This window comes from Styela clava, chromosome 3, assembly GCF_964204865.1.
Source record: "Styela clava chromosome 3, kaStyClav1.hap1.2, whole genome shotgun sequence".
Lineage (NCBI taxonomy): Eukaryota > Metazoa > Chordata > Ascidiacea > Stolidobranchia > Styelidae > Styela > Styela clava.
This window is the reverse complement of record NC_135252.1, coordinates 21,131,977-21,276,155: the sequence shown is the minus strand read 5'-3', so window position 1 is coordinate 21,276,155 and position 144,179 is coordinate 21,131,977. Positions and strand designations below refer to the sequence as shown.

The 144,179-nt window shown below is 36.4% G+C and overlaps 9 protein-coding genes across 13 annotated transcripts; all 9 read left to right on the top strand.

Moving 5' to 3' along the window:
* The first annotated feature begins 2,035 nt into the window (after window positions 1–2,035).
* On the top strand, window positions 2,036–9,350 carry LOC144421092 (uncharacterized). Its single transcript, XM_078111313.1, has 2 exons — window positions 2,036–5,830; window positions 6,211–9,350. The coding sequence occupies exons 1-2, from the start codon at window positions 2,134–2,136 to the stop codon at window positions 6,327–6,329; spliced, it is 3,816 nt and encodes a 1,271-aa protein (XP_077967439.1). The 5' UTR covers window positions 2,036–2,133; the 3' UTR covers window positions 6,330–9,350.
* Window positions 9,351–27,882: 18,532 nt separating this feature from the next.
* LOC144421099 (uncharacterized) lies at window positions 27,883–34,162 on the top strand. The gene is made up of 2 exons (XM_078111324.1): window positions 27,883–31,631; window positions 31,853–34,162. Exons 1-2 carry the CDS (start codon window positions 27,929–27,931, stop codon window positions 31,969–31,971), a joined length of 3,822 nt encoding a protein of 1,273 aa, XP_077967450.1. The 5' UTR covers window positions 27,883–27,928; the 3' UTR covers window positions 31,972–34,162.
* Window positions 34,163–46,320: 12,158 nt separating this feature from the next.
* On the top strand, window positions 46,321–51,520 carry LOC120343535 (heat shock cognate 71 kDa protein-like). The gene is made up of 8 exons (XM_078110763.1): window positions 46,321–46,441; window positions 47,730–47,883; window positions 48,905–49,052; window positions 49,220–49,390; window positions 50,061–50,222; window positions 50,313–50,537; window positions 50,945–51,133; window positions 51,455–51,520. The coding sequence occupies exons 1-8, from the start codon at window positions 46,321–46,323 to the stop codon at window positions 51,518–51,520; spliced, it is 1,236 nt and encodes a 411-aa protein (XP_077966889.1).
* An 8,107-nt stretch (window positions 51,521–59,627) lies between these two features.
* Window positions 59,628–71,412, top strand: LOC120343536 (heat shock cognate 71 kDa protein-like). 2 transcript variants are annotated; one of them, XM_078111297.1, is made up of 13 exons: window positions 59,628–59,743; window positions 60,196–60,325; window positions 60,509–60,615; window positions 60,762–61,013; window positions 61,423–61,546; window positions 61,695–61,848; window positions 62,416–62,563; window positions 63,655–63,825; window positions 67,501–67,662; window positions 67,760–67,990; window positions 69,569–69,757; window positions 70,169–70,241; window positions 70,530–71,412. In XM_078111297.1, the coding sequence occupies exons 1-12, from the start codon at window positions 59,678–59,680 to the stop codon at window positions 70,232–70,234; spliced, it is 1,800 nt and encodes a 599-aa protein (XP_077967423.1). In that variant the 5' UTR covers window positions 59,628–59,677; the 3' UTR covers window positions 70,235–70,241; window positions 70,530–71,412. The 2 variants fall into 2 exon arrangements, with proteins under 2 accessions (XP_077967423.1, XP_077967422.1); XM_078111296.1 differs by having other exon boundaries at window positions 70,169–71,412.
* Window positions 71,413–74,419: 3,007 nt separating this feature from the next.
* On the top strand, window positions 74,420–88,868 carry LOC144421116 (heat shock cognate 71 kDa protein-like). Of its 3 annotated transcripts, XM_078111349.1 has the most exons (12): window positions 74,420–74,569; window positions 75,023–75,152; window positions 79,200–79,306; window positions 80,639–80,890; window positions 81,245–81,368; window positions 81,516–81,669; window positions 82,492–82,639; window positions 83,561–83,731; window positions 85,034–85,195; window positions 85,271–85,501; window positions 85,806–85,994; window positions 87,897–88,856. In XM_078111349.1, the coding sequence occupies exons 1-12, from the start codon at window positions 74,504–74,506 to the stop codon at window positions 87,960–87,962; spliced, it is 1,800 nt and encodes a 599-aa protein (XP_077967475.1). In that variant the 5' UTR covers window positions 74,420–74,503; the 3' UTR covers window positions 87,963–88,856. The 3 variants fall into 3 exon arrangements, with proteins under 3 accessions (XP_077967475.1, XP_077967476.1, XP_077967477.1); XM_078111350.1 differs by lacking the exon at window positions 83,561–83,731 and having other exon boundaries at window positions 87,897–88,868; XM_078111351.1 differs by lacking the exon at window positions 75,023–75,152 and having other exon boundaries at window positions 74,437–74,569; window positions 87,897–88,853.
* Window positions 88,869–96,100: 7,232 nt separating this feature from the next.
* LOC144420918 (retroviral-like aspartic protease 1) lies at window positions 96,101–96,484 on the top strand. The gene has a single exon (XM_078110762.1). It carries the CDS (start codon window positions 96,101–96,103, stop codon window positions 96,482–96,484), a length of 384 nt encoding a protein of 127 aa, XP_077966888.1.
* On the top strand, window positions 96,485–97,111 carry LOC144420917 (uncharacterized). The gene has a single exon (XM_078110761.1). It carries the CDS (start codon window positions 96,485–96,487, stop codon window positions 97,109–97,111), a length of 627 nt encoding a protein of 208 aa, XP_077966887.1.
* Window positions 97,112–108,897: 11,786 nt separating this feature from the next.
* On the top strand, window positions 108,898–118,514 carry LOC144411693 (heat shock cognate 71 kDa protein-like). Its single transcript, XM_078111254.1, has 12 exons — window positions 108,898–108,987; window positions 109,325–109,454; window positions 109,783–109,889; window positions 109,977–110,228; window positions 111,923–112,046; window positions 112,566–112,719; window positions 113,075–113,222; window positions 114,651–114,821; window positions 115,727–115,888; window positions 116,444–116,674; window positions 117,015–117,203; window positions 118,067–118,514. The coding sequence occupies exons 1-12, from the start codon at window positions 108,922–108,924 to the stop codon at window positions 118,130–118,132; spliced, it is 1,800 nt and encodes a 599-aa protein (XP_077967380.1). The 5' UTR covers window positions 108,898–108,921; the 3' UTR covers window positions 118,133–118,514.
* Window positions 118,515–125,393: 6,879 nt separating this feature from the next.
* Window positions 125,394–142,803, top strand: LOC120343547 (heat shock cognate 71 kDa protein-like). Of its 2 annotated transcripts, none has more exons than XM_078111207.1 (12): window positions 125,394–125,526; window positions 125,884–126,016; window positions 129,807–129,913; window positions 130,055–130,303; window positions 134,918–135,041; window positions 136,344–136,497; window positions 136,899–137,046; window positions 137,722–137,892; window positions 140,176–140,337; window positions 140,423–140,653; window positions 141,760–141,948; window positions 142,303–142,803. In XM_078111207.1, the coding sequence occupies exons 1-12, from the start codon at window positions 125,461–125,463 to the stop codon at window positions 142,354–142,356; spliced, it is 1,788 nt and encodes a 595-aa protein (XP_077967333.1). In that variant the 5' UTR covers window positions 125,394–125,460; the 3' UTR covers window positions 142,357–142,803. The 2 variants fall into 2 exon arrangements, with proteins under 2 accessions (XP_077967333.1, XP_039268689.2); XM_039412755.2 differs by having other exon boundaries at window positions 142,299–142,803.
* Window positions 142,804–144,179: the final 1,376 nt, after the last annotated feature.

The window sequence follows — 144,179 nt, the reverse complement described above, 5'->3', positions numbered from 1 at the left end:
TAATGGTTGGTCATCATACATTCTCGTTTTTCCCCTGAGTTTGCAATACCTGATAGAGTCAAACTAATTTTTAGGTAAAACTAAACACGCCATAAACCTATGCTTCAATGTATTTTCTGCTTAAACGTTTACATAAAACACGTAAAATTTCAATCAATTGTTTACTTCATCACTATAGAGCGATGCCAAAATTATTTACTGTGTGTTAAAATTAAGCAACAATTACAGACTTCTTGGCTTGCCTAAAGTTTCAAACAAAATGGAATGTAAATTTGAAAGCCGTTCATTTTTTAATAGTTATTATGCATGTGGACGTTTCCCCGGCCCTTGACCGCTGAAAATAAAGTCGCCAAGGCGTTTGCGATTGCATTTTGTTTAAATTTCGATTGTTTTCGTAAGCGTGGCCTGCTATTTAAGCCGTAAAAATCTTGATTTTGGTGTTTTTTCGCCCTAATCGGAAATTTTCCTTCGACATATTCTTGTGTCGCGAAGACAATTATATTTACTTTTTTTGTTTTCGAATAGAACCATGACACCTCTGAGAAAAACGAGTTAGTTTTTATTAATAATCATCATATGCGACGAGATGTTAAAGATAGAACAAAGTAGTGAATCTGCAACCAAATATTTCTTTATTGTAAAAGCGAGATTATAAAATACTAAAAATAAAACGCAAAACATTATGAGTTTTGTTTTGGAGTGGACCGCGACAGATTAAAAACACTTTCCTAGACATTGCAAATCTTATAAATTCCTTGTGCCTGCGGCACACCAGTAGTGTTCTAAAACTACCGACTTGAAATAAATTTCACTCCACAAAGTCGGCTCTTATAACGACTGGCGTATTCTCGAGGACTGACTCAGGATTCGTACCGCGGGGATTTCGAGTCGATGAATATGTATTTTAATTGTACTAAATTAAGTATACTTTCTGGGATATTATACCAGATCATTCTAATGAAGACAACGAATTCGCATGAGTGCAATATATTTCAAAACTAAATATAATCGGGCAGTTGATCATACCTAAATATGTCCGCAGATTGGCGTGGTATTTTAGATCGGTAATGAGTTTATTTTGACATGAGTCGCCGCAACAATAAGATAATGTGCACGAAAAACTAAAACATTCGAATGAAATCATAGGCGGAAAACAACGATAATACGTGCAATACTCAATTAAGGTGGGCACTAACAATTTTTATATTTGTTAGTACGACTTAACCGGAATACCGGTAGGTGCTCGCCACTAATAAAGTCTAGTAATACTGTAATAATTAGTTCAGAAGATCCAATGTGCTGCAAAGACACACAAATAGGTTCGAAGTTCACGATGCAAAAGAAGAGACTTTATTAAAATAGTGTAAAATCCACGCTTAAAGCAGATAAAATAAGAGCGACAAAATACGGTCCTTACTCAGCGACAGCAAAAGCAAAGAGGGCAGACACTGCGAACCCGAAGCAGTTCACATATGCATGCAGTGGTGGTTGGAGTCGGGTAACTGAATACAACTATTGGGCGAATTAGGGCTCAGACTCCACACACCAATGCATATGCAATAACCAGACAAGAAATATAAATAAAAAACAATAAAAAATAGTACAACTCCAGTCCCACCACAGTATATAGGTATGTATTATAATTCTGGGGGTAGATGTACACAAATAAAACAACGACGATACACTCAGAATTTAAATGACGCAGAGGATATGTTTATTGTGCTCGACGAAGCGATACAATCCTGGTACAACAGCTCGCTTCCAGAACACTCGAAGCTTTGTTTCTGTTTCTATGTCTACGATCGGACGACGTCATTTGTATCGAGCGTCAGGTAACGATTCAATGAAAGGAATTACCTGCTCACGGTATTCGGTTACAAACTTATAATGGCAATACTTTTTCGTACCATTATATATTTTTTGACAGAGGATCAGCATATCAGCTGTATGAGGTATGCTTTCAGGTCAAGAAAATATAGTAATTCAGAAAACCCTTTTTTCGTTCGTCATGTCAAATTACCGGAATATCGTAATCGAGCGTATTATTTAATAGAAATACGAGGTTAAATATAAAAGCACTTATATTTATATAGATATTAATATCAGTATTTTAGGGCTAATTTATTCTGTAAAATGGATGGGTTTCGGGTCGAAGCTTCCCTTGAGCATAAATCAAAAATATTGGATTCCTATTCGAAAATGAAAAATGCTGAGTTGCTCTTGGATTTTAATGTTGAGGTTGAAGGTACATTATTCCCAGTTCATTGCAGTTTATTGGCTGCAGGATCGGATTATTTTAAAGCCATGTTTCTTCATGACAAAAAAATTGTTGAGCAAGGTTTCGTGGAAATAAAAGAGGTTGGCGCTGAACCTATGATACGATGCATAGAGTTCTTATACACAGGAGATACAGATATAAACCATGAAAATTGTCAGGATATCCTCCATGTATCAAGCATTCTGCAAATTGACGCTTTAAGAAAGCTTTGTTTCCGTTTTCTGCAAACAAATTTGTCTTCAGCAAACTGTTTGCTCGTTGCTCATTTGGCAGAGACTTACAATGACCTTCATACAAGAAATAGGGCAAAGGCACTAGTGGTTGAAAAATTCGAGGTAATAGTGACTACGGATCTATTTCCTTCCATCAGCCGAAGTGACCTTATCTACTACTTAGTTGAAAGTAGTGTAAGTTCACAAGTATCTTGGTCGGCTGTCACAACTTGGATCAAAACTAACCGGGACGAAGAAGATTTGGTCGAAGTCTTAGATGATGCACTAAAGGTCATGAAATTACCCATTTCATTTCTTCTGTCGACTGTTCTGGATGACGATATTTTTGACAACCGTACGATGATAAATCTAGTCTCAAAATGTGTGTTTACAAACACAGTGAACGTGAAAGAAAGTATCACTGCAAGCAATTGCATAAAACTAAAAAAGTTGGCTACTGAAATTCTTGGCGTCGATGAAAAGCCACTAGAGCTCATTAATCAATTCATTCTCGGCAATATTGAGGAAGTTTCCAAGTGTGCTGGTTACGAAGCTTTCGGCGAGGACACTCCCGAAGAATTGGAAGCAAAAATGATCAACTGCGTTTCTGATAAAGTAAAGTACGAACTACTATCGACGTGGGCTCATTTCAAACTTGAGAGACGTGCACATTTTTCTCGTTTGTTTAAACTTATCAAGCTCAAGGAACTCTCAATCAGATTTATTCAACAGACAATTGAAAGCGAAAAGTTGGTGCAACAATCTCCAAGTTGCATTGCATTGGTGGACTTATGCATATATGACGGCGATGAAGATTTTGATAGTGATGATGCCATTTATTGTATAAATGATTTGGAGAAATTAATCGATGATGACGAGTTCAAGTTCGTATCCGAAGAAGATTTAAAAATATATGTGAAATCAAAATTGCTATGCTCGGAAAGGAGATGGGAAGCAATGAAACGTTGGATGGAAAATAAAGACAACGCAAACGCATTGTTCAAAGATTTACTGATTGTTATTAGAAAGACTTCTTCGTTTGAGTTCCTTATCAATATAGTTGCAACTGATCCGTTTTTCGAGAACAAATATGAGCTAAAAGTAATTACTGTCGGTCAAATTTTCTCTTCAATTTCAGAAGTTGGAGATTTAAGTGACAAAATTAATTTGAACAATTGCTTTATCCTGAAAAATCTGAACGCCCAGTATAATAAAGTCAATAACGAATTTTGGAATTCAGAGATTGAAAAGTTGCTGACGATCCACGCACCACTTGTTCTCAGAAGAAAAGAGATACTGGATTTCAGTAAAGATGGAATCGAAAATCTGATACGAGTGACAGAGTGCAGTGCAGACGTCAAGGCTAAAGCAATACTAAGATGGGTGAAGCACAAATCAGAAAGATTGGATTTGTTACCAGGCCTTTTCAAACATATCAATCTACGACTTCTTTCATCTCCTACCGTTCGATCGTTGCAATCGGACCCCGCCGTTAGCCAACTAGAAAACTCTCGTGGAATCTTGCAAAAGTTGGCGTCCGAAGGTTCGATAACTAGGAATAATTCCATCCTGGAGGACACAAAACAAGATTTATTCGTGGTAGAATCATTATCGGGCATGGGATACATCTGTGATCTCTCGAGTGCATCGACTTTTGTATTATCGCAAACTGAGAAGAATTCTTCAATAATCATAATCAACATAGGTGAAAACGTATACGGAATAAATGAAAGGGAAATTTTAGAATTAACTAAGGAAGGAAATTGGGAATATTTATCGCACATTCCGGAGAGCGTTAGTCTTGTCAACTTTAATAATTTTTTTCTCATTGTCACTGGAGTAGTGGCCTTCCAAGATTGTTTGACTTTTATTTCAAGATCTGAACTATTGATGTATAATCCTGTCATGAATGCGTGGTCAGATACGTTACCGGGATGCGATTTGGAAACAAGATTTTGTGTCGCTGCATCCAATGAAAGCATTTATGCATTGGATGGTCTGAATAGAGTAGGAAAACGATTTAATGGGATCGAAAAGAAATGGTCAGATATTGCTAAAATGCCGCAGCAGGATATGGCGGATTGTGTTGTGTTCCATAATATGGTTTTTATGGTCGGAGAAGTTGATGACTGGCTCAATTGTTATGGAGAACCGAGAGGTACAGTTCAGTGCTATAATCCAAAATCTGATTGCTGGACTAGAATCTCAAACTTGTGTTATCCACGCGTATTCCTGAGCCCTTGTGTGGTCAACAACAAATTATATGTGACGGGAGCAAAGAAGGACGGAAGTCTTTCAATTGAACTATATGACGAAGAGAATAATCAATGGGAAGTGGTTCGAGAACTCGGAACTACGAAAAAATATTTTTCCGTATGTGCCATTCCACAAGCATTTCAGTCCTTCTACGCCCGTCAATGTTTCACTTTTGAGGAAAACCTTGGTTTCCGAAAGCGCATCGATACAGAATTTGATCGGAAAATAAAACTAAAATACTCTGTAAGACAGATGATTTCGCCAGACGGCGGAGAAATGAATCTACTAGGATGCCGACTTATTTTCCCTCCCTCAGCTTTGGATGAAGAAACTGAAGTAACCTTAACTGTAGACAGTGATCCTGAGAATTCGCCTGGTTTTATCGAGCTGGAAACATCGGATAGATTATTGAGTCTCGACTTTCCTATAACACCTGTGATGATTTGCAAACCTTCTATGAAATTCAACAAACCCGTAACTGTAGAAATGGACACATGTTTCAGCGCTCGAGAAAACAAAACCATTCCAGTTGATATTCAAATAAGAAAAGGAGAATCAGGCTGGAAAAAGGTTTCTGAAGCAATTTTAAGCAATACCAATAAGATCCGATTCACTGTTTCACATTTCTGTGGCATGGCAGTGACTGTTTCCTCACAGTTAGTCGACGATGGAACGTTTCATCTCATTAATGACGTGTACATTCAGGAAAGAACCGCTCAAATCGCTTCAGTATTTAGCAAAGATGAGAGAACGCAACGATCCATGAAAGAGATTCTGCAGGAAGAAAACTTCGTCAAATTCATGGGGCCCTCACATGAAATTCACGAAGGTCTGGATACTTGTGTTAATCTTCGATTTGAGTGCACGGAACCAGAGCAAACGAGAATATCCGAAGGATGTCCATCTTCGCAGTTCGATATAAACAGACAAATTTTCAAAACAAGCAAACATGTGGTTTGTTTCAAACCACTCCCTCGTCCCCGGGAATATACTGGAGTCATAGATTCCGATTACTATGTAAAAATAAACGAAGAAGCCGAAACGAGACTAATGCTGGCCGTAGAATGGCCTATTCAAACAAGGGGTGAGTTAACATGATAATAGAAATTTTTTTGTTTGAGAATGACATGGCTTAATTTGAAATCTCTCATCTTATTACCAGTCAAAATAGAATATGGGTTCATCTATATGCAGAAATTTCACAATGCCAAGTACTTAACCACAAATTAGTTTTCAGTTGGGCAAATTGTGCACATGTGATGTCATCAATGTTCATTTTCAACCAATTTTAAAAGCGAATATAAAAAAAATTCGGACCTCTTGAAGTATGCGCACCAAGATGACGCTCAACCTGAACTCAGGTAGAGTACCCGGTTCGGGTTCAGGTTATGTGACATCTTGGTGCGCATACTTCAGGAGTACCAAAATGTCTTTTTTAAAATTAATTGGATATTACTGTTACAGGTACTGGACCAATCAGCATATCGAATGTCGTCCACACTGGACCGAGAGCAAATGTGATGGCAACTGACAATGCGAGGGTGGAGACTCACAGTACTGGCGGGATCAATGTAGTTACATAAAAGAGATTGGATTATCAAAACATAGAAAATTGACAAAAACTGATTTATTACCTTAGGTATGAGGGGAAAAAAGCGCTTAATAGAACCAAAAATATGCATCAGGATTAAAATACAAACTCTACATCGCATATAATATATGTATGCGTCGGTCAAATTAAAATGATAACGATTGTATATTTTATTATTATCATATTAATTGAGTATAGTTCGTTGTCTCATATTTAAACTTTTCTGTTTACCATTTTTGCGTCTTTCTTTATTTTACGTCGCGGTATCATTTCGGTACGAACGAGAGCCAAGATGAAAATGTACAATCAGCAACACTCAGACATTCATATTTAAATTCTATGACATTTTATAATATTCGTGTACTGCTGTTTATTTTGAAACATATATATGTGTTGTCCATCACAGGGTGAAACATTCCAACTCGTAACACCGAAAGCGTCTTGGTGGTCCCAGGTTTTTATTTATGATTCTTGTTCAAGATTGATTTTTATCATAACGCCTTATTCCTTGTGTATATTTTAATCCATTTTAAGTTTTAGTTTTTTCAAAGAAATTTTAATTATTAGTATAAAGTTTTTATTCCTTATGCTTTCTATTTTTAATTATGGAATATAAATTTTCCCAAAGCGAGGTAAAAAAATTAAGTGTTTATTACTTTTTTTATTATTTCGTGATTTTTAAATAATAATTTTGTGTCGATTTGAAATTAATGTATTTCCCTCTTCAATTTCCCTATAGACCAGGGGTGGGCAACCTTTTTCGGTTCGCGTGGCGAAATTGGCGAAATTTAACGACAAAATTCTCCCTCGTGCTGACCAAAATTGAAAACCACGATTTTCTACTTTTAAAGCAAAAATACACAATAATAAACCTTTTAAACATGTACAGAAAGATTCACTTTTCGGGAAAATATCAGTCCGTAAACAGATTTGATTACTTTTCTTATTCAGTGATACCTCTGCTGCTGCATTACCGCTGATAGAGATTTTACATTGGGTTTATATTTTGTAACTTTTGAAGAAATACAAGAACTACTGGTTTCATCTTTTAGGCTACTCTTGGTACAAGACCCAATAAAGTTCATAACTGAGAACAGAGATTCACAAGCATAATATCGTCACGCTAATAACCGAATTGCGTACGTCATTTTTGGCGATTTTGAGTTTTTGATAAAAAAGGGATTTAGGTAATGCTGCGCACCTGTCTATTAACTCAGATTTCATTTTAAGAATTCCGAAACCCATAAAAATGAAGATTTAGTATGACATGCACATTTGTGCAATTGTTTCGTCATAATGAATTATCATTGTTACCGCAATACTATTGTGACGTTACAAAGACAAAATAACATTGGCGAAGTATTTTCGAGTTTTTGCATCTTGGATTCTAGCTTAGCGCGTATTAATTTGAATTTATACTACAGTATAGGAAAACCTGCACTTGTGATATTCACTGTCGGAGTCCAATTCACCTTGGTTGGCTTTTATATTGGGTGCATTGCTGTTTTATTCTTTATATTTAATCTTAGTCTTCTTTCGGTGGGTGTGCAGAACGTGTTATATTGATGAAATATATATTTTTAAACATAAAGAATATGAAACTGATTAGCTATTTTGGGGTTTAGACATTGTAGATACTGAGAATTACATTCGTTTCTGGAATGTTTAGTTTTTAGGACTAGTGCATATAGTAAAGTTGCAAAATTGCGTATGCCCCATGTCATAGACGCATTTCTACCTAAGTCACAGTGCGCCATTATGACGTCACTTAACTGCGTCATACAAATTAACATAAATCCGGCTACGATCAAAAAATTGAACCATGGCAAATTATTGACTCTCAGTGGCATAACAATATCCTTAGGAAGTTTTTTACGTTTTTCTCAAAACTGCTAAAAATGACTTACGCAATTCGGTTATTAGCGTGACGATATGTAGATAGAAACAGGGAGAGTGATGCGGTTGCAAAGTTTTAAACACACAAATAATTTTCGACAATGGCATCCCAATCACAAAATAGTTCGTTTTCTGCACTTCTCTTTTGTATTCCCTTCCTTAATCGCTTATATTTATTTCGAAGTCAATTTATAACAATGAGTTTGCAAGTAACTGTGACCAACATGAGTTGTAAAACTTCATAAATCAAGAAAAAATGAAGAAAAAGGGTGGCACAGACGAACTATATTATAGAAAGATATAGCCAAATGAATACTGCGCTCTTCTCGAGAAAATTTCTCGAGAGCTCACTCATTTGTTACGTCATATCATAATATATTTCTTTGTAGACATATGTCATAAAAGGACAAAAAGAGTTTGAATAAATAACGGATTCTTAACAAACAAAATACCTTGAATAAACGAACACCAAGTTTCATCAGATAGTTCATAGTCTTGAAATTTTTTATCTGAAGAAGAATGATCTTGTTTCTGAGGCCCCGCTTGCGTGCCGAATAAACGGGCTCGCGTGCCTATTTTGGCACGCGTGCCAGAGGTTGCCCACCCCTGCTATAGACCCTTTTTTCAAATGCTTATGTTTTTCCAATGTCCCCGAAAATATCTCCGTGTCTGAGACTTACCATTAACGTGGATTAATAGTGGGTAATAATAAATAATCACCAACAGCATTGAAAATTTTTAATGTTGACATTATGGTTGGGCTTTTCTCGTGCATGTTTTGTAGCATCGCGCCTATCAAGATTTTACACAAGCTATCATTAATGTGGATTAAGTTTCCTAAGGCGTTGTAATTCTGGAAAATTTTTTGTCCCATTTATATTGACAATTTCGCTTTGGCAAAGTATTCAATAAATTAGATTGGCACGCATCTGAATCATTCCTAAATTTAATAATGCAGAGTATAAAGTTTTTTTTTTAACTTTCTATTTTTTTTTTTTCCGAGTAAAATTGTGACTCTTTTCTAGCAGTTAGGGTCTACTACGATTTGATCTAAATCTTTTCGGCTCAGAATTGCCTCTAATTCATTAGATTCTGGTTGAGTTTTGGAGCCATGGAAATTGAGCACGAGATTTATCATTCTTCTAATCCAGCTGTATATGCATTCATTTAAATAAATTTTCATTTTAAATTAAAGCTGTTTAAGTTAAAGCTTAAAGTGTTTAAGCAATGTTTTATTGATAAAATCATTTGTTGTCTCTGCTTTCAATTTGCTAATAGTTGTTTCTTGATGGAAATCAATAAAAACGAAGTGTAAAATGATTACAAATTGCCTATGTTTGGTTTATCTGTATGTGGAGTGAACACTGAGTCAAACGATAAAGTAATGTATAACGAACAATCTGGGGACTCAGCAATAATAAATTTAATCTATGAAATGGCAAAATGATGGCATGTCTTTAGTGTATAAAATAAATTCAAATTTCCTGTTGCTGTAAATATGTATGTGTGTACTCAAATCTTGTTTGGTAAATATTCCTTATCGCACACCAATGCGTTTGCGATATGTATTCATTGTTTCTGTTTATCCCACGTTCATGGTGTGCGCTTTTGTATGAGATCTCACTTGCTTAACGTGATCTCAGTCTCACACGTAACTCATTTCAAACAGCATATACACCAAAAAACAAGCTCCTGTGGTTAATATAGCGAATTAAAGAGTCTTTCCGTTAGCGGAGTTTCGTTTAAACCACCGGTTCCCAAAGTGGGCAAAAATGCCCCCTTGTGGGCGTTTGCCATGACTTGGAGGGCGCTGATGGCTGATGGCAATTGGGGGACGCTGGCTGTCAAAATGAACAATTGGGGGGCGCTGACATCAATACGGGAACTCACAAGAAGTATGAAATTTTATGCCATTTACTCCTATGTTTTGGTTCAAACTAGTTTGCTTGTGATTTCGGTGATGGAAATTTCTCGCCTAACGTAAAATAGGTATTATGACTTTTTAAAACCGTATTGTTTCGCAATAATACCTAGCGCATACGGCATACGCTTCCTTCACCATGCACTGCACGTTTCATTGTACTGTTTTGGTTTTGTTGAGAGCAACATGTGAGAGCAGGGCATCTGATTGGACTGGCGTACGCCAGGTAGGACCATCTCTGTGTTGCGACTTAATTGGTTCATTTTTATTCCTTGAGTCATTGAATATCAAGGCTACATAAGTAATACATAAATTGGCAAAAAGCCAAGATCTAGCCCGTTGTCCGGTAATGCCGTTAATGTCGGTTTATAATTTGTGTTGTGTAAGTTCAAAATATCGAAAACAGTGACTCAACCAGCATATTTATCCGATTTATATTAAAAACAGCATTATACAGCGTGGTACCCAAGAAACGAGACCATTAATTTCTCGATTACTTATACGAAAATGGAGTGAATTATACAATTTTGTCTACACTTGAACTTCTGTTTACGTATGTTTGTACCCAAAAGTGTCGGAAAATCTAGGACGTTTTGCACAAAAATTACGCTGTTCCTGGAATATGTTATAAATGCCCTCCTCTGCAAATGCATTCTTTTTGCAACATTGTTAATCACTCTTCTTTGGGTATCTCTCTATTTTATTTCTGCAAATGCAGCACTGAGTTTACCATTCGTTTGAGGATTGTTCTGACACAAATTGTCTTTTGAACGCCCTGCATATCGAAATCTGAGAGGTTTCAGTCCGATAATTAAGGTGCCCACTTGATGTCACTGCTGACTTCTTTGTCAGGAAAGCAAGCGTCTGATTTGATGTATGGGGGGGGGGGGGGGGGTCACCTCGTCATGCTTGAACCACTGCTGGTCACCTCTATGAATACCTCAAGTAATGTCCAGATTTTTTCCGGCACAAACACATAATGTTCTGTATTCACCGATTGGACTCTTTCATTTCCATGTCCCGATTGCAGAAGGTGCGCTTCATCAGAAAACTAAGTGAGTGGTTGAAAATTTTGCAAAACGGCTGAGTATAGCTTAGTATAATCATACGCAAACAGAAGTTCACGCGCAAATAATTTTTTGGAGATAGTAAAGAAATTTTTGGTTTCCGTTTTCTGATATCCCTGAATTTCCAGGATCTAAAATGCACCACTACCATTGGGTTTATACTTTCAAACTCATGTTCAGTGTTCTTTGTTTGGGAACAGAATCAAATTGAAATATCCTCACGAGTGAGATCGGGTTAAAAGTTTTTTTATTGCTCTTGCCAGCTCATTATCGGTAGAGCGAGTATCTAGTGCAGTGACCGCACTTTTACATATCAAGAGAGATTCCCTCGACAGTGTCAGACGAGGAGACTCGAGACTGTTTTTGATTGAAATAAAGCCAGTTATTATCAAGCTGGTGTTTTTTCACTAGGTTCAACCTTCACATTATACTAATAATAAATGGACAATAAAGTTGCTTTGACATTTTTGTTAGGGGGGCGTTTGCTAGTCAAAAAGTCGTCCAAGGGGGCGCTGGCAGAAAAAAGTTTTGTAAACCCTGCTTTAAACTCTTGTTTAAAACAAGCGAATTCATCAAAGGACACCTGCCAAGCACACCTGTTCGGGAACAAAACTTTCGTGAAATCAACCACCAGTGTCAGTAACGAAGCAAACTCCCGCGTGATTTATACATGCAGGTTGGAATCGATATTAGTTACTACCGGCCATGGCTAGGGAGGGGAATCATTTGTACAAAGCCCGGACAAAATAACATCCCCGTCACCGATATCGCTTCAGTATATCACGCTTCCTCGTCCAAAAGAATATGCTTGAAATTAGTCCACCCTCTAATTTATATTATCTCAGAGATTACGGAAAGACATGTAATTTTCAAATCTCGTCTTGCATTGGTTTGCGTGCGAGTTAGTTTAAATCGGGTAGAAAACATCATAAATTGGACAATTTTTCAGGAATGCCATGTACTTTCAGCATATATAAATAACACTCTCTCTAGTGCTACAGACCTAGTGTGAAATATTCGCATCTCAACGTCATTCGCGACGTTTCCATATACTACAATTACACTAATAGGAACGATGACATCAAAGAGTTTTCTTTTGCGAAGGTACACGAAATACAACGAGGATGATTCTTAAAAAAAACATTAATGTAAAAAATAAATCCCAAATAATTTTGAGTGAATCGCGAAATACCAATCCATTAAATAAATAATTTTTATTCGACCACATGAACGCTGAAATGCTGGAAATTAAAGTGGAAAGAGAAGTAAGCATTCTCAGATATATAATCGTTCATGTGCACAAATCTCACATGTAGCATCGGGTAGTTGTGCATGAAATGTAAAACCCTTATTTGTTTATTTCAATAAAATCAAATTCATTTTTTCGTGCACCATTACTTGTATTTTTAATAGTAATTGCGCCCCGAGTTTGTAAAGTTTAGAAACCTTTTGTATATGTATATACCACTTTTTTTGATTGGCTAAAGAAAGATAACACTTAACCGCTTTTTGGCAGCATTTGTTTTATATCTGCTCTGGACAGAGAAATCAATATGTGCCCTATCGGTCATTCGTTCACAATTGACAATTCCTATTCAGTTTTTTCGCGATTTCGGCAATCGTTATAATATAGGGTTTGCGTCGATCGAAAAATAAATATCGTTCTGTTATTTAAGCAAAATGTTGAACAATGAAATTTAAAAAATAGATGAAACGGGGGATAAAACGGGGGTAACACATCAAGTTCATTAGACTTCCCTTTTGGTAAGTTGGTTACTCGAATACGCTATATACTTATACACCTGTTTGAGTACTCCGGACAATTTCGAATTCGAAATAAATGAAAACCCGACACATCACAATAAAGAGACAAAAGTAAAATAAACATTCATTGAAAAAGTTATTATTTAAAAAAGACTTCATGATCGTACAATTCCACCAAAACCCCGATGTTCGCCAATGAGATGATTAATAAATACTTCCTGTGTATTCGATCAATCAACTTTAGCGAATCGTTTGTTCTGCAAACAGCCGGGGTGCAAAATATTTCCGTCCGGTGATATGCTCACAAATTTTCTCGGCATTAATATCATAACATCGCATTCATCGTGTGTGGAAAACATTCGAAAACCGAATCGAATATTGGTTACTTTGCGTTGTGGTGTTATTTGCTTTCTTTTTGCGCCTAACGTATCGTTTCAATTCCATATTTTGCCAAAAAAGGTACCAAGAAAACTCCTTAATTATAAAAGGGTCAAAATAAATAGGCTATCCAAAATAAATATCCCAGATTTGAAACTCCGTATTATTGGCAGCATGTTATCGGTCGTTTTATGTATGACCCGCACATAAAATTGTGTATTGAAAATTAAAAGTTGAATTGACGTTTCCGAGAAACCATACATGGTATAACACGTACAAGCTATATCCAGAAAAAAAATGACAGGTCTTAATTTTTTTAATGTGCTTTCAATTAGCTCTTTAGTGATCCATTCCATCCTTGGCCAAGTAATGTTTCGAAAATGTGACCTTCTACTCAGCCATGCATGGCGGGTGGAGTGTTGAAATCGTGAACAAGAGTTGAACGTGAAATCAATCGTGAATTTCAATGTAACAACGCACACTGTCTCGTTCACGAATTGCGCCTATTATCATCGGAAATGATTACATTCGTTATATTTTGAGTATTCTTTGCACTAATAATTATGGTGTGACATTATCGTCAAGAAAGTGGTAAATTTGCAAATTCCGTAAATAAAATTGTAAATTACTGGGTGACATTCTAGCTATAATTGCCGCCGGGATATTGTTTTGTTAAAAAACGTCGAAACTTGAGGGAATTAGCTAAAATTAGCGCCTGACCCTCTATTAGGCACAAAAGCACTCAAGCCCCCAATCTTTTTAGCATTAAGTCGCATATGTGAAATATCCTTTAAAAAGTGCTGTTTATTAACTTCATCTCGTTTTATGACCACGCAGAAATGCCTTTATTGCCGAATTATCTAATCACAATTTCAAATCAACATTCAGGATTGACACAATCGCAGATTGGCGAGGTTTATCTGTGAAACAATACAGACACCATAGAAAAGCATAAGAAAGTTGATTATCGTCTTAAAAAATATCTGTATCCCGATACCAATAATAAATCTTACCATTCGCTTAAAATTGGGAAGGTAACTTTACAAACTTTGACAGATAATATCAAAGCCAACGCAAATGTTAATTTGACTTTGAAATTAGTCCTTAATGTCTTTAACAGCTGTTGCCGATGTGAACGCACGGGTAAATCCGAAATATAAAACTTCGATGTCCGCCGACCCGCAAGAAATCATACTTGCAAAAAAGAGAATGGGCGGGAATATAGTTTGCCAAATCCAGGATATTTCCACCAAACCATCGCGGTGACAAAAACAATTAGCGATTATAACGAAATTAACCAGCAGAAAGGCTTTGTTGCCGATTTTTAAATGTTTCCACCGACGTTCTAGACTTGTGTTGTTTATTTGGTACTCGTTAAAAACATTCGATTCGAAAAAATATCCGATTTTGCCCACCCCTACTCGCATATCAATGTGAAATAGTTGCGTTTGATTTTTGACTCTCGTCTGAGTTTGATTTATTGTGAGTGACTTGATAATATTGAATATCACAAAATTCCGGGAACTGCCACGTGCTTTTAACATTCGTGGTTACAATAAAATGGCAGTTAATACGACCTATGTATTTTGTGAATTTGGTGATTTTGCAAATCTGTGAGATGCTGCTAAAAGTTTTGTCTAATTAGAAAATCGTGCACTTTGGTCTCAATTCATCGATGTCATTGATAGTCACATGACCACTCTCGTTCAAAGAAACGCAGTGCCTGGTATTCTAACATCCGGTTTCAAAGAGGCCGCAGAGCGTTTTTGCGGGGAGAAGCGGAATCGGTGTGCTTGTATAATAATAATAATATAAACAAGAATTTTGCCGCTAATGCCAAAGCTTCATCTCCCATGTCTGCACCACATAGGTTAAAATTCCAGCAAATATCGTTATGTAATGCAAAATTGGGTTACAAAAGTACTAGTACGCAACTTATTTGTGAACTTCATACTAGCACGAAAATATTTGTCAACTTTGAATTTTTGCCCTTCAAAATCGAAAAAAGGGCTATTTCGCAGTCCCTGAAAAAAGTGCGAAAGTGTTTCTCACTTTACGCAAAAAACTGCGCTAATAGTGAACACTATTAATGTCATTCTCATATAATTAGGTTCCTAACCCGAACTAAAATTACCGAAATCACACGGTCAAATGACAAGTATCACTAAATACGGAAAGTTGGCAAATGTACTGATCAACATTGGGTAAATAGAATAAAAGAAAATTTCTGGTGGGCAGTAACCCTTGTTTTGAAGTGAGACTCTACTTTTGAAATTTGTTTAGGCTTTCACTAAGTTCTGAATACACATGCTCAACATATAAAAATTGTAAACACGATTCGAACCAGCAAACCCACACAGGATATATAGCGTTGTTATCAGGGATGGCCAATTCGAATAAAGTATTCGAATATCTCGTCATTCGAATATCGGAATTAGCGTTTATAAGAATATCGGATTTTTGTGTGACGTCACACATTTTCGACACCGCTCTCAAGACGTTTCCGTTGAATGAAAATATTCTCGATAGAAACTTGCGCGCGATTGCTTTATCAGCGGACGTATTATTTAGACCGTAAACGCCTTTACGCTTGTGTTATTTTCTCTAAAACGCAAGTATTCCACAAATTTGTTCCACGATAACGATGACAATTATCTATTTTTGTACTCGCACGGAAATGTGAATCCGGTGAATACGTTCATCGGCGGCGAGTTTCCAAAGAAAACGCAGATTTTCTGGTTGAAAAGCGGCAATTTAAAATACTGAAAATAAAACCGTGAACAAAATATGTTTTATTGAAGCCCGCGACAGTTTGAAAAACGCTTTTCTAGGTGGTGAAAATCGCGAAATTTCCAAATTATGTTTGGTCCACGTTTAGAAACATATCGTCACTAATTGAGGGCGGGATTTGCCTGATTACCCATTACTTTAATTAAATTGCCGTCGAAAATTTTTGTGTTAACATCATACAAAGTTTGAAACGCGACGCGACCGGATTGTGAGAATGTACGAGTATCTAAAGAATATTCAATCAAATTTTATTGTGCTGAAATAAATTTTAGTCTGAGATTTTACGGCAGATTTATGGATTTTTCGAACGGTTTTATCTTAAAAATATTCGGAGTGGCGGCATTTCGATTGAGCGGAGTCAGTGTTACACATCTCAAGTTTGCCGAATTCGCAAAATACGGATCAAAACAATATATAATCGGGCAGTTTACCACACATTTTTATTTTTATGTCGGTGGATTGTCATGGTATATTAGAGTGGTGAGGATTTTATTTTGACGACGCAACCGCAGGTTAAATTGAAAACAATTAAATTAATAAAGCAAGACATTTTAAATAAGCCCGTATCGGTCACGAATTCATCACTTTGCACAACAGAAAAATATATACGGTATTCGTTGTTATATTATACGTTGTAAAAGTCGTTTTTTTAACAGGGGGAGTAATCGCGCGATATGTAATTTTAATTGCCTGCTAAACTTTATATGTATATTCATTGTATGAAATGAAGTTGTACTCTACAGGATTTGATATCAGTTATTGAGATTTTTCTAACGGCGATGAGTTGTTGAGATTGCAAAAATACGTATTAAAATTAAATACATCAGGCAGTTTAACTCTTACTTTTAGGCCACAGATCGCTGTCGACCGAATAGTAATGTTTTTTATTTTGACGTAGGAAGAAGCAACCGCGAGTTACATTGGACTCATAAAATTAATATATAAAGATATTTTAGAATCTCGTAGTTGTCATGGATTGAATACTTTACGTAACAGGATGATCATTATACGCTGAAAAGACGGAACGAGCGGGGAATCGCGGTGGCTGTTGCATCCTAACTTATTGCTAATTTCAGACATAACGATATGCTACACATAATAACAATATGGTTCACATAAATTAATATACAAATATACTGGAAGGTAGTAGAATACTCATAGGCTTAAATATCAGAATTTGTAAAGGCATAATGGATATTCGATTGTTGTTGCTTGCTGCAGTTGCCTGTATTGCTAATGCATTTTATTACTCTCAGAAAATACACGCAATCATCTGAATACAAATAGTATTTTCGTCAATAAACTTGACTATTATCATAATATCATGGTACTAATGATAGAAAGCGTCAGACAACTCTTTGGCTACCTTTCCATATGGTCATTTGTACTAAGTGTACAATTTTAATAAACTGACTGTGTCACAAGATGCTATTATTTTTATTGACAGCTATAAACTATCAGTTACTTTGTATACATATACTGTTGGTTTGTGGCTTTATTCTGGTATTATTATTGAAGCTTATTCCCTATTTTACTGGGTTTTAATAAACTTAAAAAAATGTGTTACTTTCGATTTTAGAATGTATTCGGAATTCCAGATTCGAAAACATTATTTTAGAATGTATTCGGAATAGTTTAATATTCGGAAATGGCCATCCCTGGTTGTTACACTAAAAGAGAACTCCACCCTTGTAGTTGGAAGACCATTCGTACAACGCGCAGTGATCTTGAGGCAATTTTGAATTGAATTATATCTATAGATGGTCAAATGCCGAGATCAAACTATTTTATTTTCAATTACATTCAAGTCTATGGTGGCCCATCGTTGTCACGCGTAAAAATAAAAAAAAATGAAAAAACAAAATGAAAAGCGAAAATAAAAAAATAGTTGTGAAAAAACATAAAAATAATTTGAAAAAAAAAAAATGGATGAAAAAAAATAAAAAAGGTTTACAACGATGGTCCGCCTCGTGACCCATCGTTGTCACGCGTTTTTATTTTTAGAAAATTTGATGCTGCTTGGGACCAACGTTGTCACGCTTAATCCTACACGCACAAATGTGTTTCCTGGGTTTCTAACTCACTACTAATTTTCATGAGCAATATCCAATAAATTCAACATGAAAATGTTCTATAAATTCCCCATACTACAAGTTCAACCACAAGCAATATATTTATAATAATGATAAGAGAATATAGAATTGGATACGAAAATTTGTTTTTACGTGTAGAAGGTAATTTAATTGGAAAATGTTGCTTAACTGCTCAGTTCTGGACACTCGTTCCAGTCTGGACACTCGTGCGATGCCGGTACGGTACCGTCTGACCGTACCGGTACCCATGCAATCACTCATGAAAGAATGGGAGATACGGATAGTCTCGTAGAATATAGACTACTGAAACACTCTCTGCGCCTGCCCCAAACCGTAACGTACCGTTCCAGACAAATGATAAATCGCCCGTGCTCAACCATTTATTTCAATCAATACCTCGACTCACTATATTCTACTAGGATCCGAGGTATGGATTGAAATAAATGGGTGAGCACGGGCGATTTATCATTTGTCTGGATCGGTACGTTACGGCTGTACGGTATGAGGCAGGCGCAGAAAGTGTTTCAGTAGTCTATATTCTACGAGACTATCCGTATCTCCCATTCTTTCATGAGTGATTGCATGGATACCGGTACGGTCAGACGCAAAGCGACTATAACCGACTACCGGTATTTGGTAAGACGGTACGGTACCGGCATCGCGAGTGTCCAGACAACTGAGCATTTAAGCAGCATTCTCCAATTAAATTACCTTCTACACGTAAAAACAAATTTTCCGAATTTTCGTATTCAATTCTATATTCTCTTCTTATTATTATAAATATATTACTTCTTGTTAAACTTGTAGCATGAAGAATTTATAGAACATTTTCATATTGAATATTGCTCAAGAAAATTAGTGGTGAGTTGGAAACCCAGGGAACACATTTGTGCGCGTAGGATTATGCCTGACAACGTTGGTCCCAAGCAGAAGCAAAATAAAAACGCGTGACAACGATGGGCCACGAGGCGGACCATCGTTGTCAACCTTTTTATTTTCTTTCATTTAATTTTTTTTTTTTTTTTCTTAATTTTTTTTTCTGTTTTTTTATCGTTTTTATTTTTGAATTTTTTTTTTGAATTTTAATTTTTTTTTCCAATTATTATTATGTTTTTTCACAACTATTTTTTTATTTTCGGTTTTTTATTCTATTTTTATTTTTATTTTACGCGTGACAACGATGGGCCACCATACAAGTCTCCCCCCCCCCCCCTTCATATTTTGAATTTATTTGCTTCCAATCGCGTGAGTGATATACTGGGGATAATATAAAAACATGATCACTGAAATTGCTAATGCTTCGCCTCTTCATTCAAAAGGAGTGACGACGCCTTTGAGAGAGTATTTTCTTTCTCATAGGTTATCGTTCCAGTTGAGTAAATTGGAAATTTTTCAACGATCGACGCCTTTTTGTTGCTGCTATGGAAACGAAACACACTTTGAGAGGTCGGACACACAGACAAAACACATTTAATTTCTGTCGTTTCGACGTTTTTGATAAATATAAACTCAATGTTTCTAGGCTGTTATTATTCACAAGTCAGAACTAGGAAGTCGAATCTCAACGAATCTATTAAAATTATCATGAAATGTTTGTTTTGGAAACAGGATTTTATTGATCTGTTTACTATTTTTGCTACTTTGCTGTTCACAAGTGGGCGTTCTGATACAAAAAGAAACATTTTAGATGTAAGAAAGGCATGAGGCATGAATCGTCTATCTTACCTACAGGAAATCTATTTGAATATGTGGGCATATGAATTTGAACGTACCGTAGTTGCAATAAAATAACTTTTCGAAGAATTTTTATGGTAGCTGGATTCGTTCGGGCGAGTGTTTTCTAGTCACAAACTATTTGGATAATATCAGGAACCGCGATCAAGAACGATTGACTAGAGAAAATGCTTTTAATAAATGTTTTCTGACCTCGTTAAAACTCTTTCTACTTCATTATTGCAAAATTTTTATGCTTATTTTGCAAACGTTTTTGCGAGTTGGCGCATACAAACCTTATTTACATAAACTACATTTTTAAAATCTCCATTTCAATTCAAAAAATTTAACAACTTGCCATTAAAATGTACCGGAGCTAACTTTAGTTTACGCTAGTTTTCTTCAGTGTCCTAATCAAAAAATTCTTCCTGAGATAAATCAACTGCTATTTAATTCACACACAATTTTTAAACGTTACAAAAACTGACAAAGAGCGGTCAAAATGGCAAAACGAGTCTAGGATAGCTTTGCTTGCAAATCTGTTCAAGCGAAAAATTGTCTGAGCGGCTACTGACATCGTTATTAATTAAGTTATATACAAAAATAAGCTATGAATCGATGCTCGGGGAAACATCCATTAAGTAAGTCAAAGTGCTTTAACTTAATGGTCTCTATACAGGTGACGTTTAATTAGAATTGCAAACTACAGGTAAATCGATACGAGCTAACTGTCATCCTACCAGGATTTTATGACTGGGCCTCGAATATTTATTTATATGTATCATAATCATCTCTATTTTCCCACTATCAGAAGTCATTAATTCCATGAAACGACATAGCTTAATGTTAGGCTGAAGTCTAAACGGAAGCTATACTACCGGTACATAAACTTACAGTCAGTGCTGAAACCAATTGCAATTATTGCAGACGTTTACTTTGCTTCCAGTAATGTGAAGTTTCACTTAATTTTTTTCCGAATAGGCAGAAGTCAAAATCAAATTTTGGTTCAGCTTTTGGTTAGTTGCAGATTTTCCAAATATCATCTTGTTGCGCTTATGGCGGCAAACTGTATATCCAGTCCCATGGATACCAAACCAAACGGATAATACACAGCGATTCGCTACATAATTAAACAATCTTACCTTGATTGCGGTATAAATGAAAGAGCCTACCTTGACTGAGCATCTCTGTTGAACGTACCGTCCAGCGTTGCCAGATCCCAGCGATGAAAATGAGTCAGGCCAACCCACCAAAAGCCAACAAGTACAAAAGTCACATAACTAGTCAGATATAAAACTCTCGGCACAATAGTGGATTTGCACAGTTTGAAATATGCTGATTTGTAGCCATCAGTTGATTTAGTGAGCGACACAAATTTTTTTGTTTCCATTAAAAGTTGTATTATCGGTTGCTATCATGATGATTTTCAATTCATCATGGTGAAGGGTACAAATGTAAAAAGTTTTTTTCAATGGCAGAATCAGAATGCACATCCGACAATATGCAGTTAAGCTGACATCTTTATATATATATATATATATATATATATATAAATTAAAGAAATATTCAGCGGTACAGGGTGACATGCAAAACTACGAAATCAATGTTTGCTGCTCAGCTTGAATACCAGACACTAACATAGACATAAAAAAGCCAAAACACCAAACAGAAATTCTGACGCCAAACGTGTTTCAAAAAAGCCAAAATTGTCAAATTTGGCGTTAAAAAAACATTATGGCAACCCTGTTCGGCATGTTCATTTCTTAAAATTGGCAGCGGCGGAACCTGCTTTAGTTACGCAATAATATGCCATATCGGCATTACCTAGGCTAAAATACTAGAGTAACTACACTGTATGTCAAGGGTCCGCAACCTGCGGCCCGCCGCAACGTATTTTCCGCGCATACAATACTGTATTATTTCTGTTTCAATAGCACACAACATGCGCTGCATAAAACTTGTTCAAGGCAATATTTTGAGGTATGTTATCAAATTCTCAGACGTGGCGATCGACGTATTGGCCAACCCTGCTATAAAAAGACATAATGATACGACCACATCTATAACTGTGTTTTATTTATGTAGGCGCCATATTCATTCATACCACTGGAGTTGCTATTGAGCTAGGCTAATTCCCTTTTAGCTGGTTTGTCAGACTGTCGGCAGTGTGGAATTTCCTTGTGTATTAGGTCATTATTATAGTGTTTTATTACCGTAAACCTACCCTAAACCTGTCATTCTGGTTGTAAAAGGCTATTAGTATTACAGGTTAACTGTTTCCCCAGTTAGAAATAGTTCTGTTCACCATTTAAATTATATTTGACATGTCTGTAACAACCGTGTTTCCCCAAAAACAAGACCTAGCCTGAATTTTAAAAATGATTTTAATATAAGCCCTTCCTTCACTTTAAATGATACCTAGTCAATTACGCATTTTATTTTATCTAATTGATAGCAAGAAATATCTCCTACACGTTTGAAGTAATTGATAATCTATGTAGGCATTTTGAATAAATAGTTGTTATGTTTTGTAGATTTGAAAATTTCGTATCTCTCTCTTTTGTAATTCTGTTTTTGATAAATGGAAAAATAAGACATCCCCCGAAAATAAGCCCTAGTGTTATTTTTCTGAAGAAAATTGAAATAAGACCCAGTCTTGTTTTCGGGGAAACACGGTACTCTACTTTCGCAGTTGATTTTCTGGGTGTTTTCAGTAGTTCTATGCGTATTGACATGTATATTAGATGTTTTCGACAAGATATGATTTATTTTGTATCTTCAGTATCATCCTAGTTACCCTTATTCATTTCTAGGTGTGATTTGTCTAGTTTGCATATATCCTATTATGAGACAATATTTAGAAATGTGACGTCATAGACCAGGGGTGGGCAACATGCGGGCCGGGTACGGCCCGCGACGAGATTTTAACCGGCCCGCTGACTGTACATCAGTACATTATGATATTACATTATTACACTTTTAGTGCATTATGATTATGATTCATTATGTGTTTTTTGGTCTCTATTTTTTGGTAAAGTGTAATCTATACTTTAAACGCGATTTATAACTTTCTTTCTTGCATTAGCGAATAGATATGGGATTAAGATATTTAATACTATTCATGTTATAATCCGGCCCACCGAGGACTTCATTTTCCCACATCCGGCCCGCAGACTAGATAAGTTGCCCACCCCTGTCATAGACCTATTCCGTATGTTATGTTCAGTATTTTTACCTCGTTTTTCATTGTTTATGTTTATTATAGTTAAGTTAACTTAGTTACTCTGCTGCAGTTGGAACCGCAAAAAAAAGGTTATTTGCGATCTTTTTCTATTGCAGTGTCCGCGAAGATGGCAGAAAGAACCTGAGTGGTGTAACCAATACTGGTACGCCACTATGCAGTGGCGGCGCGTGGTCATTTTGACAACCGGGGCAAGCTACTGCGGGACCAAGTCACCCCCATCTACGGGGACAGGATGAGCGCTGTAAGTTCTCCCATCATTTTATGAGTATAAAAACCATTCCATCGGTAACAACCAATCGGCAGAAGCGACAATTTTTAACGATAAGAAAGTGTCTTTAAAACCGGTCCAAGTCAAGGGATTAATAAATATAGACATAGTTTATTTTGAAACCTCTTTCAAAAGGAAAGGCAATATTTACCCAGATAAATACAATGACATATTAACAGAAACTTCGGGAAAGCAGACAAAACCTAAAATAAGGTTTAAAACGTTACTATGAAGAAAGGAAAGTTAATGCAAAGAAAAGGACATGCGTCTCTCACTCATAGATATATATGCTTCTAGACTTCTACTACTTGAACATATATGCAACACGCCGCGGTTTCTTGGAAGCAAAATGCTCAATAACGCGCTGATTAAAGTCATGCATCCCAGAAATAACGTCTGTGTGAATGGATAAAACAGCCAAGGAATTTAATCTATCTTGCTTCATTGTGTTTCTGAGATACGTTTTAATACTCTTCAGCGTGCTGAATGTTCGCTCTGCGTCGGCGGAAGAAATAGGCGTCGTCAAAATGATGTCCAGAACTTTTGCAGACGCCGCAAAGGTAGTTACTAGAGTGTTATCTATGAGGAACCCATAGAGCGCGCAAGTTGATGTGATGTTCAAAAAAGTTTGATTGGTGTATATACATCGCAATTCATTTTCCAATTTACCCACGTTTATCATGGGGTAAAATTTGGAGACAGTAGCCAACAAATGGATGGGAAATTGACGTGCAAATTTTGAACAATTTTTGGGGTTTATCAAAGAGAACGCGGCAAGGTGTTCAATGCGCAGACGATCGCCTATTTGATTCACCAGAATGTCACAGCATTCCTTTGCAGACAAAATCAAACGCTGCGTTGTTTGCCCGCGGCGTAAAGAAGCACTCCATGTGTCGTCGTATTTTATTGTTTCCCGGATACGAAATACAGCATCGCAGAAGTCTAAAATACACGACTGCACAGACGCTCCATCCTTTAGCCTTGACTGCAATGCGCCGTATAATACATCCACGTGATAGAATATTGTGGAAAAAAAAGCGAGAAAAAATGAAAACTCACCATCTTCTAGCAGACGCTTTAGACCTGCCGCCTCCTTCACAGAGCGTTTGTCCCAAACCGGAGAGCTCTGAATGCCATTGAAACACTCAATGAGCTCAGACCTAAATTCGGACACGCCCTGCACAACGCGTGATTGGAAGTTCCAACGTGTTGGTGCACAAGCTGGGAGACGGCGGCTACATATCTGGCGAAGGAGGTCAGAGCGCTTCGGCGAAACGGAAAAAAATGAAGAAAACCCCGAAACATTTGCAAAAAATATACGGACGAGAGGGGTATCAAGACACATATTTTTTTAATAACGAGGTTAAATTGGTGTGCATAACAATGTAAAAAATGCGCATGAGGAAAATCTTCTTTTATATAAACTTGAACACCATGTTTCGACCCACTCATGACTACCGCGCCGTCATAAGTTTGAGCTATCAATTTTGACTTCGCGTTGTAAGGCTGTAACACTTCTTTCAGTACAGCCGATATCCCGCAAGCCGTGCGATCAACGATTGGTACAAAGCTGTGAAATCTCTCGGTAGGTTTAACATCTTTCACAAACCGAAAAATCACAGCCAGTTGGGAAACGCACGTGATGTCAGTTGTCTCGTCAGACTGAATCGAAAGAAACTGGCAACTCAATTTCCAGAGCCGAATGTTGTAAATAAATTTTATACATTGAGTCGAGCAAATCATTTTGGATATCCTTAGATGTTCCTTTCAAAACAGTTGCGGCATCAAGATGATCTCTCAATACTGTATCTAGGGATGCGGTGTATTCCACCATATCCAAAAATACCCCTCTATTAGAAGAGCCAGCCCGTTCATCGTGCCCACGGAGGGACAGCTCGTGACAACCAATGAACTTCAAAACATCTATCAATCGACCGAGAACATGGCGGTTTTTCTCGACGTTTTGGTTGTGCCGACGAATAGAAACCGCGCGTCCTTCATCCAACTGTGCTGCAATATTAACATTTCCGAATGTTCGGTATTTTACTGCATTGTCCTGATGCTCCATAGAAGATTGATGATCCCTGGCACGCTCGGAAAGATGTTTAAGATCTCTAAAACCAAATTTACACCAACGTGAGTCACGGGCGGTAGCAAAAAGTAGGCAATAAAAACGAAAAAGTGCATTTTTGTCCTCGCTGTAACACAACCATTCGTGTTTTTTATACCAAGTTTCTGCGCAGAATGTACGCCGACGCTTTCCTCCGTCATGGGATTGTTCCAGTGAACAATTTTTTGGTTGATAAGGCCCAAGACGTTGTACCTCTAATTTTTGTTCCAGCGGCAGCTGCGAAAACGGAGTGCGAAGTAGTGCATCAACCTTATTCATTGTGAGGTCTAAGGCTAAGAAATGCGAAGTCAGAAAGAAGTGAGGAGCTCAAAAGGAATGTGGAAAATCGAAAGCAAATGGACTAAAGGTCTCTAACTGATTCAAATAGCGAAACAAGCGACAAAAACGAAGGCGAGGAAACTATCAACTCTTCAAGCAACCAACGAACGAGAAGGAATGCGTGAATATGTCAACACGTTGTTGTAAGAAACGTCGACATTGTGTCGTCAAAATTTCGGGGCTAGCCCCGATCGGCTCCGATGATTTAGTAAAAGAAACAGAAAACAAACGAGACAAACGCGGCGAGTGGAAGATAAAAAAGAGAATACGATATACAATGAGCAACCGGGGCAAAATCGGCGTCGCCCCGTCGACGTTCGGCGAAGGCTTTGCGAGCTCACACAGCAAGTGCTAATATCAATTGCATGTGGTATATACATTTACCATGCTTTCGGTGATATGGCGCTTCGCCCAACATTTTTTTTTGTAAAAAATAGGGCATTCGCAAAGTATGTTTAACAGGTTTGACCATAATTTTATTCCTATTTTCCTTATTTTTTTTTTCGATTACGAGTTCGGGGACTGTTGGTGTTAGCCAAGTGAATATACCCCCTGCCCATAGGTTTCAGTACCTTTACACAACTCCATGGAAAATGGGCGAACAAAATTAGTTACCTCCGCATTGGTACACATACTTATAGAGCTTGAAATCGAGCTTCTGTTCAACACCTGATCGGTTACAAATTATCCATAACCGCCACAATGCGTCAATGGCAATGCACTGAATATCCGGTCCCATTGATACATAACCAAACTGATAAGAGGCAATGGTTCACTACGTGCTTAAACCAACTCATTTATTTTCATTTTGCCATGGTACAAATATAAATTTCTTACCTTGTTTAGAATGCGTTTAGGAACAAAATTTAGCATTTATGCTGGACGTACCGACTGACAACGCCACATTCGTTGCATCATTCTATTTTGTTAATATATTCGGAACAATTGCCAATGGAATAACTGTGACGGAATGATCAAAATTGCTTTTGCTGTTTATGCAAAACTGTCGTATTGATATTTATTCTGTTTTGACTAGGCCTGTTACCAATCCAAAAATAAAAACAGTACCGTATTGGAAATCAGCGATGTACGAAGGAGTCTGAAATGGGCTAAGAACGTTTTATAATTTTGATATGAGCTTTGTAAAATGTTTCTGTCGTATTGTATTGCATACAACGGCTGGAAAGACAAATTGTTAGGGAATAGGCACTTGGTACAAGGACAAAATGTTCTTAAATAAAAGCACAAATAATTTTTATATTGGTTAAGTATATAGGTATGTATTATAATTCTAAGATCCCAAATTAAAAAAACACAACGCTACGCTAAGAATTGAAAGGACGAATAGGATAAGTTTATTGTGCGAGACGACCCTGGTACAAATGTTTGCTTTCAGAACAAATTCGAAGCTTTGTATACGATCTACGACGTCATTGGAATCGAGTGTCAGGTAACGATTCAAAGAAAGGAATTGCCTGCTCGTGGTATTCAGTTACAAACTTACAATAGCAATTTTTTTTTACCAGTATATTTTTTTTTTATGGCGGATCAGCCGATGCTTTCAGGTTCTAAAAATATCACCCGCTGGCAAGTTAGGACACATAATTCAGGCCAGACCAGGTTACAATTCGTAGTTTAGGCCACTTTTTCTGGTATTCCCGATTTATGTGAACCAAGATGGCGGATACCGGAATGTAGTATGTGTACCAGGTTAGAGTTAGGCCATAAATTTTAATTCAATCTTCCTTATTTTAGTTCTATTACGTGTTCGGCGACTAGCCAAGTGACTCCGTTGTACCAGAAATCATGGCCTAACCTGGTACACATACTACGTTCCGTTGTCCGTCATCTTGTTTCACATACTTCGGGAGTGCCCTTTTCCTTCGTTCAAAATACTGAAATTTCTTAGTTTACCGTATTATTTGATAGCATTACGGGGTAAATATGAGGGATTTATATTTATTTGGGTATTCATATCAATTATTGTAGGACAAATTTATACTGTAAAATGGATGAGTTTCGGGCCGAAGCTACCCTTGAGCATAAATCAAAAATATTGGATTCTTATTCGAAAATGAAAGATGCTGAGTTGCTCTTGGATTTTAATATTGAAGTTAAAAGTTCAATATTCCCAGTTCATCGAAGTTTTTTGGCTGCAGGATCGGATTATTTTCAAGCCATGTTTCTTCATGATAAGAAAGTTGTTGAGCAAGGTGTCGTGGAAATAAAAGAGGTTGACGCTGAACCTATGAGCCGATGCATAGAGTTCTTATACACGGGAGATACAGATATAAACAATGAAAATTGTCAGGATATTCTCCATGTATCAAGCATTCTGCAAATTGACGCTTTAAGAAAGCTTTGTTTCCGTTTCCTGCAAACCAATTTGTCTCCGGAAAACTGTTTGGTCGTTGCTCATTTTGCAGAGATTCACAATGACCCTCATGTAAGAAATAAGGCAAAGAAACTAGCGGTTGATAAATTCGAAGTAATAGTGACTACGGATCTATTTCCTTCCATCAGCCGAAGTGACCTTATCTACTACTTAGTTGAAAGTAGTGTAAGTTCACAAGTATCTTGGTCGGCTGTCACAACTTGGATCAAAACCAACCGGGACGAAGAAGATTTGGTCAAAGTCTTAGATGATGCACTAAAGGTCATGAAATTACCCATTCCATTTCTTCTGTCGACAGTTCTGGATGACGATATTTTTGACAACCGTACGATGATAAATATAGTCTCAAAGCACGTATTTATAAACACAGAAAACTTGAAAGAAAGTATCACAGCGAGCAATTGCATCAAATTAAAAAAGTTGGCTACTCAATTTCTTGGCATTGACGAAAAGGCACTAGAGCTTATTAATCAATTCATTCTCGACAATATTGAGGAAGTTTCTAAGTGCGCTAGTTACGAAGCTTTCAGCGAGGACACTCCTGAAGAATTGGAAGCAAAGATGAATAACTGCATTTCTGATAAGGTAAAGTACGAACTACTTTCGACGTGGGCTCATTTCAAACTTGAGAGACGTGCACATTTTTCTCGTTTGTTTAAATTGATCAAGCTCAAGGAGCTCTCAATCAGATTTATTCAACAGAAAATTGAAAAAGAAAAGTTGGTGCAACAATCTCCAAGTTGCATTGCATTGCTGGACACATGTATATATGACGCCAATGAAACATTCGATAGTGATTACCGTATTTATTGTACAAACGGTATAGATAAATTGATTGATGATGATGATGATGAGCTCAAGTTCGTATCCGAAAAAGATTTAAAAATATATGTGAAATCGAGATTGCTGTGCTCGGAAAGGAGATGGGAAGCAATGAAACGTTGGATGGAAAATAAAGACAACGCAAACGCATTGTTCAAAGATTTACTGACTGTTATTAGAAAGACTTCTTCGTTTGAGTTCCTTGTCAATATAGTTGCAAATGATCCGTTTTTCGAGAACGAATGTGAGCTAAAAGTAATTGCTGTCAGTCAAATTTTCTCTTCAATTTCAGAAGTTGGAGATTTATGTGACAAAATTGATTTGAACAATTGCTTCATCCTGAAAAGTCTGAACGCCCAGTATAATAAAGTCAATAACGAGATTTGGAATTCAGAGATTGAGAAGTTGCTGACGATCCACGCACCACTTGTTCTCAGAAGAAAAGAGATATTGGATTTCAGTAAAGATGAAATCGAAAATCTGATACGAGTGGCAGAGTGCAGTGCAGACGACAAGGCTAAAGCAATACTTAAATGGGTGAAGCACAAATCAGAAAGATTGGATTTGCTACCAGGCCTTTCCAAACATATCAATCTACAACTTCTTTCATCTCCTACCGTTCGATCGTTGCAGTCGGACCCCGCCGTTAGTCAACTAGAAAACTCTCGTGAAATCTTGCAAAAGTTGGCGTCCGAAGGTTCGATAACGAGGACTAATTCCATGCTGGAGGACACAAAACAAGATTTATTCGTGGTAGAATCATTATCAGGCATAGGATACATCTGTGATCTCTCGAGTGCATCGACTTTTGTATTATCACAAACGGAGAAGAATTCCCCAATAATCATAATCAACATAGGTGAAAACGTATACGGAATAAATGTAAGGGGAATAATAAAATTAACTAAGCAAGGAAATTGGGACTATTTATTGCACATTCCGGAGAGCGTTAGACTCGTCAACTTTAATAATTGTTTTCACAGTGTCACTAGAGCAGTGGCCTTCCATGATTGTTTGACTTTTATTTCAAGATCTGAGCTATTGATGTATAATCCTGTCACGGATTCGTGGTCAGATACCTTACAAGGATGCGATTTAGAAACAAGATTTTGTGTCGCTGCATCAAATGAAAGCATTTATGCATTGGATGGTATGAATAGAGTAGGAAAACGATTTAATGGGGTCGAAAAGAATTGGTCAGATATTGCTAAAATGCCGCAGCAGGATATGGCGGATTGTGCTGTGTTCCATAATATGGTTTTTATGGTCGGAGGAGCTGATGACTGGCTCGATTATTTTGGAGAACCGAGAGGTATAGTTCAGTGCTATAATCCAAAATCTGATTGCTGGACTAGAATCTCAAACTTGTGTCATCCACGCGTATTCCTGAGCCCTTGTGTGGTCAACAACAAATTATATGTGACGGGAGCAAAGAAGGACGGAAGTCTTTCAATAGAACTATATGACGAAGAGAATAATCAATGGAAAGTGATTCGAGAACTCGGAACTACGAAAAAATATTTTTCTGCATGCGCCATTCCAAGAGGATATCAATCCTTCTACTCCCGTCAATGTTTCGCTTCTGAGGAAAACCTTGGTTTCCGAAGGCGCATCGATACAGAATTTGATCGGAAAATAAAACAAAAATACTCTGTAAGACATATAATTTCGCCAGACGGCGGAGAAATGAATCTGCTGGGATGCCGACTTATTTTCCCTCCTTCAGCTTTGGATGAAGAAACTGAAGTAACCTTAACTGTAGACAGTGATCCTGAGAATTCGCCTGGTTTTATCGAGCTGGAAACATCGGATAGATTATTGAGTCTCGACTTTCCTATAACACCTGTGATGATTTGCAAACCTTCCATGAAATTCAACAAACCCGTAACTGTAGAAATGAACACATGTTTCAGCGCTCGGGAAGACAAAACCATTCCAGTTGATATTCAAATAAGAAAAAGAGAATCAGACTGGAGAAAAATATCCACGGCAATGTTAGGTAATACCAACAAGATTCGATTCACTGTTTCACATTTCTGTGGCATGGCAGTGACTGTTTCCCCAGAGCTAGTCGACGATGGTACGTTTCATCTCATTAATGACGTATATATTCAGAAAAGAACCGCTCAGATCGCTTCAGTATTTAGCAAAGATGAGAGAACGCAACGATTCATGAAAGAAATTCTGCAGGAAGAAAACTTCGTCAAATTCATGGGGCCCTCACATGAAATTCACGAAGGTCTGGGTACTCAAGTCAATCTTCGATTTGAGTGCACGGAACCAGAGCAAACGAGAATATCCGAAGGATGTCCATCTTCGCAGTTCGATATAAACAGACAAATTTTCAAAACAAGCAAACATGTGGTTTGTTTCAAACCACTCCCTCGTCCCCGGGAATATACTGGAGTCATAGATTCCGATTACTATGTGAAAATAAACGAAGAAGCCGAAACGAGACTAATGGCGGCCGTAGAATGGCCGATTCAAACAAGGGGTGAGTTAACATGATACTAGAAATTTTTTTTACCAGTCAATATAGGATGTGGTGTCATCCATATGCAAAAATTTCACAATGCCAAGTACTTAACCACAAATTAGTTTTCAGTTGGGCGAATTGTGCCCATGTGATGTCATCCATGTTCATTTTCAACCAATTTTAAAAACAAATATAAAAAAATTTCATTTTCGAAAGTAACAGAATATTACTATTTACAGGTACTGGACCAATCAACATATCGAATGTCCTCCACACTGGACCGAGAGCAAATGTGATGGCAACTGACAATGCAAGGGTAGAGACCCACAGTCACGGTGGGACCAATGTTGTTACATAAAAGAGATTGGAGGAACATAGAGTTACGACTCTTACTACAATAAAAACTGGTTTATTACCTTTGATATGAAAAACAAAAAGCACTTTTTATGGGATAGTTGATCATTCTTTTTATTTGACAGCTTCAACGTCGCTCGAGCGCTTTGACTGCATTTTATAGGAATATAATTCCATTGAAACCGAAAGTATTTATCAGGAGTAAAATGCTGATACTACAATGCATGTATATATATATGCGTCGGTCAAATAAAATGGTGTGAATATTTATTTTACTATTATAATATTATGTGCGTATACTTAATTGTCTTGATTATATATGAGAGCATAGATTAAAATGTACGATTAGCAACACTCAGAAACTCATATTTATTCCATTTCGAGGGTTCTTACCCAAAAGTAAATTATACTTCCCTCGGGGTTCACACTCTCTACTTAAATCTCCCTCAATACTGGTTTCGACCAAAGATGGCGACTGATGAACTGTTACATAACATAGTCATTGTTGAGACAAGCGGAAAATAGAAAAAAATTGACGATGAAAAAATTAGAAAAAAGTTAAATTTTGAAATTTGCCAAAAATTAGACGAGAGAATTAAAGTCTAAAAACCCTATTGTATTCTAAATAATTTTTCTGTAAATAATATTCGAATTTCAAGACAGATTGGTTCATTTAGTCAGCCAGGAAAAAGAAATTAAATTTCCATCCTTCATTGAGTTTTCAAAAACAACGCAACTCGGCGACCCTGAATTGGTCTCCTATTACTCTTCCCTTTCTAGATTGGCTATTCATAAGGCTTGACTGATATGCAAGCATATACTATTCGTTTATAAACATATTCAAAATTTTTAGTTTATTAACTTGGTGCGAAAATATTAAGTAAAGCCAGTCACATGGTCTCACTCAAAATAATATTACTCCAAACTCCATTGTCAAGTTAAGGGAGCTGCGCTTATATTTATGGGCATGAAGCTCAACAGCGCTGTTTTTTGTTTTGGCTAATGCAACAAAATGTATTTGTTTTTTTGAAAAAATTATGTGTCCGAGTTCGTTACATTACTCTTTACTTATATTTATTATATGTCCTGAACTAGAGCGCAGAACTCTTTCTCATTGGTCACTAGTCCCAAGTTTCAATAGCTCTATGCTATGGCAACGAAAGAGCTAGGAAAAAAACTCTCAACAAGCAACCAATTGTGACTGAGAAGGATTGGCTTTATGGCAACAAATTTTGACCTGGATTCTAGATTTGACTTGATAGTTCATAAATAAATCTCCCAACGCCGTTGTTTTTATATTAAAAAGCTTTATCACAACCTCCGTCTTAAATAAGGAAACGACCACAGAAAAGGTTCGGCGCCACTAATGGCCATCCAAATATTGATAGGGTTATTCTAAATGGCTTATGTAGTCTATTCGATGATTTCGGTATAAGTTCCTGGTCAGCTTTAAACATATGTGTTGTCAAGCAAGAAGAGGGCAAATGAATATTTTTATCATTTGCTTAACCCTGTTGGCACGTAATTGCTGGTCTGTAGGTCTGTTTGGACGTCGGGAGTGTTGTTGTTTTTTTTTTCAACTCTTTAAATTAATCATTTTTTTCATTGATGAATAATGACGAATATAAACACATGTTATCTGCCTTCCAAATTATTCTTTATTTATCTGCCTTCTTTAAATTATTCCATGCCTTCTCTATGAAAGAGACCCCAGATCGAGCATTTTATAATCCGTATTTTTTTTCTTTTCTGCATATTTTCATGAAATATTTTATATATAGTTATAATATTTCATTCATCAATAATATATGTAATATTCCATCCGCGGAAGCGGTGGGTGTTCCCAGATTTATATTTATAATTCATATTCAAGTTTGATTTTTAAAATAACGCCGTATTGCATGTGCATATTTTAATCCATTTTTTTAAAGTTCAAATTTTCCAAAGCAATTTTGTTTATCAGAATGAAGTTTTTATTCCTCAATCATTGAATATAAATTTGTTCAAAGCGAAATCCTTGTCTCTCAACTAAAAGTCAAATAAGTATCTATAAAATGTCTGCAACTTGTAAGCGAACGATGTGTATCTTCGAGGTCTATTTGATATTCTGATAAATTTGTCATCGCGAAACATAAGCTGACAAAACATATATCGTTATTTCATATTAGTTGCGCAGTCACCCGTCAAGTAAACTCAGCCCGAGTAGGTTTGCACGTAATTGACAAAAATCAATTCCGTAATTACGGCAAAATCAATTACGTAATGACCCCGTAATTGCGATATTTTTCCACGCATTTAAACCTATCGTAACAACCAATTGAATCCACTTTTTTTTCCGAATGGGACATTGAAGTTGGGTTTTCCTATTCTTGGCAGTACTACACGCCGGCGGCAGATGTTAAAGACAACTATCAAGGAGTGAATTCAAATTAATTTTATTCTGATTTTTATCTTTTGTGTTAGCTTTGGTTTTTCTATATCATCTTCGCAAATTAACCGTCCCATTTTTATGCGATCAATTTTATTTTATCATTATCGGCACTGGTATACGGATATTTATGGAAACGATAGTTTTTTAAAACCACCTGAGTACTGAATAAAAATTACGGGTTTTTAATTTAGTAACCAACGACGTGCGTATTTTTTCATTTAATTATACTTGCGATTTCCTCGCGACGAAGACTTGTTTTTGCAGCGTTTTCCGCATTATCCGACATCCCTGCCTTGTTAGCATTTTTATAATAATAATTATTGATGTCGACTAATCGACGATATTCCTATTACCATGCTTCATTTTACATTCAATCATTTCGCGGACTGAATGTTTGTAACATTATTTGCGATAAATTTAGATCAAATATTATTTATTTGCGTATAATTTAAATACCGAACTTATATGGCATGCCTTCTCCGAAAATACAAAGTTATATCGCAAAACAATGCATTTTGTGACATTTATTTTACACTCACAACATTTATTTGCTAACTCAAGTCGGCGATCCTATCGGCCAAGATTGACAAAAGTTTGGTCGAGTGCCGGTGGTATTCAAGTCGACGATAAATCAAAATAAGTTGCCGCATTTGGTAAGACAGTTAATCCGAATCCGAATATATCCGAATATATGGCCGAAATATTGAGAGGAATTGTGAAAAACAACATGAGCAAGGCCAAGTCCGGACTGATATATAACGATAAAACCGTTAACAGAACATCAAGATTTTGTAATAGAAAATGGATCTCGCACAGAATAAACACACAGGCTCATATTTGATTATATATGATAGCAGTTAAATTTTCAACGGTCCGCGAGGAATCGGTCGTTTTGGTTCATTACGCAATCTCTCTTTTGTCGTCATATTGCTATTTGATAAGCGCGACATTAATTATCACGGCGAGGTATTGGCGCGAGTGATCAATCGCTCTTTTCGCTTATTTGGTTCCAATTCGTCGCGAAAGCTCTTCGTTAAATTTCACAAGATAGTCGTGTTGAAAGGTTATGAATATTTTCCTGTTTATACCCCAAGTCTGAAATGAAACAGCCAAAAACAATATGATATTTCATGTTCATATATCAAGTGTTAATATTAACAATAAAGAATGGTTAAGCATTGCTAATCCACACTTGGTGGGGAATTCCCACTATTCAAACGCGTGACTATAAAATAGAATAAAATAGAAACGGAACATATATACCATAAGTAACGGAAAACTGGAACAAGTAAATAATAAATAAAAGTAAAATGGATACAAATGTTTGATAGACAATGTTTGATAGATTGATCTCCTGCGTTCATTAGTCATTTCACCCGAAGAAGTTGAAACCGGGCGTGTTAGCGTCCATCTGTCTTAACACAATTCTTCCCCCTATCTACGGTTATTATGTACATTGGCCATGCCCATGCTAGATAAGATGCGAGAGAAGTTGAAACCAGGTGTGTTGGCGTCAATCGGTCTCAACGCAATTCTATCCCTTATCTACGGTTAAGTTGCGGAGAAGTTAAAACCAGGTGTGTTGGCGTCAAACGGCCCTACTCAGTTCTTCCCCCATTAACTACGTTAATAATTTACATTGGTCACGCCAGATAAGTTGATAATAGTTTAGTAAATGGCAACGCGTCATGCCTTCCTTCACCTACGTAACAAGAGAGAGAAAAACGGCTGCGAATACCGGAACTCTAACTTCTTCTACTTGTTGAGCTTTCATTTTCGCAATCGACTGCTTTGAAGAAAGCTCGTTTCAATGCAATAATTACTACTTTACGGAATTCGTAACTTCCCTTCCGTAACTCCAAATAATTACGTAATTCCGTAAATTACGTGCAAGCCTAAGCCCGAGTGTGTAGAGTTAACTGATTGTTGATTTTTAAATTCTCATAAAATTGTGCGCAGTTTTGAAACAGTGAAGAATTGGAATATTTTCAAGTTGTTAATGTCTTTTAAAAATACGTTGTTTTTTCCTATTTACATCTTTTATCGTGAAATGTACATTTGCAATATATATCGTGTGTAATGATTACTAGCTATTTGATTTGAAGAAAGTTATTTTATAGGTATATGCTGGCATCTGCCCTTTAATCACTAGACCAATGACTGTGAATATGTGAATTCCTTTTCATGTATTAAAATAGGCCTAGGCCAATTATGGTCCGTGGGCCGGCCCACCGAAGTGTTTCATCCGGTCCACTTGTGTCTGCTGAAATCATAGGCCGCTGCACGACTATAGTTTTTATGGATATAATTCTCTGCTAAATATATCGATGAAAATACCGTCATAATGACCCCGATTGTTACTCTGTGCTTCTTATTATTATATAAACGTTAGCCTAGCTGTTGCAAATAATGTTTTTGTTCATAACTTTTCATATTGAATTTTGTGCCTGTGGCCAAATAACCAAGTCTATTATATGTAACTGGCCCACTCAGAAAAAGGATTGCCCACACGTGTATTAGACCAATATATTTAAAATTTCTAGTAGCAAAAATTGAAGTGTTCATTATTATTTAGTATGTGATTCTTAAATAAGTTGAACAACTTTGTGTTGATTTGCTTTTTATGTATTTCCCCCCTCGAAATTCCCGATAGACCACGGTTCGCTTTTTTTTTCTACAATGCTTATGTTTGTTTGTTCAATATCCCCGAAGAAATCTCCGGGTCTGGGACTTACAACTAAGTAATCACCAAAAACATTAAAAATTTTGAATGTTAAAATTACTTTTGAATTTTTCGTGTGTTTTTGAGCTTCACGCCTATCATGGCTTTGCACAGGCCACCATTAACGTGTATTAGGTTTCGTGGGGCGTTGTGATTTTGTTTACTTTTATATAGAAATTTAGCTGAACTATCTTTGTATACAATTTCGCTTAGCAGAGCTTTATAGATTAGATTACCACCCATCTAAATCATTTCTAAATTTGATATTGCAGAGCTTAAAGTTTCATTTTTTAAAACTTCCTGTTCTTTTTACGCGTGTAAAATTGCGAAACAGGCTATTTTCTGGCAGTTTACTACAATTTGATTTAAATCTTCTCGGTTCAGAATTGTCTCTAATTCATTAAATTCTGGTTAAGTTTTGGACCATGGGAATTGAGCACGATTTTTTATTTTTCGAAACCGGATGGCCATATTTGCATTCATTTTATTGAAATCTTTTAACATCAAAGCAGTAACTCTCGCACTGTTTTTTTTTTTTTAAATTATGTGCTGTTGTTTTCGATCTCAATTTGCTGATAATTGTTTTTTCTGATAGAGTTCAATAAAAACGATGTGTAAAATGATTTCAAATTGCCTATGTTTGGTTTGTTTGTATGTAGAGCAGTTGTCGGCAACCTTTTTCAAGTGACGGACCGGTAATGCCTGACCAACATTTTGGCGGACCATCTTTATACAAACGAACTAACTAAGCTAATGCAATAAATTATACGCATTAGGAAATTTATGTTGACAATATACTAAAAACGATGGCCATGCTATTTAATGCGATATCTGTATGTGTTTGCTGACCATTTAACTGTTCCCACGATGGAGATGTGGTAGACATTAACACATGTAACGTGTTTCTTGCATCTCGCCTACTTCGATATTTCGTTTTTGTAGTTGTCAATATTGAAAACCAGGCATCACAATAATAAGATTTTGGGAAAGGTGACAATGCATGTAAACGTTCCGACCTTAGTCTGGGCATTGATTGATGTTTGTTTTTCCAAAACTAATTTTTTTACCCGAAGTGCTAACTTTATGATTATCCTGATTCTAAAGTATAGAATTAGCACTGACTAGGTACGACCGGTTAGCTACGAGCCAGTAGCGGAGTAGTCACGTTTTTAGCGAGAATCATTTTGTTGGAAAGATCTTATTCGACCGATGAGAGACATTCTTATACGGGTAATAGAGAAAACAATTGATCGGGCATTATTGCGACATACTGACATGGCAATTGTTTGTGAAGTCAAACATATTGCTCAAAAGTGTTGTGTTTGCTGTTGGGTGCTGTTTTCAGTCTCATAGGGTTGGTAGCAGTGATTTCCCTACACCCGTAAATATATACTATTGGTTTAACACTTCATGTGGTACCTCTTGAGTTTTAGATACCGTCTATCCTTACATCATTATCGCAGTTTAAGCACGTTTATTTCGTAACAATTGAATTATACCGGTATATCTTATGTATACGTATGGGTATTAGGATTACACACCGCAGTATTTTAGATATCAGCCGTATATTAAGAAAATTTAAAGATGTCATAAAACGAAAACTAGTCACTGGAAACAGACATTTTCAGATGAATGGCAGCGTTTTTATTTCTTTATTGAAAAGAACCAAACTTCAGCGATTTGTCTTTCTTGCCAACAAAATATTTCAGTTCTGAAGGAATACAACATTATGCGCCATTGTGATCAGTTGACGCGCGTATTCCAAAATTTAATTCATTGCCTAATTCATACAAAAGTCAAACAAACATGTTCGAAAAAATGTTAAATGTGTAACAAAACAAGCCATAAGTAGCCATTCATACGATGCCAGGTGCTAGATGAACAAATAACTTCATTAGTCACTATCAGTTGTAAATTACTTGCTTGAAAGCCGTGCTTGTTATTTATTTCTCGGGAATTCTATCAGCCAAATATTATAATTATTAATTCCATTACATAATAAACTGCGATGCTATGTCTAGCTTAGAGCCTATTTTGGTGTCTATTTCTCAAAATTTGTGTCGTGTCGTCGCGCACTTTTCCTCACTCTCTTTTTCCGGCCCTACAATTTTATTCTGCTGTGTATTTTGGCTCGCCGTCAATCAACTTGGGGGACCCCTCATGTACATCGTTTCTTAAATACATACAAATTTTTTAGAAATACAAATAGCTTCATCGCTAATAGCAAATTATTTACCACCCCCTAAATTTTGAAACACCCGACCTAAAAAAACCCCTAAAATAAAAAGCTGGGGAACATACTGGTTGGTAGTTAGATTGTAGAGGTTTTATTACAGCCTTGTCTGTTTTTGTGTGACCTCTCTGCGGACCGGCAGTAATTTTTCCGCGGACCGGCGATGGACCGCGGCCCGATGGTTGCCGACCACTGATGTAGAGGAAACATTAAGTCGATGATAAAGTAATCATGTATGACGAAATATCTGCGGGTTCATCAATATTATATACAGAAGTTGCGAAATAAACTTCGAAAAAAAAGCATGTGGTAAAAATGAAAGTAAACGATGAAAAGCGGGCACATTTTTGGAATATGAAATATATATAATGATTTTTTGCTGCAAGTGGGTACTCAAATCTTGGTAAATGGTAACTATTTCGTTATTGTCCAACCACTGCGTTTTCGATATAAATTCAACGTTTCTGCTTATCTTACGCTTCAATATGCGGTGCCACTTGCTTAACGTGATCTTAATCTCATAGAATTGAGTTCCTATCCCTAATTAAAATCACTGACATCACACGACTAAAGTGTCACTCAATATGAAAAGTTGGCGGAAGAATTGAACAACAGAAGGTAAACAGAAATGAAGAAAATTGCTGGTGGTGCAGTAGCCGCTGTTTTGAAGTGAGACTATACTTTTGAAATTTATTAGGGCAATATTAAGGTTCTGAGCCCTGAATACACATGCTCCACTTATAAACATTGTCAACACGATTCAAACCAGAAGACCCACACAGGATATATATATATAGCGTTGATATACTAAAAGATACTTCACCCTTAGCACGGTTACCCAACTGTATAACGCGCAGTGATAAAACTTCTCCTTATCACAGTTTTAGATTGAATCATATGTATAGAGGGCCAAATGCCGAGATAAAACAAATTTATTTTCACCTAAATGTAAGTCTCCTTTTAGTGAAATGTTCTCATCACTTCGTTACCATCGGCACTTCGTCACGACCAACTCACTTGAAAAATTTCCACCCCCGAACTAAGCAACAAGCCCTTATTTAATGTGTAAAATTTATCATTGAATTTTTTAAACCTCATTACCACGCACTATTACCAAGTAGTTTAATATTTACTAAGCTGACTCGTAGTTAAATTTACTTTTTGCTTAAAAGTTTTTAGAAAATTTGAGGGAACATTTGTTGGTACTCCCGTAGTATGTGTACCAGGTTAGGCCATAATTTTATTCCGATTTTCCTTATCTTAGTCCTATTCCGAGTTCGTGTTAGCCAAGCGAATATCCCCCTCTCCATAGGTTTCAGTCCATATACACAGCTTGATGTAACATAGGCGAGCAAAATTAGTTACCTTCATATTGTTACACATACTTCTGGATTGGCCATTTATTTATACACAAAATCAAAATACTGATAACATAATTAAGAAAAATGAAGCTATTCTATTAATATTTGGGCAATAGTTAGAAGGCATTATCTGATTCTAGTGCAACGACGTAACATAAGTTGACTCAAAATACCATTATATAAACTTTATTTTATGAAGATTATTTGAAAAATCTTAATTACAAACGTTCGTAACAAGGCTTATGCAAGATTGTTGGGTGTTGGCAACATGATGAATTAAAAATTGAATGTATTTTACTATCGTTCGGAAATTAAAGCATTTAATTTCTGCATTTTCAGTGTTTTTTTTCATTATAAACTTAATGTTTATCTAGGCTGTTAATATTCAGAAGTCAGAACTAGGAAGTGGAATTTTCTATGCACACTATTCCCAATTAATCTATTAATTTAACATGAAATGCTTCAGAAACAGGAATATTTTGGTCTGCTTCACTTTTTACTATTTTCATGACTTCATGCTGACATGTGAATATGTGTGCGTAAGAATGTGAACGTATTTGCAACAAAGTCACTGTAACTTTTTGAATTTCTATGCTAGCCGGATTGATTTGGCCGAGCGTATTCTATTCACACACTATTTAGATGAAACCAGCAACCTCGATCCAAATCCAAAGTGAATAAAAGCAATAGTAATGAATGTGTGCCGTTGACCTCGCTAAACTCTTTCTACTTTAACATTGCGACATTTTTTATACTCATTTGCAAACGTTTTGTCCAGTTGGCGAAAACTGGCTTACATTTTTTTTAAATCTCGATTTCAATTCAATACATTCAACCATTTGTCAAATGAATCGAGCTAACTTTTGTCTAGTTTACGCCAGTTTTCGACACAGTGTCCTATTTAAATTCTTCCAGAGATAAATTAATTAACTGCTGCTATTCAATTCACTCATAAATTTTCTAAACGTACCATAAATTGACAAATGCCGGTTAAATCCAGTCGAGGATTACAACTATGCTTGAGAACCTGTAAAAGCGTAAAGATACCTGAGCGGCTATTAAATTTACAACTGCTACCCAACCGTTAAGATAGATATATGTAGAAATGAGTTATGATTCGCTGCTCGGGGAAGTCAAAAATGTTTCACCTTAATGGTACCTACCAAAGTGACGTCTCATTAGCATTGCAATATAAACTAAATCGATCCGGACTATCTGTCATCCTACCAAGATCTTATGACTATGCCTCGAATTTTTATATGTATCATAATCATCTCTATTTTCATCTCTACACATGTCATAAGTTCCATGAAACCATATCGCTAAGATAACGTCTAAAGGTTAGGCTATACTACCGGTACATAAGCTTACAGCAAGTGCTGAAACCAATCACAATTCTTATGAACCATGCTCTCAGTAATAGGGAGTTTCGCCTAACTTTATTCTTCATGATTAGAATCATGGACTGAAGTCAAAATCGAGATTTGTTCAGCTCTTGGTTGGTTACAGATTCTCCAAATATCACCCTATCGCGATTATGGCGGTGAATCATATATCCAGTCCCATCTATCCCAAGCTATGGGCAAGCGTATAAACCGACAATACACAATACTTCGCTACATATCTAAACAATCTTATCTTCATTATGGTAGAAATTTTATTTATGAATAATCATATTTTACATTGACCTAATGACAATCAAATGAACCGTCGATTGACACTCATCGTTTTCATATTTGTCGAAAATGTATCATTGTGAGAATTGAAACTAAGACTTTTTGATACTCAAGACCTTACAACAAATAAAGCTACTAATCGCGTATCGTTCAGCATGCACATGTCCCGTGTATTTAAACAAAATTGTTTCATAATGAAAAGGACTGAAGAATGAAAGGATAATGAATTGGTCAGTTTCAGCTGTATTAAATAATATATTAACTTGAAAATTTCGGAGAATTGTTTTGAATTTAGGTACAAGTTTGTTATTGGCAGAAAGTGCAAAGCTAAATCAGGCCCAAGTGAGGTGTTATGGTATTCGTGACAAATGGTTGAAACTCACGAAACTGGAGAAATGGTTGTAATAGATATGTTAAAAAAACAAAAATAATTTGCTATATTGGACACGTAGGGATCGTTTTGTCATTTTGTATTCTTATTCTTGTTGTTATGAAAACAGTTTTCATTAACTACACGGCCAATTGCTATAAAATTTTCAATGGTTAAAGATTATATTTGCCAGTAGACTATTACTTTTATTTATTTTAAAAATTCGTATGGGCTCTCTTGTGTGTGATGACGTCATCAAAGTAAAAATTGCGTACCCTATTGCAGTTCCACGTTCTATGCCAGGGGAAGTCGCGAAGACTGCGGTACCGGTCTATTGGATTCGAGTACCGGTCGTAATTATTGGTCGAGCGCTTTCGCGATTGAAACGAGCTCTCTTCAAAGCAATCAATTCCGTCGATTGTAAAAAGTGAAAGTTTAAAAAGTAGAAGAAGTTAGAGCTTCGGTATTTGCAGCCGTTTTTCTCACTTTTCTCTCTATTGCCAATACGTCACCGTGATAATTAATGTCGCGCTTATCAAACAGCAATATGACGACGGAAGAGAAATTGCGTAATGAACCAACGCAACTTCGTCTTTTCCGCGATCCGGTAAAAATCCTTTGCGGACCGTTGACGGTCCGCGGACCGGCGGTTGGGAACCACTGTTTTAGAATACTTAAATCGAATCCAGAATCCTATTCTATTTTTATAGTTACCTGTATTTAAATAGTGGGAATGCATGATTGAAATTTTAAAAAAAGCTAAATTGTAGCGTAAATGTTTAATGTATAACTATCTTTGTGCAGTATTTAATTGAAAATGTCCTGATCATTGGATTATATTTAATCAAAGCAACGAGATTTAAGAATTTCGACGATCGTTTTTTTGTTTTTAACAGTTCAATATTCTCAATTTAACTACTATCAAATATCAAGTATGAGCCAGTGTGTTTATTCTGTGCGAGAACCATTTTCAATTACAAAACCTTGATGTTCTGTTACCAGTTTTATCGTTTTATATCAGTCCGGACTTGTCCTTGCTCAATATATTTTCCACGATGCCTCGCAATATTTCGGCCAAATATGACTAACTGTCTTTACCAAATGCGGCAACTTATTTTGATTCTTGAAAACCACCGACACTCGACCAAATTTCTGTCAATATTGGCCGATAGGATCGTCGACTTGAGTTAGAAAAATAAGTTAATTTTTTCGTGAGTGCAAAATAAATGTCACAATATGCATTTTTTGCGATATAACTTTGTATTTTCGGAAAAGCCATATCATATAAGTACGGTATTTAAATTATGCGCAAATAATTAATATTTGATCTGAATTTGTTGCAAATAATGTTACAACATTTAGGCCGCGAAATGATTTAATGTAAAATGAAGCATGGTAATAGGAATAACGTCAATAATTCGGCATCAATAATTATTATAAAATGCTGACTAGGTACTAAAGTCGAATAATGTTAAAAACGGTGCAATAACAAGTCTTCGTCGCGAGGCAAGCGCGAGTATAATCAAACGAGAGAATACGCTCGTCGTGGCATTGATAAATTGGAAACCCGACCTTTTTTTTAATACGATTTTGAAAAAGTCAACTATCGTTTCATAAATATCCGTATACCAGTGTCGGTAATGATGAAATTGATCGCATAAAATTGGGACGGTTAATTTGCGAAGGTGATAAAGGAAATCAAAGCTAGCACAAAAGATAAAAATCAGAATAAAATTAATTTGAATTCACTCTTGTCTTAACATCTGTCGCCGGCGTGTAGTTCTGCCAGGAATATGGAAACCCAAACTCGATGTCCCAATCGAAAATGAAGTGGATTCAATTGGTTGTTATGATAGGTTTAAATGTGTGAAAAATATCGCAATTACGGGGTCATTACGTAATCGATTTGGCCGTAATTACGGAATTGATTTTTGTCAATTACGTGCAAGCCTAGTGGCCATATATTTTAGCATCGCTCTCGTTCTCTTCAAAACATACGATCGCTTTTGTCACACATGAAGTATCTGGTTCCTATATATTTGTAAAGTACCTTTAGCGAAAAATACAGTCGTTAGCCACTGAGAATTTGAAAGCAATTGGCTCGGCAGGTAATGAGAAAAGCGATTTTTTCAAAACAAGATGAAGAAAAGAATGTTTAAAAAGATAAAAAAAAATGTCCAACAAGAAAAACAAGAGCAACATAATACCAAAACGATCTACATGTACATTTCGTGACCCAAAAAAACACAGCAACTGTCGTATTAACAATATAGCAAAACAGTTTTGTGTCCAATAAATCTAGATACATATATTTCAACCCTTCCGTTGGTTTTGTGAATTCACCGATTTGTCACGAATAATTTGATAAATAACTCTAACTTGAGCCTGATCCAGCTCGGTACTTCCCACCAGCCGCAAATTTAAGACTTCAAGTTTAAAGTATACTTTAAAATGCAGTGGCCAGGAACCCATGGCTCGCGAGCCATATATGGGCCTTTTGGTGGCGGCATATGGCTCCCAGAAAAAATTAAAATTGTAAGGCTAAGCTTACTATTGCTACGAAATTTGAAACTCTTCTACAGCCAAATTTGACAGAGAATGCCAATACGTTTGAGAACGCGCGCCCAGCATATCATATATTTCAACTTGTGTTGCATGTGAGCAGCCGTTCAAGGCCCTCAGCGACAACATGCAGCATCAGAAATCACATTAAAGATATATTGACATTGTATGTGTTGACTTTTGGGGTCTCCTGGGCTGAAGTACGCGCCCGCAAGTACTTCAGGTTGGCCTGGCTCGAGTATTTATGCATATGTCATTCCAAACCCCCACCTGACTACGTCAACCGAATATTACGTCACTGCGAAATCAAGGTGACGTGATAAGGCCCTCCAATGTATACGATTAGTCGTCTGAATCCAAAACGCGCAGACGATCATCCAAATTTGAAAGATTTTTCTCTCGTTTTCTCGTCGTAACGATACAGAAAGGAGAGAGATCGGTTGACGTTAGTGATCTTATCATAGTCGACACAGATGCTCTTTCGCACGAGCGTAGCTATATCTGGCAAGCTCGATAAAACTTATTGTGACGTAGTAGTGACGTAATTTTTAGACGACGTAGTCAGGCCAGGGTTAGGATTATTATATGCAAAAATCATCATGCTACGCACTAGAAGTATTTGTAGGCGCGTAATGCAGGAGACGCTGCTTTTGAGTAAAAATTTCACGCCTGATTAAGCGAAGAAATTCTATATGGCTCGCACGGAAATGCAATTGAAAATGTGTACCTTTTTTGCAGGGTAACCATAGGTGCGGTGGCGAGCGTATTTCTAACACTTAGCCCGACGCGCCAAATCTTCGAGCCAAAAGCCATGACTTAAATGTAAGGGCATTATGGGTAGAAACCTTCTATTTTGAAATGATACAGACAGAATGAACTCAGAAAATCCGCTCAGATATCTCGATTGGCATGCAAAAGAGTTTCATATTATTTTTCTCTAATATTCCTACTTCTACTTATAATTTATACTTCTACTTATTTAAAGCAATATATTATCAATGCATATCACACAGAACGAAACTGAAAGGAATGTTCTCATATTTGATCTCGGAGGAGGCACCTTCGATGTAACCATCGTCAAAATTAAAAGCCCCAAGTTTGACGTGAAGGCTACGGGAGGTGACACTCCCTTGGGGGTGAGATAAAAACATATTTTGTGCGTAAAACCTCTCATATATTATTACTGAAGACATTTTAAACTCTTCAACCATATATATAATCGATTATAGCGGTTCATTGGATCTTCGCTCTAAGAGACTTTAATTATCAGTCGTACTGTCTGCGTATCTGTTTGATCTCCGCTCTATCTAGGAGACCCTTGTTATCAGTCTTTCTGTGTATTTGTCTCTCTGTCTGTATCGCCTTAAAAGCTGAATCAATCTGGATCAAACTTTTTCACGTGGTTTATTTTGTCACCCTAGTAATGTACGTATAGAAATCCGAATAGAGGTTTCGCTTCCCTGGCAACAACGAAAAACGCGCCGATCGTTATGAAATTTCCAATTTTTTTCACAATTTATTGCAGTTTTCTCGTCAACCAAGTCGAAAATTGAAATTCCAAGAAAGCTACCTTTCGCGTAGAAAAATACTCTTTCCAATAAGACGTCTTGATACTCCATAAACCGGAGAAGCCTTAGGGATTAGGGATTTCAGTGAACTATATTTTTTTAAATTTTCAGCCACAGTATATCAGGTTACGCGAATACGTCTACGAAACGCGCAGCGCTAGAAACGAACTTGCATTTTCGGTGACTCCCTCTCTTACCTATTCGCGCCGCCGTTAAAGATCCACAAGTTTTTTATGGATGGTAACCGGTTGCGGTCCTCAATTATCAGCGGAGATCCTGGGCGCCTATAGCTGCAGCGTCCAAACTGCTGGGTCGATCTGGTTTTCCCCGGAAGTTGTGCTACCACCCTAGAATTGTGCGTTGTACTAAAAGTTTGGATTGGTATCTCGTTTCCATGGTATCAGCGAGAAACGCGCCGATTGCTGAGAAATTTCATTTTTTTTTACTATTTGCCGCCATTATCTCGTAAACTACTCCGAAAATCAAAATTCCTAAATTGCTACCACCCGCAGAAGTAAATACTCTTTCGAACAAGCCATCAATCCATGAACTGGGAAAGCGTTAGGGATTTTGGTGACCATTGTTCATTATTAGCCGCCCGTGAAAAAGATAACGACAAACGCGCAGCGTTCAAAATGAAACGGCAGTTTGGTAACGCGGTTATTGAAATAAGCTGTCGTTATAGGTGCAATTTTGCGGTGGTAACGGTATTTTAAAGGGCGGGCCGCCTCATGTATCAGAGGAGATCCTATGCGCCTACCGACTTGTTATGATTATTATGACCCATTTCGTGTTTTTTATATTTTGCACCTTTTCAACTCATATCTCCTTATATACAGGTGAAGACTTTAATAACAATCTAGTGGAATATTTTATTTCCAAGTTCAAAGAAAAACACGACGAAGATATTTCAGAAAACAAAAGAGCATTGAATCGTCTTCGAGTGGCGTGTGAAGGTGCAAAACGAAAATTGTCTTCGACAAAACAGGCCAAGTATGTTATTATTCTACGTCATTGCGCAATATTTTTTTAGTATTTATTTATTAAATAATTCTACGTTTTCGAACCGATCAACACAACAAGCAGCCATTGATGTGTAAGGAAATAGTATTTTCAGAGAGATTGGAACTGACATGGGCAAACTACAAATCCGGCCCGTTGGCTAATTTAATCTGGCCCGCCTGATGCTGCCACCACAACCAAACTGAAACCAAATATTGATGTTTTAACTGAAGAATAGCTCAAGGAATTTGTTGCGATTGCGATTGAATTAAGTTTCGGCACGAGGCTTATTGTTTTCGACTTTTGCTTTTATAACACACTGAATATTATTCAAAAATGTAACTACTTACATGGCCCGCCAGTTTAGACGGCAAAAGGTTTGGTCCCAAAACCTTAAATTAAAATTAAACGAGTATAATAAATAACCGGTAAATAAAAATTGATTTGAAATTTGTCGTGAAAACATGAACACTGAAAGCTTGGAGTAATGATAGAAGTAGGTATTTGCTATTTCCCTTGAAAGTTGAATTTAATTTTTGCTCAATACCGGGTTTAATTTATGACCTAATTGACTAGGTCAGGGGTGCAACCTGCAGCCCGCAAGGAAAAATTGTGCGGCCCGCGGAGAAGTGCCCATATTAAATTATGTGCGGCCCGCAAAACGATTTACTTTGGTACGTGCAAATAATTCCAATCTCTTTACGTTGCTTTTATCTGAGTATATTATCTATGCTTATCACTTTACAGTACCTCGATTGCTCATACAGCGCACGCCACAAGATCAATAACCAAAATGTTTGTGCGTGCAACTACTAGGTAGACTATATTAAATGATGATGCGGCCCGCGGTTTCATCCAGTTATTTCTCTCCGACCCTCCTGTAATAAAGGTTGCACACCCTAGGACTAGATGATGAATTATTTAATAAGAAAATCAGCCAAGCTATTTATTTGTACACTATATTGAATTTTAAATGCGCGAACGTACTTTTGTCCTGCTTTTGCTTTTGAAGGGTTCAAATCGATGCTTTGCAAGGCGGATACGATTTTCGCAGCAATATTTCGAGAGAAGAATTTGAAAATCTAAACAGCAATTTATTCAAGAGAGTGCTTGATACCGTGAAGAATACTCTTTCCGAATCCGGACTAAAAAAGGAAAATGTGAGACATGCGCGAAGCATCGACATATTTAAAACAATTGTTTCTTATTTAGTTCTGCTCATACCACTCCATTATTAGACATGAAGTGGATATATAGTTCGCTTCAAAAAACTGTATTATTTTTGACATCTCTTCTTCAATTCTTTAGACAAATCTCGACTTTTTAGATTGATGACGATGTTCTTGTCGGAGGCTTAACGCGAATTCCGAAAATTCGAGAAATGTTGGAAAAGTATTTTGACAAGATTAAGCTTAAAAGAACTATCAATCCTGACGAAGCAGGTGCTTATGGTCCAGCTACATATGCGTTTTCACTGGGTTCCGACAAAGATCCTGCAGTGAGTAGTCGTTTTATGTTAACATTGTACGAATGAATCAAACTTTACATTTCCTACACTTACTAGGTAGTTGCCCTTCCTGTTTGCACAAAAATCTACAAAGTAAGCCGTTGGGATATTGAACTTAAAAGATTAGCTTATTGTGGACAACGTCGGTCATATTTCTAACGTTATTAAGCTTGCTACGCGTTTTCACTTGGTTCCGACGAAAACCCTTCGGCAAGTAGGTGTCAGTCAATAACTTTGTACAATTTAACTAAACTTTATATCCCTGTTTCCAATTTTTCTGACGTGCATGGTACTTGTCTGTTTAGTTTTAATTCTTGGTATCTTGACCAGCAGTCTGTAAGACATTGGACTCGTCAAATGATTTTTTTAGACCAGGAGTGCACAACGCGGTGCGCGTGCCCAATGTGACACGCTATGAGTTCGAACGAGGCACGCGAGCTGTTTGGTGAAATGTATTCTTGTATTTATGTTAAAAATCTTGAAGACTCGCGTTAATATCGAAATAAAGCTGAACCATGGCCTCTCTATCAGTTATTATCTGTTGTGTGTTTTATTGAAATTCATTACCATGATTGAGGAGTTAGCATAAATTTTTATTGCAAATTTTACGATATATATAATAAGGTTTATCTTTTAACAATCCGAAATCCCTTTATCTCAGCTAAAGGAATTTGCTCTTGAAGATGTCACCCCACTTTCCATCGGCATCGAAAATAAAAACGGAAGAATGGCTTTTGCTATTCCGCGAAACACGAAGATTCCAACCAAAGCATGTGACGCCCGAGTTACCGTGGAAGATACCCAAACAATAATGACATTGGAGGCGAGTCTACGTGATATTCTATGTTACAAATTTCACATGGTGTCATAGTTGAATATATATGATTAAAAATTATGAAATGTAATATTGCAGATTTATGAAGGTGAGCGCACTTTGGCCAAAGATAATCATTTCCTTGGGAAATTCACTATCTCGGGAATTCCTCCCGCACCGAAGGGAAAAGTCATAACATTACTCGAAATTGACTCGTGTGGGATTCTGTATGTCAAAGCGATTGAGGAAATCACTGGAAATTCAAGTGAAATAACGATCGCAAGAGACAAAGGGAGACCGAGTGAGACTGAGATACAACAAATAGTAAACTATGGTATTTTTTTAACTTCTGCTAAACATAGAAAGAAATATGAAAAAGTCAGCAACGTAATCGTGTAGCGATGAGCATCAAATAAAAATTACAAAACAACATTTATTTCTGAACATTGCGCCAGGACAAACCCCATAATTCTACTATTTTTATTGATAATTAATAATAAATAACAAGATTAAAACGTATATTCAAATATTAAAAGTGGCGGTACAAATTGCAGTAGGATTACTACCATACATTAATAGGATAACAAACTGGATTCAAATGGGTCTAATCCGCAATAGAATACGCATAGCTAATTCTCTGAAACAGCGATCATCAGATTTTTGCAATATATAACATATTCTCCTTTGAGTTCAGTGTTGCTTGAGCTCAAGTAAGTACATTTTCTATTTAGGTGAAAGAAGCGGAGAAAGATAAAAAAAAAGACCAAGAGCTAAAACAGCGAAGCGAAGCAATGAATGATCTTGATCATTTTGCGTATAGCCTAATAGAAAAAAATGATCAAAAATTGCTTACAAGACCACAAAGAGAATCTATGATGAACAAACTGACTGAAATTTTCCAATGGTTGGACATGGACAGGGTACGTCTTTATCAGCTTCTGTATATACTTTGAGTTAGATGGTGCATTGCAACTATTGGTCATAGACTGTTAACTTAAGCACTGAAAATGCAAAAATGGTGCTTTTACAAAAACATCGGACAAGGCAAAAAGAAAGTGGTACAATATTCCTTGTTGTATACTGTAAGTCAGAAAAATACCCGCAAACTTGTATAAAGTATGAAAATATATTTCTATTTTCTTCTCAAAATCATAAAGGCCAACAAATAGTAAAGTCATGCAACATTGTTCGTACATTTTTGAAGTTTATAAATGACAAATTTATCATGCCGCTTTTTACAGAAAGAACCTCTGGAAATGTCTCAAGTGCAAGCAAAAAAAAAAGAATTGGAGATATTAGTTGAATAAGTTGATAATAGAGATGCTATTAATATTGTTGTTCATTTTCTAACTAATTCCCATGCTTTTGCATCTGTACATACTGAAGAGTGTTAACATGCCTTGTTGGCATCCTGAAGCAAGTTAATTACCAATTGAACACGAAGTAGACATATATTTTTTAAATTATTATGGAGACAAAAATCGCTTTCTCTTTAGGTTCTTGACCAATAGCTTTTTCAGTTTCCATGCCCAATTTCTAGAAATTTATAAGGTGAATTATAACCAAGTTAGCTATCAAATCTTCCGTCTAGTTTTATTGAATTGTTAATGAATTTCAATTCAATTTTATTCTTTTAAACATTGTGAATAAAAATCCGTTGAATGAAACATACCGTATTGCAATTTCTTTGAGAAAATTGATATACCCAGTAACGGCGCGTCAATAGGGCCAACCGGGGCAATCCACTCGCCGCGTTTGTTTTCTGTTTCTTTTACTTAATCATCGGGGCCGATCGGGGCTAGCCCCGAAATTATGACGACACAATGCCGACGTTTCTTACAACAACGTGTTGACATATTCACGCATTCCTTCTCGTTCGTTGGTTGCTTGAAGAGTTGATAGTTTCCTCGCCTTCGTTTTTGTCGCTTGTTTCGCTATTTGAATCAGTTAGAGACCTTTAGTCCATTTGCTTTCGATTTTCCACATTCTTTTTGAGCTCCTCACTTCTTTCCGGCTTCGCATTTCTTAGCCTTAGACCTCATGACATAATGAATAATGTTGATGCACTACTTCGCACTCCGTTTTCGCAGCTGCCGCTGGAACAAAAATTAGAGGTACAACGTCTTGGGCTTTATCAACCAAAAAATTATGACGGAGGAAAGCGTCGGCGTACACTCTGCGCAGAAACTTGGTATAAAAAACACGAATGGTTGTGTTACAGCGCGGACAAAAATGCACTTTTTTGTTTTTATTGCCTACTTTTTGCTACCGCACGTGACTCACGTTGGTGTAAATTTGGTTTTAGAGATCTTAAACATTTTTCCGAGCGTGCCAGGGATTATCAATCTTCTATGGAGCATCTGGACAATGCAGTAAAATACCGAACATTCGGAAATGTTAATATTGCAGCACAGTTGGATGAAGGACGCGCGGTTTCTATTCGTCTGCACAACCAAAATGTCGAGAAAAACCGCCATGTTCCCGGTCGATTGATAGATGTTTTGAAGTTCATTGGTTGTCACGAGCTGTCCCTCCGTGGGCACGATGAACGGGGGCTGGCTCTTCTAATAGAGGGGTATTTTGGGATATGGTGGAATACACCGCATCCCTAGATACAGTATTGAGAGATCATCTTGATGCCGCAACTGTTTCAAAAGGGACATCTAAGCATATCCAAAATGATTTGCTCGACTCAATGTATAAAATTTATTTACAACATTTGGCTCTGGAAATTGAGAATTGCCAGTTCCTTTCGATTCAGTCTGACGAGACAACTGACATCACGTGCGTTTCCCAACTGGCTGTGATTTTTCGGTTTGTGAAAGATGGTAAACCTACCGAGAGATTTCACAGCTTTGTACCAATCGTTGATCGCACGGCTTGCGGGATATCGGCTGTACTGAAAGAAGTGTTACAGCCTTACAACGCGAAGTCAAAATTGATAGCTCAAACTTATGACGGCGCGGCAGTCATGAGTGGGTCGAAACATGGTGTTCAAGTTTATATAAAAGAAGATTTTCCTCATGCGCATTTTTTACATTGTTATGCACACCAATTTAACCTCGTTATTAAAAATATGTGTCTTGATACCCCTCTCGTCCGTATATTTTTTGCAAATGTTTTGGGGTTTTCTTCATTTTTTTCCGTTTCGTTGAAGCGCTCTGACCTCCTTCGCCAGATATGTAGCCGCCGTTTCCCAGCTTGTGCACCAACACGTTGGAACTTCCAATCACGCGTGGTGCAGGGCGTGTCCAAAATTAGGTCTGAGCTCATTGAGTGTTTCAATGGCATTCAGAGCTCTCCGGTTTGGGACGAACGCTCTGTGAGGGAGGCGGCAGGTCTAAAGCGTCTGCTAGAAGATGGTGAGTTTTCCTTTTTTCTCGCCTTTTTCTATACAATATTCTATCACGTGGATGTATTATACGGCGCCTTGCAGTCAAGGCTAATGGATGGAGCGTCTGTGCAGTCGTGTATTTCAGACTTCTGCGATGCTGTATCTCGTATCCAGGAAACAATAAAATACGACGACACATGGAGTGCTTCTTTACGCCGCGGGCAAACAACGCAGCGTTTGATTTTGTCTGCAAAAGAATGCTGTGATATTCTGGTGAATCAAATAGGCGATCGTCTGCGCACTGAACACCTTGCCGCGTTCTCTTTGATGAACCCCAAAATTTTTTCAAAATTTGCACGTCAATTTTCCATCCATTTGTTGGCTACTGTCTCCAAATTTTACCCCATGATAAACGTGGGTAAATTGGAAAATGAATTGCGATGTATATACACCAATCAAACTTTTTTGAACATCACATCAACTTGCGCGCTCTATGGGTTCCTCATAGATAACACTCTAGTAACTACCTTTGCGGCGTCTGCAAAATTTCTGGACATCATTTTGACGACGCCTATTTCTTCCGCCGACGCAGAGCGAACATTCAGCACGCTGAAGCGTATTAAAACGTATCTCAGAAACACAATGAAGCAAGATAGATTAAATTCCTTGGCTGTTTTATCCATTCACAGAGACGTTATTTCTGGGATGCATGACTTTAATCAGCGCGTTATTGAGCATCTTGCTTCCAAGAAACCGCGGCGTGTTGCATATATGTTCAAGCAGTAGAAGTCTAGCAGCATATATATCTATGAGTGAGCGACGCATGTCCTTATCTTTGCATTAACTTTCCTTTCTTCATAGTAACGTTTTAAACCTTATTTTAGGTTTTGTCTACTTTCCCGAAGTTTCTGTTAATATGTCATTGTATTTATCTGGGTAAATATTGCCTTTCCTTTTGAAAGAGGTTTCAAAATAAACTATGTCTATATTTATTAATCCCTTGACTTGGACCGGTTTTAAAGACACTTTCTTATCGTTAAAAATTGTCGCTTTTGCCGATTGGTTGTTACCGATGGAATGGTTTTTATACTCATAAAATGATGGGAGAACTTACAGCGCTCATCCTGTCCCCGTAGATGAGGGTGACTTGGTCCCGCAGTAGCTTGCCCCGGTTGTCAAAATGACCACGCGCCGCCACTGGATATACCTATATTTATTTAGGAATATACAGCTTATATGCATGTACAGACTGTCTAGAATTATATAAATTTAGAAGACATAACCAACAGTGTTCTTAATGAAGTAGAAAGGTTTATATAAAAGAAAAAATAATAGAGGGAGTTACTCTTCTTACGGTTCATTATCCAGAAGAGGGGACTACCCGCGAGGGGAAACGTAAGGGACAGTTTCGATTAAAGTAAAAGGGGATGCTCGCTATGGGATTGATAGAAGCACGTGGGTCGTTGCGCCAGACGAATGACGGAAATCTGCCCCCGACACCTTTAGACATTGAGTAGTTTCAATAACACGGTGTCATACACCGTTCACACCTATGGAAGTCGAGTTTTATCACTTTTAGCATACGTGGCTACAATTTTTTTAAATTGTCATATTCATCAGTTATTTCAAGATGTTTATTGTATATAAATAGGGTTTAGTTTTTATTTGAATGGTCAGAAAATTATTTCAAGATAAAGGATTGCTTTTTGTAGAATGGTGTTATTTATACTGCCTGTGATAGCGCAACGTCTCAGATTTATCGAATGATCATTTAAATATTAGTCTAAAATGTTCACTACTGACAGACACATCTGCTGACTTGTTTGACACAAATCTTTACTATTATATATTACTGCAATGCTGTACAAAAACGAACAGTTTCATCGCGAATGCGATTCAACTGAAAAATGATACGCTTAATGACATACTCTACATTTCGTTGAGAGGCCCATCCAGTGGATTGTGATTTGTGACGCCATATTCGGTATTATACGCATGCTTGACACTCCATTAGGTCGTTATAATGAATTTTATTGGGTATGCGTAAACAACAAATTTGCAATTACATTCAATATACCGATGCTAATCAAACCACGTTTATAGAAATATTTTAAACTTACAACCGCGATCGATTTTTATTGACTATTTTTTAAGGTCGTCACTCACAAAGTGGTTCATCATTCAAATTATTATTAGAATTCCCGGCAAGGGAATAAGGCAGAAAGTAAGCCAGAAACCTTACGACCCTCCACACATTTACAAGTACTCCATCAGGCCCAGTGGTTGGGATATCGTGCTTTAGCGTTAAGGATACGCTTATCACAGCACCTGTGTTAACCCTGCACGGTTTAAAGCCCGCGGGAAAATGATGTGCGATAAGAATGCTGGACTCCTCGCCGCTGCAGAGTGGTTCACGTTAGCGCTGGGCGGTTACGACTTACTCCATCATCTGGTCCTTGCTTCTGAAAAAAATTTGCCGGCTATCTAATCCAATGCCCATCATAGACTATCACAGGATGAGGGACCGTGGATAGCCACATTAATATGCTACCTTAGCGACTTTTCCTCTGCTTCGACATAAATATTAAAATCCGATCGTATCCTACCGGTACCTTACCGTGCCTAGTGGAATAGCGGGCTACGATCCCTATTTTCCTGGCGCAATGCCACATATATGTAAACCTACACTACCTTTTTAGTCAAAGACTTCATAGGTACCAGTTTCCTTTTCTGATTCTTCGAAATTGAGTGAGCTCTCTTCTTCCGCTAAGCTGTCAACAGGCTTTTAAGTTCCATGCCCGCCAATACAACTTTGTTAGTCTCAACGCAGCATATAAGAGGAGCATTGCGTGTTCAGTGTCTTTTGCAGTTGAAATAAAAATGCACTTTTTATGAATAAAATTTATATAGTCGAAAAAATTTGTTTCATACTCTGTACTCACTGCAAATTATAAATACAATTATGTCGCAAAAAGTAATAATATCAACATTTTAACTGGTTATCCATTCTCAATAAAGGCGTCATTATGAAGACTTATAAACAAGATAAAAATTACTAAATCACATGAAAAAGCAATTAGGTTCATCAAACTTCGTATATTACAATATACTTCAATATTTGCTATCGATTAGATTTATGCTAACTACTTATTATTCTTTGCGTGGGCGTGAAAGCAAAAATACTCAAACAAGAGTTATTCACGCGCGTAGCTGAACATCAAGTCGTGTGCGAAAATTTGCTCTTAAAATATTTACGCGTGTAACGAAATATGGACTCTATGTCTTTACGTTTAATTGCAGCTCGATGACATTTCCAAGGTATATGCAGCCACTAGAGACGCTAGAACTGCACTTTGTGATCTGGAAATTCGAATGTCATATTTTGACGTTATTTTGCGTCGGTTTCACGCAAGTATTTTCCGTAATAACTCAAATGGTAAAACAAGTCTTCAAGATTTTCATATATATTCTAACATGTGTAATAATAGAAAAAAAAACGTGGTCATTTTTTTTAATTAATGTTTCATTTGATTTATGCACCGAAAAAGCAATGTCATGATTCATGAACAGTTGAGAATGAGAAAAATTAAATCTACGTTTTTTACTTTCAATTACAGCTCGAACTAACACGATATCCCTGCGATATTTGAAATATAAATGGATCAAATACTGAAATATTATCCGCCGCCTATTGTTGCGATCACGACAATGTTTCGCGGCACGAGGTAGGATACAGGAGCATAGACAAACACGAATCGTTATCTACTACGTATAAGTCTTCTTTCATATTAACATTCAATTGCAGTCTGAAAATATCACAATGGTTGTCTCTGCATTTTATGGGATTCTCTACAACCACGACAACAACAACAATTTAGCAAAACAATTTATAGATCCGCTACTTATAACAGATATGGTCTAGATCAGAAGTAGGCACGGTTTTCGGACCAGGTACCAAAACTTATCGCCAACTAGACTGGCGGGCCATGTGAGTGTGACGTAAAAAAGGGACATTTTATGAACAATATTTACAGTGTTACAAATGCAAAAGAGGAAAACAATAAACCTCGTGCCAAAACTAAATTTAATCACAATCTCAACAAATTCCTCGAGCTATTTTTCAGATAAAACATCGAAATCTAGTTTTACTTGGGTTGTGGCGGCATTAGACGGGTCAGATTGAATTACTCAACGGGCCGAATTTGGCCCGCGAGCCGTACTTCGCCCATGTCAGGTCTAAATTCTTTACCTAGAGCAGTGTTTCCAATTCTCACCAAAAACTTAAAATTGATTTTAGAGTAAATTGTATTGTTTATTTTGTATTTAGCGTTGGCGTTGCTATGTAGTAATTGCGTAATATGTGAAGCATCACAGCGTAAAATTTGGCAGCATCTATTTTGCTTGAGTAAAACCACGCCACAATTTTAAAACCCGCTGAAAACAAATAGGCGCAAGTTTCTCACTCAAAGTAATTTCTGGTAAAATAAAAGCTATTTAATTAAGAATGATTATTTTGTATTAGTAATTAAATTAATTAATTTACTAATTATTTAATAGTTAGTCTCCCCTAATATTATTGCGACGGAAAGCTTACACGCATTTCTGACGGTTTTCCATCTTAAACACTTGTTCATGTACGGCACGATGAAATGGGGGGGGGGGTCTTTTATCGACTTCATACCTTCTAGCTGGATTGCTGTTGGTTAGTGGGCAATACGATTTCTATTACGTATAGCTAAAGTATTCTTGGTTGGTTCATACACGTTCAACAAATGTGTTTCGAAATTGTAAGAAGTGTAGCTTGCAGGAATGCATTTACATCACATGATATTAAAATAATTCGTTTGGATCCATGAAAACTGTTCGTTATTGCACGACTGACAAATCATTCGCTTGCACTATGACCCAGGACAAGCTTAAAAATGAATACTTAAAGTTGAGGTAATATCACCATATGGTATTTCAATTACAGTATGTTGTACTGATGAATAGAACCGTGTATGTACGTATGTATGCAGAACAGTATGTAATGACGCCTTTTTTATGTCAGGCACATACATGGTTTGTATGTAAATTCATTTGATAGGTGAATAATATAAAAGAGGAAGTTCAGTTAATTTAGGTATTTGAATCGATATGAATCACTTTTGATATTTTAATCACGGTATGTAGTGATGACTAGAACTGTATGACGTCTTTTTATGTCAGGCACATACATGGTTTGTATGTAAAATCATTTGATAGGTGAATATTCTAAAGGAGGAAGTTCTGTTAATTTAGGTATTTGAATCGATATGAATAACTTTTGATATTTTAATCACGGTATGTAGTGATGACTAGAACTGTATGACGTCTTTTTATGTCAGGCACATACATGGTTTGTATGTAAATTCATTTTATAGGTGAATATTCTAAAGGAGGAACTTCTGTTAATTTAGGTATTTGAATCGATATGAATAACTTTTGATATTTTAATCACGGTATGTAATGATGACTAGAACTGTATGTAGTCTGTATGATGTAGATATTGATATATGGACTCCATCGCCATATGAATATTCGTCTCATTAGATGGATATTGGGCAGCCACGCAGATAGAAGGTCAGGAATAGGGGTGGATACAGGGTTCCGGTCGCCATTGATGAAATTTGCTCAATAGAAGGTCATGCGCACTCACTCAGAAATAAAAGGAGACCCATCTCTGAGCTAGGTTTAAGCCGACCATTGAAGTGCCTGAATATATAAAAAGCGTGAGAGGGTCAGCGCTCACAGCCAACCTCGTTTGATTGGAATATTAGGGTAAATACACAAGAATCGTAATGCCATCCGAGTACAATGTTCTATTTAGAGGGCTTGTTTGTTGAGTGGTTTCGCATGTCTCTGGTCTAGCTTTTACTGAAGAATGTCTAGAATATTTTTTTCTAGATATTTCGTATCGTTAGCTAGTACGGGCGAATGGCTCTGTATTTGTATATATATATAATATAATTATTTTAGCTGCAAAGTTAAATGCAAATTTCAGAATGGTTAAGAATTGATTTCATAATAAAAATTTCTGTTTCATTTTCACCCGTAGGCTGTATTGGTTGTATATATAGCAATACAAATATGTTTTAATCAATTATCAAATATGCCAGCGATAGGAATCGACTTGGGTACAACTAACTCTTGCGTGGCTGTTTTCCGAAATGGACGGGTATGTATGATATGCACAGGACTAATTCCTACTAATGAATTTTCTCTGCTAATTATGGCGTAATATCAATAACTAAATGATATACCAGATGCAGGGTCTCCTTGCTCCTACAGGAGGAATCTTCCCAGGATTAAAACGTTGCCATTCTCATTTTCTCTTCATAACTTGGAATTGTCAATGCCATCGATAATTTTGTAGCACTTTTCGTTTACTCGTACATTCGTTGCAAACTACTTTTTCAAAACAGGAGAGCAGGTTTACTAATTTCGATGTTCCATGCTCGCGAGTGCATTAAATTTAATGTTTTCGATGCGTCATGGTAGAAAGGCAAGGAAACACTGGTTTAGAATAAGTTAGGGCTTTGTTACATTTTTTTTTGCTTTATCCTACCAACAAACTAACAATTGATACAAACTAATAATAAAAGTAATAATTTTTGTTTCATCACTCAGGTTGAAATTATCGCAAATGACCGAGGACATCGTATTACCCCATCCTTTGTATCGTTCGTGGATAATGAACGACTAGTCGGTGAAGCGGCGAAATTAGACGCGACAGAAAATCACGAGAATACTCTATATCGTAAGTATTTCTATATTTGGTTTCTGGGCACAATATTTTGTAGCATTTCGAAACCCTCTTAAAAAAATTGAGCTTATGTCATAACATTTAATGTCGAGAATATAAACTTCAGGTATTCTTGCAACTTTGTTATGTTTATGTCGCAATTGTATTGACTAAAATAAGGTTCATAATAATTTTTAGAAATCAAGCGTTTGATTGGACGAACTTATGATGATCCTACGGTTCAGGCTGATATGAAATTGTGGGGATTCACCGTTATTAATGATGATAACAAGCCCAAGATACCGGTAAGTAGTTTTTAAAAACCTCTAAAAGATAAATATCAATTTTTGTTCAAATTTTAGATTTATATATTTCGTTTGACAATTTAAAAATAAATAATATCCAATAGCAGTGACTTTTTATTGAAAGTACTGAATTTTTTTTTTTTCAGGTAGTTCATAGCTGCGGAGGAAATATTTTCTGTCCAGAACAAATAAGTGCGATGGTTCTGGAAGAGATGAAAAACGCAGCTGAGGCATTCTTGGGTGAAACCGTAACGGATGCAGTCATTACAGTCCCTGCATATTTCAATGACTCCCAACGAAGAGCAACTCATGATGCTGGAGAAATAGCAGGTCTCAATGTTATCGGCATGATCAATGAGCCGACTGCTGCCGCTGTGGCATATGGACTAGATAGAGAGGTAATATTAGTAACAGCTTGCTCCATTTCGCGGTATATGCATATCCAATCGACATAATTGACTGTATGCATATATATATATATATATATGAGTTGACTGCACACCCGAATCTAGTTGGCTGTATATGTATATTGGTTAAGGCTATATATGAAAATATATCAACTGTATGGTTGGCTGCACATGCATATCGGGTTACTGTACATGGAGAATGTTGCCAATTTATGCACCATATGAGGTCACTTCGCTAAGTGTTCGCGATTTCCATATTCGAAAAAAATTCTACTATTTTTTATTGGTTACTTTTGAATACTTTGAGCACTACTAATGTATCTACTTTGTATAATTTCTACTACAGACTGAGCTAGGTTTTCATTGAATAAACACAATATACCTTTAATGTGTATTACAGATCAAAAATCAGCGCGATGTTCTCATAGTCGATCTCGGAGGAGGCACTTTCGACGTAACCATCGTGAAGATTGAAGGTCGCAAGTTTTACGTGAGGGCAACGGGAGGCGACACTCACCTGGGGGGTAAGATAAAACATATATTTTGTTTGCTCCATAAATATTATACTTTCTCAGCGCCTTAACCATAAATGTGATAAAGATTTAGTGTTTTATTATGATTATTATCTGTTTTAGATTTTGCATTATAATTCCATGATATATTTCCTTTTAGGGGAGGACTTCGATAACATACTTGTGGAATATTTTGTTTCTGAGTTCAAACAACAACACGGTGAGGATATATCAGATAACAAAAGAGCCTTGAATCGCCTTCGAGTGGCGTGTGAGGCAGCGAAAACAAATTTGTCTTCGTCAACCCAGGCTAAGTATATAAAACTTTTTAGGTTAATTCTTCTTTTTATTGGACACGAAATGGACCTATGGATCGTTTTTGTTATTGTTGTTAATCATCATGTGAGGTTTTTTCCTGATAGTCGCCGCAGGAACAAAAAGTTTGGAAACCGCTGCTCTATGAGATTCATTTTTGTGTGGTATGATGTCATCAGAATTGAAAATTGAGCACTTTGTAGCGGTTCTGCTTTTGCGAAGTTCAAATCTGCTGCATAGCTGCGATACTGCACTGGTAGGCTACTGTGTCAAATTGCATACCCGCACCATTTCGTGCCCATATTTTAGCATCGCTCTCTTTTTTCTGCCAGTTTTTTAAATGTTTTCACGCCTTCACTCGAAAGAAGGGTCTGTGTAGAAACACCATTTCACTGATAAGTGAAAGTATACAAAATGGCCTCGATATCTTTGTACCTATATATTAAGGTTTAATATCGGGCCTTTATTACAACCTATTTGACTTGCCAAGGTTCAACATTTTGTCAAATATTTACTTGGTATATTGGATCTGAGAGCTTGAGGATACTTATTCCGTGTTTTCGCAGGGTTCGACTCGAAGCTCTGCAAGGCGGACACGATTTTTGCAGCAGTATTTCACGGTCAAAATTCGAAAATCTGAACCATAATGTTTTCGAGAGAGTCCTTGATACCGTGAAAAATACTCTTTCTGATTCCGGTCTTAAAAAGGAAAACGTGAGATAAGCATGAGGCATTAGATTAGAATATTTCAAATATTTGATTTCCTTTTAAATTATGTTGTCGATATTCTGCTAAGTTATTGGATGTGTGGTCCGCTTAAAAAAATTTTATGACATGTTTAGTTTTAAAAAAAATTCTCTCCAACTACCAGACCCGACCAATCGCTTTTAGTAATACTATCTCCTATTATTAAAGTTTGATTTCATACTCCATCTGCGCTCCAAGATATCTTTAGACAGAAAGATTGTTAAGTTTGAAAAAACAACTTTGTATCTATATGTCTAAGCGTTGATTTCCTGGTAATATGCCTATTGATTATACAGTACATATTAATGTAATACTATCTCCTATTATTTAAGTTTGATTTCATACTCCATCTGCGCTCCAAGAGATCTATAAACAGAAAGATTGTTAAGTTTGAAAAAACAACTTTGTATCTATATATCTGAGCGTTGCTTTCCTGGTAATATGTCCATTGATTATACATATTATTATTAATAAGAAGACCATATTAATGCACTTCTCATCTAAATATACTTTTGACTAATAATTTTGTCGAATTAAAATAGTTTTATCGATACATTAGGAAGTATGTTTGGCATAAAATTATTAATCTACATTATTATTAATCAATTACATTAATTATTTATCTATTTTATTATCAAAATTGCCAGTATCAGTAGACAAAATTGAACGGGATAGTTTGGAAAATGTTAGGCAATGTCGAATTCTTATGTGCCTTATTGTCTACAATATTTGAATCATTTGAATTATTGTGTCCACAATACAAATAAGATTCGTTTAACCATTCCGAAAACAAGATGAAAATTTGGTACTCCCGTAGTTTGTGAATCAAGATAGCGGGCACCATAACGTAGTATTTGTACCAGGTTAGGTTTAGGCCATAATTTCAGGAACAAATACTACGGGAGTCACTTGGCTAGTCGTCGAACTCGTAATAGACCTAATATAAGGGAAATTGGAATAAAATTATGGCCTAACCCCAATCTGGTACACATACTACGTTCCGGTGTCCACCATCTTGGTGCACATACTACGGGAGCACCACCAATTTTACTATTTAGATTGATGACGTTGTTCTTGTCGGAGGCTCCACGCGAATTCCAAAAATTCGAGAAATGCTGGGAAAGTATTTTGACAGCATTAAGATTAAACGAACTATCAATCCCGACGAAGCAGTTGCTTATGGTGCAGCCGCATATGCGTTTGCACTTGGTTCTGACGAAGATTCTGCTGTAAGTTGGCGTCTTTCGTTCAAGTTTCTACCGATAAACCAAACTTTACACCATTAGTTATACAGGGTGTCCATGAAGTCTCTTCATAATTTAAAACAATTATTACAAAGTGAAATGATGAGATGTTAAAATGAGGATGGTCTAATGTTAATCAGTATTGCATAAAGCTGTTATTGACACATTTCATACACTCCTAAACGTTTAAATAATATAGAGATATTATATAACAAGAGAGCTATGCTCAAATATATGGACACGTAGCGCCACCCAGTGGCAATCATTTTGATGACGTCATAGCGAGAAAAAAAAGTAATAGCCTTCTGGAGAAAAATTTTATCTTTAACTACTGAAAATATCAAAGCAATTGGTCCAGTATTCGAAAAGAAAAGCGATTTTTTAAAAATGGAGACGGAGACAAATAACAATAACAACAAAATTTTGAAACGATCGTTATGGCCACTAAACGTGTCCAATAATATCATTACCCTATTTAATACACTTTTACATGGCTGGCTCATCCCTTCCAATCTATCGGTCGGGATAAATTTCATTGAGGAACTCACGAACATTCAGTTTCCAGTGTGGTGGTGCACCATCTTGCTGGAATATGATGGTTGGCTGAAAGTCAATTAGTTGTGGTGCCACATATTTCGTCAGAAGGTGCCTCCTTGAAGAAAAATGGCATAATTATTCAATTAAACATGAATCCACACCAAACAGCCACTTTTGTACTATCTCGTTGAAGTTCTCTACTCGCATAGGGGTTGTCCGATCCCCAAATTGCTACATTGCGTTTGTTTAACTATCCTGAGACATGAAGAATTGCATCATCACTCAAACAGACTCGCTTGAAGAACACTTGATCGTCAGAACTTCGTTGCAGCGTGTTCACTGCAAATTCTTTGTGTCTTGGCGTGTCGTTTAGTCGAAATGCCTGTAACATTTGCACTTTGTAAGCATACAATCTTTAATTCTTGTGTATGACTTTGTGCACTGTTAAACGTGGTTGTTTTAAATGTCTAGCAGCGGTAGGGATGAAATTCATAGGAGAACGTTGGATGGCTTGCCTTACACGCCCGACGTTTTATTGTACCATAAACGAATTGAAGGACGTGATGGTGGGACTCTTCCATACTTTCGTCCGTAGTTTCGCTGGGTCTGAACATATGATTTCGTCTCAATAAACCAGGATACACATTGCGTCCTTTCTTGAGGAGTAGTCATTCATGGGGGTTCGGATCATATAATTCAATCATTATTCATAAGAAATTTTAATTAAGAAATTTTATCTGAAACTAGGGATGCCGCTTTTGGATTTACGAATCGGATCGATTCGAATCGCATCTTTTCCGAATCAATTCGAATCAGATTTACGCGATTCAGAAAAAGAGAGCGATTCACCGAAAAACATTGAACGTTTGTTAATTGTTGTCTCGGCGGCATTAAATCTGCAGAATGCGTTTATGCGCACTCCAAATAATACCAAATTACGGGACGGAAATAAAAATGGATTTTTCATGATTGACTTTTTCACTGATCTGCCGTCATCAGATTCAAGTTCAGCACAACACACTCTTTTACGTATCACTCGAGATGTGTGGCGTACTCTCCCCCCGGCTGCAAGTTCAGAATCGGCTACCGACGTCTAGATAATATTTAATTTTGATTAAAATTTAATTTAAACTTCGTTCTGAGTGAAATATTTCGCGTACATTTGAAGAGAACTATTACTGAATGAGTTCATTGGCCGGGTATGTTAATTGATTGACGATAATGTTTCTCATCCTAAAATATATATTTTTTTTTCATTTGCGTTCAACAGACTTCCACTCGCGTGGCGGTAAATGAAATGAGAAGAACATAATATACGTTTCTTTTCCAGCTGTTACATTAAGAGAAATGTAGTCTTTTCTTTTAATTTTGTTAGCGCGATTCAAGCGGGAATAAAAAATTTCGAAATATTTCTAGCAAAATTCATAACACAAGACAGATTTCATACCCGACCAAGCATACTGTGCGAATGTTGTCTTACTTTAGCTCGAGCGACCATGTTTGATCGAGATACAACAAATTATCGCTCGTCAGCGCCGTGTCCGTTATGCACATTTGAACTTTCTGAATTACGAAATTAAACGTAATCCGCGATAATAATAAATCCCAGGTTTGCCAATAACGCTGTTAGCCACAAAGTATTCGTGTCTCTGATATTTATCGAAATTATTTTCGCAGTCGTAGTCGGTTGAAAGATTATTTTTCTCGAAATTAATTTAATTTATTCCTGGTCAATTTTATCGTCTTCAATCATATTCTTGCAAGCATTTCCCATTTATAGTAATTCAGATGCAATTAGAATGTTTTTGTCGTATTGCTCTATTGCTACTAGCACAAATATTTGCCAAGTATCTCCCTGTTCAGCATGCTCTGTCGCGATATTGAGCCTATAAAGAACAGAGATGTCGAAATACTGTGTTGGTGAAGCTCTCCTTTATGTATTTTCCCAACTCACAATATTGTACTAATATATTAAACATAAAAAATCGGTAATAAGGCCGGCCTTAATTCAATATGTAAAGAAGTGAAATACCACCGTCACACTCACATATACTGGTGTAGGACTAGGGAAAGCAGTGCTGTTACTTTGTTTATGACAAAACAGTACAACACAACTTTTTCCCAGCTTATTTTCTCATATGAATTCCATCAAATTGCCTCCGTCCTGATCCAAGTACTGCATGTGTAGAGCTCAATGATACACAATAATAACTAGCAATAGTATTGTGAGGCTCACAGATAAATTGCAACAGCAAGTTTTTCTTCGATGCAGATTATTGGTGATATATACGACCCAAAAAAGCTTAATGGAATCAGATTCGATTCGAAAAAACATGTATTCAGAAATGGCAACCCTATCTGAAACAATAAATTTTAGTGTCAATGAAAACTCCTATTAACATAAAATAACCCTAATTGCGATTTGTCATCATTTCACATTGCAATAATTTTTTTAAATTGTAAAGAAGCTTTATGGACATCCTATTTATGTTTGTCCAGTATACTCGTTTATATAGCAGCAACGGCGTTAAGTAAATAACTTTGTTTCGGAAACACACACACTTTGCATGTTACTGCTGATTTAAATTCGTTTATAGTAAGATTCTTTGAAACAGGGTTGAAACGGCGAACACAAACGGCAAACACAAACGTGACGCTTCGAAAAAAAATAGCTTATGTAGGTTGTTTTGTAGAGTTATTTTGTTTAACATTTCACATAAGAAAAAATTTAGAAGAGGAAATTTACTCAAATTCAATAAGAACTAACATTGTACCTAGGAGGCAGCTTTCATCCATGAGAGTATTTTATTTAGAAATACCAACTACGAGAGTAGATCATTTAACAAACCTCTGTAGCACCATAATAATCGACATTTTTTAAATTATTATGAAAAAAAAATTGACTACTTTACAAAAATACGCTTCGGATGTCCAAGAGTGAAAATAGTCCGTTACCACCAAATATTGTTAAGTCAGTCTAAAATCTTTCGACGCAATAATTACTACAAAGGCGATAAATTGGAAGATACAAGCACGCATCATCAAGATAATGCCTCATCCAATTTCTTACACATAGAGTTTATATGGCGGTTTTTAACAGTCAAAAAATATTTCAATTATCAGCTGAAGGAATTCGCTCTTGAAGATGTTATTCCACTTTCTATTGGCATCGGAAGGCGTGGGGGAACAATGAGTTTTGCTATTCCGCGAAACACGAAAATTCCTACCAAAGTATGTGAAAATCGACTTACCGTAGTAGATAACCAAAAAAGAGTGACATTTAAGGTTCGTTAACCTAACATTTTTTAAACGATAATGGTATATTAGGTATATTATAACTTATAAATATATAATTAATAATTCGGGAATTTATACTGCACAGATTTATGAAGGTGAGCGCACTTTGGCCAGAGATAATCATTTCCTTGGAAAATTCACTTTATCGGGAATTCCTCCTGCACCAAGGAGGAAAGGAAAAATTAAAGTGCATCTTGAAATCAACGCATGTGGAATTCTCCATGCCTCTGCCTTTGAAGAAATCACCGGGAATTCAAGTGGAATAACGATCGCGAGAGACAAAGGTGGATTAAGTGAGAGCGAGATAAAACGAATGGTAATCTAATAAATTTCTTGAACGCTTACAAAATTGCTGGATACATAAATCAATACGTGAAAATTAGCAGGCAACCAGGGAAGAACACCTCAGAGAACTGTAATAAATGATCGGTCGCACGGATAATACGGGTCTTCAAACGCATCGCCGATCACGCGCTGCGGTTTTGCTCACCATATCCCGTTCCACGTTACGCACCAAGCCTTATTATTATCAATGGTATTCTCACTTTCGCATACCCTAATTAATTTTTGTTACAATTCAATATGTTGCTCTCATTGCTAAATTATTCCATAGTGGTGTTGTCGGCACTTGCGAGAGAAATGAGGCAAACAAACCGTATATATCATTACAACAATTAATTATTATCGATATAAACCCTAATTAGGTTTAAAGTTGTTATAAACAATTTCCATCGCTGGATGTATCTTTTCACGTTATAATTTCGTGCAAGACTCGAGCATATTTGGATGGCAAAGATCATAATGTCGAAAGGATCATTCGACTTTTCAGACCGCAGAAACTATTCGAAAAAGATAACCGTATTTGTGTTGAAGAATTGAAATAATCGTCAATTTCACCACGCTTTCGTGAAGTAGTGCAATTTACTAAATTTGATAAGGGTTTTATTAAATTTCATTGTATCATGTGTTTGGACTACCACGGGCTTCGCCAGATTACTAGCATAAAATGAAATATTTTTATCGAATCAAATATCGGGTATTTTAATATATTTACAACAGAACGCTAGACATTCTAATGTTGGTTAGGTATTCCAGCCAGTCTTTTTTTTATTTACAACAGCCGATTCTTAGGCAACGGCAAACGTCGAGGTTTGGCTTTATATTCTTGGGAGTACTGTGCGTTCATATCGGCGACATAATAGAAGTGAATTCGGGATTTTATTCCGATTTTTATCTTTTTTACCGGCTTTAAGCTTTCTTGTCATCGTTTGTAAATTAACAGTACAAATTTTAAGCTAACAATGATATCATTTCTGACGCCGGAATACGTATATTTATGTAGACGATAAGTTGACCTTCTTATGATTTTACTTTTCTGTTGCGCCTGTTTTATTTTCTTATTAAATAGTGAATTAAAACCCGGTAAATTCATAGCGTGAATCCAGTATGTTATTTTGAGTTCAAATAATAATTTAATAAATCGGCAATAACGGATATTCATAGTCAAATAATAATTCCTTTGTAAAATTTTGCACAATAATTCGTTGCCTTTTTAGAGATTTCTAATTTGACAAAACGGTTTTGGTGCGTTTATGCAAAACTAAGAATTGAAACAATACCCAAATACTACTCCTCATATTTTTCGTTTCTGTCTGTTAGAAAGAGCCGTAGGCAAATTTCCGCGGAATTCAATGGATCGGTTTAGTGACGCTCGAGTTCTGTGTCCAACCAAAGCGGTATAGGTAATTGACATGCTAATACTTAGGAGAAGGATATTAAAAGATTGGCTGGCGATTCAAGCCGGACTGAAACCGCACATTATAGAAATATACAGAAACATAAGTTTCATGTTAGCGCAAGCAAGTAACTCTGAATCTCTTATCTCTCTATGAAGGTACAGGAAGCAGAAAAGTTTAGAAAAAAAGACCAAGAGCTAAAAAGACGAAGCACAGCAAGAAATGCACTTGAAGATTATGCGTACAGCGTAAAAAAAGAAGTGGATCATAAAAATCTAACAACACCAAAAAGAATATGTATAATGAGCAGCGTGACAGAAATTCTTGAATGGTTGGATATAAATAAGGTAGTTATTAAGTTCTGAATATGTTAATGAGACACTAAACGTCAAATAGGGCTATTCATTAAAGCTGTTAACACATAAATAAATAAAAGCTAAACGAATGGTTTCGTCACGTGACTTAAGTGTGTAGGCAAGATTGAAGTCAAGTGCGGTTCTTTTTGTATTTATAAAAATTCCAACACCTGAGAAATTCGTGTCTAATCATATAAGGTACAAAAATACATTTCCCGATTTTGTACGATTTCAAGACTTCAGTGTTACCTTTTATAAATATAAAAATTCAAAATATTGATGGTAGCAAATTTACTTCATTTATGTTATATTCTCTGTGTATTTCTTCGTACATTTAGCTTTTGTAATTTCAAGTATTTTCGAAGTTTAAATAGTTTCACGTGCCCCTGTTTTTTCATTCAGAAAGAACCCCCGGAAATGGCTGAATTGGAAGCACGGAAAATAGAATTGGAGCAATTAGTTGAATAAGTTAATGGTAGAAAAGTTGCTAAATGATTACAAAAATTTTGCATATATTTTAATACAGGGGTAGACAACCTACGGCCCGCGGGCCAGATCCGGCCCGCGACGCTTCACTGAGTTATAGCAACAAAGTGGCAGTTTTGACGATGAATTAATTTTATAATCCACACTCGAGGAGTTAATTATATTCTTTACATAACAAAATTTATGAGACATGTGTAGATTAAATTATAATATAATCTAACAATTTAGTGAACTGCTTGCTACTTGTTTATCGAGCCTACATTTTAATTATAATTAGACAAATGACTACACGCAGAAAAGTTGATGCTGAGTGCTGAGGGTTCAATGATGCAGAAAATATTCGAAATATTATTTATTGAGATACAATGCAATGAGGAAAAAAATCCGTATTCTATTCAAGAGATGTCTCACTGCTTGATTTTTTATAAAAGGTATCTTCTTGAAGGAAATTTCTATCCAAATTTGACAGACCACGCGAAAAAATTCACATCTATGTTTGGAATTACATTTGCGGGCAAAGATTTAATTTCGAAAATGAACATTACAAAGAACGATCTCAAATCTCGGATTAGTGATGTTTAAATTCTAAAATTTCAACTTCTGATCTGTGTGAATAAATAGTGATTCTTCGGGCACCCGTCCGTTTTTTAAAATATGTGCGGCCCGCAAAGACTTGCAACCCATAATTTTGGCCCGCGAGCGAAAGAAGGTTGCCGACCCCTCTTCTAATAGATGCATATACTTTAATAATTCTGTATTTAATTGTAAATAATATATTAGATTTGTTAAAGATTCGTGATAAGATTTTGTCTGCAGAAGAGTATCTTTTGGTAATATTGTTAATTTAAAACGCAGAATATTCAACGTCTGTCATGAATTTTGATCAAACGAGTAACTGATCCATTTTTTTTAATATGTACACATTTAAATAATTATTGTTGTTTAGGTTCCCAAACTTTTTTTCTGTGGCCGCAATTTTTGTGAAATTAAAAATTATATTTACTGTATTCGCGACCCCACAATAAAGAAAGTACAGCAATTTCAATGCTGTGTTTTCAATGAATCTTACTCTGTGCTTCTTATCATTATATAAAAGTTAGAGTAGCTGTTGCGAATAAACTATTTTTTAATTCAGAGTTTTTCATATTGAGTTTTGAGTCTCCGGCCCAGTAACCACTGGCCCAGTCGGAAAAGAAATTGTCCAGTTGTTTTATTCGCTTGAACATAGCAAATAAAATAATCCGTTGAATGCAACATATTGCAATGCTTTGAGAAACCTCTCGGAAATTAGTATTTATTTAAAGATAGACGGATAAAATTTATTTATGTAGATATAACTGAGGTTAGCTTCACGAAGCAGAAAAAAATTCATAAAATAATCGAAAACAGAGAAAACTTTCTTTCTAACAAATCTAGCATCTTCAATATATTTTCGTCAGGTAGCAATTGAAGGTTAGCTCCGTATCGGATGTTAATGTTTCTGTGTGTGATAACGCAGCGTCTCGGGTTTATTAAACTATAATTCTAAAATCTTATTCTAATTATTATCCTAAAAAGCTTACTACATCTAATTGATTGACCTATGTCTTCACTATTATACGCCACGGTATTGTAATATTAACGCGAAAGTTTCTGTCGAATTATATTTTTATATGACGCTTATTTTCGTCATTCGCTACGAACAAAGGAGTGCAAGGAGTCGCTGATATACAACGATACGTGAGGAGCTGCTATTATTTCGGGTCGGAATCTTTTTGTTGGCATTGCCTACCGAATCTATTACCACTCTTGGCGACGTGGATGCATGGAGTTTGAACCCTATGTATATATTCTGTGATGCCAATGCAACGCCGTGCTGAGTCGAGTACTCAGCATATTGTTGAAGAGGCAACGCAAGAACGTGTGGTGACATATTTGGTATTTTACGCAAGTTTAAAAATCCATTGTGCCGATATAATGAATTTTCTCGTATAGGCGTGAAATACAAAATTGCAGTTACATACAAATTACCGATGGTAATCAAACAGCGGTTATTGAAATAATTAGGAACTGGTTAAGATATATTGAGAACTGACTTCATAACAAAATTGAAATTGTAAAGGGACTTTATGGACGCCCTGTATTTCAATTAATGACGCATGGAAATTTACCCATGAAGCAAATGTAAAAAAACAAGACTTTTCGTGGTACTTTAAAACGTGATATCACAACGCCTGTTCTGTGGTCGTTTAATGTTCGCTTATGACTGGTACATATTATTCATCCACGACTTGATACGCAACTTGAAAAAACAGCAAACAAAATTAGCACGGTATTATAGGCTGAGAATACACACTCTCTCTCTATATATATATATAAATATATAGACATATAGCTGTGGTACACACCCCAACATTCAAAATATATGGTTGGTCAGTTTTTTTTCGAAAAAAAAACACACGTTGATGTTTCAATTGATTTATGTATTGTACTATATTCATTAACATGAATACTAGTAACTGGAAAAAATGAATTCACGTGACCCGATAATGAAAGAACTAGAATAACAACAGCCAAGGTAAACCCAAACCATTAGCCACTACGTATAAATCTTCTTCTCTATATTAGCTTTCAATTCCAGCCCAAAACAAACAAAATATTTGCATCTGCGCGTAATGAAATTCTATATCCCAACCATGAAAACAACAATTGATAATTCAGCAAAACCATCCACAGATGCAATTTGTGCTCAAAAATATAATATATAGCTAGCTTAAAGTAGGGTATCTGACTTGAGTGACAAGTTTTGAAATTTACGGTTGCATATACGCTCATGTCCATCCTCTTCTTAAAATCTGGTACCGACCGAATATATATATATGTTTTTGTATTCGCACACAAATGAAGAAGAGTTTGAAAACTAGAAGTAAAACCATACGTAATTACTGCGATATAATATTAGAACGCGTCACACGCATTTCTGAACCATGACGATGACGACAGTTCAGTAACATGCCATTCAAGCGTGGTCATGAATGCCAGAATTATATGGTGTTGACTTCATTCCTTCTAGCTAGCTTGCTGTTGAATGAAGAAAAATGCAAATTTCATCAAGTGTGTTCATTGTAATTTTGATACAAACACATTTGGATGAGGTTTTTCGAAATTTAAAGAAGTATGACTGGATTTATGTCACTCACAGGTTATTAAAATTTTAGTTTATAACTTGTGTTTGCGCAATATAAGTTGAATTCGTGATAATTCATTATTGCAATACTGACAAAACAGCCTCTTGTGTGTTGGTCCGGAACAAGACTAAAATGGATACTCTGAATTGAAACAGATCAACAAACGACATTTCAAAAATAGTGTTTGAATGCTAAAATTGCATTTTTATTTCAGGTACATGCATGGTTTTTATGTAAACTTATAACAACTACGTAGGAATGGGGAAGTTTTGTAAATTTAGGTATGTCATGGATGACAACTTCTGTCTGCGTTCAAAACATGCCCAAAATGGATACTTCGAATTGAAGCAAACCAACAAACGGCATTGTTATAATATTAGTGTGTAATAGTGGCTGAAAATGAATTTTTATTTTAGGTACATGCATGGTTTGTATGTAAACTTATAACACCTACGTGGGAATGGGGAAGTTTTGTAAATTTAGGTATGTCATGGATGACAACTTCTGTCTGCGTGGCGCATTCACAAGAAAATTATTTAGAGAAGACGAAGCGCTATTTGAGATACCAACACAATTTAACGGGATACTTTTAATTTGGGGGCGTATTAAAACTGGTAGAGTGGAGCACATTTTTCTAAATGAACAGCATATGTTTTACTTACATTAATGAAAAATTAATTCGGGCAAACCTATTTAATAACAATAGAAGAGAACTGTATATGCAATTGGGAGGGATATATAGCCCCAATCGCCATTTAACAAACTTCGTGTGTAGAAGAGGTATATTGGCCTGCTATTTAGACAGAGAAACAGGAATGGATATATGGTTCTAATTGTTATTGATATGGCTTCCTCCATGAAAGAATAGTGGGCTGCGAAATAGACAGTGGACCCATACGTTTTATGAAAATTCACCATTTTTGTTAAGGGCTGCAACAAATGGTTCATTTTTTGTATATTGGCTCTATTTTTGTATTTGTTTACATCTATAGACTGAATTTTTCCCAGGCGAAAATATAAAAATTAATTATCTATATATATATATATCTTTCATAAATTACATACACCCAGGCCTAACGAAGTTATGCCAACGATAGGAATAGACTTGGGAACGACCAACTCTTGCGTAGCAGTTTTCCGAAATGGAAGGGTATGTATGCTCAAAAAAAAGTCTGATGAATTATCTACGTTAGTTATGGTGCGCCTGGATGGAACTGTGATAAATTCAACACATCGGGGCCCCGGAAGTCATTTGATAGACGTCCTCAATAATGAACTATTGGGCCGCTATAAATACAGCAGGTTAGAAAAAGTGGTGAATAAATGGACATAATTCCCTTTTATGGAATGGAGAGCGATATATAGGCCCAGTCGACAAACGGCCCTTTTCCGAGAGATCCATGTAGAAAAACTGTGCCGTTGGGGCTTCGTTTTATTTTCAATGCATCAATACGGATTCTATCCCATTATCGCCCAACCACTAATGATCTGCTCGATATTTTTTCAATTAGTTCAAGATAGGTTGAGCTCACATCTTTTCTGTGCATCTTACTAACAATCACTACTCAGAACCAGAATATTATATTTTTCTTTTTTCACGCAGGTTGAAGTTATCGCCAACGATCGTGGAAATCGAGTTACTCCGTCCTATGTATCGTTCACTATGAATGAAAGACTGGTAGGCGAAGTGGCGAAAGAGGACGAATCAGAAAATTACAAGAATACTCTATATCGTGAGTATTTCTATAACCGACTTCTTAGTTTTTTTGCAACAAATATTAACTCTGAAACAGTGGTTCTCAAACGATGGGACGGCGTAGACAATTTTCTAAGGGACGTGAAGCTATTTAAAAATAAAAATAGTTGTTAGATTTGCCCGCCTATTTTGGATATCCACATTTCTTTATTTTGAATATTTTGGTTCCATCTGTCGAATGTTGTTCTACATTCGTAACTGAGTTCTTTAAAACAAAGGATCATTTATTAGCAGTTATACACAAAGACATAACATGCAAGGCGCTTACTCGGTGATAACCATATACCTTCAATGAATAAATAGAACGTCGTCTCGTACGAACACTATGTGAAAAGGTCGACTGTGATGTCATAGAATAAGTGGTGAAATATAGAAATAAACAATATATACCACAGGGTGGTCCAAGCTGCGGCCCGCAGAACAATTTTAGCGTGCACTACTAAACCATTGGCAGGTATTTCTATTCATTCGCAAAAAATTTTTAATGTATTTTTCAAACTATTCCAACTGGGAGTAGTTCTTTTCCTAATTCCGATGTCGGGATTGATGTTTGTTAAAATCACGGAATGTCATTGTTTTATTATAAACGTCAAGACGGAGCGTTGCCTATATGGGAATGACGTCCTGTGATCGGTAAAAGGAGAATGCATTGCCTTGTGTAGACAGGACCAAGCCAATTAGATGAGCTCGCTTCAAGTAAGTCCTCATTTGAAAAGACGTTTTGTGCCTAGTTTTTTTTTATCAATTTTAAAAAAACATCGTGTTAAATAAGGATCAAATTTTTTTCTGTATTTTTAGTATTTATATTGATATACCCATTGCATCGCTGCGAAATTATGCCAAAACGTTGCATTCTGGCAGCTGCACACGCAGCCGGAATTGTAAATTCAAAAATGTAAGTAAAATTATTATTACTTAACGATTTTAATTGTTACTTATTGATTTTAATCGGTAAGTATGTTGATAGGTATTTGTCTGTCTGTCTGTTAGAAGCACGCGATATCTCACGAAAGCGAGATTGAATCTGCTCCAGATTTTGCATGTGCATTCACCATAAGTCGTACCAGAAGCCTTTTTGATTTTAGATGAATTATGTAGTATAATTAGCGAGGTATTAATTAATTAGTGTTGGGACACGAGGTGTCACTATGGAGTAAGAGCGCTGTTTTGGGGATCCCCTAACTTTCAATCGATAAGTCTTCGGTCTCTGACCGATATTCTCGTTTTGACTTTTATTAATATTGCGTACATTTATCGCCACGGTGGTATCTGCACCAAAGTCGTAAGATTTGAACCGGAATGTTTATCCTAGATACCAGAGAGACGTTTTGAGTAAGAAAAATCATGAAACTTAGCTCACGAGCCTAACTACAAAATTAATTGGATCAAGGGCAGCCTTCGGCAAAACGAGTGCGTTACGATAATGAAGAATAAACTAACATCGGCGGCAATCTACTGTTACGATGAGACGCGCTAGCCTAGACTATGCTAATTGTAAGAGTCCCCTGATGCAAAGACGCTACAACTAATCTTTTATGGCGCCAAAATAAGGATTTCAAGCTTATGTATTGTCATTTTTCTCAGAAAATAAAGGCATTATTACTGTTAATACTGTTCGGTTAATTTATGCTTAGCATACTTTGTTCTTAAGTTTGAAGTGAATTTTTCAAAGTTATACAAACTGATTTATTATATCACATTTCAATTTTCGCAAGGTAGTTTCGACGCAGGGTCGTCCACGTAATGACTCATTGGATACGTCTTACTGCGCCAACCACGTTTGCGGTCGCACTGAACTACGGTTTGAGAAGGAGTGTATGGACCTTTATCGATATTTATGGCGTTTCGAAAGATTTATTGCAAATAAAAAGCGCTTGACAAGTTTTTACATCCATTTTTCTTCAACCTATTTGATAGAAAATATTTAATAGTCAAATAGTACAGCCATTTTGAACAATACAGGCAAAAAAAACTTGATTCAAAATAATTCTTTTTAAACAAATCCCTATTTGTGCCTATATTTTAGTCAAAACACTCTATTTTCAAGCGTTGGCCACGTGACAGCAGTGACGATCCAGTTTTTTTAACTGGGGCCGAGGTCCCAACTTTGACGGACTTGTTTGAATTTTGAGCACTAGGCCTGCTCACGCTATACAAGCAATAAGTTTTTTCAAATATAACAATTCATACAGTGAGTGTAGAAGAAGGTGACCGAAATGAACTGTAAGGAAACGTATTTCCTTACCCACAACTTCGTTAAACCACAGTGTCTGGTGTGTTTTTGAAGTTATATCCGCCACGAAAGAATATAATAAGCAACATTACAAAACCAAACACGATTAAAGATACCGAAAATACCACGATATTTCTCGGGAAGCAATTTTAAAATACCTAAAGGCTTTATATAGTTTCCTTAAAAAATGATTAGAACGATTTATTTCATTTTTAAATATATTTAAAGTGAGTAAACTTGCGATATTTTGATCACTTTTGGGTTTTCTCCGACTGCGAACCGCTAGTTTTCCTCAAAAGTTTTGCGGCTCTTCAACCTCGCAACCTTGGACCACCCTGATATACCATATTGACACCATCCGCGTATTTTTAATGTGTTCTTTAAATAAAACATACTTTCGTCTAATATATCTGCTATTTGTAGCTTATTGTTAACTAGTTAATTTTGAGGTGGGACGCGAGACTTAAAAAGTTTGAGAACCATTGCTCTAAAATATTAAGCTTTATCGTGTGAGTTGTAAAACTACAGGATAAACTTTCATGAAATATGCAGAAAAATGGCAAGATTTAAAGTCGAGGCAAAAAACTTCAGTTGTTTTTGCCGTTTAGATTTATTTATGCTGCAACTGAAAAGACCAGTGGTTCTCAACTTTTTAAGCCGCGCTCCCTTTTTAAAATTTGTCAAGTCTGGCACCCCACCTTAAAAATAACTAGCTAACAATAAGCTACAAATAACAGATAGTAAGGCAAAAATATGTTTTAATAAAAAAAAAGGAAAATGCTTAGATGATTCAAGATCGTCAACATATTGACGATTGTGTGGAGGGTTCTACAATCTGTGAATAAACAACATGAAGTTGAACTCTTAAACATGCTCCACGCTGAGAATAATAATGTAACAAGAACAACAACTTTACAATCTATAAACCAGTGGTTCCTAACCTCATTTTTTATATCGCGGCACACTATTGAGCTTTATAAATATTCGCGGCACACCTATCACAAAACATGAAATTTTTTTCCTCATAAAGCCATTTTTCTATAAAATAATAAAAAACAAAGTGGGGTTTATTCATGTAAATACAACATAACCTGTATAGACTGTATGTTAATGGTTAATGTTAGTGGAACTGTTATGCCTGTTACTTCTTTCTTCATTCTATGATTCACCTGAAAAAACAGGGTTCCGTGTGGATTGTCTTCCCCAAGTGCTGCAGACACATCTACTACCGCCTCATGCTAAAATATGATATCGAATGCTACTTACGTTGAACAAGCCTGGGGACTTAGTATCAGCGATATAGTTAATTCGATCCAGAGAATGTAAATAAAAAGTTGCAGAGAAAGTTCACGGCGTCATCGGAGGTGAAAAAGCGTTTCAGTCCTTGATTTACAGTATGACTTAATACTTGAACAGCTTAGTTTACTCTCATCTTCTTTCCAAGTTTTAAATTAAAATGAGCGTCTGTAAGTCGATTTGCTAACTTTCAACTGTCTATTGGAATCACTTGAAATAAATTTTAAAATGAAAACTCCTCGCGCCACACCAAAATCACTCCGTTGAATACTAATTTTCCCCGGCACGGAAGTTGGGAAGCACTATACTAAACAATAAAGAAATGTAAATATACAAAATAAGGCGGTCAAAAGCAAATAATTTTATTTTCAATTAGCGTCACGCCCCCCAAAAAAATTTCCAACGCCCCCGTTGTGGAACACGTCCCACCGTGTGAGATCCCTAGTATGGGTCTCGAATGGTACCCCAGAATGCAAATATTGATCATGTTTTTAGAAATTAAGCGTCTGATTGGACGAACCTATGACGACCCTTCGGTTCAAGCTGATATGAAATTGTGGGGATTCAGCGTTATTGAAGATAATAACAAGCCTAAGATATCGGTAAGTAACCATTAGAAGCAATACAAAAGGCATTATTATTATTCACCGAGTTGCAGTATTCACTTTACCGTTATTAACGATGATAACAAGCCCAAGATATCGGTAAGTAACCATTGGAAGCAATACAAAAGGTATTATTATTATTCACCGAGTTGCAGTATTCACTTTACCGTTATTAACGATGATAACAAGCCTAAGATATCGGTAAGTAACCATTAGAAGCAATACAAAAGGTATTATTATTATTCACCGAGTTGCAGTATTCACTTTACCGTTATTAACGATGATAACAAGCCCAAGATATCGGTAAGTGACCATTGGAAGCAATACAAAAGGTGTTATTATTATTCACCGAGTTGCAGTATTCACTTTACCGTTATTAACGATGATAACAAGCCCAAGATTAGGGATGTAAGTTTTATTTTCGAATCGAATTCCGAATCGGAATGTTCCGATTCGAATATTTCCGAATCTGATTCTATTTAGTATATCATCACATTATCAATAATGAACTTAAAAAAATGAGTCAAGTAAATAGAAAAACTCATTGAACGGTTGCATTAACTAACTAATTAATATATCAGAGAACATTTATTTTTGATACATAGAGGACACTCAGTTTGTTTACTTATTATAAAATTCATGTTCGCGAACAATACAGGATGTACAGTGATCGTTTCTTCTAGAATTGACCTTCAAAATCCATCCAAATGATAAACGCCAGTGAAACATGCCTTAGTACCTTTTGCGCCGTGATTTTAAAGAAAGAAAATGGTAACAAGTGGAGAATCGCAGACCTATGTTTTAAATGAAAAATATTGTTGTTATTATAATGACATCACATAGGTAATTTAATGACACGTTTATATAATGTCATATTTGTGAAACTTTTTAACATTTTGAATAACTTGAAAGAAACCATTGGTTCCTCTAAATCTGGGACCCATATGAAATACGCGGAGTGTTGAGACGTTGGAACGCTGTAAACGTAGGAAAAACAAACGCTTTTGATCGATGATAAGACTCGTCGCTGCATTGTGCACAATCGCCTCGTGTTATCCGAATTGTCATTTTTTTTTAATAAAATCAAGCTGTTTTCAAATTGTTTCGAATCGAATCGAATTGATGTTGATTCGAATCGATTCGAAATTCTGAAACTTACATCTCTACACAAGATGCCGGTAAGTAATTTTTCAAAGCAATACAAAATTTATTGTAAATTTTTGTTCAATTTTTTTGTTTATATTTATATGTTTCGTTTAACTATTTCAGAAATAAATATTTAACATCGAATAGCAGAGATTTTTTATTCAAAATATTTATTTATTTCAGGTTGTCCATGGCCACAAAAGAACTTTTTTTCATCCAGAACAAGTAAGTGCGATGGTTCTTGAAGAGATGAAAAACACGGCTGAGGCATTCTTGGGTGAAACCGTAACTGATGCAGTCATTACAGTCCCTGCATATTTCAACGATGCCCAACGGAAAGCAACTAATGATGCTGGGGTAATAGCAGGTCTCAATGTTATTGGCATGATCAATGAGCCGACTGCTGCCGCTGTGGCGTATGGACTGGATAGGGAGGTAATATTAGTAACAGCTTGCTCAATTGCGCGGTATATAAATATCCAATCGACATAATTGGCTATATATATTTAATTGGTTGCATATACAAATCCAGTTGGCTGTACATGTGTATTTGTTATAGATATATATGGAAATATATATGTGGTTGGCTGCACATGCATATATTGGCAGTTTATGCATGTAACTTTACCAAGTGTTTGCGATTCCCATAATCAATTATCATTTTCTACTATTTTTTTACCGATTACTTGTGAGTGCTTTCAGCACTGTTTATCATGTGTTTACTTTGACTAATTTCAAGTGACTGAGCTATAGTTTTTCATTCATTGACACAATATACCTTTAATACAGATCAAAAATCAACGCGATGTTCTCATAGTCGATCTCGGAGGAGGCACTTTCGACGTAACCATCGTGAAGATTGAAGGTCGTAAGTTTTATGTGAGGGCAACGGGAGGCGACACTCATTTGGGGGGTGAGATAAAACATACTTTATGCTTGCTTCATTAATATACTACCTTCTCAGCGCATTACCTATAGATGTGATGGAGAAGTCGTTTTATTATGATTATTATCTGTTTTAAACTTTGCATTATAATTCTGTCGTGTTTTTTTCATGCAGGCGAGGACTTTGATAATAAGCTTGTGGAATATTTTGTTTCTGAGTTCAAACAACAACACGGTGAGGATATATCAGAAAACAAAAGAGCCTTGAATCGCCTACGAGTGGCGTGCGAGGGAGCAAAAACAAAGTTGTCTTCGTCGTTGCAGGCCAAGTATATGAAATTTTTTTTTTATTGGGCACAAAATTGACCTATGAATCGTTAGGTTATTACTTATCGATCTTAAGATCGGTAAGTATGTTGATAGGTATTTGTCTGTTTGTTTTTTTTTTGTCTGTTAGATACACGCGATATCTCACGAAAGCGAGGATGAATCTGCTCCAAATTTTGCTTATGCATTCATCATATCTCGGATCAGAAGCCTATCGATTTTGGATAAATTATGTCGTATAATTAACGAGTTATCAATTAATTAGTGATGGGACACAAGGTGTCACTATGGAGTAAGAGCGCTGTTTTGGGGATCCCCTAAATTTCGATCGATAAGTCTTCGGTCTCTGACCGATATGCTCGTTTGTTGTTGTTGATCATCATGTGAAGTTAATTTGGCGCCGCAGGAACAAAAAGGTTAGGAACCGCTGTTAGGTGGAAGTCGTTTTTTTGTGGGATGTCATCAAAATTAAAAATTGCGCTCTTAAGGCGGTTCAAATCTGCTGCTCGACGGCGATGCTCTACCTGTAGGCTACGGTGACGGATTTCATACCCGTACCACTTCGTGCCCATATATTTGAGCATCGCCCTCTCTTTTCTGCCAGTTTTTCAAACGTTTCCACGCCTTCACTCCGAAGTAGAGTTTAGGTGAAAGCACTCACTGATAAGTGAGTGTATACAAAAAGAACGCGATATCTTTGTAATTATACAAGGTTCAATATCAGGCTTTTTTTAAAACAGGCTATTTGAACTGCTAAGTTCCGAAATTTTGTCAAACTATTTACTTGGTATATTGGATCTGAAGACTTGAAAATACTTTTACAGGGTTCGACTTGAAGGTCTGCTAGGGGGACAGAATTTTCGCAGTAGTATTTCACGGGCAAATTTCAACAATCTGAATCGCAAACTTTTCGAGAGAGTCCTCGATATCGTGAGGAATACTCTTTCTGATTCCGGACTCAAAAAGGAAAATGTGAGATACGCATTAGGCATTAGAATATTTAAAGTATTTGATTTTTTGTAAAATTCGGTTGTCGATAGTCCGCTTAGTTATTGTATGTGTGGTCCGCTTAAAATATTTTTTTACGAAATATTTGGTAAAAAAAAATTCTCTCAGATTACTCGACTTGACCAATCGATTATAGTACTATCTCCTATTATTTAAGTTTGATTTCATACTCCGTCTGCGCTCCAATAGTCTTTAGCCAGAAAAATCGTTATGTTTGAAAAACCAACTTTATATCTAATTTTTTGAGCGTTGCTTTCCTAGTAATATGCCTATTGATTATCCATGTTAGTGCACTTATCATCTAAATATACTTTTGCCTAATAATTTTGCCGAATTAAAATAATTTTGCCGAATTAAAATAATTTTATTGATAGTTAAATTAGGCGTATGTTCTGCATGGATTAATTGATTTACAATCCATTTTATTATCAAAATTGCGAGTAGAAGTAGACAAAATACTAGATACTTGAACTAGATAATTTGGCAATGCCTAATTCTATTATGCCTTATTATTCACAATAATTTGATACACTTGAATTGCCATGCACATAATACAAAAAAGTTCGTTCATAAATTATATCAATTTTTTTCAAAAAAATTTAAAACCATTCCGGAAACAAAATAAAAATGTGATAATCCCATAGTATGTAAACCGAGATGGTGGACACCGGAACGTAGTATGTGTATCAGATTACGGTTAGGCCATAATTACCGGTACAAATACTACGGGAGTCACTTGCCTAGTCTCCGAACTCGTAATAGAACTAAAATTAAAAAAATTAGCATAAAATCATGACCTGACCCTAACCTCATACACATACTATGTTCGGGTGTCCGCCATCTTGGTCAACATACTACAGAAGCGCCAAACATTTTACTATTTAGATTGATGACGTTGTTCTTGTCGGAGGCTCCACGCGAATTCCAAAAATTCGAGAAATGCTAGAAAAGTATTTTGACAACATGGAGCTTAAAAGAACTATAAATCCTGACGAAGCAGTTGCTCATGGTGCAGCCGCATATGCGTTTGCACTTGGTTCCGACGAGGATCCTGCTGTAAGTTGACATTTTCAGAAAATCACACCATTGGTTACATGTTTTTTCAGTACATTCGTTAGTACTTCCGTAGTATGTGAACCAAGAGGGTGGACACCGGAACGTAGTATGTGTACCAGGTTAAGCTTAGACCTTATTTCAGGTACAAATCCATGGGAGTCACTTGGCTAGTCCCCAAACTCGTAATAGAACTAAATTAAGAAAAATTGGAATAACATTATAGCCTTCCCCTAACCTGGTACACATACTACGTTCCGGTGTCCGCCATCTTGGTTCACATACTACGGGAGTACCCATTCGTTTATATAGTATGTTACTGCTGATTTAAATGCGTGTATAATAAGTTTATAACTGCAAATAGAGCTGCAACGGCGCACGCTACCAAAACCAAGAATCAAAATATTTTAAGGAAATAACTAGACCAGGGTGGTCCAAACCCAGGCCCGCGGGCCACATGTGGCCCGCCACTTCATTATCTGTGGCTCGCGTCATATTCGAAGAGTAATCAATAAATCGCATTTCGTGCTGTTTTGTAATCAAATTAATCAGAAAAATCTTTTGACATATTGTTACATCACTAATGTCACTGAATTGACTGGTGTTATGACTAGCTGAGGCAAATAGCGAAGTTGGATGAAGTGCTTGGCAGTCTAAATTATTATCTGGCTTTCTATCTTTTAGGTAATATATGCTAACAATATAGACATCATAGAAAACTAAAAATCGAATGCGGATTCTATTAGCCTGGGATGGATATGTCTGATTTTACCTATATTAGTTTACCTATTCTTGGCACTATTGTGGCCCGCGAACAATGAAAAAAATAATTTGTGGCCCGCGGAGCCGACAACCTTGGACCATCCTGAACTAGACTATGTAGGTTGTGTGAGAGAGATCAATGCAACTTAAAACAGAGTCTAATTTAGTTTGAGAGTTCACATAATAAAAAAAATTAATCGCAATTTCAAATAGAAATAACAACTAAGAGACTAGATTATTTAAATAACCTCTGCACCAGGTAAAAACAAAAATTGACTATTTCACAAAAAATAGGATGGTTGTGGATGTCCAAGAGTGAAGATACTCGGTTCCCACCGAACGTTGTTAAATCATTTTGAAATCTTCCAACGCAACAACTACTATAAAGGCGATAAATCGAAAAACACCATCAACATAATGCCTCATTCAACAAGTTTTTAGTTCATTACAGTGATGCTTGAACATTGAACTGTTTAATCTATAAACTGGGGATTTATAATGCGGTTAAATTGTTAACAGTAAAAAATATATTAATTATCTCAGATGAAGGAATTCGCCCTTGAAGATGTTATTCCACTTTCTATTGGCATAGAACAGCATGACGGAACATTGCATGTTGATATTCCGCGAAACACGAAGATTCCAACCAAAGTATGGGTAACCGTAGTCACCGTGGTGGATAACCAAACAATAATGACATTCAAGGTTCGCCTATATGATATGTCACATGGTGTTCTAGTTAGAATATATAATTAATAATTTTGAAATGTATTGCTGCAGATTTATGAAGGTGAGCGCACTTTGGCCAAAGATAATCATTTTCTTGATGAATTTACAATATCGGGACTTCCACCTGCACCAAGGAAAATAGGCAACGTCAAAGTGCTACTCGAAATCAACGCATGCGGAATTCTCCACGTCAAAGCGCACGAGTTAGTCACTGGAAATTCAAAGGAAATAACAATTGCAAGACACAAAGGACGATTAAGTGAGAGCGAGATAAAACGAATGGTAATGTATTAAATTTCTTGAACGCTTACAAAAGTGTCAAATATATGAACAAATACGGGCAAATTGGTCTGCAACCTAATCGCGCATTAAGTTACCTTCAATTTCCAAATAGGTTTACAAGAGACAAACTGCAATTATCCTAATATTTTACATGTTCGATATCATTTTCAATAGTGTGATTGAAACATATATGCAAATATATATAAAATAAAATGTGTTTTGAAAGTGAAACCGCACATTACAGAAATATACAGAAGCATGAGTTTCACGTTAGTAAATCTGAATCTCTCATGTCTCTATGAAGGTACAAGAAGCCGCAAAATTTAGAAAAAAAGACCAAGAGCTAAAACAGCGAAGCGTAGCAAGGAATGCACTTGAAGATTACGCATACAGTGTGAAAGTAGAGGTAGATCAAAAAAATCTAACAGGACAACAAAGAGAATCTATAATGAGCAAAGTGACTGAAATTCTTAAATGGATGGATATAAACAAGGTAATTGTTTGTGAAGTTCAGATCAATAAATTTCAACGATTCTTAACTAAAACGGTTGTTCGAAGAAGTTAAAATACTAATTGTACGCAAACCGGATGGTTGTTGAACTTTGTTCTCGTTGAAATTATTGGCGATTTTTTAACTCATTAAAGCTGAAAATTATATGCTTACTCAATATGAGGCGTGAAAAACTTAAAACAGATTTTCTGTTTTTGCCTGATTTACAAACTGAATTCTTGATGACGACAAGTCCAAAAGTAATCTACTAAGCCAGTGGTTCCCAACCTTTTTATTTCGCGACCCCAATTTTCATGAAATCAAAGCCTACAAACACTCGCGACCCCCCAAGTAGAAACGTTCAGCAACTTTAAAATTTAGTTTATCAGTTCAATTATCTCAATGGGAAAAATGTAACAACTGCATGTGGACGTTGACGTAAACATTTTCCCAAAAAACATACGAACGAGTCCGGCAATGCCCCGGGTAATTGGGGAAACCTCAGAATATTTGATAACACATGGCATCGCATGAAAACCACGGTGTAAAAATCTGTTAGATTAGAATTAAAACAGTTTTTTGGCGAAATATACACGAACTTGATAAAAGGTTGTAGATTGTAAGGAAGCGTACACTAATTCGAAAATAGTAAGATTACTTCTGAATATACATAAATTTAAAATGCTATTTAGTACCTATATTCCAACAGTGTCTTTTTTATTTTTAATTCAATATCAACATATTACAGATTGCTCCATTATTAATTCGAAAGTAAAACAGGGCATGAAAGTAAAATAGGAAAAAAACGTGTACGGGATCACATCATTTAATTGCTTTTTATAATGCTAGCTCGAAACGTTTTAAAATTATTCATGAAACGTCTAAATATATAATATTGCAATGAGGCGATGTGGACGAACAAAGCACTTTCGCAACTGATCGAAACCTAAAGTGTGATTTCTCGGACACCGCCTGGCAATCAATGCCATACTTGTCAAACACCTAATTAAGGGCCAATCGCCAAATCAAGCAAAGCTGCTTTGTATATTCGATAACCAAGTGGCTACACTGGTACAAAATAACACACCAACATAATTTATCGCAGCCTGGCACAAAATCCGGTACGCGTACCTGCGGGCGGGACACTGGCTTAGCCTGCAGTTGCTCGTGAATGAAAAGATGATACCTAACGTCACTCACTCATTCGGATGTAACATGATCAAAAAAGCTATAAAAAGGAAATATTATAGGCGCTCGTAACACTCTCACTAAATTACATTTACTGATACCTACCACATGAATGTTTTACCGAGCGATTTTGGCGCCGGTGGTCGAGATATTGCTGAAAATAAGGTCATTTTATCCGAAGTTAGGCACTTTTCCGGTACCTGCTGACTATCACCAATTTCACTTTCCAACTTTCAAATTCAAGTCATTTGTGTGCGCATGTTCGACAGAAATTAGGCGACCCCGGAAAATCTTCACGCGACCCCACTCGGGGTCGCGACCCACAGTTTGGGAACCACTGATCTAAGCCACTTCATTTTATATCATAGTACATTGGTTCTCAAGCGGTGGGGCCCGTCTACAAATATTTGTTAGGTCTAATCTTGCCCGTCTTATTTTGGATATTGACATTACTTTATTTGAATTGAACACTTCAAATACTTTCGCCTTACTATATAATTGTAGCTTATTATTTTGGATGTGGGGCGTGAGACTTGACAATTTCTAAAAAAGGGGGCGAGGCTTAAAAAGTCTAGGAACCGCTGATATAGTGTTATCTTTTCATTATTTTATAGGTTTTATGAATACATGGAGCATAAAGCTCGTTAAGTCAATTAATATTCATTCGAGCACTTTCAAAATTTAAAAAAAATTACATGCTATTTTTTTTTTATTTAGACGGAACCTCCAGAAATGTCTGAAATAGAAGCGAAGAAAGGGGAATTGGAGAGATTAGTAAAATAAATTAATGAAGACAGATGTTGAAATTGTTGATAATTTGCAGAAAATATTTCACGATTTTGCATATGAATATACTCTAAATATCGTTAAATAATCTTCATAACAAGCCTGGTGGACATTCGGAAGCAAGTTAATTGAATACGCACAAGATCAAATATATATTGTATATATATATTTTATTTAATTGTTGTTGAGACAAAATGTGATTGAATTACGGCAATCTTTACTTTTCAAATTTCAGAGTTAAAATACCTGCAAGGCTATAATTTTCTGTTGATTAACCCAATTTCATGATCGTAATTGCGCCAGCAATTTGATTTTTAGTTGAATGACTTTGGCAAGGTTGAGCTAACAAACGTTGTACAGCAGCTCTATTGTTTGCTTGTTTTGTTACCGAACATCAAGTAGAGTAGCTGTAGTGTGCTTCTTATCATTATATAAAAGTTAGCGTAGATTTGCAAATAAACTATTTTTTAATTCATAGTATTTCATACTGAGTTTTGAGTCTCCGGCCAATTTGGAGGCCAATTGCCTATTGTACATATCATCGTGGTGTCGTACCTCTTTGTCCTGTGTATTGTACAAGAGTTTTATTTGTATATTTCGTGTCTGTTGTCCTACTATAACGCAGCAGTCCTAAACTGCAGTTATACTTGTTGGGGTGCATGTCGCACATCTGTGTCTTAGGCCAGCAAAGTCTTGAACATGTATCCCGTCTCTTTCATACCGTTTAACTATTATGCAGATACTGTTACATTTTTGAGGCAAATAAACATACATACAAATTGGCTAACAGTAAGAGTAATTTCGAGGTTTTTCAACAATCGGGTATTTTTGCTGCTGCCATGGAAACGAAACACTAATCCGGATTGTCACTGATACGCACAAAACCAGGGTGATAGGATAACCCACTTGAGAAATTTCGTTCAGAACTTCAGTCGTTTAGACCAGGGTCGTTCAACCCAAGGCCCGCGGGCCACATGTGGCCCGCCGAAGGTTTCCGAGTGGCCCGCGCAGTATTATTCGAAGCCCGATGTCTTTCACAAATCTGAGCCACTCTTGAAACTATTCTAATAAAAAAAATTATTCCTCGTCGTTCAAACGCGCGAGAAGCACCACACAGCTATCGAAAGCTTTGCGGGCGTTATTGCTGAAGAGATATTTGAATTTATTAACCTGTAGTCGGTGTAGTGAAAACTAGAACATAACTACCTATCAAGTGGCCCGCGCAATCATTCGTAAACATGTGGCCCTTAGACGCTACAGCAAGACATACATACAGATAGACTTTAAGGCTTCTTGAGAATAAGAGTCTCTCAGAGCAGAGATCCATAATAATCGAAAACAGAAAAAACTGATTTTCTAACAAAAATCTAACAGCTTCAATATATTTGCGTTAGGTAAGGCAATTTAAGGCTAGCTCTGTATCGGATGTAAATGTTTCTCTGTGTGATTACGCAGCGTCTCAGGTTTATTAAATTATTATTCTAATTGTTAGTATAAAAAACTTACTACATCTAATGACATGTTTTACCTATATCGCCATTATTATACATCACGATAATGTAATATAAACACGGTAGTTACTGTCGATTTTTTTTCTTTTTCATATGACGCCTATTTGCTACGACGCCCTTTGCTACGAACAACGCCCTGTGCAAGAAGCCGCTGCTATACAACGATACTTGAGGAGCTACTATTATTTGGATGGGCCGGAATCCTTCCGGATGGGAAGTGCCTACCTAATTTATTACACACTGGGTGAGGTGGTCCATATAGGATTTGCGATGCCAACAGAGTAAAGTATATCGCTATGTCAACTCTATGTTGGGCGAGGTCCAGCCATATAGCGCCGTAATCGGTATTTTACTCACGTTACATACAATATACCGATACTAATCAAACAACGTTCATTGAAATGATTAAAACCTGTAACTTCCAACGATACGCGGCGATAATTTTCCACGGCAGGTCTCGCTAGGAATTTCTACAGTTCACTAGATAAGATACTAAACTTCAATTCGATATTCACGCACCCAAAAATTAATAATTAAAAGCGTCGAATACCTTGCAAGTGTTATCATATGCAAGTTATAGAAAGTTTGACTATTGACGAGTTGCGCGACTTTCGAGATGGCAGACTGCTGGCGCAGTTTCTTCTTCTGAACTTGAATAAATGATACGTGAATGCCGGCAAGTCTAATCCCAAAAATCGATACTGGTACAAAACTACTTACAGGGTAGCCTAGCATACAAACTATCATTAAAATATCAAGGTACATGAAATGATAGACATGGTGGTAGATGTGATGCCAACACAGTAGAGTGCAACGCTACGTTAACTTATGTTGGCAAGTCTAATCCCAAAAAATGATACTGGTACAAAACTACTTATAAGGTAGCGTATCATACAAACTATTATTAGAATTCCAAGGTAGATGACATTTTGATAATGCAGTAAGAAAGCAACGACTAACGCCCACACACACTTGCCGTACTTCACTAACCTCAGCGTTTGGCTAAGCGTTCGGAATGCGCTTGCCATAGCAGCTTGCTGGATTGCCCTGCACCATTCGCAGCCCGTGGTAGCTTATCATGTGAAAGAAGATTGTTGAACTCCGGGCCACTGGGTTGGGTGGTTCATTTAACTACCGATTGGTAACAAATACCTGACTGAATAACCTTGACTTGTAACACGGCGAGAGGTCATGTTTCGCCCCCCATCCCCGAGATAAATAGTTTATGAAAATACTATCCTATCGTGATGGCAGACTAGTAGGCTACGGCCTGCGATCCCTATTTACACGGCGCAAAAATCCATATATGACAAGCTACATGGTACCTTTTTAGTCGAAGTCTTCACCTGTGCCAGTTTTTTCTTCCGACATTTTGAAATTGAGCTTGCTTCTTTCGCCCAGCTGTTAACCGACTACCAAGTTCATATTCACAACAAAGACAACTCGCCCGCCAAAACAATTTTGTTAGTCTCAACGCAGCCACCTAGACTACCTACTAAAACCCGGACAAATTGGACTGACGAACTGTGACAGAAAGCCCGAAATGTGAATTTGCACACTTACCATATTTTACGAACCATAAGGCGTACTTTGAAACCTTTTTATTTATAAATCGACCGTCCGTTTCATGAGCCCAATGTTCAGGTAGTGCTTTATAGCCTGTAGTCAAAACCAAAGTGAGGACATGCATTGTTAACGTTATTTAGCTTGTGTGACGTCACACCCGCCATTTTGTGTCCAGGGTTCTATCGCTGTATGATCCTAACTAAATGATTTAAACCTGCGATCGTTAAACAGTTGAATAATAAAAACGATGCTTATTTTTATTATAAAAGTTTCTGATGTAAGTAACTTATTTAACAGACTGACAGAACTACAATACAAATTACACTACAGAAACTTGCAACTATATTTGAACATGATGAAATTTTCAATACGGTGTACAACGCCAAATATAGTTTCTACTTCGCGCAAAAATACTATTGCTTTTTTGGATGGGTGGCATAAATATTGGGTAAAACTATCAATTTTTATCATGTGTGTAAGACCGAAAAAGTGTTAAGTAACGATTGTGGTAACGATTTATTAAACATAGATATTAATTCCTAAAAAACCCCACATGAAGGCTAATTTTTCACTGTTGGATATCATTAAAATTACAATTAAGTTTTATCAACGAGAACGTGGAAGACAGGATGGCGTCGCTAGATCACCTAGTAAATATTTTACATTTTCCGACGCAAAAGAATCGAAATATCCTGCCAATAAGTTGATAAGTGCTGTAACACCAGTCGCGGCAACTGGTCTTCAAAGTTTGTACGTTATAATGTGCAACTTGTACACTTCGATGAAATTTATTAGGCCGCACAATGGGCTAGCCATGAGGCCGTTTACATTCTATAATTTTTGGAGAAACTGTTGCAACAACTCGTTAAATCAAGAAAAATTGTCCCGAGAAAATTCGGACATTTTATCAGCTTCTGGAATGCTTACTGCAAAACGCAAGCTTTTAAACGTTTGGCATGGTGTGAACAGGTATCACAATACCAGTTCAAACATTACCTGCTTTTTTGTTTTGGATCGAGGGTCTCCAACTCAAAATACGTCACGGGCCACTTTATGAAATTTATCGGCGACGCGGGCCACAAACCAACAAATTAGGTACAAAATTGATACAAAAAAAATAACAAAGGGAATCTGAATATATTTGTTGAAATTATACTGGAATCTTCCACAAAACGAGACATGAAACATATTCATTTACTTGTTCTGGATATTTGGCACTGTTTTGTAGCGATGAAAGAAGACTCGATGTTGGCCTTATTTTGCGTTGGTTTGCTAGTATTAAGACAGCACGCAAACGCTAATCTGTTAGTCGTGAGCGAAAGGCTGATTTTTTAACTTTAATTGTTGAAACAAAAATAATGCTGCTGTTACTTCACAGGCCTCCAACATTTAATAAAGCATACTTCAACGAAAGAACGCGACTATTTCGCAATCATCTCACTTAGGGCAAAGCTTGCTTTGACTGAAGCTTCACAAGTTTTGTTTATGTCTGAAAAATGTGTTGGAGATCCCTGCTTTAGGTTAATGAAGTTTCACACTTGCGTGGGAAAGCGATATTTGTTTTTCATAAAGAACGCAGAGTTGCTACGTTGCAACGTAATTGCGAAACGTCGCGAGCTCGCAGCGTAACGAAGTAATTGGGAACGTCGTTGTTTAACACAAGTTCGCGCAGCGGACATGTGAAGAATTGGAGAACATTGAATAAAATTTTACTGATGCAGGATAAATTCAATCTAATGATACCATTCGAAACAAGGTCCAAGTTAAAACAAGGACGAATCGAGGTTTTTGTTATTTAATTCAAAGACTTTTCAAAAATATTTCACGTTTTTCAATTTTGCCGATTTCTGTACGTTGATCGCAACATTTTATTTCCATCTCATAATTATAATAATAAGTCTCCTAGATTGTCTCAATATAATATAAGGTTCATTAGATATGAAGTTTTTAAAGTTGCATATCTCACACGAGAAAAAAAGATAGATAACTATCGCAACTTTCACGAAACCGCATGATACCAGTATTGTTCCACTAGGCAAATAGCAAAAGAAAAATGCTAATCTTACCTGGATAAAATATAAAACAGTAACAAACTCCAAACAAATTGACGAACGAAACCTGATTAGCAGACTGACGAAGCTAAAACAAACAGAGGCTGCCACGTTCCCGCGATTCGTCGGACCCAAAATGGCGTCCGATATGCATCATTGAATTCGTTGTCTCCACTTGTATTATAGTCACTTTGGTTTTGACTAGGCATGATACCGATCCAAAGTAACACAGTACAGTATCGTCAAAACACGTTGTAGTTTAAAATCTTGGCTTTATTCTGTGTTAAGCTATGCCAGCAAACCATATCGGTAATCAGCCGATGGTTAGTATGGCACAAAGGACTCAGCCATCTCGCAGAACAACACATTCGTTACAGTTACTTCAGTACAAACGGGGGATTCGCCGGTTATTCGCGGCTTATATGGCACATTTAATGCACGGTAATTTCTAGCAATACCTTCTAACAATGGATATTAGTTGGCTGATTTGCAAAATTCAAATGGTATTTACCATTAATCAGTAATTTTAAAACTATCCTCCCCAATCTGTCGAATTAGTATTAGAACCTTGGGTGTCGCTGATCGATACCCAGTTTTGGTTCCCCGTGGCTTCCCTTCCCTAGTAATGTAAATATAATTTTTTCCTTGTATTCTTTTGCATGTATTTTGTCCTTCACTGGTTGGAAAAAAAACTTGACTTGACTTAAACGGGCTGCGAGCGTTTCCTAATTTTGTCAGGAGCTTGGTAAAATGTTTCTTTCGTATTGTATTGCATACAACGGCTGAAAAGATAAATTGTTAGAAAGTAAGCACTTGCTACAAAGACAAAATGTCATTTAAAAGGAGCACTAACAATTTTATATAGGTTAGGTTCGACGAAGCGAGACGATTGTTTGCTTCCAGAACAAATTCTCCGATCGACGACGTCATTTGTATCGAGTGTCAGGTAATGATTGTGTGGCGGGACTGGAGTTGTACTATTCTTTATTGTTTGTTGTTTTATTTGTATTTCTTGTCTGGTTATTGTATATGCATTGGTGTGTGGAGTCTGAGCCCTAATTTGCCCGACAATTGGTTTCAGTTACTCGACTCCAACCACCACTGCATATGTGAACTGGCTGCAGCTCGCAGCCTTCGCTCTTCTTGCTTCTGCTGTCGCTGGGTAAGAACCATATTTTGTCGCTCTTAGTTTATCTGCTTTAAGCGTGGATTTTACACTATTTTAATAAAGTCTCTTCGTTTGCATCGTGAACTTCGAACCTATTTGTGTGTCTTTGCAGCACATTGGATCTTCTGAACTAATTATTACCGGTATTCCGGTTAAGTCGTACCGTTGCAAATTGACGAGCTAGCGCCAGAATTGAAAAATCAGACGATTTTTTGATCAAAAGTTCATGATGTCACACCGAAGAAAGAATTGCGACCAGGAACGAGATGTAATATGGGTTAAAATTGCCCAGATGGAAACAGAAAACAAAGAAATCAATAACACGAATAAAGAAATACAAATGGTGAATTAAGAAATACAAATGGCGAATAAAGAAATTGAAGATAAGAATAAATCACTAGAAGCTGAGAATAAAGAACTGGCTAGACAACTGCAAGATGCTTATTCTCAACTGAAAGTAGTCAAGACCAGTGTTATACAACTTGAAGAAAGAGATTTTGGCATGAAGGAAGTACTCGAACGGGTGATATGCCGTCTGGAGAGCATTGACGAGGTCATGGCCGAGAGTGTGGTGCCATCATTTATTCCTAATCCTATTTTAAAAACCCCTGAGGCGCCTAAGAGTGTTGATAGGAATGGTGAACCAGACTGCCCTGATAATGAATGTTTGATGAATGGTACCGGTACTATTAAAAAATTGAATTTTGCGGATGAATGTGTGGTTGACCAGTCTACACCTATGCATGCAAGTGTGAATGGTAACGTTACTGATTGCAAGGCAGTTCCTTTTGGTATGAATAATAGTATGAGAATGGATATACAGCCTGATACTTTTATTGGTGATGGTATGTCTTTGGATGATTATTTGTGTCATTTTTCATCCATTACTACCTGTACTGGATGGACTGATAAAATTGCTAGTGTTCATTTTGCTGCATGTATGCGTGGGAAGGCTTTGTCCTTGTTGAATGAATTATCCCTTCCAGATAGACACAGTTTGAGTGTTGCAGTGAATCACTTGAAAAAGCGTTATTACCCAGAGGGTAAGGAGTCATACTTTGCTACTCTGTTTATTAACAGGAAGAAGTTGGCCACTGAGACGCCAACGGAATATGTTACTTCTCTTCGTGCATTGTCGAGGAAGGCTTATCCTTCTTTGGATGTTATTGCTCGTGAGAATCTGATTAAGCAGCGTTTCATTTCAGGTTTTCCTGATTTCGAGATGTGTAAGACTTTGACCATCAGGCAGACTCAGAGTTTGGATGAATTAATCACTGTGGCTGATGTTTGTCATTCTATTGATGCTACGCACAGTGCACCTGGTTGTAATCGTGCTAGTAAGCCCATGGTAGCTGTTGTGAATAATTCTGAGCGTGATGATGGTGTGTGTGAATCTGACTTTAGTAAGCTGCGGAATGATATTAGGGAGATGCTTGACTGTTTCCGTGTCATGTTTGACAGAGTTCATCAACCCCGATTTTCCCGTCAGAAGGGTGGGCGTAAGAATGAAGGTATTACTTGTTATGGCTGTTGTGCCAAGGGTCACATACGTAGGAATTGCCCTGAGAACCAGTGCCAGAGATGTCATGGCAGGGGTCATATAGCTTCTCAGTGTGATAGATATTATGTTCCACAGAATTCGCAGCCTTCCCAGCAAACGGCCAGTGGCCCGGTAGGAAATTTTTCACCAGGGAATAGCTCAAATTCTGCCTGGTTTGGAAATGGCCAAACTTCTCGTGACGGTGGGAGTATTCCCCAGTTTCACCCTGCTCCCAAGAATAATGATATGCCTTTAAACAGAAATCAGCAGCACGGGGGTCCTCAGTTGCTACTGGAAAGATGACGAATGTATGCATGGACCATGATTTTGATAATTTGATTTGTTCTTTGAGATTACCCACTAGCTGGTATGCTATGGTTGATGTGAATGGCATTACTGTACGTTTTCTTATTGATTCTGGTAGTGCTGCTACGCTTATAGATTATGCAGTTTTTTGTTCTATTGGTGGGAAAGAGTGTGATTTGTCTCCTTGTGATGTTTGTTTTCAAACTGCTAATTGTACTTCTCTGAAAGCTCGTGGTATGATTGACTTGAAAATTTGTATTGATTCTGTGTGTGCTGTTCAGAGAGTGATTATTGCTGATCTTGGTGCCCCCTATGGTTTGCTTGGTATGGATTATTTCCAAGAGCATGACTGTGTTTTGCATATGTCTGTAGGTTAAATGGAGGTTGATGGTAAAACTGTTTCCCTGACTAAGCCTGTTTCGTCTGTTCCTAGTTGTAGAATTGTTGTAGATAAATGTGTGACTGTTCCCAGAGAGAGTGAGATGGTGATTTATGGTCGTTTGAATTGCCCATGGAAACCCAATAGTGACGTCATAGCTGTGGCAGAGGCTGCGTGTGTGTTTGAGAGCGAGTATGACAATCGTGGTTTATTTTTATTTCCCGGAGTGGTGGACGACTCATGCTCTCTAGTGCCTCTCATGGTGGCCAATGCTAGCAAGGGAGCGGTAGAAATACCTGCGGATTTGCTGATCGGTTTACTATTCCCAAGAGAAAACCTGACTATCTCTTCTCTGGAACAAGTGGTGCATGGTGATGTCATGGACACCAGGGAACTACCTGAACATTTAAAGAAGCTCGTCGACGATCCAGAAGATTTAACGGTTGAACAACGTCAAAGTGTTCGTGATTTGCTCGTCGAATTTCAGGATATTTTTGCTGGTCCTGATGGCAAACTGGGACGAACTTCTGTAGTCAAACATAAGATTAAAACGTCAACATCTGAACCAATCAAAGTTTCACCGCGGCGTATTGGATGGGCGAAAAGAGAAATCGCAGAGAAATAAGTACAGAACATGCTTGATCAAGGTGTAATAGAACCGAGTGAAAGTCCCTATAATTCGCCTATTGTTCTCGTTCCCAAGAAAGACGGAAGTTGTCGTTTTTGTATCGATTTCCGGAAAATTAATCTGGTAACCATCAGAGATGCCTACAGTTTGCCAAGAATTGATGATATTTTGGATGCATTGGGTAAAGCAAAGTGGTTTTCATCGTTGGACTTGGCGACTGGGTACTGGCAAGTAGAACTCGACCCAGAAGATCGGGAAAAAACAGCATTCAGCTTGCCAGGAAATAATCATTTTCAATTCCGTGTTCTTGCCTTCGGTTTGGCCAATGCGCCATCTTGCTTCCAGCGTTTAATAGACAAAGTTTTGGCTGGAATTCTATGGAAAATTTGTCTTGCATGTTTAGATGATATTTTGTCTTATGGCGGAAACTTTGATCTGGCCATGAGCAGTTTACGTGAAGTTTGTATACGAATTCGTGATGCTGGACTGAAATTCAAGCCAGAGAAGTGTAAACTTTTTCGTCGTAAAGTGGAATATTTGGGACATGTAATATCTGAAAATGGTGTAAGCTGTAGTAATGGAAAAATTGCTGCTGTTCGTGATTGGCTTCAAGCCTGCTAATGTCAAAGAATTGCAGTCATTTCTTAGATTTTGTAATTATTACAGACAATTTGTTGAAGATTTTTCTACCATTGCACATCCTCTTGTTCATCTGACGTAGAATTTGCTTGGACAAAGCAGTGTGATGTCGCTTTTCTTCGCTTGAAAGAACTGTTAGTTCGTGCTCCTGTTTTATCATTTCCACAGGAAGATGGAGACGAATTCATTTTAGATACTGATTGTTCTGGTTTTGGAGCTGGCGCAGTTTTAAGTCAAATTCGGAATGGCGAGAAAAAAGTCATTGCATATGCCAGCGTTATCCTTAACAAGGAACAGAAGAGATATTGTGCAACGTATCGAGAACTTTTTGCGTTGCAGTTTGGGGTCAAACATTTTCGTCACTTCCTGTGGGGTCGACATTTTAAACTGAGAACTGACCATGCTTCACTACGTTGGCTTCTGAATTTTAAAGATCCTGAAGGCATTGTAGCTCGTTGGATATCAGTTCTGGTCACTTACGATTTTACAGTGGAACACCGTGCTGGTTCCAAGCATGGCAATGCTGATGGTTTGAGTCGTATTCGTCGCCGATGTAAGCGGGATTCCTGCACTAGTTGTGGGAATGGTGATCAGCCGTGTGAATTGGAAACTGTCAAAGTTGCTGCTTTACAGCCGAAAATTAAATTACTTCATTTACAGCTATTTTTTGCGAACACATATGAAATCTGACAAGTAACACGCAAAACCGCGCAAACGGGGCAATGTTTACAACCATGCTTGAAAATATGTCCGAGAGAACGAAGTGTCTGAGTGGTAGATTAGCGTGTAGTGTGTATTTGCCTCCCATAACAGTATAAGTATAACCATGACTATAGCAAAAAATGGAATACATAATTCGATACTCCAAAAATATAACTGCTGTGTTCTAATAAGAATACACACGAAACAACGGAAAAACTAATCATAAAAACGGGACAAATGTAACCACTATAGTGAATTGTAATTTCTGCACACAATATTAATTCGGGCCGCTAAATCAAAGAATCAATCATTACACTACGCACTTGTGAATTTCCGACAACCACATGAGAATCTGCACATAGTTTTCACTAGCAAACAAACATGTCAAAAATGAGGGCTGTATGTGCGTTATGGTGTTATTTATTTTCAGTAACTAGGACTCAGGGTAGGCGAATTAGAGGGGCCGCAAAAACTTTTTCTCGCGGGCCGCAGTCGGAGAAAACCCAAAAGTGATCAAAACATCGCGAGTTTACTCACTTTAAATATATTTAAGAATGAGAGTTTATCGTTTCAATCAGTTTTTCAAGAAAACTATATAAAGCCTTTAGTTATTTTAAAATTGCTTCCCGAGAAATATCGTGGTATTTTTTCTAGTGTTTTGTTTTTTAATGTCGCTTAGAATTAAATTCTTGCGTGACAGATATTACTTGAAAACACACCAGACACTGTGGTTTAACGTTGTTGTGGGTAAGGAAATACGTTTGCTCTCAGTTTACTTCGGTCACCAATTTCTACACCTATTGTATGATGAATTTATTACTTGTAGCGTGAGCAGGCCTAGTGCTACCGTCAATAAACAACCAAGTACGTCTAAGTTGGCACGTCGGACCCAGCTAAATAAAAAACTGGATCGCGCGGCGCTAAATCAGCTCTGCGGTTCGTCACTGCTGTCACATGGCCCACGCTTGAAAATACAGGAGTGTTTTGAATAAAATAAAGGCAAAAAACGTCTCTTCATATAAGAAGTTACTTAACGCGAGCTCATCTCATCGGCTATGTCCTGTCTGCACAAGACAATTAATTCTCCTTTTACCGATCACAAGACGTCATTCCCATATGGTTTATAGATAAAACAATGAAATTCCGTGCTTTTAACAAACATCAATCCCGACATCGGGTTTAGAAAAAGGACTATTCCCAGTTGGAATAGTTTATAAATAAATCAAAATTGTTCTGCTAATGTATTCAAATATCTGCTAATGGCTTAGTAGTGTATTCTAAAATTGTTCCGCAGTTTGGACCATCCTGAGCTAGGTCATTGTCTCAATGTTCAAATGAGCACTAATATCGCGGAGATATCAAGTTTTGGTGAGCCGTTTCGTTAAAGTTGGAACATAAATACAAGTATTTGATAAAGTAACATTACTAAGATTTCTGGACAAATATATTTACTAATTTGAATATGTAGAAATTTCATAAAGTCAATATTATAAGCAGTTTTTATATATATCTTTATATATTTTTTTCACATATGGTTATATTTTGAATGAATAATAAAATTTAATATCTTATACGAACATAATTGAATACGCACACGATCAAATAAATACAAATATATATCATATATTTCGTTTTTCCAAATTATTGTTGTTAAAATGTTATTGAATGACGGCAATCTTTACTTTTGAAATTTCACAGTTAAAGCGACTCTGTTGCCTGCAGGGCTATAATTTTTTTCAGAGCTTGAGAAGTATGTGCACCAAGATGGCGCACAACCAGAACATACATAGTATGTGTGTAACGGTTGGGGTTCAGGTTGTGCGACATCTTAGTGCACATACTTCTGGAGCGTTTTTTTTTTTCAATATTTTACGAGATGAAAATCTGTTGATTAACCCAATTTCATAGCCGCAATAAATTGTGCCAGCAATTTGATTTTTAGCTGAATGACTTTGACCGGGTTGAGCTAACAAACGTTTCATAGCAGCTCTATTGTTTGCTTATTTTGTTACTGAACTTCACGTAACGTGGCTGTAGTGTGCTTTTTATCATTATCTAAAAAACGTTAGCGTAGCTGTTGCAAATAAACTATTTTTTAGTTCAGAGTTTTTCATATTGAGTTTTGAGTCTCCGGCCCTGTAACCACTGGTCCTGTCGGAAAAGAAATTGCCCAGTTGTTTTATTCGCTTGAATATTGTAAATCTAGCATCTCAAATATATTTGCGTCAGTTAAGGCACTTGAAGGTTGGTGTTGTATCGAATGTTAATTTTTTGTAGGTTTTTCTGCGCAGCGTTTCAGGTTTATTAAATTTTTAATCTAATCGTTAGTCTAAAAAGTTCACTACATCTAACGACATGTTTGACATATATCTTCACTAACCTACGTCATGGTAATGTAATATAAACTCAAAGTTTCTAGCGAGTTCTATTGCTCATATGATGCTTATTTACGCCCTTCGCTACGAACGAAGCCCTGTGCCATCTAACGATACGTTTAGAGCAGCTATTATTTGGAAGGGCCTGAATCCTTCCGGATGGGCAGTGCCTACCTAATTTATCACACACTGGGTGAGGTGGGCCATATAGGATTTGCGATGCCAACACAGTAAAGTATGACCCTATGTTAATAACTCTGCGTTGAGTCGCGTATACAATATTTTGTTGAAAAGTACATACATGTGGCAACATATTCGGTATTTTACGCAAGTTACATACAAAATAGCGATACTAATCAAACAACGTTCATTGAAATAATTAAAAACTTTTAACCTAGAACAATTTGCGCGATAATTTTCTAAGACAGGTCTTGAAGTAAATATCTACAGTGAATTTACTGGATGAGTAACTAAACTTCAACTTGATCTTCACGCACCCAAAAAATAATAATTGTTTAAGAACGTCAAATATCTTGCAAGTGTTATCATATACACCTTTTACAAGGATTGACTATTAACGAATTGACTTTCGAGATTGCAGACTACTGGCGCAGTTTTCTGAACGTGAATGCCGGCAATTCTAATCTCAAAAATCGATACTGGTACAAAACTACTTACAGCGTAGCCAATCATACGGACTATCATTAGAATGCCAAAGTTGATGACATGGAAAGAAAGCAGTAAGAAAGCAACGATTAACTGCCACACACACTCGCCGTACTTCACTAACCTTAGCGTTTGGCTAAGCGTTAGGAAAGCGCTTGCCATAGCAGCCCCGATTGCTGGATTGCCCTACGGCAGGCCTGCCCAACTTTTTTCGTCTCGCGGGCCACTTTCAAGTGTCGAAATTCGTTGCGGGCCGCAAACGTTTGCACCAAACATTAATACCAGCTAGGTCTCGATTTCGGTGTAGGTAATTTACATAATACATAAACGCAAGTTTATTAACATCAAATCAATCAAGTTAATAATTGCTTTCTGGTTACTGAGCAGGGCTGGCAAATTATTCGAATATCAAGTTGAATATTAGAATAGCAGTTTACTATTCAAATATTTGGTAACACGGGGCGTGGGCATGAAACTTTTTTGGTGACCACACGAAAACACACACATCACGTCGAAATTAAGTGTTATGTTTGCATTATAGTGTTTTTATTCATTCATTTGTGAAACTGCCTCAATGTTTAAATGAGCATAAAGTGTGCCAATGTCGCAGGAATATCAAGTTTTAGTGGGTCGTTTTGTAAAATTTGAAACGCCAATACAAATATTTAATGAAGTAACATTACAAAGATTTCTGGACGAATTGCCTATATATATACTTATTCGTGGCCAATATGCAGCAATGGCATTAAGTCAATTCATTAGAATTATTGACGGATACGCAGTGACGACATTTCCGAAATCTTATTTAACCCAAACATTTGATAAAAAAAATACAAACATAAAAGGACAACAAGTCCCAGAACCAGTACCAAAGATATCGTTGACTTTTTGTGTTACGTTGGAGATAAAGACGATCAAAGCAGACACGTAAGAAATCAATCAGAATGAAAATTAATTTGCAAATTTAGGCTCAAGATTCATTCCCATAATTGCGCTCAGCGTTCGTCCTCAATGATTGCACAATATCTTTTGAGTTCGTCGAACAGAACGCCCAGTTCTGCAAGAAAAGAAAAAAAATGACGTCGATGTCTACAAGGGTGCAAGACCTGACACATACAAAATAATAAAAACCGGCATTTGAATGTAGATAGATGGCAGGAATAATCACTCCAAAATCACGAAACCTACTTAACCCTATAAATTGATTAATAACATAGTAAAAACATAAAAAGTCTGCTTACAAACTTTATAGGCCGGGCCGCAAAAAACAGTCTGGCGGGCCGTATACGGCCCGCGGGTTGGGCAGCTTTGCCCTACGGCCTACTACACAGTTCGCAGCTCATGGGCGATGATCATGTCATGTGCAAGAAGATGTTGAACTCCGGGCCACTTTAGTGGTTCATCTAACCACCGTTAACAAATAACCGACTGAATAACCTTGACTTGTAACACGGCAAGAGGCCATGGTTTGCCATGTGATTCGTCCCCCATCCCGAGATGACAGACTACGGCCTGCGATCTCTATTTACCCGGCGCAAAATCTCATATATGACAATCTACATCGTATCTTTTTAGTCGAAGTCTTCACCTGTGCCAGTTTTTCTTCTGATTCTTTGCAACTTGCTTCTTCCGCTCAGATGTCAACCGACTACCAAGTTCACATTCACAAGAAAGACAACTCGCCCAGCAAAAAAGTTTGATCATCTACTGAAACCCGGACAAAGTGGACTGACGAACTTTGATAAAAAGTTTAATATGTGGATTTGTATACTTACCATATTTCACAAACCATAAGGCGTACTTTAAATCTTTTCTTTTTCAAGCACCAACCGTCCCCTTTATAGGTCCATTGTATGATTAGTACTGTATAGCCGACCAAAGTCGGATGTTTCCCTTGACCCTTGAAAACGTCTTCTTGAACTTTACTACAGTATTGCAAAATTTTGGATGCTTATTTTGCGAGTGTTTTGCAGAAGTAGCACCCCCAAACTGGCTACATATTCAAAACCATCATTTTTTTTATTAAAATATACAACCACATGCCGCTCACCGCTAGTCTATCGCAGCTTTTTCGGAACTAGTTCTTGATCACTGCAACTAGAGCCCATCGGAAGACAAAATGAAAATTAAATTACTTCATTTATTCTAAGTTTCGGAAACACAACTGAAATCTGACAAGTAACAAGCGAAACCGCGCAGACGGGACAATGCTTGCAACCATGCTTGAATATCTGTCTGAGCAGAGACAATGCACGTCAAGCTGCCTTTGTTTATTTATTATAATTTAACGTGAATCTGTTGGTCACTATCTGACATCTAGTGGTAGTTTACTACTTACCGTCGTCTGCACAACTTTTTTGCAGCGGAACGCGGGTAGAGTGGCGTTTTCAGTTAGAAAACCTTGAGGAATCTTCGTAATAATGGAGAACAAGTATGCGGGAAGTGGTAGAGAAAGCCGTTAATGGTAGGAAATACCGGAATATCATCACACGATAAGCATCTGTTTAAAATATCATCAAGGAAAGCCCTAAATGGTGAGGCACTGTACCGGTACCAACGAACCTATGCCAGAAACAGCTTTGGACCAAATTAGCAAGACAACTGCGATCAATTCGTTCTCCGTAAGAAGTTTTGCGTCTAAATTAATTTAGCTACCGGTGTTTTCATATCGTATAGTTTGCCCATCCGGTATTCATATCCATCTGCACAAGGACAATGAATCACTTCATACGGTGCCTATGTTAGAATGCTAACACAGCTGGTTTACAAATAAGTAATATAGTTGGTTCGCAGATATTCATCATTCAGTTTTAGTGAACCAGAATAACTGTTCAACACGCTGCTGTACAGTTAGTCTGCATGTTTAGTTTTTCTATAAAAAATCGGGAAACTGAACATCGGATATATTCAGAACAGGTGCAAAGTTTTAAAAGTTGTATTTGTATCCATTTTGCTGTTAGAAATTGGTGAGATTGAACGATATTTGGTTAACATAAATAGCAAAATATAATGACATGGTCAAACATTTCAAGATATGTGTACAATAATTGACTGTCGATGCATGTGTACTGTACTGATAAAAGTTTTATAATATATTCCACTGAAAAAATACAGTTTTCAGTAATAAACCAAGAAAAAGTTGTTTTTCACCAGTGCAAATTTTGATAAAAATGGAAAAATTGATTCAAGCAGATATGGAATTTTCTCCATTTTTTGTTTACGGAGACCGCTGTCGATATTTCATCTTCAATTGGTCAAAAAATAATGCGCTCCATGTTGGGGCAGTATGCTGTCTTTGTAATTGAGGTATTGCTTGGTGCCTTTTTTTGTGCATGCCTCAACATTTATACTTCTATATACTACTAGGCCAGCGGTTCCCAACCAAGGGCCTGTGGCTCATTGAGTAGTTTGAAGGAGCCACCAGTATTTCACAGTGTGTCTTCTCTTTGTTAAGCAAGTAGTGTTTGAACATGATGAGATTTGGAATCTACCAATGAAAATAACAATATAAATACCAATGATGAACAAGGCCATGGGAAAGGAATTACATTTTATTACTGGCATCGCACAAATTGATAGACCTTAAATTTTTTTTTTTCGAAAAGATTCCAATACACAGCTCAGACACAGCAAAAATACAAAGATTTGAAATTTTCTTTCAAAATATCACAATTCACCTAATTTTATACTAGAAAACATTTGGTGCTTTTATCCAACTTCTATTGTAGATACAGTATCTGGAAGTGAGCTCAATTTAGTCTTGAAACAATTTCGAAATTTTTTGTTTAGCAGGTGATTCTCATTGGTGATTAAGCTCCCATCAATGTGATGAGATGGTCTACGCTACGGTATAGAGAATAGCCATTTTCATGTCAATGTTGTGCCGTCAATAGTGTTCTGTTTGGCGTGGAATAAACATCTGCATCGAGATAATATTTCCATATGTGAAGAACACTCTTATAGCAGAGGAATTTGCAGAATGTGAGCCGTCTATGTTTTCCTGTTTCTGTAACAGATTGTCTTCATCTTTCGCGACATTAAAAAATAATAGACCACTTTCTTGTCAATTGTGATCCATGGCAATCAAATGTAAATTAAATTCTTTATAATTCTGCAACTTGTCCATTTGGTTTTGCAGCATCAGATTCGACCAGAATCTCTTCCAAGTTCCAACCCTAAAATAATGTCTAAAAGATTTACTCTAAAAAGTAAGGACAAAAAATCTTTGGAAGTTGGAAAATACTGTACAATTTCTGTACAATATTTCTAATTGAACAGTCGTCAATTATATCATAAAACAGTCTATTATATAGTATATTCCTGAGACTTATTTATTTTTACTATTATATCATCTGCCAGCAATTCAATGAATATATTACTCAATACTCATTAAATTTTCTGCCTTTATTTTGCTAATACAAGCTCAAATGTTTTTAGTAAAATAAAAACAATGCTGACACAGAAACATGTGGTTTATATAGAATACAACTACAATTATTGCAACTTGTCTTACATTGTGCTTTTCCTGAGGTCAGATAGTGGGACATTGTTCATGTAACGGCAGGCCATGTGTGGTATCAAACATTTGTCCATGAATTTACCCGGGCATCATCCCAACAACTGAGATCTATTTGAAAACAATTATAAAGTATGTTTTAAGTGATTATCAATGGTATGGACATTTCAAGTTTCGGAATACCGCATAAACATGCATGAAATAAAAAATAAACAATTTGAGTGATTCATGTCCAAATTTAGGTTTAGTTTGCAAAGGTTACTGAACAATCGGCCAACAAAAGTAGCGGTATTCATCAAATAACTATATTCTACACTACAGGATCTGCAATATGATTTTTTTTCAGGCTTTCCGATGGATTTACCAACATTGATACTCACATCAACTATGCACATATGTCTAAATGCGGAAGTGTTTGCTTCGACCTTCGATATGTTTTTAATAATCCTATAATACGGTATTATGGCAGAAGTTCGCATGTGACAGTTTCGATATTTTGACAACAAGATTTGCAAAAGAGCATGGACTAATGGATAAAGTCCAAAGCGACTGATTTTAGTATTTTATATAGACTGGGAGATCGTGATAAGATCGAAGTCACCCACTATCAAAATAAACAGAATTCCTAAATCTCAGGCACATTAAGATCATGTTTATTTAAATATGATTATCAGTGCGTAAAAAGTATATATGTATGCTCGAATGCACATTAATATAAGTTGCTAATTACTATTCTGACAAACTGTCAGATGAACTGGAATATTCAATTTTCATGAAGTTCTGTTGTAATAGGATATTTCAAATAGTCTTAACATCCCTTTTATGAATATTTTTTATTAGATTCAAACAAATCTCTAATGCAATGCCTGATGATATAATACGATATTATAAAAATGATTGAATCATAAAAATAAATTGCTGTGAAAACGGGCTATAATGTAATTTTTGTGAGTTGAAAATGCTGGAAGCCCTTGACTGGTTAATGTATACTGGCAATAGACTCAACCATCCTGCCACGCCAATGTTGGTCAATATGAATACCAAGAGGTAACCTTAACAGAAATCTACAATGGCAAAAAATTTTAAGTTATGAACAACTTACAATTTTATGCTGTTTTATTTGCCAAAGATTTCAAAATAATAACTCCAAAAATTTATTTACATACCTAGGCTATGCTATATTGGTGTATAGAATTGATTGATTCATCTCCTCTCCAAGGTTTCCAAATTTTAGAAGAATATGTTATACAATATTGTTATTCTGTTATTAAAATATGATTGTAATATTGTAATAAATTAATTAAAAACCTCACAGATAAATGACTTCATATTAGATTTCTTACAGGTTGGGAAGGTCACGTTTTTTAGGTATTTTGCTTAGAAGATATCATGTGATTAAATTAGACTACTGCCAGGTACAGTATGAATCATAAAAAATACAGTAGTTTCTGTCGTATAGATGCCATGAAAATCCTTTAAAACCTTGACGCTGCATGGCTACTTTGCAGTAAAACACATGTGCGGTACTAGGTAACGTACGGGTACCGCTACTGTTCTGCGTGGCAATCATTTCAAATCAACAAGCAGTAAGTTAATATCTATTTTATCAACCAGATAAATTTGTCAAACCCTCTTCGAATTCATCAGAATAAATATGAAAACTTCATTCCGTACCTCTGAAAACGAAAAAGCGCGGCGACAACGCTAGCGCTCTCCGTGGAAAGTAATTTCAAGCCGTTTGTTATGCATACATACGCTGATACGCAGCAAGTTTCTTATGCCAGATCCCAGGAATACCGCATTAATGTCTGTAAATTTCAGCCATGCTCTCATATTCTATCAAACAATAATTTATCATTCATTCAAACACATAAAAATCATTCATGCTTTCATAAAGTAGTGAATGATTACAATTAGCGCATATAGTACAGGAGAGCAATGAACTAACACAATATTTAGACCAGAACAGAGGGGGGTTGTGAATTAAAAATTTGTGACATCATGAGATGATGTCATTTTTGTACACTGCGCCATAAATCATAAATTTCAGTCCACGAGGGTCTTCCACTTAGTGCAAACCAAGCACGATCATAAAACCTACAGCAGCTTACTGATTTGTGGTTAATTTACGACACATAATTGATAAGAATAGTCTTTCATAAGACAATTTCGGCAGTCCACGCCAGGTTATTTAAATAGCAAATGGTTGCGCAAGGAACATTTTTATTTACAGAGTAAACAATAATCACTACTCATTTTATAACTTACAGGTCTCAAATATAATAAATCCTTAATGACATATTTATTGTCAGAACATACTGTTGTGTATATAAAAATTCCAGACCGTTTGGATAGCCTGGCTATATAGGCGGATAAAACATTATAGAATAACATTACGAGAAAGCAGTTAGTGGACAGTGGACGTAATTAATCTTCACTGGCTTAAAGCTTCAGGAATTGGCGAGACAAGTCTCTTGCAATTTGCAACAACCAGATCGAGTAGATGGCTATTTTGAGTACTAGACAATTAATAAATTATGAAGCTGCAAATTTTAATAGCTTTTCGAAAAGCGTATTAAAATATTCTTGCATTCGATGGTAAAGTTCATAAAAAAATTATTTTTTGAAATGTTTTAAATGATTTGAAGTCAGTTGCTATATTCTTGTAATATAATATTCGAGTCTTAAAATGTTGTGAACAGTAATAAAACTTTGGTAGGATGGACCATCAATAATGCTGAGCATCCGAATATTCGTTTCATTTATATCTGTATCTTTGAATAGTTTTATGAGTTTGAGTCCTACATAACATACGATAGGTACGATCACTGCGCCGCTCACTGTTTCAACTGCAACTTATATTCAATTCCTAGATTGTACCGGTACCTAAAGTTTGCTCAAACATAATTATGCCAACGATAGGAATCGACTTGGGGACTACAAACTCTTGCGTGGCAGTTTTCCGGAATGGAAGGGTATGTATATGCTATGCTAATTTTGGTGCGGCAGTGCAAAACCAGTTGATACATAAGAATGAATATGAGGTCTATTACAATGGCTTTCCCTGCTGAGGAAAATCTGAATGATACATAGATAGTGGATTTATTTTTAAGATGCGTTAGTCCACACAACCAAATTTGGCACATGTAAGACGTATTTGTGTTTATCTTGATAAATAATCTAATTATTGTCTTTAATTTGTCCTGTCACAGTTTGAAATATATAAAAAAGCATAACGGAATAACTTATTTTCTGACTAGAAAACTTAACTTGGCCTACTGCATTCATTACAATTTTCGTTTCACTTCACAGGCTGAAATTATCGCAAATGATCTTGGAAATCGAGTTACTCCGTCCTATGTATCGTTCACGGGGAATGAAAGACTTGTTGGTGAAGCAGCTAAAGAAGAAGCGACTGAATATTTCAAGAATACTCTTTACCGTAAATATTTGTAGCCAATTTCGACTCTAAAATATTGCACATGTGAATTGTGAAATGATATATCTTTGCACTTCTGATTTACTGGCACGTCTTTATACGTGATCTAGATTTCTAGTTCTGAGCAATTAGTCCTATGTGAAGATCACGCTTGAAAACAGTAGCGTCATAACAAGTAGCAGTGTATGGTTTTAAGAAGCATTGTTAGGAATTAGGCTGCTAAAAATTCAAATACATTTATACCTTCTTTTGTGAGTGGGAATATAATATCAATTTTGGTATGCCTAAGTGACAACTGTATTGACATAAACAGTGCTCATTATAACTTTAGAAATTAAACGTTTGATTGGACGAACATATGATGACCCTTCGGTTCAAGCTGGTATGAAATTGTGGGGATTCACCGTTATTAACGATGATAACAAGCCTAAGATATCGGTAAGTAACCATTGAAAGCGATACAAAAGATGCTATATCATTCATCATCAAGTTGCAGTAATCATTTTTTTGCTATTATAATTTCAGGTTGTTCATGACCACAAAAGAAATGTATTCCGCCCAGAACAAATAAGTGCGATGGTTCTGGAAAAAATGAAAATCGCAGCTGAGGCATTCTTGGGTGAAACCGTAACTGATGCAGTCATTACAGTCCCTGCTTATTTCAATGACGCTCAGCGAAAAGCAACTCGTGATGCTGGGTTAATAGCAGGTCTCAACGTTATCGGCATGATCAATGAGCCGACAGCGGCAGCAGTGGCATATGGACTGGATAGACAGGTAAAGCTTTATTTATTTCCTTTTCAACCGTTTGTGCATGTTTCAAAATATCTCTATTGCATTCGATTGGCCGAATATGCATATAAACCCGTCTGTATATTCCTATGGCATATGGACTGGATAGACAGGTAAAGCTTTATTTATTTCCTTTTCAACCGTTTGTGCATGTTTCAAAATATCTCTATTGCATTCGATTGGCCGAATATGCATATAAACCCGTCTGTATATTCCTATCAACTTTGTTATATGTGCCTATCCAAAGCTTTATTTATTTCCTTTTCAACCGTTTGTGCATGTTTCAAAATATCTCTATTGCATTCGATTGGCCGAATATGCATATAAACCCGTCTGTATATTCCTATCAACTTTGTTATATGTGCCTATCCAATTTGCTGCATATAAATAAACAAAAGTTGGACTATAACATATACAGCCAGAAATATGCATGTACAACCAACTCTTATGGACATAGAACCAATTCCATAGGCCTATAGAGTTACAGCCATGTGCATACACAACCAATTCAATAATGTATACAACTATTAAAGTATTGTACAGAATATATAGTCCACTACATACATATAAATTCATAAAAGTGGTCTACACACAAAATCAAATGTTATACGCTCATACGGCCAACTCAATATACATATACAGCCATTCAAAAAGTACATACAATTTCAAAGTCATATGTATACATATATTGTATACAAATACATGTACTGTAGAACGATGAAAATATCGGATCTGTTAACGAACGTTTAATCGCGGCGACCGTTCCGTGGGAATTTCTAATTTTGAATCCCCACTACAAACACTTGGGTTTTGTTAACATGGGTGCCTCTATTTGAAATAAAATAACTGTACCATACAATCAAAATCTTTGTGTTACGGGTTGATTGTGTCCCGTATAAATGAGTTATATTAATATGACATTGACGTCAGTATGTATTTATATATTGAGTCGAATTGCTCATTCTTATTTGCCATACTTTATTGGCTATACAGTAAAAACTCTACCTACAAATTAATTTGTTCCGGAAGCCCTTTCGTATGTAGAAAATTCGTAAATAGGGACGCATTTTACCTGCAAATGCCCTAATCGGTTCCAAGTCCACACTAAACTAGGCACAGAATATTTGTATAATCTATAATGATAGTCAAAACCCCTAACAAACACGTGTTAGAATTAGATTAATGTACAATGAAAACAAAAGATACAAACGTAAAAACCAGAAAAATAACGAATAAAAACTAAAAACGGTTTGTTTGTGTGACTTTGTTTACCATCGTCATATTCAAATGAATGAAACCGATTCCTAAATTTGCATCCGCCAATGATGGAGAATCAATACCGGAAAACGTATTTCATTTTTCGAGTCGGCGATGATTTAAATCTTTCATGTCGGCTGTTATGATTTTATTTTGGCTTAGAAATTAATACCGCCAACTTAAACTGAAAGATATAGTCATCAACGACGTTGGTATAATGATAAAATCCACTATAGATACTAAGTAATATTTACGAGAGATTTTATACGCTCTAAATGGCAAAAAGTAAAAATTGCCCGTTTATTTTTTTTATTTTTCACTGAATATCTGTACTTTTAATCACTATTCATTTGAACGGTAAGTCTGTACATAACGTGCTGGTTTGATATTAATTATTAATACATTCAAACCCTTTCACACAGAGCGACAGTGAACGGATTGTTCTCATATTTGACCTAGGAGGAGGCACCTTCGATGTTACCATCGTGAAAATTAAAGGTCGCAAGTTTGAAGTAAAAGCTACGGGTGGGGACACACACTTGGGGGGTAAGATACAGACACATTTTATGCGTATGATCATATAAAACGTATAACATGATTGAGGAAGCTTCAACAAATGGGTCGTACAATATATATTTAATGGAAAATGAGAAGTATGTGGGTCATAGATTTGCAAAGTTTTATCCTACGTTTAATCTGGGTTAACAATAAATCGTTGACTGGGAGGTTACGTTTCCGTCTTCCGAGCAAAGTTTGTAAACTTCTTGTGCAATTTGGAGAAGTACAATATTCGATACTCTCAAAATCTTTGAGCTTAGTATGGAGCGCGGGAAAGAAGTCGCTATCCCAACTGGACGATGTCGTCGAAAATACTTGCTAACCTGCTGCATTCGTTCGAAATGAACAGTTCAAATTGTCCCTTTATGTAAATTCAAATGAACGCCAACCCGTTCAACACACCAACCATAAACGTAACAATTAGCTTGTCTAGGCTATTATTATGATCATCAACTAGTTGAAACTTTACATTATATGAAACTTATGTCACTCTCTATATATATGTAGGTGAGGACTTTGATAACATATTTGTGGAATATTTTGTTTCCGAGTTCAAGCAACAACGCGGTGAAGATATATCAAAAAATAAAAGAGCATTGAATCGTCTTCGAGTGGCGTGCGAGGCAGCAAAAAAAAAATTGTCTTCGTCCACAAACGCCAAGTACGTTATACGTTATTCTATCATCGTTTAAGACATGCACACGTGAATTTCTTTTTATAAGAAGTTTTCACGACTCTCACTCCGCACAGAGCTACGTACTTTCGCAACGACAGGAAATTTTTGGATCTGGTATTGTCACTTAATTATCATCCCCCTACAGTGCGAATAAAAACTTGAAGCAATAACTTGAAGTACATATTTACTAAGTCGCTTTAATGAAAAAAATAAAGTTCCATTTAGTTTATTATCATGCTTCATATACAACCTATTCAAATAAATAATTTCCCCAAAAATATACTTATTATATTGGATTTAAATGTCTGAAACTACTCATGTCGTAATTTCGCTTTTAAAGGGTTCAAGTCGATGCTCTGCAAGGCGGACACGATTTTCGTAGCAGTATTTCACAGGCAAAATTTGAAAATCTGAATCACAGTTTTTTCGAGAGAGTCCTCGATACCGTGAAGAATACTCTTTCTGATTCTGGACTCAAAAAGGAAAACGTGAGATACGCACGAAGCATTAGCATATTCATAATATTTTTTCCTTGTAAAATTTAGTGGCCTACTTTACTTCAACGCAGTGAATGCACACGAAGTGGACTCGATTTGAAAACTTGATTTTTTGTTGTTGTAACTGATGTTGAAATAATCCACTTTTCTCTTCAACCCCTAGGGCTATGCCTACTAGACCATTTGTTGACATTTTTTAGTAGCTATTGACTAGGAATTTCTTTCATTATGTATATTTTTCACATTTTATATACGCTCCGTACGTTAGATTGGCGACATCCATCACCGTACCGGTACCTACTTCGTGACCATATGTATATTTCAGCTGTGCTCTCATTGTAATATTCTTGTTAATCATCGTATAATCTCTCATCGAGATTCGTTACGAACAAAAAGCCACCAATATCTTAAGATATGTAATAGGGTACTGTTATTTGGAAGAATATGATTCTTTAGTCGTTGCCTACCCAATTTCTTGGATGGAGTGAGGGTGTGGGATTAAACTCAAGATGTGTCATCAGCGATGCCGACAAAATAAGCTTTACGCCGGGTTGGCAATCTACGGCCCGCGAAGAGAAATAATCCGGCCCGCGAGGCTTCACTGATTTATAGTAAAAAACAGCTGTTTTGACGATTATATTTTTAAGTGACAGAATTTATTGTGCGACACGTGTATACTAAAATACATTATAACCTAACATGTATATAATTTACAATTACTCGTTTGTTGAGGCAATAGTTCAAATATAATTAGACAAATGGCAACAAAGCGCAGAAAAGTCAAATGGAATTTTGAGGTGCAATGCAATGGGGAAATAAATCTATAATCCATTCGAAAGATGTATCACTACTTGATTTTTATAAAAAGTATCTTATTGAAGGAAAACTCTATCCAAATTTGCCAAACGATGCGAAAAAATTCACATTGATGTTTGAAAGCACATATATATGCATGTGAACAGTTATTTTCAAAAATGAACATTAAAAAAACAAGGGGAGAACTCGAATGAGTGATTCCTATATTTATAAAATATTTTAATCTTGGCTTCATCCAGTGTCCTATTTAGAAAATGTTAGTTATGTCGAAAACGTATCAAGCGTGATTGAACAAAAAGTGTCACACTCTATGTCATATGTAATTTTGAGTTGAGTTCACGAGTTGTCGCAGTCTTTGCGCGCCGCTCAAAATTTCCACTTCTGATCTGTGTAAAAAAAATTGTGAATATTAGCCATCCGTTCGGTTTTTAACTTTTTTATCATATTTGCGACCCGCCAAGACTTGCAACCCGCCAAGACTCATATTGCCCTGTGAGCAATACAAATAATATTTTGTCTATAATGGTAATTTATATACAATTACTTATGCAAGTTTTGAAAATCCTATTATGATGCAAAATTAAGATTTAACCATGCATTTAGATTGACGACGTTGTTCTTGTCGGAGGCTCAACTCGAATTCCAAAAATTCAAGAAATGCTGGAAAAGTATTTTGACAACATGAAGCTTAAAAGAACTATCAATCCTGACGAGGCAGTTGCTTGTGGTGCAGCAGTATATGCATCTTCACTTGGTTTTGTAAAAGATCCCGCTGTAAGTAATCGTTTCTCCATAAATTTCCACAATTCAACCAAACTTTGCTAAATGTATTGATCAAGCGAGCTAGTGCTTGCTTGTCCTTATTAAAACGAGAATCTGAAAAGGCAGATATTGGGACATTGCACATGGAAAATGCATTTTGTTGAAATTAACTTTTTGTCGAAGTTGCCAGTCATATTTCCAATGCTATTATTCTTGTTAATCTAATTGCCACACACAAAATTCTTTGAACAGTTGCCGAACACAAAAGGGCAAAGACGAACTCAATGGGAACAAAATATTTTGAAGTGTTTTTTTTAAATAAGTAATCGTATATAGATTTCAGGATCAACGCAACAAGTAATAGGGACTGTCATAGTTGAGTTCGCATAATTAAATTACAAATTTATTATTTACAATTATCATTGTTGGTGGTAGCTCACAATCAGGCGGGTAGTTGATTAAGATAAATCGCCACACTGGTTGATACAGACTTCACAACCAAAAAGGTGACAGAAATGGGTGTTAGACCATATCGGTATAGATGACCGATTATCGTCAAATCTTGTAACATCAAAAATCTTTGGGCAAAACTAATAATATAATAGAAATGAATCGCAAAATACAAGAATGCATATTAAATAGATTGGCTTATTTCGATTTCAAATCCAGTGTAATGCGTTACTGCATTAATGAATCTGATTGTTAATCGAACAAAATTTTCCTGTCCCGGGAGAGGAATTACGCCAATAAGACAGTATTCATAGTCGAAAATGTTTGTCAGTATTCGAAATAATAGTGCACGAAGACAAGTGCAAGTGCTGGGGTGATTTGCTTTGATGCTGGAATCCAAAAAAACTTCCTATTTTAAAAATTGAGAACACATACTGCTGAGTTGAATAACATTTCAATTATCCCAGCTCAAGGAATTTGCTCTTGAAGATGTTATTCCACTTTCTATTGGCATGGAAAGTCATGGAGGAACAATGAATTTTGCTATTCCGCGAAACACGAAGATTCCAACCAAAGTACGGAAAAACTGTTATACCGTGGAAGATAACCAAACAATAATGAAATTTAAGGTTCGTCTACGAGTCTACATCACATATTTCAAATGATAATGGTATATTAGTTAATTTAAGTCAGGGTTTCCCAAACTGGCGTCCGCGGATCCCCGGGGGTCCGCAAGAATATGAAAAAAGTCTGATCGATATTTAAGGATTGATTTCAATCGAAGAGCAGTTGCATATTTTTGGTTGAGCGTTGAGGACGAATACCCATTGCTGTCAGAAAAGGCAATTGAAAGCTTATTGCTATTTATTGCAACGCCCTACATGCGTGAGGCTGCATTTTCACCTCTTATAAATATGATGATAAAATACAGGTCGAGACTTGCCGTCCGACCGAAAAATTGTACAGTGAAAAGCAACATAACCCATCACATTAATGTCGTTTGTGTTGTCGTAAATGTAACATTATCTTTATTGGTTGCTTAGGCACTGAAATTGACACGACATAGCGCGGGGGTCCGTCAAAATTATGATTCTCAAATAGGGGCCCGCGGCCCGAAAAGTTTGGGAAACTCTGATCTAAGTTATAAATATATTATTAATTATTTTGGAATTTATACTGCACAGATATATGAAGGTGAGCGCGCTTTGGCCAAAGATAATCATTTTCTCAATGAAATTACAATATCCGGAATTCCACCTGCACCGAGGTATAGAGGCAAAGTTGAAGTGCTACTCGAAATCAACGCATGTGGAATTCTTCATGTTGAAGCAATTGAGAAAATTACTGGAAACTCAAGTGAAATCACGATCGCAAGAGACAAAGGACGATTGAGCAAGAACGAGATAAAACGAATGGTAATATATGGAATTTCTTGAAGGCTTACAAAATTGTCGAATACATAAACAAATACGAGAAAATTGGCCTGCAAATTAATAACGTAATAATTACCTTCAATTTTCAAATAGAGGGAATATGGAACAAAGCGCAATTATCTTAACGTTTGTTTACATGTGCAATATTATTTTCAATAGTGTGATTGAATCATATATGTAAATATATGAAATAAAATGCGTTTTGAAAGTGTTCAGTTAAAATTGAAGCCGGACTGTAATCGCACATTACAGAAATATACAGAAACACGAGTTTCACATTAGCACATATAAGTAAATCTGAATCTCTTATCTCTCTATGAAGGTACAGGAAGCAGAAAAGTTTAAGGAAAGGGATCAAGAGCTGAAACAGCGAAGTGGGGCAAGGAATGCGCTTGAAAATTACGCTTACACCGTAAAAGAAGGAGTGGATCAAAAAAATCTAACAGGACAACAAAGAGAATCTATAATGAGCAAAGTGACTGAAATTCTTAAATGGTTGGATATAAACAAGGTAATTTTTTTGTGAAGTTGAAATCAATAAATTTCAACGATTCTTAACTAAAACGGTTGTTCAAAGGAGTTATATTACTAATTGTAAAAAAAACGGACGTTTGTTGAACTTTGTTCTCGTTGAAAATATTGGTGATTCTATAACCCATTAAAGCTGAAAATTATATGCGTACTCAATATCAAGTATGTAAAACTCAAATGAGGTGGTAAAAAAGATTTGCTGTTTTTGCATAATTTAAAAATTGAAGTATTGAATGCGACTATTCTCATAAATAATCTAATCCAGTGGTTCCCAACCTTTCTATCTCGGCGAACCATAAATTGGAATTGGAAGAAGTAATATTCTTGTCTGTTCGAAAGTACTGGCGTACAGTTCAGAAAAAATTGGGTTTACAACGCGATTAATGTTTTGTTTTGCTGTCAAAATACGATAATACTCACGTGACCTTGTTCACTTATATGGGAAGACGATGTGAACAAAAACACGCATGTTGATTTTTAGGTTTTCGAACTTGCGAAATTTAACAAAGGGCTGTCGCGACAAATCGGAACCTGGAAAGCAAAAATTATATTTACTCAGCGTCAAGACGTCGTCGGGGTAATTAATAACCTATCATTCAAACACGCAATATACGACGGAAGGGAGCTCTCTTTACGATTCCGGTCAAGCGGTTGAGCCGGCAGAAAAACAACAAAATTTTCTCAGTGTGGTTGACCAGTGGTCGAGATTCAAATCTATTTATGTTGTGATACAGTGTACCATTTCCAATTCTCTTATAAATTAATGAAGCATAAAGTTCGTTAGATCAATTAAAATTCATCCGAGCACTTTCAGAATTTTTACATGCCGTTTTTTGTATTTAGATAGAACCTCCGAAAATGTCAGAATTGGAAGCGAAGAAAAGGGAATTGCAGAGAGCAGTTGAATAAGTTGATAATAGATATATTTCCTCTTATCTTGCATATGTACATACTAATGATTACAAAAAGCTTAATAAAAGACTCGTGGAAATTCCGAAGCAAGCTAATCGCGAAAACGATTAAACACATATAGTAGTTTGTTTTCGAAATTGTTAATCAATTAATTTGTTAATCAACTTCTAAACTTCCCGCTATGTTGAAATTAACTCGTTGCCTTCGAGACTATGGATTTCATTCATTTTTATTTTTCACAGACTGAGATTCTTTGATTCACACAATTTCCTGATCACGAGTAATTACGCCAGAAATATGATTTTTAGCTGAACTACCTTGACCAAGTTGAGATAGCAAACGTTTTCTCTTGTTTTATTAATTTTGTACTGAATTTCAATATTATTCAGTTCATTTTAACATTGTAAATAATAAAAAATTGCTACATGAAAGGTATTGTAACAATGTGAAAAAATTCACGGGAAATGGTCTTGAAATGGTTGAATAATGAATTGCGCGCAAGCTTCTCCTGCTGCCAACTGACTCGCAATGATCATTGCTGAGACACTGAGACATTGAGAGTCGTGTACAGGGTTTAGACCAGTTGATACAAGTTTAAAATCAATTTTCGCAACTTTGAAGTGACGCTTGGATTAAACCATAAATTTCCCAATAAATTTGCGAGGCGACAATACGACATGGTTAATTCAGAAAAAATCAAATAGGTCGATGGTGCTTTAGAATAGATCAGTAGTTCCCAACCGTCGGTTCGCGAAGCTTTTTTGCCGGTCCGCGAGAAATTTCGTTGTTTTGTTTTTTTTATGCCGTCTCAATCGCTTCACTGAAGACAAGGTTGCGTTGGTTTATTACGCAATTTATTTTTTGCCGTCACGTTGCGACGTCCTTGGCGAAATCTTGGCACCGAGTTTTCGCTTTTTCGGCTCCGATTTATCGCGAATGCGCTCCATCAAATCTCGCAAGATTCGGAAACCTAAAAATTGGCACGTGTGCTTTTTCTGTTGTGCATTTGAGCATACACAGTAGGATTCTGAGCCTGGTGCCAAATTATCGACGACTTTCTCATTGTAATGTAAATTCATTTCGTTTTTGGCGTCGATCAACTGCAAAGGGATTAATATGATGAACCCGATGAAAACGAAAACGTTGGATTAAAATTGTGATTCTACTTTATAGTCCACATTTAAAAGAGAATCACTGTTATAATTTCGGATATCTCTTGATAACGAATACCCATCGCTAAGTAATCGAGCAATCAAACTGTTGTCGGTTATTTCAACCAGTTACTGCGTTAAGCGAAAAAATATTTTCATCACTATAGCTTCAATTAAAACGAAGCAAAGAAATCGACTGGACGCCGCTGCAAAGCTACGCGTTGTAGAATCCTCTTTGAGGCCTCGTTTGCAATCCTGTACTGGAAAAGAAACAGCAGCAAAATTCTAACTTTAGTTAATTGTGTTTGTAAATGATTTGGCATGTACAGTTTTTTTTATGTGAGATGTTTTATGCGTGCCTTTCTTACGCATAATGGGTATGTCCAGCACTGGATTTCATTACAGCAATATATGGTATAATTTTATGTTTCACACATTTCTTTTTTTGGCCTCACATTATTTGATATTTATCTTTGTGTGAAATGTTTTTAAGTGTGCCTTAATTGTCTAGAAGCATATTGAGTGCTCGACATTGCATTATATCGTCGCGCTAATAACCGAATTGCGTAAGTCATTTTTAGCAGTTTTAAGAAAAACGAAAAAAACTTCCTAATGATATTGTTATGCCTTTGAGAGTCAATAATTTGCCATGGTTCAATTTTTTGATCGTAGCCGGATTTAAGTTAATTTGTATAACGCAGTTAAGTGACGTCATAATGGCGCACTGTGACTTAGGTAGAAATGTGTCTATGACTTGGGGACATACGCAATTTTGCAACTTCACTACATGAACCAGTCCTGAAAACTAAACATTCCAAAAACGAATGTAATTCTCCGTATCTACAATGGCTAATCCCCAAAATAGCTAAACGATTTCAATTACATTATTTTTTATGTTTAAAAATATATATTTCATCAATATAAAACGTTTTGCACACCCACCGAAATAACACAAAGATTAAATATAAAGAATAAAACAGCAATGCACTTAATATAAAAGCCAACCAAGTTGAATTGGACTCGGACAGTGAATATCACAAGTGCACGTCCTCCTATACTGTAGTATAAATTCAAATTAACACGCGCTAAGCTAGAATCCGAGATGCAAAAACTCGAAAATACCTCGCCGAGGTTATTTTGCCTTTGTGACGTCACAATAGTCATGCGGTAACAATGATGATTCATTATGACGAAACAATTGCACAAATGTGCATGTCATACTAAATCTCCATTTTTATGGGTTTCGGAATTCTTAAAATAAAATCTGAGTTAACAGACAGGTGCGCAGCATTACATAAATACCTATTTTATAAGAAAAAAACTCAAAATCGCCAAAAATGACTTACGCAATTCGGTTATTAGCCTGACGATATTACGCAAATATATGTTATTCTTTTCTGTTAAGGTCATTTCAATTTTTTGCTGGTCCGCGAGAACATTCAATTTAATTTTACAGGTCTGCGAGGGTAGAAAAGTTAGGAACCACTGGTTTAGATCCCCGCTAATATTCAGGGCCCGCTACCATTCAGAGTTGCTACCGGGCAATACGGGGGTGAGAAAGTGATAAAACGCAAAGTAGCAAGTAGTTCTCGTATAACCCCTAAAACAGTCTGCTCTCTGCAGATGCACCTCCAAAAGAGACAAGACGATGCGAGAAATGAACAGATCAATTACATTGTTATGTTATAAACGATGTCAGAGCCAATAGCTGAACGAGATAGTGATCGGAGACGGCCGACTTATCGATCTTCGCAAAAATAAAAATAAAAATAAGAGCGACGAAAGTAATCCCCCAAAACACAAACTGCAGTTTTGATTACTTTGCTCTGATTCAATAGCGACAACGCGTCTCCCATCATTAATTAATCAATAACTCGCTAATTATACGACATAATTCATTCAAACACTGCGCCTCCGGTCCGAGATATTATCAATGCACATGCAAAATTTGTAGCAGATTCAACCTCGCTTTCGTGAGATATCGCGTAACATACGAAAGTGTCTAACAGACAGACAAACAGACAAATAACTATCAACATACTTACCGATCAAGATCAATAAGTAATAACGATGTAAAGCGGTGCAGACATGCGTCCAAGATTAGGAGTTTTGAAAATAACCATACCGGTCCAAAAATTAAAAATTGAATATGAGCGATCGCAGCCCTGGCTGCCTAACTGACGGTACATAATAATAGTTTAGTTATCGTTAGATTAATTTAAGGTCGGTTTTATCAATTTTCATCACTGATATGTTAGCATTATTTTATGTGTTTCATTCGTGTTCTGGTGGGTCTCGAATAAAACGCGGTGGGTCACTTTATGACCCGCGGGTCAGCGGTTCGCCATCCCTGATATAGGAGCACAAAGTCATCAAAAAATGGCGCAAAACATGTCATGTCATACCCATTGAGTATGAACTAACCAGGATTGTATATAAGCGAAAATTGTTTGAAGAAGGTGAGAAGATAAAGGTCGAACCAAACCATTCCCGAAGTTGTTTTTGTTGTGTATGTTAAAAATTTATATTTTGCGGCATAAATGTTCTGTATGTGACTTTATAATATACAGTATTGTAGATTTTGGAATTTTTGCTCAGTCAAACATTAAAGTTAATATAAATGCTTACACAAATGCCTTTGTGTCACGCGAGATAAACATTAGTCTGCGTGACCCCGATGCTAAGATATTTATCAGTGCAAACAAAGTGCGATAAGAAACAACACCACAACCTTATAATCGTCGACCAATCTACGGCCCAAGCGTTAAAAGAATACACTTATTCAAGGTGTATTAGCACAAGGGTATTCAAATAACAGATTGCATAATGAAAAACAGTTCTGAATTCACAAAATAAACAAAGCATAAGTGAAACTCATTTCATACATATTTGAAGTAAAACAGTTCAGAGGTAAGGGACATTCGTAGATTCATTAGGTACTGATGTTTACATATAAATCCTCAGGCGTTTGAATAGCTTGGCTATACGTTTAAACAAGACATATAGAATAACATTTCTAAAGCAGACATGAGTAGAGCTAAAGCGAACAGTGATAGATATTCTGGCTTAAAGCGTAGCACTACTAGAAATGAGGTGATAAATAAAATAAATGATAAAGATGCCGTGAAAAACGTTTATGCACTGGATAAAGTTTTGGGAATGTGGTAAATTACTAGTCTAGGAAATCCTATAAAATAATAAATAATTTTAATCGAAAAATGTTAGGATTTAAACATTAATATACAAAACAACATATTTGGCTTTCGAAAAATATGATTATTCGACAATCATTAGGGTAGAAAACCTGCTCATTAGGTTGTTGCAAAACAGTCAGCCATAGGAAAGGGTCGAAAAAACTATAAATGCTGGAAAACTATGAGAAATTGAATTTGCTATATCGTCAACTCAGTTGCAGTCTCATCTGGGCTAAAGGGAATTTCAAACAATCCGTCTTAGGGGTATGGTATAGTTTAGTACCACAAGTACTTCTATTGGGCTCAGCATAACGAATTTTGCATATGTTATTCCTATTACCCACCTGACTATTCCCCATAAATAATAAGTCATAGAGCTCGCCAAAGTATCGCTACGATCGCCCGAAATGGCATCTGCCGCCGATAACAAACTCACTAGCGTCTACGATCTCTCCCATTTTGGGATTGTTGCGACGATAAAACGAGAGAAATAGCTTGCTCGGTGATCGTCTGCTTGTTTTGGACGATCATCCATATAATTTGGAAGGCCTTATTAAGCCAATGTGACGTTGCAATTTTGTAATTTTTTGGTGACGTATTCAGGTGGGGTTAATTACAAATGCGAAAATTGTTGAGACAGGCCTACGAGAAGCGCATGAGGTACTAAACTATACCAGGCCCCGTTTTAGAATTAAATGGGTCGTCGACTACGTAATCTGTGACGTTATATCTTCACTTTAGTTGTTTTTTTGTTTATAAAATAACCATGACGAAAAACGCCACATAACATCGGAGCAAGAGCCGCCTGCGATTGGCGAGCCGGGGGTTGGCCACCCCTACACTATGCTATTTGAATAGATTCTTTCTAATTTACAAAGTAAATATTCATCAGTCCACAGTATGCAACCATATTGGTCTTAAATGCAATAAATCCTAGATGACATATTTATTTAAATTCCACAGCGTGGGTAGTCTGGCTATACAGGTGGATGACATTATACATATTGTATACCATTACGGGAAAGAAGATAAAGGATTGAATCTCCACTTGCATAAAAATTTAGAAATCGTTGAGCCGAATCTTTTGCCATTTGCAACAATCAAGTCGAGTACATGACCATTTGAAATCTTTGGAGAGTACTAAACAATTAATATATGCATTATAATCTTGGAAATTCTAATGGTTTTCTGAAAAATTGCATTCGATGATGAAGTCCATGAAAAAAATAATTCTTTGAAGTATTGTAGCTAGGGATGTGAGTTTCAAATATTTTATTTTCGAATCAGAACGTTCCGATTCTAATATTCCCGAAGCTGATTTTATTTAATATTTTCAAAGCCCGCAAGAGCTCTAAATTGTCTTATCTGGTTAAGTATAAATAAAAAATTAAAAATATCTTAAAAGAAAAATATGTAAATCCTTTTCTCGGATAATTATTAAATTTATCAAATACATTAGGAGTAAAAAAATAAATAGTCATGACAACGAAATTTGGTGTAAACCTACTCTTTCAAAATTGACTGACATAAATAATCCCATTTCTATTTATTTGAGTATTATGGTACAAGTTGGTTAAATATGTTTCAGCGGCGCTCGTGCTTCTTATTCTAAGAGCACCAATGGCGTCGAAGAAACCATCGCTATTTCCTGTTTAATAATATGAATGCAATGATGTGTTAATAAATTGATATCATTTGCTACATCATTTGCACATAATAATAACAACATATTAGGTATATAATCTAAATATTTCAAGTAGAAATAAATCGAAAAACGACTTAATCCGTGTTGTAACAACGCCACCGCGTCATTCAATTGTTTCAGATTATCTTTAATTATACTATTGGACACGTTAGTGGACATAACGATCGTTTTGTTAATATGTTGTTGTTGTTTTTTGTCACAGAAAAATCGCTTTTCTCCTTGATAACTGGACCAATCGCTTTGAAATTTTCAGTGCTGAAAGATTAAAGTTTTCGCTAGAAGGCAAATACTTTTATTTATTTCAAATATTCCTGTGAGCTTTAAGCGATTGTTTTTTTTTGTGTTCTAAGACGTCATTCGCCACTCTGTGGCGCTACGTGTTTATACTTCTGAGTATAGCTCTCTTGTTTTAAATAGAATCACACTGAGTTTTCAGAAATTGCTTCGAATCGATTCGAATTGACGTTGATTCGAATTGCTTCGATTCGAAATTCTGAAACTTACATCCCTAGTGTAGCCAGTTGTTCTATTTAATGTAATATAATATTCGAGTTTCTATATGTAGTTCTATATATGATCGGCTATAGCTCAGTTTACCAACTATGTTAAAGAGTCAATAGTGTAATAATAATAAGGACTAGTATAGACATAGGTACAATAACTATTAATTGTGTAATAGGCGTCAAATTTATCCACTTTTCTTGTTTGGTATCACCACTATAAATGTTTATCAATTTCCAATACAACGCGATTCAGACGGAAATCGAATATGTAATAACGTATAAAGTATGCTGTGTCTGCTATTGCCACATTTCCCCCTACATATTACATACCAATACATGATACTCACGTGCATTTTAGCACGCGGATCGCCAAGAATTTCCATATTCCATACATTATACACATAGCAGGTTTGCGTTCTTCTCTTGTGTCGCTGGTGCTTTTTTCGCCTGATCTTATAAGATATTACGACTAAATACTGTTAACTATATCTCAGAATTAATATTATTTGTCTATTGTGTAATATTTGTGTGCAATATGTATTTGAGGCATTACGCTTAGCCAAATATAACATTTGAGTGTAACCACCATGCTGATAAGGTGATAAATGGAGAAATGTTGTATTTTTATACGTTCTAGGTATGGGTCGGATTGGCCAAATTATATATTGCTTTATATTTGTAAGACAGCTTACAGAACGCCTACAACTAGCTTTCTATTTATAATTCGTAGTGCATTGTTTATACCTCACATGATTTTACTATAATCGAACAAATGACAGCGATAGGAATCGACTTGGGGACAACAAACTCTTGCGTGGCTGTTTTTCGAAATGGAAAGGTTTGTATATATATTAAAGAGAAATATTGCTGATAAATATTGCAAATTCTTGTTAGTATTCTTAATAATCTGATTCATTAAACTGATGAATTGATGACATTCAATAATAGAAAAACGTAGCAAATGTTTTCCAGGACAAATTGTATCCGATGTTCTGACAGAAAACATTTTCTAAAATTGAAAATGACAACGTTGTAGTTCTTCTTACTATAAAGCGTTCCCATACGACGGAGAACTGTTATCAATCTGTTCTGTTCAAATCAACAGAAATATTTCAACTGAAAGACGAGTTGTCCAGAATAGGTAACCATACTAACTAAGAATCTGGATTCCCGATAATATTAATTCATCGCTCAGGTTGAAGTTATTGCAAACGATCTCCAAGGAAATCGAGTTACACCGTCCTATGTATCGTTCACGAGAGGTGAAAGACTTGTCGGTGAAGCGGCTAAAGGAGAGTTGACGGAAAATTGCGAGAATACTCTTTACCGTAAGCATTATTTCTATATTTGATTAGCATACCTTTTTGTATCCGATCCGTTGGCGTGGTGGTCTAGTAATCAGAGTGAATAATTGGGATGTCCGGGATATTTCAAAGTCGTGGACTGTCTCTAATACGCAAGCGGGCACTTGTCCTCTCAACACCAACGCCCACGTAAATCAGTTCGAAATGTTAGAAATCTCTATTTGATCCTTTTTGTGGTTTTCAACAATACACAGAATGAAATCTTATAATGTCTTAAAACTAGTTTAACTTTAAAAGATATCTTATACTTACATGTTGATCAAACAACGAACTAAAATTGACAAACGTAACCTCTTTAATCCCGCCATAAACAGAAACTCTTATTATGTTGTTAGGGGCAATAATTATGTACGTCGTAAGGATGGGAATTTAAATCAAGTCATTTCAATTTATGTTTCAATGTCCCGAGAAAATGAATTTTAATTTTAAAGTGACAGGACGAAACATTTTCTCCCGAGGCCAGAACTTGGACAGTTGGAAGATTTTAAACCTTCTAATCTATTGGAAATATACAAATAATATACAATGCTGAAATCAATGGTTCAAACAAATATTTACATGTACATAATCTATTACAAGACATTGAATTAAAGTAGTATGATAACTAGAAAGCATAGTCGGAAAGCATATAAATCAGAAAAGAATAGCGTATTCTCATTCAAAAGTTTGGTTTTGAAGGTTAAAATTTATTTTTCAATTCAATTCGCTACACTAAAATACCGCATCACTCGCATCGTTACGATTTTGTCACCTAGTTGATCTATATATTTATACCAATAGAAAAAGGGATTTTTAACCCCACATTTTTTAATATATATCATAAATCTCTTGAAAGGCATTTGTAAATGAGATGTTCAAATTATGTTAACACTTAAAGCAATTGAAAGCCGAATCGAAACGCTATATATATAGAAACTACCTTTATTTACCTCAGGAATATGGGAAGTATGAATGTCCGTTCCAATGATAAGAAAAACCAGTGAATCATGAAACAAATTGTTGAATCTTATTGGACACGTAGTGGACATAACGATCGTTTCAATATTATGTTGTTGTTCTTGTTCTTGTTCTTGTTGTTGTTCATGTTCTTTGACACGTTTTTAAAAAGTCGCTTTTCTCTTCGAATACTGGACCAATTGCTTTGAAATTTTCAGTGGTTGAAGATAAAATTTTTCTCCAGAAGGCTATTTTTTTCTCGCTATGACGTCATCAAAATTATTGCCATTGGGTGTGCTACGTGTCCATATATTTGAGCATAGCTCTCTTGTTTCACTAAGCTTTATATCCATTAGGTATTCGCTGCAATGTCTCTATTATTCGGAATAGAGCGCATAATTTACCTTGTTCGGTTAAATCAGTTAATTATGTTTTTTTCATCAGTTTTGTTTCAATATGGTTTTTCACCTCATCATTGTTCTAAAAGAGTTTATTTCCGCACGGAAGGTATTGTTTTTTTTCGGCGTTACCAAATATAGGAATTTATATGTAATACCCCAAAGAGGAAGTGACCTGAGTTCAATAAATCTGCGGACCTGTGGAAGTTCGGTAACAGTTGGTATTGAGGACAATCAATTAAAGGGTGGTATTTCCAAAATAAAGTTTGAAACCCTAACGTGCAGGAGCCGGTTAAATTTGAATAGGAGATAAATGAGCATCAATCGCTTGTCCATGTCTAGAGAATGTCCAACTATAAATACTATAATTATTGCCTTATTTTGAGTGGACTAAGTATTTAGGGAAGAAGGTTCCAAATCACCAATATTATTTGCTTTTAGCACGTGTACCCAATCTTCACAATATAAAGGGATGGGTGCGGTTCTATCATGGTGGAAGTCAATTTACTCTAATATGCAACAAAGAAAAATTAATGATTTGATCATTTCGTCGCAGACTTTTGACAAACATAATTGGTATAACTCAGAGTTTCCCAACCCTTTTGGGCCGCGAAAAATCCGCTTAAACACACAAAACTCAGATCACACTTAAACGAAATTACATTTTGTAAATTAATTCCCCTAACTTAAAACTAAACAATAATACGCGATATATACTAAGTATTGTTTAAGAGCTATTTCATATGCTTTAAATTGCAAGAAATGTAAAAATTCCCGGCTATGGTCGCTTACTGTTGCATCCGGGGATAAAAATAAATAATTTCGACATTTCCAAGATTTATTTCCGAGGTCGCCTTGGATATCTCGACCATAAAAATATACAATAATAATTATTTTCAGTTAAAAACATCCCCGACGTGTTATAAGTACTTCATGTCAGCGCTGATTTAAATCCTTTTTATGTAGGCAGTAATCCATTACCGAACCGCAATGGGATGTCTTCGATGACGATAAAACATAAAATGATTGTAGAATGTTTTTAATAAAAACTTGGACCGCGGCGCTAGGATGTGTGCGCGATAAACACTAAAAACTATATTCGAAAGCAGCGAATAGCGATATTTGAATTTCAAATCGCACACCACTGGCCGGGAGTAACTTCGTACGGTGTCGTGTCGGTGTGTTATGATTCTTAGGGTCCGCTTAAAAACGAATTTTTATAACTGTTCATGGCTGTTTTTACGGGGTTGGCTTATATGCGAACATATATGGTAGGTATCTATGGAAAAGATTTAGTCTTTTTGCGGGCATTATTGCCAGATATATATATATATATATCGATTTCATTTTATCGTAGTCAAACCTCAAATGAAATTTATGTCGCTATGTGGTATTTAGACTTGGGGGGTATCTAAAATCGATCGTTCTGCGATCACTGTCGACGATTCGTTGGGGAATTTGGAGGATTTTTTTTTTTCAAATTAATTTCATTCTTCATTCTTAACATTAACTTTCGTGTCGGTTTCGATTGTCCTTATCGGTATCGTAAAATTAAAAAATGAAGAATTTTTTGTTGGCTGACTCCGGGTACGCTGTCTCTTTTTTTTGTTTGTATTTTTTTTAGCGAGTTTGTGTTATTTTTGCTTCAAAATAAAAACGCAACATTGGCGAACAATATGACCATTTAAAAATTGTAACAATGGAGATTTAGCGAGGCGCGTGTGACGTGCCGTTTCCAAGTCACGTGTTACAGGTATTATTATAGTTTAATGCTCGGATATTTTGTCCAGCAACCGAGATTTAATCAAATTTTATGCGAATAATCTTTTTTATGTTTCATGTAAATAACGTAAATCGTAACTTAGCCAATACGCAGGTAGGTAAAAGGGTTTGCGCCCCGCGATGGATTTCTAAATGTGAGAATGTCCTCGTTGAGGACTCATTCAAACGCTCCGCGGACTCATTTGAGGCCGCGTACTCGGGTTGGGAAGCTCTGGTATAACTCGAGGATAGTTCATGAACTGTAACAAAGCATTGCCAAATGGGTTGGGGTGTCTCTCAACTACAATCTTTTGATTTTTGAAGAAAATTAGTACAATACTTTCGGGTCTATTGGGATGACTAAGAGTTCTGGACCTAACAACATTTCCATCACATGTCCACCTCGCGGCCCAATGTATACACTTTCCAAACATAGAAGCTACTAACGTAAGAGCGAAGAGTGAAGACGAGTAAATGCCATAGAACAAGACTTACAAATAGTAAACTCATGTTACATCTTATTATTGAAAATATTTCCCATAACATAACAAATTTTCAGCAAATATCTAGAAAATTAAAGTGTGAAAAGTGATTTTTATACAATATTTTTATATAGAAGTTGCATTTTCATTGAAACCATTATGATTATTTTTTATTAGAAATCAAGCGTTTGATTGGACGAACCTATGATGATCCTTCGGTTCAGGCTGATATGAAACTGTGGGGATTCACCGTTATTAACGATGATAACAAACCTAAGATACCAGTAAGTAACTTCTAAAAGCGGCACAAAATGTATTAACAATTAACATTCAAATTGCATAATAACTTCTTCGTTTGATAAATTGAGAGAAAATAACTTATATCAATTTGCATTGACAAATTATAAAACAAAAAAAGTTTTCAGGTCAACAGCTCATTAGGAAATATATTCTGCCCAGAACAAATAAGTGCGATGGTTCTGGAAGAAATGAAAAAAACGGCTGAAGTATTTTTGGCTGAAACCGTAACTGATGCAGTCATTACAATTCCCGCATATTTCAACGATGCCCAACGAAAAGCAACTCATGATGCTGGTGTAATAGCAGGTCTCAACGTTATTGGTATGATCAATGAGCCGACTGCTGCAGCTGTGGCGTATGGTCTGGATACAGAGGTAAATTGATCTTCGATTCCTCATTACAATTTGGGTATGTTTTACAATATATACGCATACTAAGTTGGGTGTATGGGCCACATATATGTGGTTGGTTGCTTATGCCTATTAAGTTAGCTGTACGTGCATAATAATTAGATGTATATGCATATTTGGTTGTTATTTTGTGAATATTAAGTAATAGGCGCATGCACACTGGGTGGTTGTATATGCATATCAGATTGATTGTGGAGACATCTCAGTGCTTGGTTGGTTGCATTATTGCATATGTACATCAGATTGATTGTGGAATCATTTCAGTGTTTGGTTGGTTGTATATGAACATCAGATTGATGTGAGGTCATCTTAGTGCTTGGTTGGTTGTGTATGCAACAGATTGATAATGCAGTAATCTGCTTGGTTGGTTGTATATGCAATCAGGTTGATTGTGGAGTCATCTTAGTGCCTGATTGGTTGTAATGTACACCAGATTGATTGTGGAGTCATCTTAGTGCTTGGTTGCATATGCAATCAGATTGATTCTGGTGTCATCTTAGTGCTTGGTTGGTTGCATATGTACACCAGATTTATTGTGAAGTCATCTTCTTGGTTGGTTGTAATGCAATCAGGATGATTGTGGAGTCATCTTAGTGTTTAGTTGGTTGTATATGCAAATCAGATTAATTGTGGATTCATCTCAGTGCTTAGTTGGTTGTATATGCAAATCAGATTGATTGTGGAGCCATTTCAGTGCTTGGTTGGTTGTATATGTACATCAAATTGATTGTGGAGTCATCTCAGTGCTTAGTTGGTTGTATATGCAAATCAGATTGATTGTGGAGTCATCTCAGTGCTTAGTTGGTTGTATATGCAAATCAGATTGATTGTGGAGCCATCCCAGTGCTTGGTTGGTTGTTTATGAACATCAAATTGATTGTGGAGCCATCTCAGTGCTTGGTTGGTTGTGTATGTACATCAGATTGATTGTGGAGTCATCTTAGTGCTTGGTTGGTTGTATATGTACATCAGATTGATTGTTGAGTCATCTTAGTGCTTGTTTGGTTGCATATGCAATCAGATTGATAGTGGAGTTTTCTGCATGGTTGGTTGTATATGCAAATCAGATTGATTGTGGAGCCATCTCAGTGCTTGGTTGGTTGTATGTGTACACCAGATTGATTGTGGAGTCGTATGCCTTGTTGATTGTAAATGCAATCAGGTTGATTGTGAAGTCATCCTAGTGTTTAGTTGGTTGTATATGCACATCAGATTGATTGTAGAGTCATCTTATTGCTCGTTTGGTTGTATATGCACATCAGATTGTTTGTGGAGTTATCTTAGTGCCTGGTTGTTTGTATATGTACATCAGATTGATTGTGGAGTCATCTTAGTGCTTGGTGGGTTGCATATGTACACCAGATTGATTGTGGAGTCATCTCAACGCGTGGTTGGTTGTATATGAACACCAAATTGATTGTAGAGTCATTTGCTTGGTTGGTTGTATATGAACATCAGATTGATTGTAGTCATCTCAGCCACACGTGCATTTGGTTGGATAAATATGCTTGTCAATCTAAGTTGGTTGGCTGTGAGTGCACTATATTTTGCAGTATATGCACATCACGTTACCAATACCCCACTTCCTGATTTATTCATTCAACTATCATTTTCTCTATCGTTTTTTCGACGATTAGTGCTTTCAATCACTATTTATTTTAACATTACTACTTGCCAGTGGCGGCGCGTGGTCATTCTGACAACCGGGGCAAGCTACTGCGGGACCAAGTCACCCCCATCTACGGGGACAGGATGAGCGCTGTAAGTTTTCCCATCATTTTATGAGTATAAAAACCATTCCATCGGTAACAACCAATCGGCAAAAGCGACAATTTTTAACGATAAGAAAGTGTCTTTAAAACCGGTCCAAGTCAAGGGATTAATAAATATAGACATAGTGTATTTTGAAACCCCTTTCGAAAGGAAAGGCAATATTTACCCAGATAAATACAATGACATATTAACAGAAACTTAGGGAAAGCAGACTAAACCTAAAATAAGGTTTAAAACGTTACTATGAAGAAAGGAAAGGTAATGCAAAGATGAGAACATGCGTCGCTCACTCATAGATATATATGCTGCTAGACTTCTACTGCTTGAACATATATGCAACACGCCGCGGTTTCTTGGAAGTAAAATGCGCAATAACGCGCTGATTAAAGTCATGCATCCCAGAAATAACGTCTCTGTGAATGGATAAAACAGCCAAGGAATTTAATCTATCTTGCTTCAATGTGTTTCTGAGATACGTTTTAATACGCTTCAGCGTGCTGAATGTTCGCTCTGCGTCGGCGGAAGAAATAGGCGTCGTCAAAATGATGTCCAGAAATTTTGCAGACGCCGCAAAGGTAGTTACTAGAGTGTTATCTATGAGGAACCCATAGAGCGCGTAAGTTGATGTGATGTTCAAAAAAGTTTGATTGGTGTATATACATCGCAATTCATTTTCCAATTTACCCACGTTTATCATGGGGTAAAATTTGGAGACAGTAGCCAACAAATGGATGGGAAATTGACGTGCAAATTTTGAAAAATTTTTGGGGTTCATCGAAGAGAACGCGCAAGGTGTTCAGTGCGCAGACGATCGCCTATTTGATTCACCAGAATGTCACAGCATTCCTTTGCAGACAAAATCAAACGCTGCGTTGTTTGCCCGCGGCGTAAAGAAGCACTTCATGTGTCGTCGTATTTTATTGTTTCCCGGATACGAGATACAGCATCGCAGAAGTCTGAAATACACGACTGCACAGACGCTCCATCCATTAGCCTTGACTGCAATGCGCCGTATAATACGTGATAGAATATTGTGGAGAAAAAAGCGAGAAAAAAATGAAAACTCACCATCTTCTAGCAGACGCTTTAGACCTGCCGCCTCCCTCACAGAGCGTTCGTCCCAAACCGGAGAGCTCTGAATGCCATTGAAACACTCAATGAGCTCAGACCTAATTTCGGACACGCCCTGCACCACGCGTGATTGGAAGTTCCAACGTGTTGGTGCACAAGCTGGGAGACGGCGGCTACATATCTGGCGAAGGAGGTCAGAGCGCTTCGGCGAAACGGAAAAAAATGAAGAAAACCCCGAAACATTTGCAAAAAATATACGGACGAGAGGGGTATCAAGACACATATTTTTAATAACGAGGTTAAATTGGTGTGCATAACAATGTAAAAAATGCGCACGAGGAAAATCTTCTTTTATATAAACTTGAACACCATGTTTCGACCCACTCATGACTGCCGCGCCGTCATAAGTTTGAGCTATCAATTTTGACTTCGCGTTGTAAGGCTGTATCACTTCTTTCAGTACAGCCGATATCCCGCAAGCCGTGCGATCAACGATTGGTACAAAGCTGTGAAATCTCTCGGTAGGTTTACCATCTTTCACAAACCGAAAAATCACAGCCAGTTGGGAAACGCACGTGATGTCAGTTGTCTCGTCAGACTGAATCAAAAGGAACTGGCAATTCTCAATTTCCAGAGCCAAATGTTGTAAATAAATTTTATACATTGAGTCGAGCAAATCATTATGGATATCTTTAGATGTCCCTTTCGAAACAGTTGCGGCATCAAGATGATCTCTCAATACTGTGTGTTCGGTATTTTACTGCATTGTCCAGATGCTCCATAGAAGATTGATGATCCTTGGCACGCTCGGAAAGATGTTTAAGATCTCTAAAACCAAATTTACAATAACTTGAGTCACGGGCGGTAGCAAAAAGTAGATAATAAAAACAAAAAAGTGCATTTTTGTCCTCGCTGTAACACAACCATTCGTGTTTTTTATACCAAGTTTCTGCGCAGAATGTACGCCGAAGCTTTCCTTCGTCATGGGATTGTTCCAGTGAACAATTTTTTGGTTGATAAGGCCCAAGACGTTGCACCTCTAATTTTTGTTCCAGCGGCAGCTGCGAAAACGGAGTGCGAAGTAGTGCATCAACCTTATTCATTATGAGGTATAAGGCTAAGAAATGCGAAGCCGGAAAGAAGTGAGGAGCTCAAAAGGAATGTGGAAAATCGAAAGCAAATGGACTAAAGGTCTCTAACTGATTCAAATAGCGAAACAAGCGACAAAAACGAAGGCGAGGAAACTATCAACTCTTCAAGCAACCAACGAACGAGAAGGAATGCGTGAATATGTCAACACGTTGTTGTAAGAAACGTCGGCATTGTGTCGTCATAATTTCGGGGCTAGCCCCGATGATTTAGTGAAAGAAACAGTAAACAAACGAGACAAACGCGGCGAGTGGAAGATAAAAGAGAGAATACGATATACAATGAGCAACCGGGGCAAAATCGGCGTCGCCCCGTCGACGTTCGGCGAAGGCTTTGCGAGCGAAAAATGAACCATGTCGGGAGAATATGGCTAGTGTAGACAGTCTGTGCAACCGATATTGAGGTATTTTTCGAATATTTTTCATTATTCCGAAAAAACAACCGGGGCATTGCGCCGGTTGGCCCTATTGACGCGCCGCCACTGCTACTTGCTAGCTAGGGTCTTGTAGCTAATAGCTAAAAGTAAATGCAATACACTGGTAATGCTAGTTTTGAATATAAATACATTCAATCCTTATCCCACAGAGCGAAAATGAACGAAATGTTCTCATATTTGATCTCGGAGGAGGCACTTTCGACGTAACAATCGTGAAAATTAAAGGCCGCAAGTTCGACGTGATTGCAACGGGAGGTGACACTCATCTGGGAGGTGAGACAAAAATGTATTTCCTGGGTGTATGATAGGGTTGCCATACGCCGATCTACGGATTTTAGTGGTAAAATTTGAGTCAGGGAGAAATGCTAAAAAGATCATGCCGGGGATTTTCGAATACAGCAAATCCCGGCTACGAATCTTCCCGTTTTCAGATATTGCGCATTCATTAAATGTTTTATATTTTTCCAAAATATGTCACATTCTATCATTTTTGTGCAACAAGGATTGCGTCTGATTCAGATAATTGTGATGTCACACAGGACCTGAATTGTCAGCATTTTGTTATCGGTATTTGGTTTAGAGCTAAGATCTGAAACCCGATCCCGAGCCGAAATTTGGATCGGGTCGGGCTTCTCTATCGCTAACTTTTTTGAAATGAGGCGTTTCGGCCGTGTTTTCAAGGAAATATAAAATTTATTAAAATAAAATATGAAATTTCGGGCTCGGGCCTGCAAATCCAGTTAATTAGTCGGGCTCGGGCTCGAGTCGGGTTTAATACTCATGGGCCTGGGTCGGGCCGGACTGGAATTTTTGGACTCAATCTTACCTCTAATTTGGTTGTTTGCTTAGTCACCAGAGATGAAGATTAAGCAACAGTTTTGCTCACTTTGTTTTGTTCTGTATTTATTCTTTTCTCACGAGAAAGCGACGCTTGTGTCTTTGAATACATCGCGAATTTATAGCATAGTACTGTACAGCAGCGATTCCTAAGCTTTTTTATGCTGCTCTCCAATAATCTCAATATCGTTATTGTGCAATTTATGCCCGTTAGTTAACATGTTGACATAAAGTCAATTATTTTTTCTCAACCCTGCCTGATCCATGAACTCGGTTCAGCAGATAAATAAACTGTATCTCACGAAATTGCAGCAAGTGGTGTCTATATATATCGTTACGTAGGAATAAATCACACTGTCACTATGTAACAGAAAGTAAACGACATGGAAAGGTCACAGGGATTTATCGAATCATTTACACAGTTTCTACCAAATCAAAGTTTTATTTATTTTCAACACAATTCTGTTAATATTTCGCGGCGCACGTAAAACACATGGCTACTAGTGCTGTGCATCGCGTTGTTTGGTTGCAACATTGGTCAAAATGGCTTATTAAAATGTTGTCAGGAATTTTGTCTTTCCAGATATGGTAACTCTAGTGTATGATAGTATTTCATTCATATTATTGCTGAAAACTCTTCAAATCTGAGCCCTTTGTGTAGCAATAGGGTCAGGGTTCTATGATTATGAGCTTTTCGGGATTATGGACCATATTCAACCAGCATCTCTCTTTATGCAGGCGAAGACTTTAATAATAAGCTTATGGAATATTTTGTTTCTGTGTTTAAACAACAACACGGTGCGGATATATCAGACAACAAAACAGCATTAAACCGATTACGAGTGGAATGTGAGGAAGTAAAACGAAAATTATCGACGTCAGATCGGATTAAGTATGTTTCCTATAGATCTTACGTTTGTCTGGTATCTTTTATTATATGAGACGGTTTCACGATTTTACTTCGCACATGGCTATATACAAATAGGCACTAACGGATGAAAAGTTTCTATGTTTAAAGGTACCAGAATATTTCGGATTAACTAATTCCCGACGTAATTTACTACACCCTGCCTAACCAACTTCTGCACAGGGTTAATATATAAAAATATATAGGGTATATTGTAAGAATTGGTGAAGAAAAACGCCCTGGTTGCAAAATCTGCCGCGAAAATTAAAACAATTTTGAAAACACCGTTTACTTTTAATCAAAACTACATCAAAATGTTTGTAAGAACTTTTCCAAGCTGTTTCTTAAGAATTAAAAATATTTATGTTGTGCTTTTAATTTAAAAGGGTTCAAGTTTATGCTTTGCAAGGAGAACGCGATTTTGGCAGCGAAATTTCGAGAGCAAAATTTGAAGATCTGAATCGCATTTTCTTCGATAAGGTTCTTGATACTGTGAAGAATACTCTTTCTGATTCCGGAATCAAAAAGGAAAATGTGAGATGCGCATGAAGCATTTGACCTTTTGTCGCTTTGATTTCTGTACATTACCTTTTCTGACACCCGTATCAATGCTTGACACATTGATTCCCTTGTTTATTAATTCCCATAACAGTCATTAATCCCTGAAGCAATGATGACACACAGGTTATGGAATTGCTCAGAGATTGTTATTTATGTTTCTAATTTTAGTCTGTAATCAATGAGATAGGTTGTATACAACTACGTATACAACTGCTTGTTTTGTAAATTTGAATTGGCATTTGAGTTTTCACTGATTAAATATTGTAGTACTTAGTAAGAACAACGTGATCAGCGTAACGGTACCATTTTCATATACATATGCAGTATTATAGTAATATTTTCTTGGTAATTACCTTATTAATTCTTGGAAAACATTAGAGCTTATCTATTTCTGGCTCTATCTAACAATTTATTCGTACCATAAATATATAATCTACAAATCCAATACATGACATATACAAATAACCTGAACCTAAACTTGAACCTGAAATTATGGCCTAACCCTAACCTGGTACACATGCTACGATCCGGTGTCCTCCATCTTGGTTCGCATACTACAGAGGTACCCAAATACACGTATACAATTAATGAAATCCACAATTTAGCAGTACAGGTATTTTTAAGCAGTTACAAAAATTTTCTTTTTAGATTGATGACGTTGTTCTTGTCGGAGGTTCTACGCGAATTCCTAAAATCAGAAAAATGTTGGAAAAGTATTTTGACAACATGAACCTCAAAAGAACTATCAATCCGGATGAAGCAGTTGCTTATGGTGCTGCCCTATACGCTTCTTCACTTGGTTCTGTCGAGGATCCTGCTGTAAGTTGGCGTTTCTCGATAACTTTGTAGCGCTGAATCAATCTTTACATCAGTAGTTATGTGTTTTTCTAGTACATTATTTATACAGCAGCTACGACTTTCAATAAGTAACTTTTATTCGGAAACACACACAATCACGCTTTATATGTTACTGCTGATTTAAATTCGTGTATAATGAATCTTTGAAACAGAGTTGCAACGGCGAACACAAACGTGACGCTTCCAAAATCAAATTCTTACGGACAGATAACTGGTGTATGTAGGTTATAAGCAGGGCTGCCATCGATATGAACACAAAAATAGGCAATTTAAGAAATATATTAATAAGATAACTTAATTTAAATTTAGTTTACCCTTATATTCGTGTTTTGTTTTGGTTTATTGGCTCCCAACCACCGGTCCGCGAAACTTTTTTGCTGGTCCGCGGGAAATTTTATTTTGTTGTTTTTTTGCAATCTTAATCGCTTTGTCAAAGACGAAGTTACGTTTGTTTATTACGCAATTTCTCTTCCGCCGTCAGATTGCTATATGATGAATGGGGTATTAACATTGAGGTGGGTATTAATGGCCTGGCGACTTATTGGCGCCATCAATCCCACCAAGGTAGATCGACGCCCCTAATAAAATGAATTTAATTATATTACAATGATAAAGTTGTTGCTAACTTGGCAACATGCTTAAAATCCCGCTGTACATCACTCGGAAAAGATCTGCGCGTCTCGCGAAAACCTGCAGGGTCGCAACAAGTTCATATGTCGCCGGGTGTAACAACAACTTTATCATTGTAATATAATTAAATTCATTTTATTAGGGGCGTCGATCTACCTTGGTGGGATTGATATGATGAACCCGGTGAAACCTCTACTTTACAGTCCAGATTTATAAAAGAATCAATGTCACAATTCATTCTTGAGCGCTAAGCCCAACCAACGCTAAGCAATCGAGCAATCAAACGGTTTCCGAATTTTCAACCGGTAACTTCTAGCTTTAATTAAAACGAAGCAAATGAATCGACTGTGAACCGCTGCAGAGCTACGTGTTCAAATCGAAAAAGTAGCAAAATTCCCACTTGAGTTAATTGTGTCTGTACATAATTTGGCATGTTCATGTTTTTTATGTTGGATGTGTGCCTTTTGCGCATAATGGATGCCCAGTACCAGTATATGTTATTTTATGTTCCATTCATTTCAATTTTGGCAGGCACATTATTTGATAGTTTTTCCTCGTGTGAAATGTTTTCAAGTGTGCTCTTTTTTTCTAAAAGCATAGTAGTTGCCCGACATTATGTTAGTATTTTCTGTTTCACTCATTTCAATTTTTGCCGGTCCGCAAGTACATTTTATTTAATTTTACCGGTCCGCGGGGGTAGAAAGGTTGGGAACCACTGGTCTAAAACACTAATTCTCGACTATGTTATTGAGTTATGAATTCGAACTTAACACATGCTATAAATCCTCAGAATGTCAGAAAACTAAATCAGTAGTCTACTGCTACACTTGTCAAATCTATAGAATCTTAAATAATTCTACTCTTCAACAGCAAATTTCTGATTCGCTTCAGTTTTTTGATTCAAGTTAAACAAACTGATCTCTGCCAGTAGGCTAATGTTTCGTTATTGTGGAAATTAATTTGCTGCTGTCACGCCATGAATGCGCATAGCAATCAATGAGGTTCTGATATCATTTCTATCAAGTCAATCATTCGAATTGACCAATTTATGTGCCTGATATAAAAAAAAATAGCTCCTAAAATAAAACAAAAATAAGGGCACACATTCAAAATAAGTGCATTTCTTGGAAATAAGGACAAATCTTAGAAATAAGGACGTTGTGGCAGCCCTGGTTATAAGAGATCAATCCAACTTGCAACGGAGTCTATTTAGTTTTCAAGAGTGCAAATAAGAAAGAAATTTTATCGCAAATTAAATAAGAAATAACAACTACGAGAGTGGATTATTTAATAAAACATCTGTACCACCACAATGTCCGACATGTTTTGAGACTATTAGGGGAAAACAAAAAAAATGACAACTTGGCAAAAATACGCGTTGGATGTCTAAGAGTGAAAATATTCAGTTTACAGTTACCACCAAATATTATCAAGTCTTTATAAAATCTTTCGATGCATCAAGTACTATGAAGGCAGTAAATTAAAAAATACCATCAAGATAATGGCTCATTCAAGTTCTCAACTCATTACAGTGATGCTCACGCATAAAACTGTATAATCTATGATCTGATTCACAATGCAGTCGTTAACAGTCAAAAAATATTTCAATTTCAGTTGAAAGAATTCGCTCTTGAAGATGTTATTCCACTTTCTATTGGCATCGAAAATCACGACGGAACAATGGGTTTTGATATTCCGCGAAACACGAAGATTCCAACCAAATTATGGCACACCCGACATACCATTGTGGATAACCAAAAAGAAATGTTATTGGAGGTAAGTATATACAAAATGTCACAAACTAAATTGGGTACAATAGTCGAACTAAAAAATTAACAAATATGATATTAATATTGCACAGATTTTTGAAGGCGAGCGCACTTTGACCAAAGATAATCATTTTCTTGGGGAATTCACCATATCGGGAATTCCACCTGCACCAAGGAAAAAAGGGAGAGTCAAAGTGTTACTCGAGATTAATGCGTGTGGAATTCTCCATGTCAGAGCGATTGAGAAAATTACTGGAAATTCAAGTGAAATAACTATTGCAAGAGACAAAGGACGATTGAGTGAGAGCGAGATAAAACGAATGGTAATCTATTAAATTTCTTATTTCCAAATATATAATAAAATACAAGAAAATTGGCCTGCAACATAATCGCGCAATAATTAAGTAACGCAAAATGTGCTAAAATGAGAATTGTCTTCTATCTACGAACTAATCCGATAGTAGATACCGACCAGCTAGCTACTAATTTAATTATATATTAGACTTCTGGAATCTAAACTCTGATATAAAGCAGAAGTTATATGTGTTCAATTGGAAATCCTGGTAATTTGATATAACAGTTGAACAAACTTTTCACAATCTTTCAAGATTTTATTGCTCCGTTTAAATAAACATACGATAACTCAACAATCAAATGTAGGAAGCACAAGTTACGACATGAGGCATGAAGTATAAAACGATATCTTAAATGGAATTGTAGCGCGTTGTCTCGCCTCTCCCTACCTTCATTTTCCGTCTCCCCTCGTTTCTCATTCCTTTTTGTGATATATTGGGTAACGTTTTTCTATTTAAAAGCTTGTTGCATTTCTCCGTTATGTGGATATATCCACTATCTTTATTCATTACTTTTTCAAAAAGAAAGGTTATTTTTGACCAATCAGAGACTAGTTCGTTTCGTTTTTGATAGGAGAAATTTCAGTTGAGCAAGAATATTGTTATTTCCGGTTTATACCATCGGCGCAGTAATTTAAGTCAAATGTATTTTAAATTTATTGTAAAATAGACTGGCATAGCATAGATTTTGTGGGAATATCGATGATGTCATTTTCTCGAAAATATGAGATCATTGTTTTGTGCAGGTGGGAAAAATACCAGTGTTAATCGAGGGATCAAAGTTCACAGTGGTAAATTAATTCGGTGTATATATTCGATAATTTTGCAAAGTAACAATTGAAAATTGTTACAATCACCCCAAATTGACAAATAGGGGGACAGGGAGGAAACTGCAACATTTTAAATGGCCGATATTATTTCCAATAGTGTGTTCGAAACATATATGTATCAAAATGAGTTTTGAAAGTGTTTATTCGAAATTGCAGCCAGACTGAATCCGCATATCACAGAAACATGAGTTTCACATTAGCGCAAACATGTAAATCTGAATCTCTAATGTCTCTGCCTCAACTTAGATACAGGAAGCAGAAGAGTATAGAAAAAGGGACCAAGAGCTGAAACAGCGAAGTGGGGCAAGGAATGAGCTTGAAGATTACGCGTACAGCGTGAAAGAAGAAGTGCGTCAAAAAAATCACACAGAACCACAAAGAGAATCTATAATGAGCAAAGTGACTGAAATTCTCCAATGGTTGGATATAAACCAGGTGATTATTCATGAAGTTCATATCAATAAATATCAACGATTCTTGACTAAAACGGTTGTTAAAATTATTGGTGATTCTATAGTCCATTAGATCTGAAAATTATATGCTTTCTCAATATGAGGTATGACAAACTCATACGAGATGTTTGTTTCCGCGTGATTTATGAATTGAAATATTGCTCGCAACATGTTTCCTATGTGATCTAAATATTTATGTTGCAATATAGTTCAATTTCCTTCCTTTTTAGCTCTTATGATCACATGGAACATAAAGTTCGTAAGGGCATTCATACATATATTCGAGCACTTTCAAAGTTTGCAAAAAAATCACATACTATTTTTTTTATTTAGACAGAACCTCCAGAAATGTCTGAATTGGAAGCGAAAAAAGGGGAATTGGAGAAATTAGTTAAATAAGTTGATAGAGCTGTTGAAATTGTTGATATTTCGCAGAAAATATTCCACGATTTTGCATATGTATATACTATAAAAGTCGTTGAATAATCTTCATAACAAGCCTGGCGGGCATTCCGAAGCAAGTTAATTGAATACGCACACGATTAAATATATATCATATATTTCGTTTTTTCAATTGTTGTTGAGACAAAATGTTATTGAATTACAGCAATCTTTACTTTTAAAATTTTAAAACGACCCTGTTGCCTGCAGTGCTATAATTTTTTTTTAAATATATTACGAGCTGAAAATTCGTTGATTAACCCAATTTCATGATCGCAATTGCGCCAGAAATTTAATTTTTAGCTGGATGACTTTTACCAGGTTGTGCTAACAAACCTTTCATAGCAGTTTTATTGTTTGCTTATTTTTTTTACTAAACTTCAAGTAGCGTAGCTGAGTTTGCTCCTTATCCTTATCCTTAAACTATTTTTTAATTCAAAGTTTTGTATATTGAGATTTGAGCCTTTGGCCCAGTATATCCGTTGGCCCACTCAGAAAAATATTTGTCCAGTTGTTTAATTTGCTTGAACATTGCAAATAAAATAATCCGTTGAATGCAACATATTTCAACACTTTGAGAAACTTCTCAGAAGATGGTATTTATTTTGAGATAGGCGGATAAAATGTGTTTATGTAGACATAACCGAGGCATGCTTCACGATAATAAATATATAAAAGAATCGAAAACCAAGAAAACTGCTTTTTTAACAAATCTAGCATCTTAAATATATTTGCGCCAGGTAAGGCAATTGAAGGTTAGTGCTGTATCGGATGTTAATTTTTCCGTGTGTGATTACGCGGCGTCTAAGGTTTATTATTAATTTATTATTCTAATTGTTAGTATAAAAAACTTACTACATCTAATGACATGTTTGACCTATGTCTTCACTATTATACGTCACGGTAATGTAATATATACACAAAAGTTTCTGTCGAATTCTATTTTTTATACGACGCTTATTTACGCCCTTCGCTAGGAACGAAGCCCTCTGATATCTAACGATACGTTTGAGGCTACTAATAGGCTATTTGGAAGGGCCGGGAACCTTCCAACAGTACCAACACAGTAAAGTGTAACGCCATGTTACTCCGTGTTGCAGTGGCGTAGCATCCGCCCCCCGTGGTCGCGGGAGGGCCCACAGCGCAAAGGGGCCCAAGCGGTTAGAATTTAAGCCGCGAAACCAAAAGTTGCATTGCAAAACCAGTAATGCACATCTTATAACGTTGATGTTAGTTCTGCTCAAATCGTTTTGTTACGTAACAATGTCAGGAGTCGTCGATTTTTGGCGTCTTGTGGTTTGATCGCACCGGCAAAAGGCTGTCAGAATGATGTCAGAAGCAAATCCTCTCAGGGGCGCACAGGAACGCAGAAAAAGGGCAGAAGAGGAAGCACGTATGAAAAAAATTAAAGTAACCAAGATAAGTTTTAGGTTGCCATCGACTTTTAATAGCGACATTTTATGCGTTTTGACGAAATAAAAAAAGCGATGTTTTAGGTTATGTCCGAGAGTTTTTAGGGTCATTTCCACGATATATTTTTGCGGGGGGGGGGGGGGTAATCTATGTATCGCTATATTCGGTATTTTATGCACGTTACATACAAATTACCGATACTATTCAAACAACGTTCATTGAACTATTTAAAACTTTTAACCTCCAACGATACGCGGCGATAATTTTCCACGGCAGGTCTCGCAAGGAATATCTACAGTTCACTAGATAAGATACTACACTTCAATTCGATATGCACGCACCCAAAAAAAAATATTTAAA

Coding starts and splice junctions, on each gene's coding strand:
- LOC144421092 (XM_078111313.1), top strand. CDS start 2,134: ATGGATGGGTTTCGGGTCGAAGCTTCCCTTGAGCATAAATCAAAAATA. Junction 5,831..6,210: donor ATGGCCTATTCAAACAAGGG/GTGAGTTAACAT, acceptor TTACTGTTACAG/GTACTGGACCAATCAGCATA.
- LOC144421099 (XM_078111324.1), top strand. CDS start 27,929: ATGGATGAGTTTCGGGCCGAAGCTACCCTTGAGCATAAATCAAAAATA. Junction 31,632..31,852: donor ATGGCCGATTCAAACAAGGG/GTGAGTTAACAT, acceptor TACTATTTACAG/GTACTGGACCAATCAACATA.
- LOC120343535 (XM_078110763.1), top strand. CDS start 46,321: ATGCATATCACACAGAACGAAACTGAAAGGAATGTTCTCATATTTGAT. Junction 46,442..47,729: donor TGACGTGAAGGCTACGGGAG/GTGACACTCCCT, acceptor CCTTATATACAG/GTGAAGACTTTAATAACAAT. Junction 50,538..50,944: donor AGACTGAGATACAACAAATA/GTAAACTATGGT, acceptor TTTTCTATTTAG/GTGAAAGAAGCGGAGAAAGA.
- LOC120343536 (XM_078111297.1), top strand. CDS start 59,678: ATGCCAGCGATAGGAATCGACTTGGGTACAACTAACTCTTGCGTGGCT. Junction 60,326..60,508: donor TCACGAGAATACTCTATATC/GTAAGTATTTCT, acceptor AATAATTTTTAG/AAATCAAGCGTTTGATTGGA. Junction 67,991..69,568: donor AGAGCGAGATAAAACGAATG/GTAATCTAATAA, acceptor CTCTCTATGAAG/GTACAGGAAGCAGAAAAGTT.
- LOC144421116 (XM_078111349.1), top strand. CDS start 74,504: ATGCCAACGATAGGAATAGACTTGGGAACGACCAACTCTTGCGTAGCA. Junction 75,153..79,199: donor TTACAAGAATACTCTATATC/GTGAGTATTTCT, acceptor TCATGTTTTTAG/AAATTAAGCGTCTGATTGGA. Junction 85,196..85,270: donor AAACAATAATGACATTCAAG/GTTCGCCTATAT, acceptor GTATTGCTGCAG/ATTTATGAAGGTGAGCGCAC.
- LOC144420918 (XM_078110762.1), top strand. CDS start 96,101: ATGACGAATGTATGCATGGACCATGATTTTGATAATTTGATTTGTTCT.
- LOC144420917 (XM_078110761.1), top strand. CDS start 96,485: ATGGAGGTTGATGGTAAAACTGTTTCCCTGACTAAGCCTGTTTCGTCT.
- LOC144411693 (XM_078111254.1), top strand. CDS start 108,922: ATGCCAACGATAGGAATCGACTTGGGGACTACAAACTCTTGCGTGGCA. Junction 110,229..111,922: donor CATATGGACTGGATAGACAG/GTAAAGCTTTAT, acceptor CCTTTCACACAG/AGCGACAGTGAACGGATTGT. Junction 112,720..113,074: donor TCTTCGTCCACAAACGCCAA/GTACGTTATACG, acceptor TCGCTTTTAAAG/GGTTCAAGTCGATGCTCTGC.
- LOC120343547 (XM_039412755.2), top strand. CDS start 125,461: ATGACAGCGATAGGAATCGACTTGGGGACAACAAACTCTTGCGTGGCT. Junction 125,527..125,883: donor CTGTTTTTCGAAATGGAAAG/GTTTGTATATAT, acceptor TTCATCGCTCAG/GTTGAAGTTATTGCAAACGA. Junction 135,042..136,343: donor AGGTGACACTCATCTGGGAG/GTGAGACAAAAA, acceptor CTCTTTATGCAG/GCGAAGACTTTAATAATAAG.